At 37.8% G+C, this 144,179-nt stretch overlaps 1 long non-coding RNA gene across 1 annotated transcript; it reads left to right on the forward strand.

Moving 5' to 3' along the window:
* The first annotated feature begins 20,151 nt into the window (after positions 1 to 20,151).
* Positions 20,152 to 89,511, forward strand: LOC142056066 (uncharacterized). The gene is made up of 7 exons (XR_012660196.1): positions 20,152 to 20,334; positions 64,784 to 64,879; positions 71,258 to 71,327; positions 73,026 to 73,136; positions 76,162 to 76,271; positions 78,945 to 85,714; positions 85,810 to 89,511. It is a non-coding gene; the product is annotated as an uncharacterized LOC142056066 (long non-coding RNA).
* The last annotated feature ends 54,668 nt before the right edge of the window (positions 89,512 to 144,179 follow it).

A 144,179-nucleotide genomic window follows, 5' to 3' on the forward strand; every position in this document is an offset into this window, starting at 1 on the left:
CACCACTGAGAAGAAAATGAGAGTACAGAATTATAATTCAGGAAGTTCATTTCCTTATCAGACAGCATTTGGCTTTCTGTGCGTTCCTGTATAACTTTCATATCAGCTTGAGTAAACCTTTTATATCCCCAATCCATGCTTACACTGAGATTATTCCACATCACAGTGCCAATATAAAGAGGTCTGGAAATGAGCATACATTATTTTATTTTACCATAACAGAATGAACCAAAGTGCCATTATTTTTTAAACGCAAATTATATCCTTCTCTCCCCCTGCCAATACATTGATGTTTTGATATTACCAGAAAGCATAAAAAACAAAAATCATGCTCATTCCTAGCATATTTTTCAGGTATGAAAATATTTCTACGTTGTTTCACAAAACCTCTCTACATGGCTGGTATTTTATCTTTGTTGCTTCTTCAATCAAAAGTTGAAAACAATATTTTTATACCTTCATTTAAATATTATGCCTTTTGATCTCAAACATTATCATGTTCATAGTTCGCAGTCTTTTCAACGCATCTGCTAAATTTTCCAAGTTCTCCCCCCCACCCCCCGAGCGTGTATTTCTTTTGTAGTAGTATCTTAAATTATCACTTTACTCAACCTGAGTGGAATTATTCTCACTTTCTCCTTTCTTTTTTTCTTCTGTTACTGAATGATCACTTAGTATTCTCTTAAAGCAATGGGGCACAATTCTCGGAAGGAAAAGCATATGCAAGGGAATGTTTCATCTTCTGTTAACTTAGTCTGAACTGCTTTGAGTAACTTAGGAATAGCTACGTACTAAGGCATTTAAGGAAAAACAAGGTTTGAGCCATTTGCAGTCCAGTCTGATTGGAGGGCTGATCTATTTCCAGTGACAACGGCTGCAGGGATGACGATAATAACATCTGCAGCATCACCAAAGACTTTAAATCTTCACATTCAGAGTTCTGAAATAATCTTACAGATGTCTTTACCTCATTACGTGGCTACTGGGGGATTGTCTCATCTGGTGTACTTTGCAGCCGGGTGTACCTTTAACAAGCAATCTGGCATTAGCCTTCTGTTTCTGCCACTGGAAAGCACAGAATTGTTATATATCACTGGTACTGTTAATTACACTGCTGTGCTAGGCATCATTAAAGCTCAGAATGCTGAAAGCCATATCAGGAGGATTCATTTTTACTTAAGTGAATCTGCATTAAGCAACTCAAGAAAACTGTTGCAAGTAATAGCCAGTTTTCTTTTTTCCCCGCAATCCATGCTTCAAGATGAAAGGTGTTTACTTCAAACCTCCTGGTCTAGGTAAACTTAATTTGGGAAAAGCTTTCTTGATGATTTTTTTTAAACTTGTTACTTTTGTTAAGCTAAGAAGCTTCTAGAGATAGTAACAAGTCATATAGATCAGAAGCTTAGGAATTTCCTTTTGTTTCAACCCTGGGACACCAAGACCATTAAAAGAAAGGAGACACCAGACTTGAACATATAGACAACAGTGATTTAGTGTCTGTGATACAAGTTTGAGTGAAAGATTTGTCGATTACAGGGCACTCTCTGATGTCTCTTTGTTGCTTCATTGTTCTGAGTACTACTGAGGGTAGGCAGGAAATGGTTTTCTTGCCCACTGAAACTTTAGTGGGGCGGATATATGTGTGTGTGCATATACAGATATGCGCACATATGTACATATATATGTGTAGCCAGCATAAATGAAATCTCTGTGTCTGTATATATGCATACATATATACATATATGAGTGTTTGTGTGTGTATATATATAAAAACTTCATTTATGCTGGCATAAAGTCAAAGATTTATATGTTTAGAAGCAACGTAAACATAATATGAGCATTCTCTCCCATATGAGTGTTCTCTTTCTCGTGTATTTTAAAGAAAACAAAAGGTAACCCTAGTTCTCCATGAAAAAAAGTATCAGAATTATTAAGTTTTCTTCAACTCCTTCCAGGTACTGTTCTGACCAGAGTCTTACTCTTTTACTTACCTGTCTTACTCCTTCTGGGACAATTCTACATAGCTTTGCTTTTATACCAAAGCCTGAATAAGGAACTGAGGTTTTCAGGTATCCTTCCCCTTGTGCTACCTCTTCTGGGAAGAGGTTAAGTGGCTTTGCTGTGTTTTGCTGAGCAGTGACGCGAGTCTTCTGTTTTATGACAGAATATATACTCTACAAATTGTCACTCTTATCACAGACTTGTGAGAAGAAAGGTGGTGAGATGCCCTAATGTCCTCTTCCCCCCTGCTTCTCCATAGTATGTTATCACTGGCATGTGCCGAATGAGCGTTTTGGACATGCATCTCTCCCACCTTCCCCTGTTTTTCTGTCTTTGCCCCTTCACTTGCCTTCTCCAGTCAGAAATGACTTCGAAGGAGGAGCTGGGACTTCCCTGACTTTGGGGTATTTTAAAACTCTAACGTCGGTGCAATTCAGAGGTAAAATATTCTATATAACTCTTACAAATCCACCTAAGACTACATGTAAGAGTTGTCTCTTACAGAGACAGAATATGTGGGCCCATAATAGATCTCATACGCTTCATATGTGGAGACGGTTTTACAGCTTTGTTACACCTCAGCAGCCATCTGGATTAGAAAATGTGAAGTTCCCTGTATTGCCAATGGAAGGAAGTGGGAAACTTGAGGAAGAACAGTTTGGAAAACCTTAAAAAATATGTATAAAGATACCTGAGTTAATTCGAGCGTTTCATTTTTTTGTGTCTTACAGTGTATATTTTATACAGGGCAGTTTTTTCTGATACGTTGATTTGAAAAAATATAGAGATTTTATTTTATTAAAGTCTCTGTTTTCTGTAGTGAAAAAAATAAAATTTTGTAGCACAGGTTTTTTTATTTTGTCTGGGATATTCAGGGCTTGATAGAAGTTTTATACCAGGCTGTTCCCAACCACAGTGAAAGCATTTTATTATGTTGCAGTGAACAAGGCAAAATTCTCTCCTTTAACTGAGTCTGTGCTTTGGAAAGGAGAGAGTTTTGCCCCCAATGCATATTAATTACATTAAATGGAATATTATAAGAAAAAAAAAAAAACCAACCAGCATGAATCCAATTAAAAGGCAAAGAAACAGCTTTGGGGTAAAAATCTACCAGAATTTCTTCATTTCATGAGAATAAAAACAGGCTGTAAATACAGTGGGCAAAAAGAACTATGCGGTCCTGTTTAAAACTCAGGAGTTTACATTAACAACCTGGAGCAGATACTGTTTTGTAACAAAAATACTTTTAGACCTGACAGAAACATGTTCATGTGCACTTAGTAAATCGAGGTAGTAGCATACAGGTCTGCTGTTTCTTCTTGCCGCTCTGACCAGCCTCTTTGACCAGCAAACATGACCAAAATAAGTGGTTTGTATAAGAATTATGTTACCAACAAGTTCCTCCAGTCTAAAGGAACACTCTTCGAGAGAAATGAGACTCTTTAAAAAAGGAACTTCAACAATTGGTTGTGGATTTAGGGTGTTCTTCTAAATTTTGTGAAGAGATATACGTATTCTTGGTCATTACCAGCCAAACGGGTGGAATTTACCAAACTAGAAGGATGACTTCAAAATACACCTTCATGGCCCGTGCTCTTTAAAATTATATCTATAAATATCCAGATCCATGAAATAAGTGATTTTGCCAGGCTATAGAGTAAAATAATTTTTGCATCATTTTCCATGTTTTCCGTTATTTTTCATATTGATTTTTTAAAAAGAAAATCTTTTAAGTTTACATAAAATGTTGATAGAACAATAAAATGTGCTGGAAAGAAAAATGTTATTTCATTATAGAACTTGTATTATTTTAAAAAGAAATATTTTAAAATTGGGCCAAAGAATCAGAGCATATTCACAGAGTTTCAACTGCTAAACCTTCTATATTTGCATTATTTTTAAAACAAAAATTAGTAACTGAATTTTACTTAAAATCATTAGCTAATGGTGGAGCCCTGTTATTTTAGGGAATAAAGTAGACAATGCCATAAAAAACACCTCATATACTATTCATTCATGTATCTCACATTCGTATGAATAAAGAAGACTTGGTTCATGTATTTTTTGCATCAAATTTCAGGAGGGGAGGAAAAGCAAAAATCCCGGAGGCAGTAATTTCAAATCCACTATCCCTGTAATTTTAACTGCAGCAAGGTTCTCAGAAACAAGCATTTGTCATTGCCTGAATGTGTACTAGAGTATCCTGGCAATGCATTTATTGTAGCATCTGGTGCCTCTAGAATGCATAATAGAATTACATGAGAATTGGATAACTAGTTCTCATGTATGTAGGCCCACAGATTTTTGTTACACGTTTTCTATTTTTCATAGGAATGTTATATGTATAATAAAGGAAAGGTTGTCCCAAAAGTATATTGCCTATTGACTTTTTTTTTTTTTGAAAACACCATAAATTATATTGAAATGGTTGGAAATTCTGTTGACATGCAGATCTTTCATTATTAAATCATTAAGGTTAATGATGATATCTGATTGTTCTGTAGCATCCATCCTTTAAGGCTATCTATGATTAATGTTTACTTTAGCATATTATAGGTTTTCCTGACCAGAGAATTTTCTTATCCTTTTTTTTTTTGGTTAGGAAGGGCTATATATTGAGATGTCTGTAGGCAAGTTTTATGTGTGTTCTGTTAGCAAAGAGCATTTGTGTGCAAACCTCTGCTACATTTTCTTTTGAGAAAATAGCCCTAAGAAATCAAACATCTGAAATCTGAAAAAAAATTGTTTTATATATATAATAGAGAGCAAATTTCTGATCTACACAGCAAATTACAGGTACTGCTGTTCTCTCCCGCTGGTTTTTAACAAACTATAGTTCCAATCATCCATAAGCCGATGTACTAGTTTGTAGCATAAGGTCCTTATTAATCCATATTGATCTTGATCTGAAGGCTACTATTTTTTATCATAGGAAGGAAATGTGGAGTGGCAACATGAAAACAAAGTCAGAAGTTGTGTGTCTTTAAGAAGCTGCAATTCTCCTAATACCTTGTAATGAAATATACATAGAAAATACTTAAGAATGAAAGCCAAGGTCAATAAGTCTTGCTATTTACATGACATTTGCAGTTATTGCATAGTTCACTTGGCTTGTGTATGAAGTTGTTCCCTCAGCCTAAATCTGACTTTTAATTTAGATTATGTGCCCTTAGATTATATACTTGAAGAGCATGACTTTCACAAATGCCTTACAACTAAACAGCTCGAATAACAGGGCTGTTTATACTCTAAATACTGCTATGGTAAACTAATTCTTACAGTAACAATGCATAAGACCTGCTCCAGTCCTCAATACTGTAGACTTTATTAAATATTAATTAAAGTCCTAGTTAATTGAAATTACTCTCTAATGGATTATTACTCACCTAAATTACTCAAAGTTTTCTATAATGAAGCACCAGCTTTTAAAGTTTCTGTATCTTACAAGAGACCAGTCTATGTGAAGAATTGTATCCTGTTCTCTCCAATGGAGAAACACGTGAGGCTATCGATTACCTTATTATCTTCAATTTTTGTATTCTTATTTCTTCAAAAGGTTATATGTCAACGAAGGGGGTGGAATGTGTTCTGGAATATTGAATTGTACATTTTTAAAGAGCATAAAGTTGAAGGAGCTGAGATAGTAAAGTCTAGTGGGATGGGTAACCATTTTCTCACTGTAGAATAGTTAGAAAATAAACAGAGATAATATATAGATTGCTTTTTCCATTTCTTGTGATTACAGCTCTAAATCTGAGAGGTCAACATTATCAGAAATCAGTGAGGTTTGTTTTTTTCCCCCTGACTGACTTACACGAAGTGAAATCCTAGCATTCTTGGAATCTGGCAAAACTACTGTTTTGCCTACTGTTTGGATGGTGTTTTCATGGACCTATATAACATTAATTTTAACTTCAGGTTTGTCTTTTGGGGAGGATGTTCAGAACACAGAGGTAAAGATTTGGAGTTCTTGGTTTTATTCCTGTATCTGGTAAAATAGCTGAAGGATTTTCACTGCAGAAAGATTTTATTTGAACTTTAAAAGATTTTCAGAGCCTATGATGAAAACAGTGGTGTAAGGAGAATATGCTGCAGTTGTACTTTTATGATGAATTATGTAGAAGAGGGGAATTCATGCCAGAATTTTGTTCACACTAATTGCTAACTGGAATGAAAATTTCTTCTTTGTTAACCATTGAAAGTAATAGGACCATAGGACCCTCATTATACCAATACTCCAGCCTGTATTAAGAAGTCTGTTCCATGATAAGGCTGGACTGGGGGAGAAAAAAGCCCTGTCATTGACCCTAATCCACTGCCACCACAGGCAACCATGTAGTATGTATGTAGCCAAGGAGCTCCACTAATTGTAAGTTAACGAACACCTCTAGCATTACATAAAATAGTTCAGACCAAAGAAGAGATTGGAAGAGATCAGAAGTTATCAAGGGTATGTTCAGCAATCTAGAACATTTTAACAGCTTGGGAATTGTCAGGTGAAACTCTCATATAGTCCTAGGAGATTGACCAAACCCAGAGTTTATAAAGAAAAACAAAAAGCCTCAACTACTACTGTCTTCCTGACCTTACTTAAATTGAAATAATCTAGTTACTGATTCAACCCTAGTGTGGAAGGACGATAAACCAGTGAGACGCTTTAATGTCTTTACACATTAAAGATTTTTAATGTCTCTAGAAATGCCCTTCTGCACATACCGTGTCCCAACTATGGTCACAGCTGTTTTTGAGTAACTAGAAGAAAGTTAATTAAATATGTAACAAACCTAGCAACCGTATTATGCATAAAGAGGAAGAACATCATCTTCCTGGATCCCGTTCTTGCCAGCATTCAACAAAGGCCTTGAAGCATGGGTTAATCCAATGTAAAAGTCATGCAAGGATTTAATATTTTGAAGAAAACTTTTTGTTCTTAATTAACAATATGACATTGCTTGCAAGTTTTTATTTCCATTAACATCTGTTCCTTTTTGAAACTGTAACGTAAGCTGCTCAGACTTGTTTGCAAAAATCTTGACTTTTCACTATTCATTATTTCACTATTATTCACTGAATACTCAGTGAAGGTTTGTCAGTTGCTTCTAATCTATTGCCACATATATTTGTATGCTACCAATAAGTGTGGAAAGTATTGCTTTGTTATCATAACCTGTTGGATTTGAATGAGAAAAAAAATGAGTGAACCTGAAAGTTCTTAATTTTTCTGGCAATTCTCTGGCAATAATTTCACTACTAAGCAAATAATGTCTTGTTAATACCAGAGCAGCCAATGTGATAATTTATAAAAACAGAAAGGTGACCTTATGACAACGTAACCTCAAAAAATCTTGATCTCCTTAATGGCATTGTAGCTATATTTTAGTGAAAAGGGCTAATACACAGGGCTAACCTATTATGGATGTATTTTGTAAGTGGTGTGACTTAAAAGCTTAATTTGGCATATTGTTCTTTACTCCAAACATTAGCAACATTAACAAATTATGAGTCAAATCTCCCTAATCATCTCTACTGCCAAAAATAAAAATACATAAGTAGTTACAAAAAACCCTCTACTTTTAAAAGTCACACATTCATATTTATTTTTCTCACTTCTGAATCGGATAGGTGGACTCAAGCTTTTCAAGCCTGTCTCTGAAATCATGCAGAAATTTTCATTTCAAAAGTTATTCTCTGGTTCAAATTTCAGTAAATGTAGGGAAATCCTACAGTGATACACAGGAGCTATACATGATCGTACCTTCTGGTTTTATTGTCTATGAATCTTGAGATCTGAAAACTTAGCTTAAAAATAAAAGCTGAGAACTTTCGAATCATGTAACTCATAGAGCTGATGCTTCAGTAAAACCCCCAGATATAACAGCATTGATATAAAATTGTCAGAGTGATCATGTTATTGGCAGATTGCTGATGAGAGTATGAAGGTTTTTCCAGCTGAATGGTCTGATGTGAGATTGTCACTAAGACAGAATCTGGGTAACGAGTTCCGGTTGAATTAGTTTATGGTTTTTCAAGATAAAAGATCTTCCGTACTCCGTTATATAATGTTTTTGGTGTTTTCCCAGGTTATGGGGAGAATATGCTGGTAAAGGACTCAGTAATGCCCATTCTTATCATGGTTATATAGAATGGTATTTCTATGTCTGAAGAGGGAAAAAAAGTTCCTGTTTTTCTAATAGATCTTTTTGTTTTATTTTGTGCTGATTTTCTCTCTGCTAGAGTTAATGTTCTTCACAGCAGCTGGTATGGGGCAATGTTTTGGATTTGTGCTGGAAACTGTTGAGAACCCAGGGATGTTTTAGTTCCTGCTGAGCAGGGCTTACACAGAGCCAAGGCCTTTTCTGCCCCTCACCCCACCCCACCAGCCAGGGGCTGGGGGAGCACAAGGGGTTGGGAGGGTACACGGCTGGGACAGCTGACCCCAACTGACCCAAGGGATGTCCCACACCATACGATGACATACTCAGCATATAAAGCTGGGGGTAGAAGAAGGAAGGGGGGATGTTCAGAATGATGGTGTTTGTCTTCGCAAGTCACCATTACGTGTGACGGAGCCCTGCTTTCCTGGGGATGGCTGAACCCCTGCCTGCCCGTGGGCAACAGTGAATGAAGTCCTTGTTTTGCTTTGCTTGTGTGCGTGGCTTTTGCTTTACCTATTGAATTGTCTTTATCTCAACCCATGCATTTTCTCACTTTTACCCTTCCAATTCTCTCCCCCATCCCATTGTGATGGGAATGTGCAAGTGGCTGTGTGGGGCTTAGTTGCTGTCTGGGGTTAAACTTCAACACCTTTCTTTCTCTGTTACTTGGAATGTTTAAAACTGCCCGGAGTTGGGTTTATCAGAAGAATCTTGGTTATAGGCAGAAGAGATATGAAGTAGAGATCAGTATGAGTATGCCAAGTTCCACACAGATAAAATGACAGGCTATGTTGTGTGATACAGCAGAAGATACTTTATATTCCAGAACACTCAGGACACGGGAAAAGTGGGCCAGACTGAAGATATACTTGTTGAAATACTGGCACAATTATTTCCAGTAGAATTAAGCTGTTCAAAGAAACCAAGCCTGTAATGTAGATCCTCTGTTTTACAGCCTCACAAATGTCACTCTCTTACTTTCAGGATGTTACTCTGATCGTAGATCCTCTGTTTTACAGAGTTTATGGATGTCTGTCTCTTACACTCAGGATGCTACTCTCACTGTACCTGCGTGCCAAATAGGAAGGCAGAAACAATCTTAGTAAGAAAGACGACTGTAAGCCTTGTTCATCTCAGTGTGAGGGGAGTTTTGCAATGATGCTTTAAGAACTGCTATTTATCTTCTATAGTTTATTTGACTCTAAGATTTAGGTGATCCATCTATACTAATGATATTTCTGTAAGTTCAGGTGGGGTTTTTAAAACTGTATTCAGAGTGTTGTGTTGCCTTTCATTGTGCTGTATTTTTGTTGTGTTTTCTGGCCAGTGCATTCTTAGCTTTAACAGCATGCCATGATAGATCTTCCATTCCATTTATACTCAAAAATAATTGATGGAATAAAAGGGAAAAACTTCTCAAGCAGTGTTTATATGTAAGACCAAGGGCAAGCTCTTTAATGAAGGACAGGTGAACGACATGATCAATATAAAACTCTGTTACTGCCTTTGACTTGGACATCCAGTTGGAAGGTAAAATCTTTGCATGGGATTAGACACACCCTTCTGGAGGATTGAGGTTAAACTGCGTCACCGCACAGTGATCAGGTGATTGCTGATGGAGGCTTATTAATAGGGTCATTGCCAATGATTAACTTCAGTTAACCTTCAGTTTGAAGATGCAAAAGGGAAAACCATTCGCCATAAGGATAGTCACAGGCTGATGTTTCTTTTTAAAAGCAGGTTAATCATATTGCCACGTCTTAAAAACAGTGCTCATGGGGTAAATTATTCTGCTTTGAGGAAATAACATCTATTTCTTCAGCCAAGCTTCTATAGTGGAAAAATGGGATGAGTAATGAAACCTGGGTGTTTTATTGGATGTTCATTAAAATTCAGCTACTGTTTCTGTAAATGGTTTGCAACTAGTAGCAACTTATGTAAAAAGGTAATTATATGCTAACTATAAAAATATAACTTGATTATGAATATGATTTATATGGTCATTATAAAAATATGCTAACCTTACTTTGTGTTCATAATGTGATCTATATTTTAATTGTAGAATTACAAGCTACTTAAAAACCCTAAAAACTTTAAGCTATGAAAATACAGTCCAGTTGATACATGTTACATGCCATGCCTCTGAAAGAGGCAATGAGATTTGAGTAACTGCATGTCTGTTAGTCTGATCTTGGTATTATGCAAACCTAAAAAGTGAGCTTTAAAGGGAAGAATAATTAATAACATGAAGAAACATCAGATAACGTTCTGTGGGCTTGACTGAATCTTAGTGAGAAAAATAAAGGGTTGGATCAGGATGAGTCTGAGTTACCAGTGTGACATGACCACTAAAAAGTCAAATGCAAACTCTTAGGAAATAATTTTTCTCATAGATATTGGGCAGGTGGTAATGCCAAATTCATAATTTGGCCTCTGTTCAAGTGTTAACGTAATCAGCAAATTTCCATTTACAATTTCTGAGTACTTCTTATAGGTCTATCTGTGCCTAGGAGGTAAAAGGCACACACACAAAGAAAAAATCTCGGTGCTTAACTTTTCAATTATTTCATCCAGTAAAAGGGTGAGATGAAAACTATTTGCTTGCAGTAAATGGTTGTCATAAAGGAGGACCCAAAGCAGGTTTGAGGTGATCTGAAAATAGGATTAAATTGAGCAAAGGAAAATTTAGATGGAATGTAAGAATACAACTCTTAATAAAGTTTCAATAGAAGTTATTTTTCCTTTTGTAGTAGATCAGTAGCTCAGTAGCATCTCCTTCTCTTCGGTCATTCAGAACAAAGCATTGAGATATTTGCTGTAGAGGGCAATTTTATATTGCCAAGGAGATGTACGATATGATCTAATAAGCCTTTCCTCATCACTAATTTCTTTTTGTGGTACTTTAATGTGGTGATTTGGAAAATTGAAAACAGAATTGCAAAGATTAATACTTGGTTTGAATTTGATTCATATTTTTGCTGTTACTGTTCATGGCACATCTATAATTATGTTCTTATGCATTCGCAGAGATTGTACCGCTCTCTGTCAAGTATATTATTAAGGCATTGACCTGTATCGCTCACAAAATGTTCAGTCAGTTGTTTAAAGCAGAAGCTGAAGTACCTTAAAGGAAGAAGTCTCTCACCACTGTCATGGAATTCTGCAGTCTGGTGGCAAAATGCTTTCTAAGGTAAAGACTATTTGTCAATACATCTTTTCGAGTACAGCTTATCTGTCCTTGTAAGCCTGGGTGTATCCATCTAAGACAGAAGGAAAAGACATTTACTTTACTGTACTTAACACTGCTGTTTTTCTTTCATCATAGTAACTGTTCTTGCATGTGGAAAAGGCTCCTTGTGCCACGTTTCGTCTATCTTTATAACTGTCTTGCATATAGAGTGATTCACTTGCAGTGGTAAAAAGTCTCCTGTCTTCTGGGTCAATTCAGCATACTGCTGGTCTTGGGAAAGTAAAGTCTCAGCACTCCTTCCGTGGTCCATATCTGTTGCAGATCTTTGCCAGGATACAAAGCTTTAATGGAAGAGTGCCCAAATAGCTTTGTAAGAAAGGAGTTTAACTGCTTCTCTGGTCTTGTGTGTTTCACAGATTCAAGTATGTTTCTTCTGAAATCACACATAGGATTGTGCTCTCCGGGCCTCTCTTCTTCTTAACACACAACTCTGTTGCTACTTGTGGAGAACAAGAGTAAACTCTACAGAGCCTACTTTGAATCTCCAAGTAGTTTTTATATTTTTTAATGGCCATAAGTAACCGGGTTTACGCAAAGAAAACACACAGCTATTGGTTAAAAATATAAAATGTTTTAGTTTGTGTCTGTCCTGAAGTGTCTTTAAAAGTCTTAATTTCAAGAAGCAGGCCGCTTAATGCTTTTTGACACTCAAGAGTATTGAAGGATTCTCAAATTAGTATCCCATAAAGCAAAACAGTCCTAATCAGTTGTCACTTTATAAAATCCTCGTGTATGTGTTATTTTAGGATCTGGGTAATAAAGAATGCATTTAAATGTGCTAAACTTTTAGGACAGGCAAAGTAATTGTTTTCACGCAGAGACTGTGAAAACATCCTGAGAATATAGATGGCACTATATGCTCAGAAACAGAAAGCTGCAAATAGACTTTTTTTATTATTTTTTTTTTTAATCTGGGATGAGAGCTGAAAACAACTTTAGGCTGGGTTTTTTTTCTGCAGAGCTGAAAAAAACAAGGCTCAGGGATGAATGCAGTAGCAGCATCAAGAGCAACGGTTAGAGAAAGAAGCACCTCAACCCGTTTGTTTGTGAATGTTATAAAAATACATTATTCTTCAGAAGAAAAAGTTCTGTGCTTTCTGTGCTTTCTGTCATGGGCAGACATCTTGGTTTTCTTCACAAGGTCTTACGTTTCATGTATTCACTTATATATATGACTCAATCCAGTTCTGTGCTCATCTTTGTCTTTTATACTCCAAAATACTTTGTCACTGTTTCTGAGAAATAAATTTTTAGCTTCTTTTATGGTGACCATTGTTCCTCGACCATCTTTGTGAACGGTCTTGCCTGCTCAACCTTCACAAGGCTTCTGTCAGAACTTAAAAAACCTGAAATGCTTATTAATGAGGATGTTATCCTTAGTCAAAGCATGCTGTACTAACCATCTGTCACTTCTGATTACTCTTTGGAGAGGCGATGTTTCACAGATATAACATCTGAGGACCACCAGGCTTTGGGAGGAACTCCCTTTCCTCCTCCTAGTATAAAGCATATAAATCATCCAGTGGCTTGGATGTGCCTTACTCATATTCAGAACTGTCATGGTTCTTAATGGTATGTCTCCCTTTTGGTCCTCTTGTCCCTCTTGAAGATGGAGTACTTTTTTTTTGTTGTTGTTGTTCACAAGTTCTCCTGGGGGGGAAAAAGAAAAAGACACCTTCAACTGTGGGTATTTGTCAGCATTTTGATTCATGCCTCTTACAGGTCCACTTTCATAAGGATGTCTGCCTTATTTTTTGAAATGCTCAGCTATATTCTTTGTAAGAGTATTTCTTATATATGCAGGAGGGGCTGGGATAGGTAGAGACAACGTGAATGGGTTCTGAATAAAACTGAGCAATTTCCTAGTCCTATGTAGATTTTTTTTTTCTTTTTTAAAAGTACTGGCTTTTTCATTTTAAGCTACAGAAAGGTATTCTAGTCCCAGACATAATTAGGATCCAACACTTCCATCAATAGCTTCAGTGATTGAAGTATCTGCAGGTTGCTAATGGTTCTTGATTGTCCCAGTTGGCATCTGGAGACAGCTCTTTTTGTCTCTCTGGTCAAAGTCCATGCTTAGAATACAAATGGCGTTTTAACATGCGTTAGCCAGATACGGATCTTAAAGTTCTTTCATCAAGGCAAGTTGATAGTTTTGAAACATTTGTGATGTAATATAAATCCTGGCATTGCAATACGGACTGAGCTACCTACTGAGTTAAAAATTGTAACTGCAGTATATTTTTACCAGTGTTTATATATCTCAGAAAAACAATTAAAGCTCAGTAGATGCAACTGCTTTAAGCTTAATTATGGTAATATGAAAAGTAGCAAGCAAAATCTATGTAGAGTCTAGATAAATTCTCTAGTTCCTTATGGTTGGAGTTCATGCCATTAATTTCTCAAGCTCATACTACCATGTTGTGTAGAAAAGAGATTGCACAGACATGTGCAGTGTTCTAGCCCCACATATTGGTATGCTGTAACATGATTTTAACACATTTGTTAACGTGTGTAAAGCTAATCCTTGTTTTTTTAAAAAATGCTATTACTGATGGTGAAGGTAAGCCATTCACCCCTCTTGAAACTGTGAAATACATGAAACAAAAAGCCTACGCTCTGCATTCTTGTTTAACTTCCAAACAATGATTAATACAGGCTCTCAATTTATTATATATTGCAGTTACACCTGCTGATTCATCATACTAAACTTTCATTAATATGTGTGTTACTAGCTGTCATGGATGTGAAGGGAACCATGAAAAAGAGATCCAGTTGTAAAAGAACAGTGGTATCCTCCTGCATTTACAAACAGCAGAAAATAAGCTGCTAAAATTCTCCTGCACTGGATATTTTTTTGTGTTGGATTCCCAAAGTTGGATTTTATGAATTCCACAATTTCTGTGTATGGAGGTCACTGCTGTATTCTAACAATGCTGAAGGAAATATTTTGTCTACACGTTAAAACAAACCACATAAGTATTAGAACTGCATTGTTATGTACAGTGACAAAGTAAAATGAGTAGAATAATCAGTATGCCACATCATTTAATTTCAGTAAGAGGACTAGATTCCCATATTTTCAAATGTCAGCAAAACATGAAATTTCACTGCAGAATTTGTCATGTGGGTTGCATAACAGATGATAGATAATTGGCAAGTGGGAAGGCAGGGGAGGCAGTCTGATATTCTAGGGTGTATATTTTCACCTTGATGATCTTGGTAGTGGAGGAATTGATATTTAATGTTTTTCATTAACTTACACAGTAAATCATTTGTTGTGGTACTCAGAGATATGGTGTAGTGGTGAAGTTAGAGTTCACAGAATGCAAAACTGTCAAAGGTGAGGTGAATAAATTAAGTAGCTTGTACATTTGGGCAGGCAGATTTCAAGGACTATGCTGCTTTTTGGATGCATGCAGGGCAGCCTAAGGCTTGGTTCTACTACATTGTAGTTGACACAGGTTCTACAAGTACCCTTAGAAAGGTCTTCAGTAAAGCTACTGGATAGAAAATATGCTTAAGGACAACACTTGACTGCTTTATTGGAGCTCTGCTAAGCAGGTGATGTGTTAACTGAACAGGTCACTTAATTGACTTGTATGTCCATTGTAAATGGGAATGGTAATACTGTTGCTTGCCACAGCCCGTCAGTGTCCTCTATGTGTATTGTGCGAGCTTTTCGATGCAGATATATGAGTATGATAAAGATCAGTTCCTAGGTTAAAATACCCAACTCTTTCTGTGTAAACGATTGTGCACGTAAAATCACATCTCTTAATTCTCCTGACAAGTGCTAAGAGGATGGAGTCAGCCTCTCCTCAGTGACAGAAGGACAAGAGGCAAAGGGCACAAACTGAAATATAAGAACTGTTTAAATGTAAGAAAAACCTTTCCCTGTGGGGGTGGTTGAACACTGGAGCGAGTTTCTCAGAGAGGTTGTGGAGTCTCCATCCTTGGAGATTCAAAACGCTAATGGACATGGCCCTGAGCAACCTGCTCTACTTGACCTTGTTTTGAGCACTGGGGGGTGGAAGAGCTCCCTTCCAGCCTCAGCCCCTCTGTGATTCTGTGTCATCCTTTCTTAGTGCTGTTTCATTTTATTGCAGCTGATATTTCAACGGTATAACAGAAAACCTTAGCGAAAGAACTTGTGTTTTATTTCACAGGTATGAGTTTCTTTGCATGCCATGTTTACTGTCTATGAGTCAATGCCATTGCGTATTTGGTTGGTTGTGCCAGTAATCTTTAATGACGCTGACATGGGATTTTATTTTCAGGCGATTTCCCTTAAATTAAATGTGATCCTTTCTCTGGATATTATGTTTGAATGTTCAGAATCTGAACATTATATGGCTTTTCAGTTCAAAATAATCTTGTACTAAACATTTCCAGTTTATCACCCAGTGGTCTTGAAAAACTTACCAGAAAAATTTTAAAGATTGCTCTCAGTATTAATGGGAGTTTAATACTTTTGTCAACGGAAGAAAGATCTCTTCTCGATGTGTGCAGATAGGTTACAAAAATATTTATTTAAAAAATTTTAACAGTTGTGTTAAATGAAATACAGGTAATACTTGCACTGGTCACATTTCAAGGGCACCATGAAGGTGCTAATATAAACAGATAAGCATAAAAAGAAATAAAACTATTAAAAATGTGAATAATCATTACTGTAGGAAACTACTCTGTCCCTGATAGCTGCTCTTCTTGCTATAACAACATATGTGACTTGATGCCATGGAAAAACAGAAGATAATTTCAAAATACTTTTGTCATCTTCTACAGATTTAAGGGAAATTTTATACTAACATTTCTCCTTCCGTAGCAGTTGGAAAATACAGCACGTGTTTTATGTTCTGTATATTACTTCAAAAATGAAAAAAATCCAGGATTGTGGCAGTCTTTCGCTCCATTATTATTTTTTTTTTTAGTTTGTCATAGTCATACAAACCATAGCAGCATATGACAGGAAGAGTTGTCCATCCCACTCTGCAAAAAGATTAAGCATAATCTAAATTTGAACTGTAACCCTAACCCTACCAAATTTGTGTGTCCAGGCTGTTCTTCACACCTTTAAATAAGAATGGCTTGCTGTAATGCCGAACTCTGTTACAGTCAGAGTGTGTTCCTAATGTCATAATAAGGGGTTTTTTAATTGTACATAGAATGCATTTTTTCTTTTCCTCCAGGTGCCATACAGAACAATTAAATTGCTGTTTTGATAATAGGCTTTTAATGGTAGAAAATTATTGCAGATCCTCCTTTGATGATGTGTTTCTCTGGACCAAACAAACAAAAATCCTTCAGTGTCTCTTCATACTTGATTAAAAAACATAGAGCTTTTATCAGTTTTGTTGTATTCCTGAAGACACTTCTTTGTGTCTTGTTTGTTAATTTTTGCCTGAAATGTAGTACCCAGCTTAAGCAGAGTCATCTAGATAGGATTAAAAGTCCTGAGTTGCAGAAATACATTACCTATAATATTCCTACTAATACGTACTATTATGACACCTCATATCCTGCGGGAGCAGTTTATTGCTCACTCATCATCCATTTATTTTCCAGCTGTAAAATGCAGACCATTCTGTTATTCCTAATTTTATATTTATACATTTGATTTTATTTTTTCTCAGCTCACTAGTTTTTATTTTGGTCTATGATCAAGTGAAATGGGTAACTTGAAAAGAAAGATAAACGAAGTGTAGTTAAAAGCAGCATATGAGTTAATTAAGGTACTTGAATGTGTCCAGAGGAGAGCAACAAGGCTGGTGAAAGGGCTGGAAGGAATGTCCTGCGAGGAGCAGCTGAGGACACTGGCTTTGTCTAGAGAGAAGACGAAGGGGCTACCCCATGATTCTGGGTAAACACGCTTTAGCTTTTTGTCAGCCCTGAAGTGGTCAGGCAGTTGATGATCCCTTCCAACTGGAACTATTCTATTCTATGTAATGAATATGCTTCAAAAATAGTAAAGTAAATTAAAACGTGGGATAATATTTTTGCATGCAAAATTAAGATAAGCTTATGTAAACTTAGTGATTTTTTTTTTCCTAAAAACACTTTTCACAATGGCAAGAACAGCAGCAGTTTTTTAAGCCTTCCAGAATGATTCTGATTGTTTAGCATAATGGTTGCAACCAGACACAAGTAATATTTCAAGCTGAGCAGTGAGGCAAATAAAGATCAGTCATGGCTGAGTTTGAGGTTTATTCTAAAATTATTTTAAAATTATTAAATAGTTAAAGAAATCATTAAAATATATTAAAACCTGGGATTTTATCATTGATGACTAAATTATGTCAATGCTGCTCCTCAGGCTTACTCAGAGTTCCTAGGTATTGAGGAAAAAAAGTCAGCTAGGGAATTACCGTTGGTATAAGACCTTTCTGCTACTTTTAGCAAATGACTAAGAAAGTAATTTCAGTCAAGCAGGACTGAAGGATTTAGTATAGATATTAATCAATGATAACATCCTAAATTCAGATTTCTTGATACAAATTTAAATTCACTGGAGAGGTTTAATTTCTCTTTGAAGCTTTACTCCCCCTACTGCTTTGCTTTCAGTAAACTACGTACAGTTAACAGAGGCAGATAGCTCAGTTTGGAAAGATTGTATTCACTGATCAGGCAAGGCGTGAGTATTTTAGAAACTGTTTCTTTTAGGCAATTTTAAGATTTGATGTGATCTTTTGTTCACCCTCCTAGTTTCTGTCCTCCTTTCACCCTCGCAGGGCAAAAAAAATAGGAGTCTCTGACTATCTGTGCTGGGAGTGCAAGGGGGCTGTTTGGTTTCCTTAGATCTATACGTGAGTCCAGGAGTAGGGAATGTGAGGGGTTTTGTATCGTAAGGGCTTTTTTAGCTGCTCAGTTCTTTTTGAACATAGCATAATGTCATGGTTTAACCCCAGCCAGCAACTAAGCCCCACACAGCCGCTCGCTCACTCCCATCACAGTGGGGTACGGGAGAGAATCACAAGGGTAAAAGTGAGAAAAAGTCGTGGGTTGAGATAAAATGAAATCCCATAAACGAACGACAGAAATTCATTCTTTAGTGTTGCTTTCGCATTATATACTGTCGTTATCAAATGTCAGTATGTTTCATTTTGTGTTATAATTACATCTGAATAAAGAGTCTGACCGTGGCCAGAACTCACCCTCTGACGCCTTTGGAGGACTTGTTCATAATTTGTGTTTCTAGATTAAAGAGCTTTCAGGCTACCACCCGATGGGGTCAGTGGGGAGAAGTGGTCACAGAACCAAAGTTGGATGCATATATTAGACAGTCGTGATTGCTTATTCTATCTTCTATAAAGTACAGTTCAAAGATAAGCATTTTATTCCCTGTAGAGTTAATGTTATTTCTAGTGAATAATGTCATTGCTGAAAGTTTTGAGATATTTCTTACAGAAAGTTTCCAGCTCTATAAATATCCAAAGCAGGATAAGGCAGGACACAGATGCATATGAACAGACTTGATAACAGGCATTTGCACATTGAACTCGAGTACCTCCTTGCTAGACTATTGACTGCAAATGAATACACAGATGTGTGATATTATACTAAATGTATAGCATTACTTTATAAATCAAAAAAGGTATTCTGAAAACTATTTGCTGGTTAAATACAGACACAGATCTGACCCTGACCACATATAAACTTTACCCCAACTTTCATAATATATTTAACTTTAAAACCCTCAGGTTTTGAAGTAATTAATGCAAATACTGTAGCTGGAGCTACACTTCTTTCTGGAAGTGTGAAAAGGCTTACACCTATCTGTGTTATTGCATCCCTGTCACACATGATCAGATAAAATTTATTAAAATGACTCTTTAAAATGACATACAAAAGCGGAATCTCAGACAACCTGGAAGGCCATATGTAAGTAGTTCTTATTCCTTTGTTGTGCAGTTCTTAATCACCTGAGGAAGTTCTAAAGACATGGGAGGAAAGAATTTAAGAAGTAAAGTGAGGGGTTTTTTAGATCTTTGCAGAGAAATTCAGACCTAGAGGAGATCTGCTCCTCTGGAGCAGACTGAAATTTCCATGCCGCCAAAACAGAGTGAAGGACAACTTCTTTCTACGTCTTTTTCCTTCTTGAAGACGTTACCTGAAGAAGGCCCATTGACATTGTTTCAATTTATCTGTAGGGATAGTTCCTGGCAGGGATGGTTTCTCAGCAGAATTCCTTATTAACTTTCAGAGCTAATCTTTCTTCTTCACTGAGCTGGGTGTTTAGAGATCACAGCCAACTACAGGAGGAAGGAAAGTTCTGTTAAACACCTTACTGGATTCCCTGGCTTGGAAGAACGCCAGTAGATAAATTGGGGAAAATGCAATATCAATTTGCAGAGAGCAGAGGATGAGGAAGCACGGTACTGCAGGGCAAAACATATTATCAGTTGTTTGGAGCTCAGAAGCAGCACGAGACCAATTGATTGAGAAAAGCTAGATGGGTGCCAGATGATCAATAGAAGTGGGGATGATCATTTGGTAGTTGTTTCTGGCTAGGAAAGTGTCAAACAATGTGGTTGCCAAGAGGCATAGGCTGACTTGTACAGAAGCATGAGAGAAATGAGAACTACAGGGAGGAGAGCAGAGGGGAAAAAAGACTCTAAAGGCACTGGGAAGATAAGATGGTAATTTTTGCATCTAGACAAAAATATTTGTATGTGCATATAACATTAAGAAAGAATGAAAGACACATGAGAAATATATCTTTTCTTGTGTTTTGATATCAGCAAATGACCATACTAGAAGAACTCTGTAAGATATGTAATGTTCCCAAACAAGAACATGGAGCCTTTATCCTGTGACATCAAGAAAGTGAAGCAGCATGCTGTCAGATTTGAAAAGTGCAGCAACAATGAAGATAGGCTGACATCACAAGAAGCCAATGTAATTTGGTATTTGGCTCAGGAAAAAAAGGTACATGTTTTTTATTGTCTGGGTAAAGAGCAGTAAAACTTACCAAGGTGGTGATAATGTATTGGAATGATTGATATTAGATGAATGGGAAGTTTTGGTAAGATGTTTTTAAGTTTGCACTATTTTGACGTGAATAATTTAGTGAAGATACTTGTAAAATCACTGTTCAACTGATGATGCTGTGAACGTGGAAGTGATGTAATTAATTATTTCATCATTGGGATAAGTCATCTCAAGTAATTTGTAGGGTGTAGGTAGGAGGCGATGTACCTTAGGTTTCTGAGGTTTTCAAGGGGTTTTTTTTGAGAAAGGCTTTTCAGACGTGATACTTCTAACAGCTGTTGGCCACCTTGTTCTGCCAGGCTAGGAGTGTTTTGACCATGAAATGAATGATAAATTGCTAGGAATATTTTACTCAGTAAAAATGTTTCTTTGCTTTAGAAATAATTATTCTTAAAATTTTCAGATGGTGCATAAATGAGTCTAGAAGTTTCTATCCTTAAATTTTCTAAAAATGTTGATGCAATTGGTCAATCAAAAGTTACCATTGTCAAATGCACTAGTTCTGATAAGTAGCTAACCTAATGTGGAAAGACTTGCAAACACATGAGTATACAAATATGTATAAGATAGGTACCAGTACTGACAAATATGCTTTACAGGAAGTGTATAGGAAAAGATACCAGCTATCTACAAAACACAAATGCTATACCCAGTAGAATGAGCAAATTTAATGCTAAGCCTGAGTAATCTGAAATATTCGTATCTCTCCCGATTAGACACTTATGTACACTTGATGATGATAGCCTCCATTTTGGTTTTTTTTGTGGTTTTTGTGTGTCTTTTTTAATATATTGATTCCTTATTTAATTTTAAAACATCTATTGTATTTACTAGGAAACTAATCAGATTTTTACTTTAGACGTTATAAGAAAAGAATCATGAGTTGCAGAAGACAGAAAAATAATTAGTGAAGAAGCTACTAGGCTGTGACAGGAAATACATAATACATAAGCACAATATATAAGCTGCTGCATAAATATGAAATTATATATTGGCATCTGACCAACCTTCTAAATTCAGCTAAACTTGTCATGCTATGCAATCTCACGTCAACGTAATATAAAAACAAACTTGCAGCTTCCTTGATCCAAAAAGCAGAAATGAGACAAAAGAGACAGTATGTCCTTCAGCTCTGGTAAGTGATAATTGGATAAACAGAAGAAAAATGGAGGTAGCTCTTTCTTGACTTTCTGCCTACTCTGAAGCATCGTCATACAGTGTTGAGACCACTACATTAAAGCAACCGGGATGATATATGATTGCTGTTCTTTTTGAAGCGCTAGTTGAAGAACAAATATTTCAAATGCTAATAACTTTATGTAAATGTAGACTTGTGTATTACAAGAGCTGCTGACATTGTGTGCCATGTTCCAGAAGACCTTGTGCCCCTGGTGTGGTGTGTGTACATTCTGCTTTGTACCCAGAGACCAGCGTTAGGTGCAGTATGCATGAAACCATCCCCTGGTTTAGGTGGCTTAAGAATTGCTCTTACTGTTGTGGTGTTACTTGTTCTAGCACAGTATTCCCTGATAGACAAAAATCACACAAAGGTGGGTGCTTGGCGTAAGGGAATCGTTACTGTGGTAGTATGTCCATAAGCATGTGTGAATAACTTTGTTGATCTTAAACGGGAGGGAGATGGGCTGAGGGAAGTCACAATTTACACTGTTGTGTTGTGATGGGATTGCACTAAAGTAATACTACTAATGGATGACAGTGCACTCTTTGTGAAGCCTGAGGAAGTACCTGATCCAGGAAATTTGTTTTGAAATTTGCGCAGCTTCAGTGATCCACTTAATGATCTCTATGGGAGATCCTCCTCCTCTGCATATCTTTTTTTATTAAGCTTCTCTTCACTTAAAAACTGAGAATACTATTAACAAAATGCAAACACAGGTTATGCATATCCAATATAGCATTTCCTATCAGCCGCTTCACAGAGGTGTTCAGAAGCTGATAGTACAAAATTTATGGCCTCCAGCTGTGTCAGAGCTAATTTGAGTGAAACACCTAATTATCTATTAGCTGAGGTTATAAAATAAAATTAGTCACAGCCCTCTATGAAAAATGGCTAACAACTTTCTGCTCATTAAAAATCAAAGCATATACTTAGCCATTTTTGATACACAATGACCAGAGTAAAATCTGTTTGAATATATTAACATTATTCTGGGAAAAAATCACAATTAAAACAGAAACACCTGGAACGAAAAGGCCATTTACATTTTAAACTACATATCCTAAAACATTGCAAGCCTATGAATGCTTAAGAAAGACCTCACACTCCATTTCTAGCTTTGACTTTCTGAAGATGTGGGTGGAGCAATACTTCATTCCTCACTAGCCATCAAGGAGTTCATTAAAACACATCTTGATCTTCAACTGTAGAATACAATACCATTTTGAAAAGCAGTACGGTTCAGATTACTATGAGATACACATATATAGCTTTAATGTCAGTAAACTTGAAAACAGAAGAGGAATCACCAAGTTAAAAAAGGGATTTTACAATTTCATGGGCAGCAGCTACTAAGGAGAATAGGTGTATACAAACCCTCTAACGTCCCAAATCTAAGTGTGGACACCGGGGAAGTACAAGGGAAACGTACCACAGAAAGTGGCTGAGGTCGTAAAGAATTCCTAAACAGACTCTTCTATTGCTTCCATCAGACCTGTGGTCTTGACAGACCACTGGTCTTAGTGGCACATTTCTTATGTTGGTTTCTTGCTTTTGTTTTTAAAATTCTTTGCTCTTCATATATTATAAAATACGTGTTTCTGTTTTCTGCAGTTACTCTTTGGTTAGTGTAATTAATCCTTCAGAACTAACGGGTCGCAGTAAGAAGAAGGGGTGGGAGGAAACAAAGACGTATAAAGGCATATAATGGTCATGCATATATATTCCTCGTATATATATATCAGTATTTGTGTGTTTCTTGTGTTGCGAAATCTCTATTATTCTCTAAGATGCAGGGCATCACACTGACAGGAAGTCTTGAAATCCCAAATATGTTGCTTAATTCAGTGCCCCAGGGATTCTTGAAATGCTTTAGCTTCAGTTGATACTTGGTAACATCATTTAGTGAGAGCTTTTTTCTGGGTCAGTTGCCACCGTGGACATAGGAGACAGTTTCACTCAAGCAGAGAAGGAATCCATTGAGTGAGTGACAGGAGCATTACCTTGCAAACCAAGAAGGATTTGTTTGGTGTAACTTGACTGTCTGACCAACAGCTGACAAACTCTGATGTCTACAACCTGTTCACTGAACCCCAATTATGTATGGTTTGTTTAACATACTTCCACTTCATGCTTTCAAGTAACAATAACCTGTTTTGTAGTATAGTCCAAAATTGTGTAATATGCTTGACCAAAAAGCCATAGTTGCAGTGCTCCTATTTCTTTCTCCAAATAATGTTTTTGGGTTTGAATTATTCTGAAAATCTGCCAAGATTCCCATACCGGCAGGACAACACAGATGTCTGCATGCCACTTAGTAGCTTCTGTGAGATAATGCAGCAGGTAAATACTGGCATTGACATCCAGTGCATGAGTGAAAAGGCTTGGATCATTGGATATAATTGGATAAATCAAATAGAAGATGTACTGTGTGATTTACAGCAGCTGAGCTTGTGTGCTGTTGGGTCAGGAAAATTTTCTTCTTTCATGCAGATAGTTTGCATTCTTTCCCTTTTCCTTTTTATTTTCTTATTTTCCTTTTCTGATACAAAATCACTGCTTTTTTGACATTAATTTAATTTATTGCATTGACTTTCTTAAGGATTTTTCCTCTCTTATGTAAGTAGTATGTTTTCCTCTTCTATCAAAAAAAAAAAAATCTTGCTTTTGCCAATGTATTAATACAACCAAGCAGCAAGTAAAATCACATTATTGCTGACTGCATTCAAAAAGACAGCACATTCGTTTCACCTCTCTTAGCACATGTGCGAAGTTCCCATGTACCAGGTGGTTGTAATTAGTCTGGACTGTGGTTTGGCTGGCAAATTCCTTCCTATTCATGGGATAATTTCACTGCTCCAGTCCCAAACAGAGGTGGGTAATGGAGAGAGGCGTCTTATAACTGTAGGTGCTCTGGTATAAATCTTAGAGAATTTCCCATGAGTACTGCTAATGCGAGCTGATACTCTGAAAATTAAAATTGTCCAGTTTTGGGATCCCTGGCACTCAGTTCATGTGCCTTAACTTAATGTTAAAAAGGAAAATTTCAGTAAACACAATGCACAAAATGCAAAGTACCTTGTTAGTTTTTAGCTGACCTGTATGATGAAAAGGAACATGTGAAGAAGTCTGGCATCTCTAGCTGTTAAGTGGGATTTACATAAGCCAAACTTTCTGTTGATCTTATTTTTGAGCCATGTTCCATGATGGTCCACATAAATGGATGACATAGAAAACAGAGATACATGGTGTCAGCTGAAATAGTAACAGACGTAATTTTGAAAACCCTTGTGGACACTGCTGCCCATGTGCTACTGTGTAGAATAGATGTGATACACTCATGCCCAGGGAGGTGTACGTGCTCATGTTGCATTAATGCTTAACTCCTGCAAAATGATTAAAGGTGGACTTTCCTCAGGTACTAATACTTTGGGGAATTCCCTGGTTCTTTGACCTTGCCGAATAAATGGTCATAAAATCATAGAAATGCTAATATGTTGAAATAAAATATGGAATTTCTGAAAATTGAAATATTGGGAGTGACACAAAACTCGTATTCTACTTAAAACAATGTTTGTTTTATTATTAAAACAGCTAAATGTTGATAAACTGTACAATTATAGCGTGCATTCAAAGCCTGTATTTTCAAGTGAAAATTAAATGGCTTTTTTAAACCATTCAGTAACATGACTGAGAAGTTCAGGCTTAGTTATGCATTCATTAGGTGGCTACATATCTGCTGTGAAAAACATGTCAAAATGCAACATTAATTGAATCAGATAAGCACAGAAATGCAGTACTTTTTCTCTCCCCCCCCCTTTCTTTTTTTCTTTATTTCTTCATTCCTAACCTATGTACATAGGATATTTAAACACACATCAGCATAACAGCCATTCTAAAAGTTTTCTATCAGGTGTCAGTAGAGTTCAGTAAAAATCCTCAAATTTCTCATTACAAAGTGCTGCTTCATCACAGCTTTAAAACTTTTCGTAGGGAATGCCCTACTTTTGCTAAAGCTGGCCCTGCAAGTCCCTCAAAACCTGGTGTTTCGACTGTGCGCCAACTTCAAGACATGTTGTTTATCCTGACAGTTGTATAAATGACTACTTAAGTGCAGGGGAAGGGAAAACTGGGTCTATGTACTTCACGTTCACCTTATTGCAGACCAGTTTCAGTGGCTGTAAATGACTAACTTGGATGACTGATTCAAATACCATGACTATCAAAAAAACTCCACATCTGAAACTATAGCTTTATTCACACGCACACAGAAGTTCTCCTGTAGCTCCAAATGTGTACGTGGATTGAAATTCTTCTGTGTTGTGCCATGCGAAATATTTTGTTCTTCCTTCTTCTGCACTTTGCGTAGTCATGCATGTAAGTTATTTTTATTGTAGTGCTATCCAATAATTTCACCTCATTGGTAGAAGAAATGGAAAATCCAAGGAAAAAAAGATATTTAGCAATCCTGAAAACTTGTTTTGTAAGCTGAGATGCAATTTCAAAAATGAGATCATGAGTTGCCTCAATAATAATTGCCAATGATATTTGTATTGGTGATCTTTAAGTGGAGAAAAGTCTTAGCCAAAAACCTTAGGGAAAATTATTCTTGTCCTTACTTTCATCCTAATTGGACAATTCTATGTGAACTAATATTTGTCGTCTGATAAGGCTTTCAGGGGAGCCAATTACATATCTTCCCCCATCAATATTACAGCATTATAGGCTTTTTCTGAGACCTTTTGTAGCTTACTTGTAAATATTGATTGAGAGGTTGCTCTTTGGGAGATAGCATTTATAGTCTAGCTATGGTTACGACAGTTACTTCTGCTGATAAGAGTCTGTCAGAAGAAACGCTTTCAATAAAGCTTCATGTAAATGTACTCCAAGTAAGATTAGTGTCTGAGAAATTCATCTGACAGAGTAACCATGATGTAAGACACATCTCTAATTATTAGCTCTCTGACAAATTAACTGTAGGACACTGTTTCTGTAAGAGATCAAATATGTTAAACATGAAATTTACTAAATCTATCTGTTGGTGACTTAGAGCACTTGAAAGGTCAAGTCGCACACAAGTCTGGTGACATCCCCAGGTCGGTGTGTTTACACGTGCGTCTTGGGGGTTACTAAAAGAAATCATCTGCTGTTTTGTGCAGGATTTTTAGTCGGTAGCCTTCATCTTGACATCTGAGCACCTTGACTCAAAACAGTGAATGACAACATGATAAATATGTTTTGTGTGCAGGTTTCTGTCCATCCATCCTTCCGTCCTCTCTCACCCCCTCTCTCTCTGCTGGGAATAGAATTGCATGCTGATTTGGTTCTGTTTCAGTTCTGTACAGTGTGCTGTGTGGCTCTGAGAAAGAAAGATCGAAAAGTGTTTCTTGATCTTGGAACAGAAAGTGGTGACGCTTGTGGTAGTTCTTAGGTCTTCTACGAGTTTTTTAGACCAGCCCCAGGGTCACTTTGCCTCTTGCCCACTGAGCTTTACTCTTGTGATGGACAGTTGCATATTTCTGATATGTAGAATTCTTGATTCTATTCCTCAGCTTAGTGCTTCACCTTTTTAAATTATTCTCAGTCTAAATCCTGAAGTCCTTTGAAGATTCAGGCAGAAATGTTACTAAAGAATGTGGGGTTCTTTTTCCTGTCTCCATCGCAAATGGAAAATAGGACTTTTCTCCACTCCTAAACAGAGAAAAGAAAAAGGTATGTGAATAAATAATGTTAGCTTCACCAAAATATTTATTCCTAAACTAATAAAGTATTCTAGGACAGCTTCTCTTTTTTTTTTTTCCTTTCTTTTTTTTCATTTTCCTTTAAGAGATTGTACAAATTCAAGTTGCAAAAAGAACATCTGTAACCGTTCCAAAAAGCAAAAAAAGATAATTGTTATCTTAAGCTTTTTAAAAAAGAGTTAAAATAGATGCAGAGAAGGATAATAGTTATTTCTGTAAAATAACTTCACTCATAAGCACCTGGATTATTTCTGTTGGTTGACTTCAAACGTAGCTGTCTATATAAACAAAAAAAACTCAGTAACTAATATTATTTTTTTCCACCAGCTCTTTCCCAGCTAATTTTGCTAATGAGATCTGAGGTAATCACTTTCTTCATAATTTTAATCTTTAAGCTCTTTTTCGGTATTTTTTCTATTTATTTGGTGTATTATTTTTCAATACTATTTGGTTTTGTTAAGTTCTGGATCGTACAGAATTTCAGCTAAAGGTGGAACTCTATAAAGCATGGATCTAGGGTAGCAGAGAACTTTGCCAGTCGCCTTTCAATTGCAAATGAAATTTATCAGATGTAAAGTGAATAACTGAAGGAATGAAAGAATGTGCTACCGCGTTCAGTTAAGCTTATTTATTCACTGTTTTTCTATAAAATGAACAAATAACCAAACCAAAACAAACATTTCCACCCTTCCCCTGTATAGTATTATGCTGGCACAGAGTAGAGTAAACAATAGGATAACTTTTTGTTTGAAATGTGGTATGGTGAAAGGTGGGTGCTTTAGTTTGAGAGTAAGAAAGGGAAATTATTAACCATAAACCAAAAATATTCCCCTGGAATTTCTTCCTATTACTGACAAGGACAAATACTGTTGTTTCAGAGAGAGGGCAGCCTTGTAGGTAAGGAGTCAGTGCAATCTGTGAACTGTTGCCTTTTATGCCAGATTTGCATCTGCCCAGCACAGGGGAAATACAAAATGACCCAGCAATAACTAGATATTAGAGTATGCAATAACATACTCTAGCTGTGTTTTGTCACATGCAGACAGCAGTGTAAAAAAGTTTACGGTTTTGTTTTAAATTGTATTTCACTAGAATGTATTTGCCATGAAGGACCCAACATCCTTTAGCTTGACTAGGTGTGGCTTTGCCAGCATAACCTGTTCTAATGACCCAGTCCAAATGGACTGTGAACAGCCAGAGAAAATATGAGAGGGTGAGAGGGAAAAAATCAGAGCACTACAAAGAATGACTTATGAACTCAAATCAAGCAGACAACTCTTTCTTTGCTGATACCATTCAAACATGAAGGAAGGCAGAGTATATTTGCTATTCGAGTGGCAGAGCTCCTGCAGTACAAGGTATGACTAGTAAAGTTTAGCACATTCATCATGGAGTTAAGGTCAGTGAATTAGTTATCTCATGCTTTATCAATCAGGTTGAGAGCATATTCAAAGCATATAAATTTGGTGGACTGGTTATAAGATCATTTTTAAATTTTGAATAATGCACATTTAACTAAAACTTGGGAAGGGAAAAAGGCTGGCTCTTTTTCTTTCCTTCTTTCCATTTGGGTTTTTGTTTTGGTTTGGTTTGGGTTTTTTAGAATGAGATTCTGTTAAGTATCATTTCCAAAAAGTCGGTGTCACATAGCATTCAGAGAACAGGGCAGAAAGGAAAATTGGTACTTACGTAGTTTTGCTGATAACTTGCCCTGTTAGCCAGGCTTTACACTTCTTATTTCTGTACTTAAATGTATCCATCTGTAAAACTGTCATAATCTCCTTTTCATAGGAATGTTGTGAAAAGCAGATTCATAAAAGTGTTTTTACACTTTTTGACGAGCTCTATATTTGAGCAAAAAATGCTGCTTTTTGCCCATTAGTGAAAACTACCAGTTAGTTGCTATTCTTTGATAAAACATATAAGTAAACAAATATTTTGGTGCAGGTCATTGCAGAAATTTCACTATCCATACTTTTTTCTTTAGTGGATGTGCAGGAATACTTTGTAGTTTCCCTGTTCAGATAATGCAGTTATGCTGTGGTGATTCTTTCTTACTTTCTACAGATGATCTACTGGTAAATCCTTGAGCAATGTTAGCCTTTCTGGGTAAGAATTCATTTTAGTGAATATAGGTGTCAGTATAAACACCTACGCCAGGGATGATAATGCTCCGTTTTCCTCACAGTGAATGGAGAGATCAGGCACTTTTAGGGCACAGCTTATCTGAGACATCCTGCTAGAAAGAGATTAATTGTTCCCTGGAAGTGTCTGTTTCTATTGACTACTAAAGCTGAGGTTCAGATGTAGGCATCTGTACTGAGCATGCCTAAGCTTAGGTGAGACTAATCCCAACCTGAGCGTGCCATAAGCCAACGGAACAACAGTCATGAGAACTTCTAATGTGATTTTTATTGCAAGCATTTATTTGCTCCAGTGTTCTTTGAAACCTGGGAGATACCTAGGAATACAAGTCCTTCTTGTATTTCTTAGCTCTTTGTAGCTAAGACAATAGCTATTTCTATTTCTAAGCCTTATAAGAAGTAGTATATAAGAAATAATAGTTATTTTTATTTCTAAGGCTTACAAGAAGTAGTACTGTGGATATTAGAGAACAAGCATATTTTAATGGCAAAGATATTCACACATTCAAACATACTTTTAAAATGTACGGTTTTGGTATTGTGCTACTTATTTAATTTCTTATTCCTTAGCATGTTAGTATACTTATTGCAATAGCACCTGACGGCCTGTCGTTGGGTGTTAGAAGCCTGCTGTGCCATAACTTTGGAAGTGATAAAATACAAAGAATCCCTGTCCCAGCAGTCACTGTCTCTTATTTATGGAGAAAAAGTTGCAGTAAGTGAAAGCAGTCAAGGGAAGAGGTGATTTGAGAGACAAATGTCAGTGAGCAAGCACATACTTGGAATAATGTTGTTGACTTCTGTGCAGTTTATTTATAATCTATGTGCTTGGATTTCAGAGTTGTTTGGAGTGTTTTTGTCTTTTATATTTAAGTGAATGATTCTACTTCTTATTTCCAATCTTATCTTTTTCTTTCTGGGAGATAAAATGCTTTCTTTCCTCCTTTTTAAAATTCATTTAAGTATAATAAAGTTTGCTGTTCTTATTAAGTCCTTTGGGGGACATTGGTGCCTTGAACATATACCTGTAATAGTAAAAGTAGCAATCTTGCACCCCGCCTCTCTTTTGAGAGTGTTGGTAATTTGTGGCACAGCAGATTACACAGCTGTCTAATGTTTTTAGTTTTGCTTTGTAATTTATTTGTAATATACCAAGGAGATGGGTGGGCACACAGGTGAAGTAATTGCCAAATAAAGTGATATCATGTTTATTATAAAGCTAAAGATTTTGAGAAGTGCTTGATATTTATTTTTTTTTTTGGCAGAATAGTGGGAAGGTCAGATTGAACAGACACTGAAAGTTGGATATAGCACTCAAAACCTTTTATGTGCCTTTCAGTGGCAGTTTTGTAGCAATACAAGGAGAAAGAAGTCTTTGTTTCGAAAAGAAGCAGCCTGTATGAAGTACATTATATAAGCAGTGCAGGCTTAAGGGGAGAAGGTTACCAAGACTTTTCCCATAACCCTGCTCTGTAATATAGACAGATATAATTCTTGTCTCCTATTTTCCTTATATATGTGATTGATCTGTGTGATGGCAATAGGCATCATTTTGCTTGCATGAATTGGAAGCAATCACCTGTATGAAAAATCCCAGCAGTGCACGTAGAATTTGAGTATGTAGGGTATTTATTTATGCCATGGAAGATAGAAATTTGGGATCTGCTAATCGCTGTATTCCTTCCTTTTCTTCAGGGACAAGATAAAACCACAGTTCTTTTGTTTAGCTACTGGAAATGGAAATAATGTGTAATTAGTACGTGCGTGCTTTTGATACTTAGTATCACTCTCTAGTCTTCATGATTCAGGGAATTTAAAAAGAAATAACAAGCAACGTGCAGAAAGGAGCTAGATAGGAAAGTAAAGCAGGAGCATGGCTTAAACCCAGTCAGAAGCATTAGTGCATCCTATTTCTTTGTTGCAGAAGCAGGTAGGAAAAATTAGTAGAAAGGGGAAATATAAGAATTGTTATGTTTTAGTGTCCTTTCCCGCACCCCACCCCCCCAAAAGAAAGAAAAAAGACAAGGCAGCAAAAATATGGAGGAAAATAGTTCAATTTCTAAAGCAATGTAGACCATTTTTAAGAAGAGGAAATGTCCTATAATATATTTCTAGACCTCAAGAACTGTGGTGATCAGATGTCTTTATCTTTTGTGTAGAAAAAGAATCCACAAATAATCATCTTTCCGTGGTGTTTTCTATTAAAAATAAACAAATAATTCTTAAACTCCCAAAGTTAAATACAGGTAGGTAAAATGCTAGGATTGTTTCCTGTTTACATAATCTAATAAGAAACCACTTTTAATGGATTAAGCAATTGTCTTATTGTCACTGCTGAAAACATCATTAGCTTTCTTTTCGATTAACAACTGCATTAACAAAAGTATTTTGCAGTGTAGCCATCAAACCTCCCTTCCCGTAACTCCTAGACATATATAGGTAGAAGTAAATCTGAAACCTGTCCTTCGATAAAGTATGTGATTCATCCCCCCAAAACAGATGTGGAATAATTTAAAAGATAAGCCAAGGATTTTTCATTTTGTAAATTATATGTGTAGACCTCTTTTGACTTTGTAATTTTTCTGCATAAGGTGTGATGAGATTGAAAAGCCACTTATATGTTCCTGGTCATCCACCTCTGATTCCAATACCCTTTAAAAGTGTATCTTGCCGAGTGGGTGAAGTCAGTTGTGCAGCATTCTTCTGGAAAATCACCACCAGCGCAGCCACACTAGCAATGGAGGAATGTTTGCCATCGCTGTCAGCTGCCTCAGCAGCCCAAGGAACTCGATGGAAAAATCAAGTAGGTAGTACAGAATTCAACCAGGATCGTAGGATCTCGTTCCTCAGATATTCTGAATACATTAAAAGCAGAAGTTTGCTAACTTTTTCTTCAGTTGTCTGCCTGAAATTCCGGTGTTATGAGACAGTATTGAGGAGCAAGCCTATCTCTCAACCGTATCACGACTCACTTGTCTCTCTCTGGTTGGGGTGATACATCATTGATTGTAGTTTCCCTCTGACCTTCCCCTTCTCCAAACATTCATTTGGTTTTGTTGAGGCTAATGCCTTCTCCCAGTCTTTAGCAGTGAGCAGCCTGTCAATGCTGCATCAGTGGACCGTCATCTGGTTCCAAAGTTGCATCCACACACTTCTGTGTCTTGTATAAAGGTCTGGAAGTAGATGGCCTAATTTCTGATGTCTGCTTGTGTCTCTGCTTTTGATAATTTGCTCTGTGCCTTCAGGGTGAAGAATAGGTAAAACTTCTCTTTCCCCTGTCAAGAAACTGAAGGGACAGAGATGCTCTGATAAGTGGTCAGGGAACTGATGTCAACAGGAAATCTGGGTATTGTTTCTGCTGCTGAAATACTTGTTTTCATAGAAATATGAGTAGAAATTAATTTTTCAGTTATTCTTCCAGTGGCTGTTGAAATTGTCTCCACAGGACAGTAAGTGGTGGGATCTTGCCGTGAATGAAAGCTTCTCTCCATGTCTCCATCATGGTGCTTTATCACCATTACCCATGTGCTGAACAATGAACTGGGTGCTTCAAAAACACCGACTGTGGACTTCAGTGGTCTGAATGTCTGAATTTTCATTGTCAACTGACTGAAAGGAGACCCTCTTCACACTGATATTAATAGCCCATTAAGGTTCCATTTGCTTTTCTCTTCTAATTACTTCATGTTGTTTCAGTCTGTAAATGATCCCGCCTTATAGTCATGCCACTTTACAAACTGTTGAGACCTTTCTTTCCAATTCATATTATGTAACAGACTGTATACAATAGCTTATACTGAAGCAGAAAACTGATCAATTGATGTAGGTTTATAAGGAGATCTGTATCATTTTATCTTCCACAAAAGGAGCTTGCCCACTGTCACTCGATAAATAGTCTTTAACAATAACATAACCACGGGGTATCTCCAGTATGCGTTCTTTAGATAAAGTCCTCATTAGGTTAATGTAAGATCGCTGGCTTTAGCCTGCATTTTATTTTGTATAATGAGTTCCTTTTTATACAATAAAGCTTATGAAGGAAGAAATTGTTGGCTCATAGGGAAGAGATGGATGAATATAATAAGGCTTCTGTTGGAGGGATTTATGATGTATATTTAGCATTGCAGACAACATAGTAAATCACTGCCACAGCCAACGTGAAAGATACATTAGTTGCCATTTGTTTTTACCAGCCTATCTAAGTCCTTTTCAGATGTCATTCTAGAGCTTTATAAATCAGTCTCATTTCATGTTATTAAAAAGTTTATTACACATTATAATGCAGCTCTAAAACATGGCAAATTATTTAACTTTCATTGTTGTTGGTACCATTAATATCTCCTCCCTATTCTATGATATTTAACCTAGATAGAAGCAGCAATGGTGCCAGTATTGTGAAAACAACACAGTAATTGGAAAGGCAGATTAAAAAGTTTGTGAGAAATGTAATAGCCATAAGTTTTCCCCAGTTTCCTGGGACACCTGTGTAAGGTGATGTTACGTTCTTTGGTCAGATGCTGCTGGTAATCTTAAAACACTGAAAAGAAATTTTTCATTTAGAAATAGCTTAGAGGAGCAGGTTGAGTATTGTGTTACATGAACTACGTCCATAATGTTAACTACGGCACTATCTGCATCAGAGGAACATGTGCAATTGGATTTTCTGCTGAAACTTGATAGGAGCATCTATGGGCACACTAGTTGAAATCACTGTTCAATCACAGGTAGGCATGTCACAAAACACTCAATACTATTTTTAAACTGCCCAGCACAATCAGATCCAAAGAATTGATTAAGGCTTTTATACAATGGAAAGGGTCAGAAGAGAAGTAAAAACACAAAGAAGGGAAATTATTATGTTTGAGTGAATATTCATAACTCACATTTTTTAGTTTCCACAGCTCATAGTAACTAAAGATGGTACTTCAAAATGCTCCTCTGATCAAGAGTAAATGTACCCATCAGAGGCAATTTTTCTGTCTTGGAAAAATAAGATTTTAAAATTAATTAGGACGGTTTTGTTTTGTTTTAATGTATGGCAACATCTTCCAGATATCTCAGAGAGCTGTAATATCAGCAATTGTTTCAGTCAAGAGGGAAGACAAGTTGTATGGGAAGAAGGTGTGTACTGAACTGCCATGACTGAAAACCAATAAATGAAAGTTGCTTTTGTAGCTCTCAGAGGAAAAAGCAGAGAGCACCATCACTATCAGGGTTGTGTTCTCTTCAGCAATAATTGGCTTGATCTCTTTCAGTTCACATGGGATCTATTTTACTCAGGCACATGGGTACAAAGATGGCTGGTTAATAATAGACAGTTTCTATTATTTTTGTGTACTGTTTTCAATTCTTTTCCAGTCTGTTTGAACAAGTTATGCCTTATTGTCTTTAAAATATTACTCTCGAAAGACTTTTTTTCTGCCTTTTTTTTTTTCCCCATATCAGAGCATTCAACTTGATTGTTTTACTCCCTGACTACTTTACTGTTCATTTTTTCAAGATTGTCCTTTGGATCCTACCTTGTCTAACTGTGGTGGCTGTCTATAGTAAACTACTGGAAATAAGGACAACAAAATTGTTTTGTTAATAAACTTTTTAGCACTGTGAGAACTCTTTTTTTAGCTTTGAAATATTTTGAAGTATTGCAGTTTGAGGGGAAAAATAGTGTTTTGTTTACTTGCTGTTTATTTGACATAGCATCTTGGCGTTAACCTAAGGGTATTTTAAAAATGAAAATACATGACTGTATTATTCTGTAGGTAACACCAGTGAGCCTGAATGGTGAGCCAATGTGTTTAGTTTGTTTTGTTATGTGCAGAAATATAATATTTATAAATAATTAACTAAAGATGAGGTCTTTATTCTTTTAACTTCTTTTTGAAAAATCTCTTATTTATTTTCTAAAACTGGATGAACTAAAGTGTAGACTGTGTGTTTATAGTTTTATAATCTATATGATCTATACATATGTATGTACAGATATACGTGTGTGTGTGTACATTTACCAAACTGTGACGTCTTTATGAAACTCTTAAGTTCTTCTGGCCAACTGTCAGTACAAAGCATGCTCAAACATTCCTTGATCTGCTTTTTAATACCACTCTTTTTTTCTTAGTCTACCTTTGTAGGGAAAAAAAGCCATCACAAACCTTTATGAAATCTCAGTATCTGCTATTTTAAACTCAGCAGCATCTCATCTTCAGCTTCACAGGCTACAAAATTCAGATTTCAAATGGGAAAAACCAGTGCATATTTATAAACGAGATCAGGTAACCTGGGTTTAAAAGGTCTTTTTACCTGTGATCAGAATACACTGTAGCAGTGTGACAGAAACCATAGGAACCCTGGTAAGATAAATCTGCTTTTTCCCTTGGGAAGGATTACAAGAGGTAGAAGACCTGTCTAGTGTGAAACATGCAAAGTATGTTCTTCTTGTCCCTCCTACTCAAAGCTCACTCAAACCTTCTATGAAACTACTGAAATAATTCAAGGAACAATACATTTTTGTTCATGTTATGAGTAGTTGCTTCCACTGCTTCCTTCACATCTATTACATACCTGACCCAGTTACAGTGCACCTAAATACAAGTATTAAATTATATTTTCTAAGTGAGGAATGTATTGTCCTGGGTCTTCCTACAGGCTTCTTTAGGAGTTATTCAGCACCTCCAAAGATATAATTGATTGGTCAGATTTATCCATGCCCAGGTGGCTTCCAGATATTTGTTATTCATGGTATCTTTCCCATTTTAAATTAACCTTAGGTAAAATAGAAGCTGTGTTAATTGCTAAAGAGCGATATTTGAAATTGCTGGCAAAGTTTTATACTGCACAAGAAACTTGTCACTGTGGTGAAGAAATTTGCAGCCACAGCTATTGTAAGAACATATTTATTTGTCTGTTTTACTGTCACCTAGTCAAAAAAATTGCATTTCTGAAATGTGGATTGTTCCACAGCAGCTGATACTTTTCTCTGGCAGTAACAATCTGTACAACAGTGCCTCTGTGGGCTTAAGCGTGTAGGTTAGTCTGAAGCACAGTGTAAATGTGTAACAGAGTTACTAGTCTTCTGACCACCAGCAGGACAAAGTGGCAAGCATCTTTTTCGTCTGCGCTCTTCTTTCTACACTGGCTGTTATTCAATGCCCAGAATACGACAGGCCTGTTTGCCATCTATACTGAAAGGACCCCCGGGAAAGGTTCAACAAGTGTGTCTCTGCTTGCAGTCTGTTGGACTGTTTGCGCTTATATGGAATGCCGACAATAATTAGCCAAGCGTAATGGGAAAGGTGAAGGAGGAAATCTAGTAGTCAGTCTTCAATCTGAAAACATGTTTTTTGCATTTACTTTTAAGTTTAGAAAAATAGGCACAGACATTATGGTGATAGGTGCTTTGTGCATGTTTGCAATATCATCATCATTGACAGTTTCCTTTTTACAGGAACAATGTCCTCTGAGGACCAAATACACCTCTTCATCTTGATTGCCTGAGGACAGAAACCTCCAGGATAAGCAAGATAATAGGAACTAAAATAGCTCCAAGTCCCATTAACTCTAGCCATTATAAAGCACAAGTAATGCACACTCAAACCAATCATTATTTATAATGAATTCAGAAAATATGATATAAAGCCTGAAGCCAAACTCAGATTAAAATCAATGTGATGTCACATCACTACTGATGTGTCTTTTGGAGTCACCATGTGAAATAGAAAATGATTATAAAATAACATATTCATTATAATCTCTGAATTAGTATTTTTTAAAAATACTGATTCGCAGTTGTGTTATGCAAAGAACATCAATGTTTATGGTCTGGTGATAAAGCCTTTGAGCTCTTCTATGATTCGCAATGTAGCCTAGGACCCACTAAAAAAAAAAAATAATCTTTGCATGTCATTACTCCTTTTAAATCTGTATTAGTATTTTTTATAACTTTCGGACTATCTTAATACTGGAAAAAAAAATCATTGTAAAACTGATTGAGGTAAATATTTCACAAAATAAGATAAATACTACTATTTAGTTCACATAGGAAGGTGATGACATTGTCATGTCATCATTGAGGAACAAAATAATGGTGCTGATACCATGTTCAGTTTAGTCAAGATCATAGGACAGAAAGAGGAAGAATACTCTTCCCTGCAGCCCCTCTTCCTGGTGAGTGTCATAAGCCTTTCTTCCTGTGTATGTACTTAAGCTGTCATTAACATCGGTTTGAATGAAAAATAGTCAGATGCAACAGCTCCTGGTCACTAGTGTGCTGTATGTCAAAAAGTGACCTAAATATCAGAATCTAGATCAATATCTTCAGTTTTTCTTCATATCTACTCCTCTCTATATGGCTGTTACCTCAATTGATTTGTTTATTCCTATTAAACACCACTTATTTTTAGTTCCTGTAGCATCTTGAAGGACTGCTTATCTACGTTTTTCATTTATGTTTATTAGAGTGTGTCCAGAGAGGGGCAACCAAGAGGGTGAAAGGTCTTGATGGCAAGACTTATGAGGAGATGCTGAGGTCACTTGGTTTGTTCAGCTTGGAGAAGAGAAGGCCGCGGTGTGACCTCATCACAGTCTGCAACTGCCTCAAGGTGGGCAGCAGAGGGGGAGGTGCTGATCTTCTCTCTCTGGTGACCAGCGATAGGACATGAGGAAAGGGAATGAAGCTGTGTCAGGGGAAGTTCAGATTGGACATTAGGAAAAGATTCTTCACTGAGAGGGTGGCTGGTCACTGGAACAGGCTCCCTGGGGAAGTAGTCGCAGCACAAAGCCTGTCAGACTTCAGGGAGCACCTGGACGATGTTCTTAATCCTGTGAGGAGCCAGAGAGTTGGACTCGATGACCCTAACGGGTCCTTTCCAACTTGAGATATTCTAGGATTCTGTGTTGATAACCCATATGGTTAAGTTTCTTGCCTTCCACCCAAATAAGAAATCTTGACTATCCATGGGTTCCTGCAACAAGCAAAAGAAAAACAAAAGAAAATCTGTGTTTCTTTTTTAGTAGCAGTGTTCAGGAAGCCCAAAGAAGTGACAGTTTTCTATCCAGGATGTAGTAATTATCTAATCTTCCCCACTTACCATATGCATAGTGTTCAAGATGCTAAAGTAAGGCTCAGACCTGAAATGCAATTGTTTAGATTGCATATTGTGCATATAAGATTTTTTCTTTATTTATTAGCTGTTGCATGTATGCATGAAAATTAAAATATAATAATTACTTAGAAAGAATAAGCCACTAATATAGCCTTTACTTATGAATGGCATTTTTAAATACACATTAAAAGCATTACGTGATTGGAAAACTCTTTGACTCTATAGCTTTTGATTAAAATACCATGAAGTTGTGAGTTTACAATGGTATTCATTTTATAGTTTTATATGTGGATATACAGGATACTTGTGGCACTATAACCTTCTGTGTAAACAAGAGAGATCTAGCAAAAGAAATATTTATAGGCAGATACTTAGAAGAGCAAACAAACCAGAGAGATCATCAGTGATAAGCTGACTGAAAGTTTTCTAGATGACTTTTCAGCTCACTGTATAAGTTTATCTTGTGTACATATAATGCAAAAATGGACTAGACACATAAATGTGACACATGTGTATCCATGCAATATTCTGTTTGATCTGATATAAAAATAACAGAGAGGAAAATAATGCATAAAACAAATCCATGGTAGGTAGGTAGAGGAAGGCTTGTTACTGACCTCGGTGGGGCTAAAAATCCTACAGTTTTTTCAGTTCTATGCTAGCTGCATCCATTGAAACCTCAGACTACTAGAGCTGCTTACTGCTATCCAGTGTTAATACTTCAAGTACCTTAAATCATGCCTTACCGTCATTCCCGTTCTTACTAACCTATATTTGGTGTACATCTGCTCTTCAGACATACATAAATAACACAGTAAACCAACACTCACCATTATAAGTATTCTACTGGTAGTAAAAATGTGGATTTTTCTCATGGGGGACTGAATGAATGATTTGGCTTCTTTGTAGTCAGTGTCTGCTTGGAATATATAGGATTATTTACAATGAAGCATAACTCCATGCATCAGTTCTTGAAAAACAAACATTCTGAAACAAAGTAAATATAGAAAATTTGGTTTATAAAGGCTATACAAGACTATGAAAATACAGTTTGAGTATTTCAGTATATGTTCAGTATGTACACTTTAAGAGTATATGGGTTGTTACTTGTGATTTGTTTCCTTTTTACTGGCAGCTGCTGGTTATATTCCAGCTATTAAGATTCCACTAAGCCATATTTGGGCATTTTCCTTGCAAGATTGCTCCTGTAGGAGCCAGTTGTCATAGTGTGGTATTAATGAAATAATTGTGTGTCTCTCTTTGAGAAATATACCGCATATACTCAGGGCTGAGGCACAATGCATAGCAGTAACTGATCTGTTACTTAGAAAAACAGAGGAGGAATGTAACATCATTTAATTTGTAGCATTTATTTATTTGTCGCATTTGTTTGTTACATTTCTCCTCTTTGGTAAATGTTGTTGAGTTTTCCTTTTCATTTAGAGTTCAGCTGCAGTGGAATGCAGTTACCAATAACTTTTTCAAGAATGCTGATTTTACAGTTTTGCTCTGACAGTCAGAGGTTGCACAAGGGGAAATTTGAAGGAAACATGTTTTAGGCCCATGTATACAGAAATCTTTATTTTCTACCAGTCGTTCTGGAAAACAGCTAGTATTAATTTCACATCAAATATGCTGTCTTTATAATTCAGAAACACACACAAAAAAAAAAAAGCAGGAAGAGAAGAAAAGTCATGCTTTATGCCTAAGCCCAGTAATGAGTTTATAGGAGCATCAGGATCTTCTGAATTGCCATTTAATTTCAGCTACAGTTTTTTAATGAGGATAGCAAAACTTGCATTAGTAGTAAAGTCCGTATATGGACTGAATAAAGGTCTTATGCTGAAACTTAACACTTAATATAAATCTCTGGTCAGATTGTCAAAATGCAAGAGCCTATTTCCATCTCAATATCTGAATTTTGCATGTATCTTTTGTATGTGACTGAAGTCTTCCCTACACAGCGTTTTGTGAAGGCACACAGTGCACTTTGCTGTGGAAATACTGAAACATGGAGAAACACAGAAGAAAGTTCCCCAAAACATGGGACAATAAACAAGGTAGGTTTTTTCCTAAGCAGCGTTTGTAATTATTGTAATTGTTATTACTTTGAAATATTTATATCCTCAATTTTAGTCTTCTAAGAGTGAGTAGAGTTGTCCTGTAATGAAAATTAGAGCATGCATGTGATGGGCAGTTTTCTTCACCATAATTGCTCATCTTAAGCACTGTTGGAAGCCTAGGACTGAACATCCATGATAATAGCTGAAGAGTGTGCAGTCTACTTAAAACTTTTTGTGAGTGAATGTGCATATGTATATATGTGCGAGCGTACCTCTGACTTTGGGGGAAATGTGTTGCTTCGCTAGTCACCAGTGTCTTCAGGCAAGCGATGAGGGCTTAGTGAAGGTGTGCCTGTGTAGCCTGGGCAGCCGCAGGTGCTGAGAGCCACTTCTACCCATGCCCCAGGCACCTATGGAGGAGCTGCTCCATGGGTCCGAGTAGACAGCAGGAGAGCCAGGATTTAGGGTGTGTTCAGAATCCCAAGGTCCAGCCGCATCCAGTGTCCAGTTATGGGGTCTGTTCCCTCAGTGGAGAAAATTAAGAGCATCAGTTGGGTCATCCAAAAGGACCTTAAATTAGGAACAGGAGAAAAAAAAAGCCCAAAGTAGGTAATTCTAATAATCCCCCTGTACTTTGAGGCTGAATAGCCATTGCAGATTCTAAAGGATGCTCTTTTTTGCTACAGAATAAAATGCATGGGCCTTATTAATTCTGTGGTGTGTCTTTTCCCAGTCTTAATAACTATAGACATATGGTTTTGTAGTATATTGTTATTGGTCAAAATTTCACTGCTCACAAACATGGATATTTGTTCCTGTATAGCAGCTTATTTTCAAAATATGTATTAGCTTTCTTGTCTCACTTTATTTGCAAAATATTATTGCAGCTGTTCAGTATATATATGCATTATGTATATGAACAAGGAGAGTGCCTCTGATCAAGACTAGTTTTAGCATTTGTGTACATACTCAGAATTAACTGATTTTACAAATGAATGTCAGTTTCTTAAGTCCCCATTGATGAAGGATCCTGTTTGCTTTTACCTCTGAAAAGATAATGCTTCCCCCCCGCCCTTGATATGTATACACAAATGGGGCAAGAAGAGTCCGAACATACTTCTGGGGCTGTGAGTGTGGAAAGTTAAACACAGAATTTAGCAGTTAAGCTTCATGTCCCTTAGCCCTTACCCCTAGAATTTTTTTCCCCTGTTACACTGCTACTTGCCACTCTTTATGCCTTAGCTGAGGATTGAAAAGTCTGCATGTATCATCTTTTGTCCGAACTGGGAGATACCTTCCCCCTGCAAGGAACTGGAGTGTTATTTTGTTTTTTTTCCTACGCACAAAAGGTTGAGATTAAAAGATTAGTGCCTATTTTCCCTTTGGGAGTTAGGAAGTCTGGTCACTCGCTTCTTAGTGGTTGATCACAAAGCTGTAGTTGGAGAGTGGATTAATTGCTTCTCTCCAGATTTCACTAGGACCTGGAAGGCTATTTCCTCCTGCTGTTTAGAAACAGAGAAAGCTGATTTTCTTTTCTTAAATAATAAAAGTCTATTGTAGGAACTTGAGGGGTTTTCTAGTTTGTGAAAATCTGAGCATTGTTTTTCTTTCTGTTGTGATTTCTGATGCAGCCCGTGCTAGGAACAGCCCAGTCAAAGAGGAAGAAAAGGAGTGCTGAGAGTGTAGCTCTTTCTTCTGCTTCACTGTGTACAAACATTTTGTCTCCTAGAAGTGATCCTGTGTGCTGACCGTAGGCACAGATCTTCAGGCTGTTGGTGGAGAGCTCCAGCTGCTTGCACAACACTCTGCTAAATCACACACTAGAGCAATTTCTGGCAGGGCTGAGATTCTTTTCTGAAAGTACACACATCAGACAAAATATTACAGTTGTGGTTTAGCCAGCCTGCTCCTCTCAGGTCTCCTTGTCCTGTGTCAGTCGTGGACTTTGTCCCTTCCACGCACGGGTAAATTTTAATGGCATAATTGCTTTTTTAATCATACTTAAAAGAATTGTGTTTAATACACAAAGGTATGCATGAGTTGCAATGGAAAAAAGATTGTCTCATTGCTTTTCCTGTGAACTGGTTTGTTTTACAAAAGTGAAAACTTGAGCAAGTGATTTTACATTTCCTCTTTCATTTTGCTAGTGTTTTATCACCTGCTTTTAAATTTCTTTTCCATTTTCAATTCTTTTCGAATATTATCTCCTGACAAGTAGTCCATTCTTCACTTTTTAGTTGAGGAAGGCAGCCTAGTATTGTAGGAATTTGACCTGAATGAATTTTGACTAAAAGGTGAAGAAAAGTGATTGGGTTTTCCATTTGTATTAAATAGGGTCTTAGGAAACATAAATGTTTAAAATGTATACTATTTTTATGGCTCTGATAAAGAGCATTCATGATCTGTTAGCTGTGACAGAGAGTGACTATACACAGTCGGACTAGATGACCGTTGTAGGTCCCTTCCAACCGAACTATTCTGTTCTGTTCTGCACCACAGACTGCTGCTTGTGGGCTGACCTTTGGCAAACTGGCTATGTAAAATATTTTATTCATGCAAATGTCCTTAGTCAAGAGGCTGAAGAGAGGGGTGGTTTTGTGGTTAGTGCAGTAGACCCAAGTTTAGGACTACTGTATTCTAGTTGAATGTAGGAGTTATCTGTTGATTACCTGCTATCATACGTGCAGGTGTATTTGGGAATGGGTACAGGAACATGGTATTTATGTGTATTCATATATCCATATGTCTTTTTAATGAGGACACAAAGCTCAACAAGACAATGAAGCTGCAAAACTTTTAAGGAAATACCAGAACATTAGTTTTTAATACCACAATAGTGGTATTTTCAGAGAAAATAAAAGCAAAATATTTTATAAGGACTTAGGATATTTTAAAGAAATTTGCAAGTAGCAGGTGGTTGCTTGGTCCATTATCAGGGGAATCACAGGTAAATAATGAAGGTAAATAGTATTTATATTCATCTGCTGTATAAGTGTTTGGTATTCAATAGGTCTGAAGATTTTTTTTTCCATTGCTTTTCAAAGGCGTGGTAACCTAGCAGATGCACAAAAAGTCAGCAAGATAAACTATGTAGGGACACATGTTCAACCTTAAAAAGCTGCCTTTTCCAATGTGGATAACTCTGCTTCCTTTATAGGAGAGAGGAGGCAACTTTACATTGGTGTAGAAAATACCAGTAATTTAAGTGTTCTCAAAACATCTATTTCTAAAATGTGAATGTACTGAGAAAATTTCCTATGATACACTACAAATTTTAGTGCTGAATATCTTTCACATACACATGGCTTACACAATAGAAACATACTTTGAAACACGGTGTGGTAGTCTTGAGTATGTGATGCTTGTATGACAGAGTCCTCCTATTTTATAAGTTTAGAATATCTTTTTTACTGAGGATGAATACATGCTTTTTTTGGTTGGGGGGGTTGGTGGTTTTTTTTTTAATTGAAAAGATTATAAAAGGCTGTGTCGATGTGAAAGAACTTGATTGAAGAACTGAAGCTTTCTTGATATTGTCTAAGTGAAGACCAATATTTTTCCTCTAATTTAAACTTCTGTCCTCATCGTCACTGGAAACTACTTTTCTGCAAATGTTCCATTTTTAATTTTGGATAATTTCTAGTTCACTATTCAGTCAGGCAGCCCAGCTTTAGAAATAATGGCAGTTATGATGTCACCCTGCTCCTCTGTTTGTTAGTTGTATTATGTACAATCTGTGCTCTGTATGAGACTATAGTGCTTTATCTTGTCTGCAGCTGTTTTTCATCACTGATTAAATCATAAGTTTTATTTCAAATATAAATCCCCAGATTTGGGGGGGGACGGGATGACTCTTGCCCTATAAAGGATTAAAAAGAAATACGAAGATGAATGGGTTAGCAACTGAAAAGTTCCATTTAAAATTCACACTTAAAAGCAGTAAAAACAGTTCATCCTCTTCTGTAAGCATTTATAAATCTATATGTTGAAAACCATAAGGACCTTGTGATCCACCTTTGGAAATATACCAAGACATAAGTCAGTGCCATCTACTAGAGATGATGTTGGACAATGATGATAAGATGCAAAAATGTAGCTACTTCTTGCCGCTTAAGCTTTGTGTGTAGTTTTTTTTCCTTTTTTCTTTTTTTTTTTCTTCTGTGTTCTGGCAGAGCCATTTCCGTTATCGTGTCATTTACTATTCCCACTATGGAATCCCCCCAGTCCTAGAAGACATTTCTGAGGACCTCCTTATTTGGGGGGAATATCTGTTTTATCCTTATTTAGATCTATGACTAAGGCCTAAGCCTACTATCTACAGGCACCTAACATAGAGAAGCTTCTCCTGAGGAAAATGCAGAGCACTTAAGTCAGGTTTATGCTCTGAATTGCTTCCTGGAGGAGTTTGTTTCCACATTCTTAGTCAGATATGCACACGGTTGCAATATAAATAATGCATAACATTAGTAAGTTCTGAGGCTTTGCAATATGTTGTTTGAAATAAAAAAAAAGCTTGCTGCACATGAGCACTTCATTTGTAGCTAACTGTTACGTATACCTTTAGACAATGAAAGTTATATGAAGGTTCTCTGTAGTTTGGCACCCTAAAAATTATTACAGGGAAAGAAATGAAACAATATTGAAACTACTGTGCATGTTGCAAAATTATTACTAGAAAGATGTACTTTGCACATTTTCCTTAAAAAACATTGAGTCTGAGTCTGAGAGAAGTGCAGGGAATGGCTTAAAAAAAGAAATAAAGTGGGGGAGGGAAGAACAGGAGAAAAGGAAGGAGAGAGTCGCACAGTAGTCAGATACGATTTTTCATCTATGTACTTGCACTACACTTTTCTTCAACACAATTGAAAATGATTCAGTGAGTGAAGCTGCTAAGAATGAAGTGGGTGTTTCCAAGTGCCAGTCAACAGAAAAATGATAAAAATATTGCAGAACTGAATGCTAGTGCGCAGAGCTAGTGAAATGAAATGGCAGTGTACTTTGTATCCACCTCAGCTGAGTCTCCTAAAGTATTTTAAACACTTACATATTTTTAAGAAGTTCAGTTAGAATAAAATGTTGGAAGTCCAGAATAGATCAGTGTTTTACTCTATCAAACCATGTAATTCCAAGAAAGTAGTGAATTATCTTTTATACAGACATCGCTACGAGTACCTTGCTGTGTATCTGATGTCATTGCAGCATCACCTGCTCCTCTTCCAAAGGGATTTTTATAAACTTACATACTCCTAAAGTCTCAGTTCTTATTTGAACTAATAAGGCTAAATGTCATGTAAAAAACTGTGTAAGTATATAAAAATTATTATTGGGGGAAATAATTTGGAGATCATTACAGAAATGAACATTATGGCACCTACTTTGTTAAGGTATGTTAAGTGGTCACAATAAATTAATCTGTTTTAATATTAGAAAAGGGAAGGCATGGTTTCTGACTTTCTGCAGAATTAGGATTAGTTTGATGGCTTTTGATGTTTGTTCTGCCCACTCTGCTCAAGCTCTCCTCTGAAGGACCACTTCTGCTCTGGTACATATCAAAAAATGCCAACACAAACTGGTTATCATCCTCTTGAGCCATTAAAAAGGTATAGCTTTGGGCAAGGAGAATAATATAATTCCATATGATGAGCTCAGTTAGCTTTGTTTACCCTTTGTGTTATTTCTCTTTCTTCAGTGTTAGCCACGGCAGCACTGCTGTCCCTTCTATTTGGAGCAATATTTGGAAATCAGTAAAAATTCCTCCATTGGCACCAGTTTCTCTTGCTACACAGATTTTGGATTCCTTATGCCTTTCAGAGACCTTTTAGACACCTGGAAGGCACAAAAAATGAGAAGTCAAAGGGTATTAAGTTCTCCCAAGACAGACCTCTCAAGAGACCTGTGAATAGTTCCCATCTTTGCCGCTCCAGGCTACAATTGCACAGCTAAAAAGGGGAGGTGAAGAGAGTTATCAGGCTAAAATGTTAAAGACTTTAAAAATCTCACTTAAAATAAACTAAGAGTTATGATTAGGCTGACTGAGGCACACATTCGTATTTGGGATGCTGCACATGTTTATGTACATGCATAAACATCAATCAAATAGTGTGAAAGATCAGAAAGGATTCTGACGCTAAAGTAGTGAGGTAAGATTAAAAACTAAGAAAGTAATTTTAACCTGTTTGACAAAATTAATTGTAAGCTTGTAGCATCCTGTTTAGGATATGCTGCTTTCTTAAGAGTGACTTAAAAGGCAAAGTTTCTTTACAGGTTTCCCAGAAAATCTTGATCCAGGTAGGGCTAATTAATATAAAACAGTGGTATATTAATTAAGGAAAATTTCCAGCTGACCTATACAAACTAGATGATATTGAATGATAGGAGACACTAGTTTTAGTATCCTTTTGCCTATTGATAGCAACCCTATATGTCAGCATTCTTGTCAGAATTATTGACACAAGATAAAATCTAGTATTTTTTAACAGGAGGGGGAAAATGATGCTCTCCTACTCTAAAAATACTTTCTGTCTTTGTTAATTCTGGATGAGTGAGAAAGTATTACAATAACAACATGTGGGTGAACAGGTAGCTAAAACTATGTTTAGGAATGAAGGCATGAAATTTTAATAAATTTGAGTACCCATCATATTTAAAACAGTTGCATTAAGTGGCTTAACTGTGGGAAATTTTGTTCAATAGAGAGCAGGAATATAAATTAAAAATATTTTAAATGTTTTTAGCTATTGGGTGTACTGGAGAGTTTTGCAACTCTCATTTCTTGATTTTTCAGTCTGATTTGCATGGCTTTTGTGATTGTGAGATTGGAAAATGCTGGAATTGGAGCTTTATTTCTGCAAATAAGCAGGACAAAAATCTTTGTGTTATATGGGTGGTTTTGATGTGGAAGATCTCCAGAGCTCCAGTGGTTTTCTTGTATAACATTGTTCTTTATGTATTTTTGCAGGGAGAAAGATAATGCTTTCTCCTTTGGGGCTTTATACTGTTTTCCCTGTGTTTCCCCATGTGTCTTTCATGCATACTTGCAATACAGACAGATAATGACTCTCTTCATCCTCTCCAGATCTCTGAGTTCCCTTGTTGTCCTGTTCCCATGTTCCTCTTACTAACTTTTCCTCTTACCTTCTTCATTTGCCATCCAGATAACTGTACTCCCTCCACCTCTGTCTTCTGAACTGGATTTCCCTCTTCTAGGTCCAACACAGCCACACACAAGTGTGTATTTTAACTTCTGCTCAGCCCGGAATCACAGCCTGTAGTCTACACTGTGCACTCGTGAGCTACAGTTGGCTTTATGTTATTAAGGAATAGGTTTTGGTAGACATAGGAGTTGTTAAGATGTATGAGAAAAGAAAGAGAAGGGCTGAAAAAATGAGCTGTATATGAAAGAATGCTTTAGGAAGCACTCAGACATACAGAGGAAGGAAAACTCCATGCAACCCTGAGGGGATGGTAAAAATTGCAGTGCTGTACAGGTGTGCTTTTGGGCATTACTTTTTTTTATAGTGAGAATTGTTCATGGGAACAGTTGTCAGTTATGGTAATTCTACATGAACAGATAGTCCCAAAAAGTCAATGTTGTTCTGACAATATGCAATAGCCAAGAGCTAAACGTGAGTGACTTTCAAGTAAAGTTGTCTCAGCCACCTTAACTGCATGGCTACTTCCAACTAGCTTTTATATTTTATATTAAAATTTTTATATTTACTGTATTTCTATTTCTCTGTACAGAACTTAGAAAAAACTTTCTTCTAGGTTGTTTTTTTTTAAAGGAAGATAAGCTTGTTTGGCAGTTTTTAAAGAGGTATTTGAGGACAGAAAACAAGTATTTGGGGAAGGGTGACAGTTTAATAGAGATAAATCCAGAGTAGTTGTGCTGTTGGAGTCTGTTCCTCTTTCCTTGGATGCAAACACTTGCAAAAGCAGCTCTGCTGGTAGCTTTGAGTGTCCTAGAATAGGTCTCTTAGGGTGTGTTTAGTGTCCTGGAATAGCTTAAAATGTAGGCCACTGTGTAACAATACTCCAAAACTTGAAGTATATTTTCCTTATAGCTACAGTTTTAACCACCAATCAAAAATACACTTAATAGGCATAACTCAGGAGGTAAGAAATATTCTGTTAATAGTTTGGTTCTTTGTCTCAGTATTTTTCATAGTTCACATGGTCATCTATGAGTTCAGTTTAAGAACGTTTTACTTTAGAACTACATTACAAAAGCTTTGGTCATTTTCACCTTGATTAATTAATTCAGTTTAATACAGACACAATATTTAACATGTACAAAGAAATGTGTGGGCATTAAATATTCATCAAGACATGTCTGAGATTGACAGCAATTATGGTATTTATGTTGTATATGGACACCCAATTAGAAAAAAGGGGTGAGGGTCCCTAGTCAACCAGAAATTGTGCCACATAATATTAGCATTAGAATTTAGGACCCCTTTCTCTGTCTATCTGCACAGTGCAGTCTGTTTTATTTTGAGAAATATAATTAAGTGAACAAGGAATATAGTCCCTTCTGCCTCCAGCTACCTTTAGAATATTTTAATCCATTTATATGTTCAGGATGTTTACTGGTAGAGTGCTGATTTCTTCAGATTTTTAGTTCCTTTTCACATTCTATATGTCTTTTACTGTTATCTGTTTCTCTCCCTCTCTTTCGTTTTTTAGGGTTTTCCACTCTTTAATCGCCTAGGAAACCAAACATTGATATCTTCCCTGCATTACAACATATTCCTCTCCTATCTTTGTTCAAGAGATAAAAAAGTATTGCATAGCTTGCTTTTGCTCATAGTTCTCTCTAAGCAAGGCATGTCCCTTCTGATACGCAGGTTTCCAGGTCCCCTTCTAAATCTAAACACGAACTGAAAATGGAATCACAACTTTTTCTCCTTTTCCTTTTTTTTTCTTTTCAGTACCCAGAACAGCTTCATAACTGATAGTCCAGGAGAATTAAAAACTTCACCAGCACTAGTAAAGGGAATGACAGAACACTAGTATCTGTTGTGTTTTATAAACTACCCTTTAGGATTTTTATGAACTCTCATTGTATGCAGCCTTCTCCAGGTACCCAGCCCCCTGGGCTGGAAGACAGGGACAGGGAGCAGAATGAAGCCCCCGTAACCCCAGGGGAAACGCTGAGTGACCTGCTACACCACCTAGACACACACAGGTCTATGGGGCTGGATGGGATCCACCCAAGGGGACTGAGGCCACAAGGCCACACCTTGAATATTGTGTTCAGTTTTGGGACCCTCACTACAAGACGGACACTGAGGCGCTGGAGCGTGTCCAGAGAAGGGCAATGAAGCTGGTGAAGGGTCTGGAGAGCAGGTCTGGTGAGGAGCGGCTGAGGGAGCTGGGGGTGTTTAGCCTGGAGAAGAGGAGGCTGAGGGGAGACCTTATCGCTCTCTACAGCTTCCTGAAAGGAGGTTGCAGTGAGGTGGGTGTTGGTTTTCTTTCCTAGGTAACAAGTGATAAGACAAGAGGAAATGGCCTCCAGTTGTGCCAGGGGAGGTTTAGATTGGATGCTAGGGAAAATTTCTTCCCTGAAGAGGTTGTCAAGCATTGGAACAGGCTGCCCAGGGAATTGGTTGAGTCACCATTGCGGGAGATATTTAAAAGATGTGTAGATGTGGCACTTACGGACATGGTTTAGTGGTAGACTTGGTAGTGTTAGGTTAATGGTTGGATCTGATGATCTTAAAGGTCTTTTTCAACCTAAACAATTCTATAATTTTTTAATTCTATCATTTTGTTATCAGAGATGCAGCTCTTGGCAACAGACGAGACACCAGTACACATACTGAACTCTTTTATTCTGCCTATTTATGCTGAAAGTATATGGTTCCTTTCTATGTGAAAAGATGTGTGAATGCTCATCAATCAAAGCAGACTTGCTACTGCATAGACTGTTCTATTTTACCTTAGAGACAAGTTTATCTTAGTCCACAAACATAGTCTCATCAAAGCCCTCTTAACACCTAGCTATTGAGCTCATGTTTCCACAGTAATGCAAACATTCTTTTGCCTTTTTTCATCATTTTGAAATTTCTTCTCTTCATCTTCCTTATGTTGCCTGGACACACTGCAGCTGATAAGATGCAACGTTTTCTTAGTGGTTGCACAAAGTCTTCAGGAGAAACTGGCTGGAGAGATACTGCTTTCATTTAACATCATCACTTTTGCAAGAGTATGAAAATTTTAGCCATGTGAAGACAAGGATAACAGGCGAAGAACACATTATTTGTACCTTGCCCTGTAAAAACAGGGAGAGACTCATAATGAGTGCAAATTGTGTCTGGTTTGAAAAAAGAAAACCAAAAATGACCACCGCAACATTTTTGCTGGAATGAAGGAGTCTAAAATAACTTCAATTTTAATTTCTACAATAGAATTTTCCTAGAAATATTATTCTTTAGTGCATTAGAACAATACAAATGGGGAAAATAATATTCAAATACAAGCCACCTGAAACCATAAGATACTTCTATACGTGAGTTTCAGCTTGTGCTTTCCAGGCTCAGTCAATGGTAGTGATGGGTAAACAATATAGATACTAAAGTGGAGTGTCAAACTATGACTGATACTCAATCCTGCTATGCAGCCTTTTCACAGCAACATTTTTGAGTCAAGATTCTGGGCATGGTGTGAAATACCTCGCCATCAAAAATGAGCAAGAGTTTCAGTGGGGGCGGCTTGGAGCTGCATTCAGTTATGAACTCTCCAAGAACCCATCTAAACATTACTTCCAGATCTTTGTTATATGTGCTAATATCATGATGTGGAATCTGTTTAATTTTTCTGGCTGGTGGCTCATGGTAATTATTTTTTGTGCAAATAAGCACTGCGTAGTTCAGATTTTTCTGCTGTTGATCCAGCCTACAAGAAATAAAAGTATGACAGTGCTGGGTAAACAGATGAGAGCAGCCTGTGGAATGGAGGGGGAGTGGGTATGATTATCCTGTGTTAGACAGCCTCCCTGCCCCGAATGAGAATGTGCCCTTGGTGCTCCACAAGCAGAGCTACTACTGTTTCTAAGAGGCACTTAGATAAGCAGCTGCCTAGAAAGAGTTATTTTTGCCAGCAGGGGTTACCAGGTGCAATGCACTGTGTGACTGTCACTAAGAAGCTTCCATCAGCTCCCCTGGACAGCTGGGAGGGAGGGAGGGTGTGCCAGAGGTCAAAGATTTGCCTAGGACTGCAAATGCCAATCTGTAAGAAAAATGAAGGTTTTACTCACAGAATAGCTGGTGTGTACATATGTAAACAAAAAAAATCTAGCTTGCATCATATTTTTCCAGTGGGGAAGAGTAACTGGCCTTCTGAAAGAGACCACCTCTTTGATATTATGTTTTGGATCAAATTCCTTATGGATTTGAAATCCTAAATATGATTTTTGCTAATTTATGGAGGCACACTGAACAAACTCATGTCTCCAGCTCATTTAACCTTCTACACGCTTTTGTAAATGAATTTATCAAATATGACATGGTGTCTAAATGCTTTTTAAACATTTTTTTAAAGTTATGGCAGTAGCAAATATGTTTAAAAAGGTGAGATTGGGAAATCAAGTTCTCCAAAGTTAGGAAATGACAGAATTTAAATTCAGTGCAACCTGAATTTCAACACTTTAAACTGCATGCAAAAAATGTTTAAAGTTCGAGACTTTCAGATTCAGTCCTGCAGTCCTGGTAGCACTGATTCCAAGCAGCCTATGTTCTTCTCTGTGAGTGTCTGAGGGTGGTGATGGAAGCCTCCAAGTGACCTCCAGCAGTAATTTTAAATATACTTTTTGTATATTTTCTTTCATTATATTACCGCAGACATTTTTTTTAAAAGAACACCTGCCTCATCTTGTAAGTAGGTATTTATTAAATTCTTTTGTCTTATACAGCCATAACTGGGGGCCAAAAATAGCAGGCCACTGTTCATTTAACATTATGAAATACAGCATAAAACATACATGGCAGAGGATCGAGCACTGGCAACATCAGTTCTCCTGCTTCCTGAATTTTCAGTGTTTGATTTCCAAACTTAATGGTCTTTTAATATAAATACTTCTTCAGAAATCTAGTATACTGGTGGAGAAGTTAGATGAAAAATGTCACTAGTGCATGTGTTTTGTCTCATATTGTGAAATAAGACATGGATTCTGTTTCTAGGCTTGACATGATGTCTGTGTAAATACTTGGCCAGATCAATAAGGCCGTCCCTGATTTTTGGTCTAAAAATGGAATACTGCTATCTGGTCATCCTTTTCAAATAGTCTAGATTTTTTTCAATATCTCTAGATGAAAACATAAGCTCTTAATATTTGAACTGGGGTATGACCTGCTTAATGGGAATGAACTGAGGAATTGAATCGGATAACAATATCTTTTTCAAAGATTCCCTGGAAGGCTTATTTGCTTAATTCCTTCTTTCTTTTCCAACTGTTGTGTTCTGTGAGGACACTGCGTAGATGTATGGTTTCCTTTCAGAAAGGAGAAAAATGTCCAAATGAGATTAAATTAATGGCTTTCCTCCAGTTGCATGAGAGTTGATTGATGTTTTGCCATTTTCACATCTTGTTTCAGTCCTTGTCATGTGAATGAATTGTCAGCATTTTAATGTCTTGAATACCCTGTAAATTATAGCATAGGTACTCCCATCTTGTTTATATACTGAATTTTGATGGACCTATCTGTTTTATCTTTCTTTAGTTTGTAACTTTATTAACTATTAAAGAAGTGAAATATATCACCAATCAAACCTCAAAATGTTTAAAACAAAGCAATGACTTAATCTGTTGTGTTTCATAGATGGCGTGAGTTACTATACCCCAGCCCTGTTTTAAATGACACTGAGAAGATTTATATGAAAGTGTTTATCTGGTAGTTTTGTTTTATTTTTTAGCTAGCCCTGTTTAAATGAGTGCCTTCTCACTGAGGTGAGACTATCCTCCGACTGGGTGCTATCCTGCTTCTCTGTCCTTGGGATAAAGGAAATCAAAATAAGAAGTGAGAGGATGGAAAAAAGAGCTATCATGCCCAGTAGCTGATGGCAGAAGGGCTACTGGGACAAACGGGGAGGTAACAGGAGCTGACAGTGTCAGCCATGTATACTGGAGCTGGATTGTGTGGTCTGTGTGTAGGAGAGGGAGGAGGAGCAAAGGAAAAATTGGGGAAAATGAGAAGGGAGAGAATGTGCATGGAAGGAAGAGAACATTTTCCCTTCCTTTCAGCCTTCAGACTAATCCTGCTTAAATGCTTTTCTCTTCTTATCAGCCAATTTTACTCTTCTGCTTCCCTTCCCTTTCCCCCTCCCCCTTCCCCATTGCTCTCTGAAGGGGGTGTAAAAAAAGAAAAAAAAAAAGAAACCATAGGGGGAAAAAGCAAGAGAGTAATCTTCTTCATTGGCTCCAGGGCTGCGGAGATTGCTTCCCCTTTCACATGTTGCGGAGTGTGCTGGATGTTCTGGAATTGTCCACCTGTCTGCATTTTTGATCTTGTCAGTAGTTGTGATGAGATGAAACTGGGAAGGGGGTGACATATATGACTGGCTTGAATTCTGTCCGTAACTCATCATGTCACTTGTATGTGCAAATATATTTTGTGTAAATTGGAATATATCACGGGAATAAGTTAGCAGACAGAATTCAATGTGCACAGAAACCAGTCTGATCACTAAAGCAGCTCAGTGTTAGAGACTGCTCGTGTATGCCAAGAATGAAATATTTCTGAATGTGTGGCCTGGCTTTTTATTATCAGAACATTAACTTTTTTTTTTATGCATAAGCATTCACTTTCTCCTTTGGGTACATCTTGCGCAGGTTTTTGGGTGGTCTTTTTATCAGTGCCCAGCAAGTTGAAAATGCTATTGAATCTGAATAGTACTGTATTAGGCTTAGCTGAAGCAGATGGCTACAAAGGGTGTTAGGCAATGGAGACTTGAGCCTGAAATAGTAAATGAAGTGTGCATCTTTAATCTTCAAAAAAAAGTATGTTTTTAAAGTGAAGAAGAACTTTGAAACATAGGACAGTAAAAGTACACCATTTAGTTGAATAATCTATGATTAGTAAGAAAATTCTGTTCACCTAACAGTTTCAGCTTTTTTAGAAAATGAATCAACAAAGTGAACAAGTCATAGATAATTATTTTTCATTTTGTTCCTATTTCTATTGTTTTTACTCTGTGGATCTGGTAGGCTCACACTGTGGCTCTGCCCTACTTCAGCAGTTGGGTGGTTGATTTGTTTCCTTCCACATCTTTGATTACACCACCATAAAAACGAAAGGAGTTCCGTCAGATTTTCGTTTTGGTCTGGGGACTTTTCTTAGCTCTCAAGCCTGAATGAATATTTAAGCAACTCATAATGCAACAATTGTTATTCTGAGGGAAAAATAAAAGCAATACTCTACTGAACATCACAGTAGCCTGATGAAAAAGGTAATGGCAGCCCTACAGAATAGAATAAAATCAAATCCTAATTGTTTTGGTCAATTTGACTTGTCAGCAAGTGATGCTTTAATCTCTGCATAAATTAGAAGCATCTTCTCTGTTCAAATTCCTGTGGCGTTGCTGTCTTTGACTTCTGTGTGCTTAATTCAGCTCAGCTAGTGAATGCTTTTGGGTAATGTCACGATATTTCCGTTAAAGAATTCAGAGTTGGTGAGAAGAAAGGTGTCAAACTGCTGTTATTCAATTGAGATGAGTTTCAGTGATAAGCTTTTGGTTTGGCAGATTCCTCAAGCACCGTGGAGGATGTTAGTGAATAAACTGAGGTGCAGGATGCAAGGGCAAAGCTGTTTGCCCAGTGTACCTGCAGTCAGGGTAAACTGTAATTCACATGACAGCAAATGAAGCTTCTGGTGCTAGTGGCTGATGAGGAAGGGCATGCCAGCAATTGCACTGGCTTTTGGGAAGGAGTTGGGCACAGAAGGGAAAGGAGGAGGAATAACATTGATTATTTCTTTCTGAAACTAAGTTAGGTTGTGGGACGAGTACAGATTTGTGAAGTTATGGTCTTAGTCTGCTCTTGGTTAAGCATGTCCTGCTTGTCCCTTTTTTTCTTCTACTCCTAAATATAGTGTCTAAAAACATTATCTACAGTAAGGCTGGTAAATATTGAGTCTAACCCCCACCTTACTGATAGTCTATTCTCTCGGTAGGGCACTGCTGGTTTGTTTTTCTCTTTATAGAATGAAAGACGCGTTAGCATGAGGAAGGTCACTATATTGCAAAACAGAGTTCATAACGCCATCATTCCTGAACAATGGAATGTCATGCAAAATAAAAAAGATAAAATACTCTGAAATATTTGCAGAATCATCTAGTTGAAATAGGTAGTTTCAAGTACAAACCAAGAAAGAAATTATTTATTGAAGAACCCTTCAGGAGGGATAGGCAGGGCAGGTGAGGTGGGGAAGTGGCATTGTATGTATTGGAGGAGCTGGAATGCATGGACCTTGCAGCTGGCAATGGCACAGTTGAAAGCAGATGTTGTCGTGGGAGTCTAACACAGGCCACCCAGCCAGGAGGATGACACTGATAAGTTATTCATAAGGAACTAAGGGATGCCTCTAAGTCATCTGCCCTTGTCCTTATGAGGGACTTCAACTTGCCAGATGTCAACTGGGAATACCACACAGCTGGTACCAACAGGTCCAGAAGATTCCTAAACCATCTGGATGATAACTTCTTGGTACACGTACTAAGGGAACCGAGCAGGAAAGATGCCTTCCTCAATTTGTTGCTTACTAACAGAGAGGGCCTCATGGGTGAAGTGGCGATGGGTGGCTGCCTTGGCCACAGTGACCATGACACAGTCCAGTTTAAAATCTATGGTAGCAGAAGGAAAACTGCCAACAAGACCTCAACTCTGGATATGAGGAGAGCAGGCTTCAGTTTGACCAGGGAGCTACTTAGTAAGGTCCCCCGGGGAAAAGCTTTTGAAGGTGCTGGGGTCCATAAGAGCTGGACACTTTTTAAGTACCACCTCCTAAACGCACAGGAGCAGGCAATTCCAAAATGTCAGAAGTCAAGCAGGTGAGGCAGAAGGCCAGCTTGGCTGAGGATGGATTTTCTTCTAGAAATAAGGTGAAAAAAGAAAGTATATGGCCAGTGGAAGCAAAGTCATGTGACATGGGAGAACTGGAGATGCTGTTCACCACTGTAGGGAGGAAATTCATGCTGACAAAATCCATGCTGACAAATTTCAATTAGATTGAAGCTGGCCAGTACTGTGAGGGACAATAAAAAGGGCCTTTTTAAACTATATTAATGGCAAACGGCATGCCAGAAATAATGCTGGTCTGTTACTTGATGAGCATGGTCACCTCACAAACAGACATGGGCAAAGCAGAGATTATTAATGCTTTCTTTGCCTCAGTCTTCAACACCGATCGTGGGCTGTGGGGGTCCCAAAGCCCTGGGCTAGAGAACCATGACACTGGGAATGATAAACTTCCAGTCAACCCAAACTTGTGTGGGACTTGCTGCTCCTGCTGGATCCCTGTAAGTCGATGGGGCCTGATGGAATTCATCTGAGGGTACTTAAATGTTGGCAGATGTCATAATGAGACCTCTCTCAATGATTTTTCAATGGTATTGGGAATCTGGAAAGGTCCCATTTATTGGAAGCTGGCAGACATTGTCCCAGTCTTCTAGAAGGGCAGCAGGGATGACTCTGGTAACTACAGGCCTGTCAGTCTCACTTCTGTGCCTGGCAAAATTATGGAGAAGATTATTCTGGGAGTTACTGAAAAACACCTGGAAGACAATGCAGTCATTGGTCCCAGCCAGTGCAGGTTCACGAGGGGAAAGTGCTGCTTAACAAACATGATTTCTTTCTGTGATAAGGTTACCCACCTAGCTGACTAAGGGAAGCCAGTCAATGTAATCTTTTTGGATTTCAGTAAAGCTTTTGATACTGTCTCTCACAGTAACCTCCTGGACAAAATGTCCAGCACACAGCTGGATAAACAGGTAATGCAATGAGTGAGCAATTGGCTGATGGGTCGGGCTCAAAGAGTACATGAGGTTACATGGGGCTGGTGGGCAGTCCCTCGCGGGGCTCTGCAGGGATCCGTCTTAGGGCCAGTACTCTTCAATGTCTTCATAAATGACTTGGATGCAGGACTGGAAGGAATGCTAATTAGGTTTGCTGATGACACAAAATTGGGAGGAGCTGTTGGCACTCTTGATGGCAGAGAGGACCTGCAGAGAGACCTAGACAAATTAGAGAGCCGGGCAATCACCAACCGTATGACATTTAACAGGGGCAGTTGCCAGATTTTGCACCTGGGGCAGGGCAACCCTGGCTGTACACACAGACTGGGGAACGAGCCAGCAGTGTGCCCTGGCAGCCAAGAGGGCCAACCGAGTCCTGGGGTGCACCAAGCCCTGCATTGCAGCCGGTCGAGGGAGGTGATGGTCCCGCTCAGCTCTGCGCTGGTGCGGCCTCAGCTTGAGAACTGTGTGCAGCTTTGGGCACCGCAGTACATTCAGGATATAAAGCTACTAGAGAGTGTCCAGAGGAGAGCCACAAAGTTGTTGAAGGGTTTAGAGGGGAAGCCGTATGAGGAGCGGCTAAAGTCACTTGGTTTGTTCAGCCTGGGGAAGAGGAGGCTGAGGGGAGCCCTTATCGCAGTCTTACAGCTTCCTCACAAGGGGCGGAGGAGGGGCAGGCGCTGATCTCTTCTCTCTGGTGACCAACGACACGACCCGAGGGAATGGCAGGAAGATGTGCTGGGTGAGGTTTAGGTTGGATATTAGGAAAAGGTTCTTTTCCCAGAGGGTGTTGGAGCACTAGAACAGGCTCCCCAGGGAGGCATCATGGCACCAAGCCTGATGATATTCAAGAAGCACTTGGACAATGCCCTCAGAGATATGGTGTGAGTTTGGGGTTGTCCTGTGCAGAGAGAAGAGTTGGACTTGATGATCCTTGTGGGTCCCTTCCAACTCAGGACATTCTATGATTCTGATTCTATGAAAAAATATACAACAATCTGAGGTGCAGATTGTTAATTGGTTTGTCCATTCTAAAGGGTAGAAAGACTTTAGTATGTTAATATAAAATTTGAAAAGAGCTTTTCAAAAAGTATTTCTAACCACCTTTTGTAAAAGCCTTATTGAATACATATGTAGGCATCATAGAGTTCACACAAATCCTGCTATTTATCAGTCCATTTGGATGACCTTGAGATACTATCATCCTGACTCCAATCAGCTATATCCTTGGGAGAGTGGGGGGGAAGAGCTGGAGGGGATGCAGTGGAAAATGCATAAGTAAGAAGAAAAAAAAAAAAGAAAAATGTTCTTTTCTGGAGAGCTTGAGTTATAAGATTAGATTATAGCTAGCAGAATCAAGGGCACATAGGCATGGCACATGATGATTATGATTTATGGGAGCATTAAAAAGGAAGAAAATCAATATATATTCTAAAAGTTCTGTTTTGCTCAGATTAATCTAAACCCACTCCTTGGTTTTGTGATGACAGAGGAAGGCTGTGTTGATAAGAACTTTTCCTTTTTTCCCCAACAATAGTTTCAATAACTGTTATTGTACAAATCCAACTTTAGAAAATGAACGTTTTGTAGCCTTTCATTTGAAAAAATAAAAGCCAGTAGTACAATTTGCAATAAATTTAAGGTCAAATGTGACATTAGATAGGAATCTGCTACTAATAAACAAAGTGATAATGCAGTCCATGAAGATACTATTACCAGGATACAAACCCAAAATATAAATCTCTTCATAAAAATTATTCTCCCCTTCAGCTCTTTCTGCCAGTTATTTTCTCTGTTGTGATGCCTGTAGCAAAGTGGTATCCTCAGCTGAAGATCTATGCTGGCTTTACTGTTATAATTTAGTGCATCATAAATCTAATCAGATGTTTGTAGCCAGTTAAAAAATGTATCATACTTTTTTGTCTAATGACTGCTATATGTTGATGTGATACAGTTTTCTTATGTGGTTCTCTGAAAATATTTCTTAGAAAACTTTGCTATTTTTTAGTATATATACAACTATTTTTTCTTATAATATTAAATCTAATATTTCTAGGTATTGTAGAAAACAGGAAAAAATGCAGTGATAAGATAAATGCAGCCACATAGCCAAATGCCTGCCTCCTTCTCCCTGTCCTATAGATGCCGTACAAAGCAGCAGTCAATATTCAGGACTCGCACAGGTGAACACACAATTAGGACTCTTCCGTTACATAAATACTGTAACGCTTTTTGACTAGCAGTGGTAAACACAGTGTATACTTTTTCTTAAGTGTCCATGTAGTCCTCGCTGGTACTTCGATATTTTAAAAGACTGCCTTTCAGGTGTTGGATTTGTTTTTTCTTTTAGATGGCCCCTTTTAAAAACAAAACAAACAAAAAACCTCTTAAGCAGCAGTGTCTTTAAAATAGACAGATAAATGGTTATTTCAGTGAAGTAGTTTTGTTCCTGGAGGACTAACTTCTAGATAATTAGAGTTTACAAAGAACCTCTATCAGAGTGTCTACTGTAAAGCAGACACCAGTTAATGGGAACATCTGAAGGAGAAACAAATGATGGGAAAAGTTAGACACCCCTCACCCCATCTCATCCCCGCCCCGTGCCCCACCCACCCCCCCCACCCCACCCCCCCAAAAAAAAAAACAAACAAAAAAACCAACCCCAAAACAGAAAGAAAGAAAGAAAGAAAGAAAGAAAGAAAGAAAGAAAGAAAGAAAGAAAGAAAGAAAGAAAGAAAGAAAGAAAAGAAAGAAAGAAAGAAAGAAAAAACCACAAACCCTTATAGTATAAATGTTCTACCCATGTGGAAAAATGTTCTTTTCCATACTTCAGTATTTATTACAAATTTTAACTTTTGTACATTGTCTCTTAAACCATCTTCAGAATTAAGTCCAACTCCTCAGAATGGCTCTGGGTATAACTACAGACCACAGAGCTGTAATTACTGCAGTGCAGAACATTAACAATAATAGGAACTATAAAATACCCTTACTAACTTCTCTTTGCCACTGAAAATAACATTTCTGTATGTATTTATTAGTAGTATGTAAAATGCAAACATTTAAAGATTTCCATGTAAAGATACCTATAAATGGGACTAAGACTTGTCTTAGAAGAGTAGTAATGAAGGTACATAATTAATAAAATTCTATCTGCTAAGATACTGGGAAACTGTCATTGGAAGTAAGTGCTTTGTAAGTATCAATTAGTGAAGCTTCACAGTACTTCTGTAGAGTAGAGAAGTGGTAGTCTAGTTCTTCATTTCAGCTCCTTTGTTAATATAAGGTATGTCTGATGGAGCCAATGACAATATATGGAACAGAAATAAGAGGTCTGTGCTGCCAGTCCAGTCTTAGAGCAACACATTGTTTAGATAGCGAGAATTTGATTTTGTTTATAAAAGTTATTTAGATTGTAATTCTTTAAATCTCACTTCTCTTTTAATACAATTATTTCTTAAGAGCTCATGTATACCTTTACAGTTAAACTAAACTTCATGGGTAAGTTAGGTTAAGGTAGAAAAGTGTTATGTTAAACAATAATATGGTTAAGTTGAGAAGAAAGGACAGTTTATGGTGTAATGCCTCTCCAGAAGAACACTGTAGCTATTAAAAGATGCCTGGAAGCAGAAGCGTAGAAGACTCTCATATTTCACAGTCAATGTGTAGCTGAATTCACGGCGTGCTAGAATCCACAGAAAACAGGCAAAGGGTAGAGGCTAAACACAAGCAGGTACCTTTCTTTATGTTCTTTCACAATAGAAATAATATAGCTACTCTGTAAGAAAGCATGGAAGATAAGTTGTGACCTTAGTGAATAACCAGTATTTGGAGTCTTGTACAACTCATGAACAGCTGGATGAGTGCTTTCTTGTTTTCATCGCAGGCAATTCCAATAAATTGTGCTAGCATGAGTTTCTACCGGACACGTTCCTGCTCAAAAAAATATTAGTGTATTTATCCTCAAAACACAGAGAAATATTGTTCCTATAAGAAGTAGCTAACTATGAAGAGAGGGAAATATTTTCAACACTAACTAAGCAGGCTCTTTTCTGAAGCAGTCTCTTTTCAGTGTTCAGTCCTGTTGATGGCAGTACTTCTGTCATGCACAGAAGCAGAATCCTAGAAACAGATAAGGTGTAAGGGACAGTGCTTTATTCTAAGGGATGCTTCAGGGAGTCCGTGTTTCCCTCAGTTAATAATTGCTTTTTTAAAAAAAAATATAATTCCTGTTCTAAAGTGCACAGTTTATTTGTCATAAGTATCTGTTTATTTTTAAATCATACTTAAAAATTTTAATATGCTTCCTTTTTTTTTTTCAGTTTTTTTTTGAAATCAACATAAGTAATTCTTTTGAATGAACAACAGAGAATAATTTTGGGTCAAAGCCCAGTCTTAATAAATGTAATAGCAAAATCTTATAAATCATCCAAGGATAATTATTCAACAACTGTGTGGGGATATTTGGGGCAGACTGGTCATAATTAATCGTACAAACTTTGAGAAACTGAGGCAGTAGGATTAGAAGGCAGAACACTAAGTTACTTTGCACTGGGAAGCATGGACACTTATCGACTTTCCTGGTTTTCATGTTTTTTTTACAGGTGTCTTATTTTGTTTAGCTTTTTGTCAAGTTTAAAATCTTTGTTAAAGATTCCAGTATCCTGAGGAATGACCCTTTTTATTTTGAGTGGCAGAATCAACATGGTTTTGTCTGCTGAAATTAATAACTGATGTCAGGTATTTGAAAGCTAATGTATAAGAGTGAATAATAACTACTTCTGTATTATCTGCTTATTTGTTGTTCTTTTTGGTAGAAGTTATGTATCTGACCAACTAATTCACCATTAATTCGTTCATGTAAGTTTTTGTTTAATGCTTAATATGTTTGCAAGTTTTGATGCATATAAGGTTTAATTTTAATACTAAGTCTAAATGAAACTCTTAGACTGTGGACGAAATAGAAGTTATTTTCAGTCACTGTAGGTGTATTTGCATCTCCTCAAATTTGTCATTCTTAAAGGACATAATCACCATGAGAGAGAATTAGAGCTATTTTCAACTGTAGCATAGAGAAAAGCCCATCCTATGGGGACCTGCTTCAACATTTCCATGTTTTTGAGACTGACAAATTGAAAATTCTCTTGCAATTTTTGAATTCTTTTGTCAGATAAGGGGAAATAATTGAAATAGTCTGTTATGCAACCTTCAAGATCAAATATTGACCTACTCAGAGTATATGTTTTTTTATCTCACACTATAGGATGAACTCGGTGATAATATTAAAGGAAATATCCATCCTGATTTTCTCTTAATTTATTGGCAGAGTACTGCTTCTCCCTCTGAATCTTACTGTCATCAGCTGGAAATAACTAGATATTTTCAAGTTTTACACCATTCAGTTCACATTTTACATAATTCAGATCAATTGCTACATGTTTAGTAACATGGATTTTATATTGTCAATAATCCTGAATCAATTTGATTGATAAATTGAAAACAATCCACTAAACGAGCTCTGAAATAACAATAAACTATTCAAAATACCTGGATGTTGCCACTTGTTAAAGAATATGTGACCTGATAAAATAACGACCAATACCAGTCCTGCTATAATACTGCTAAACTGTGAATTTCTGAAAATACAGCAGTGTCAGTTATAACTGTAGATATTCCTTTCCTGCTGTTCTCCAAGCACAGTTGAAGATGCAGAAGAATTGAGAACTTAACACAGAGGATGTGTTGCTGAAATACTAATTGCTGGGTGAAAAATCTTGGGAACCAGAGTGAGAAGCAGACTTTACGTTTCTAGGTCTTCCAGGCCTCTCATTTCTAAGAGTTTACTTGGAATATGAGTGAAAGTAAAAAAGTTTACTATAAAGTGTAATGCTGTTGAGCTTGATCTGTTTGTTCGTTTGGGCTTTTTTTCCTATCTTGAAATTAATATTGCTAAAGACAGCAAATAATACAATGCAGAATTCAGAACTGCTTCAATGACCGTGACACATTTATCCATGTACATTGATAGGTACCTTTCAAGATAAACAATGGAAAATGTGGGTAAAAATTTGCTTTAGAAACAAGCTACCAACTCCAGTGAACATAAGACTTTAGTAAACCTGTAGCTTTGTAGACTATGAAAATCATGACTCTTCTAAGGTTTATATTAGTCCTGTGTTTTGTTTGCTCTTTGTGGATGATACTGTGTTTTATTTGTTCTCTCTTTTCAATTGTCTCTACTGTACATTGAGATAGCCTGAAAGAAAACATTTTATTCTTGTGTAATTAATTTTTCAGGACCAGTTTGCATAAATTGTGTGCTAAATATTTCATTTGCTGCAGTAATAAGAGCAGACAATGACATAATAAAAACCCTCTTGCAGAAGTTATGTTTCTTGAATATCAGAGAAGTTGACCTACATTTTGAATGCCTGTAATGCTTGTGAAAGCTGCTGGATTAATATGCTTGGGTACCACTACAGCTTTCTGGTAACGAACGACAATGGTTAATCAGGAGAAGCAGAGGGGGCCTTCCAGTTTCAGTGCGACCTTCTTTAATTATGTTTTAGGGTAAGAGAGTCCATGTGCAAGATCAATCTTTTGTCTGATCTGTTTGTATCAGTTATGAGAATGCTTTTGATTACTAAGGCATCAGCTTAATTCAGATAGGATAGATACTGTGTTCTCATTTCAAAGGCATTTGCGGTAGAGGGAAGGAAGAAGCATTGGCTCATTCTGTCTTTCACTGAACACAGTCTCTGTTACTGAGTTTTGGCCCCCAACAAGTTGGACAGAGAATTGAACTAGTGACAGAAATTCCTTCATTCTATGTTTTGTTAGCAATGTCTTCACTGAATTATGTATTTGTAAGTGGTGAGCATTTTGATATAAATGTTAGAGGAAAGGAATGAAGATTACTACTTGAATAAAATAAAAGTTTCTGGATACTTAAAACTAATATATTAGTTCTAGCCAAAGTAATACTCTTCCCCTCACGTGTAAAAAAAAACAAAAACACCACAACGAAAAAAAACCCAAAACAAAAAAACGACCAAAAAAAGACCCCAGAACCAGTGAAGAGTAGCAAGAATGTTGACAGTATTTTATGAAAAGAGTTGTTATTTTCTTACCACTTTAATGTACATTGCTGTGTCAGCTTCTGGATTGCAGGTAGACGCAGAACAAAGGAGATAAAGAATGGAACAAAAAACAAAGAAAATGAATCATGGTGTCTTTCTTCACTGAAGCTAAGGTAGGATGCCAACAATGATGACTTTGCATACTGTACTTCATCGATGACATATCAGTATTGCTGATGTGGCAGGAACTAGATGTAATGACCATGCTGAAGTTGGCTCTGATTTTTTTGTTCCTGCTGTGTATTTACATAACTTTCCATATGCAGATGGAGCAAGAGAGATGTGGAGGCCTGAGTCGCTGATGTATTCCCACTAGTCAGCTTGCACTGTTTTATTGAGAAGTGTTATGTTATTGGGGAAGATGTCCTTGAGGAGAAAAGTTGCATTGTTCCTTGTAAGTTAGCACAGAAGTTAAAAATCATATTACATTTTCCAGATAAGCTAATGATATTGTCAGGATTCTGGCCAACATTAACTTTACAAATAAAGCAAGTAGTGACAGACTCTGTATGAGCCATTGCAGAGGATGGTGTATTATAACAGTTGCTTTTATGACCCTTATCATTGTACTGCCAGGTACAAAAGGTATAATATATACATATGCACAGAACAATATTTTATGCTGTCAGCACACACTTATGAAGGTAAACTCAATAAAACCGGTGTTTTCTTATTTGTTTTCTTTCATGACATGTATGGAGCTAAGTAGGGTTCTATGTTTTGCTAGCCTTTTGATATCTTGCCTTAAAAATGCTGTGGACCACGAAGAGAAAGTGCTAGCTCATGCAAAATCTAGTGTGAGCTTTGAAAGCCATAACTGTGGTTAGGCAGGCCAGACACAGGCATTGTATTGTGCTGTGATTCGACACCTATATAATGGCTAATTCCTGCATAGGGCTTAACCCAGTAAGACACCAAACAACTTGTGAAAGATATTAAATGTCTCCAATGCTTAGTAGCTCAGTAAAAGTTTAAGATAATCCTCAATTTCAGTGTTAGCCTCTTAATGCATTGAGAAGAAACAGACATGCTACCTTTAGTAAAAATAACTATGCAGAAAGCTCATGACAATTCAAATAGTCCTCCTGATAAAAAAAGAATAAGCATATTTCTTATAGGCTGTAATTGTTCCAATATTTATTTTCTTTTCTGCTCCCAATGCCTTTTGTCTCCTTCAGAGCTTTCCTGATGGCAAGATACGGAGTGGCAGATGAATCTGGGGAAAAAAATTATTCTAGTTTTTCTTTGCCAATATCTATGAAACTTCCTATTTCTTTCCAAGAGAATTTGGCAGAACTAGTATTCATTTGCAAAGGAAAAATAATTAGGCTGTATAGCTAAGGGGGTTACATAACTTAGCAATGAATCCCTTAAAAAATTTTAATGGACAAAGCACAATGTGATGTAATTTAAAAATGTTATGTAGCTCTGTGAGAAGCCTTCCAGGTTTGTTTTGATGGGCACACAGGACCTACAAATTTAAAATATGCTCACATTAATCTGATTTTATCATGATCAATATATCTGTGAAAACAGGCCAAGCTTCAGGTCCGTTGTTATCTTGTGGGCTCACTGTATGACATCTACAGTGGAACTGAAAGCAGGGCTAAGCTGCTTCCCTGTAGTAATGCCACTCAGCTTTTACGGATACAAGGTCCTCCTTTTAAAGCTGTTACACTTGTATAAGCAAAAGACCAATGCACAACAACAAAAGTTTTAAATAATGTAGGAAATAGAACATACTGTGCTATGTACTATTAGAAGAAAATTGGATGAGGTAGGTTATTCATACTGCAGTCCATCTGCATTGAGATGTGAAGTGAAAAGATCAGTCTTCCCTAGAGTTAGACCTGTCGTGTTTCTTTATCAGAAGTTGAAAGGGTCAGAAAAGGACAAAATAAGACAAAGATACATGCACTGCAAGGTGGCGAAAAGTAGTAGTTGATGCTGTCAGAAAACGTACAGGTAGGTCAATAAAAGAATTGTTTGGTGCACCTTATTAAGCCAACCCAAGGGTTGAAGAAGCAAAGGCATGTGTTAGGTCACTAGCCTGAGTTAAGAAATATTGTCTGTTCTTGGCTTCATCAGCATGAACAAGCATTGCAAGGACGAAATTCTAAGTAACACTGTTATCAGACTTGGACCAGGATGGCAGGTGCAGGTGACCAGCACCCAGTTCTAGCTGGGAAGACTAAGGTACTTCAAGATTTTATTGAAATTGGAGGTTTGATCGATCCCAGGTAGCTGGAACTGCTGGTTGATAACCATTAAGATTAATATACTGTAATAGTGCCCAATAATTATTAATTACATGAAACAAAGTCCCTGAAGCAAGCCTTACCTGACGATGAGAAAAAATCGACAGAGCAGGTTGATGAGGTTTGTTTGGGCTACTTGAGTGCACGGTCAGTTGTATTTTAAATACCGTAAATATGTCAGCATTTCTCCAGAGATGAAATGGAGATCTTTATTACTAATTTGTATTTAATTTAATTTACTATTTTATTTAGTTTACGAAAATTTTTTTTTTTAAGTAAATATATCTGGACTGTGCATATATATTAATTTTTTCAAGATGAAGTCTGGTGGTCTGAATATCAAATGTCAGCTTCTGGGCAGATTGCAAAAGTTATAGTTCGATGCTCATATTAATGTGTAGGTACGCAGGTAGAGTTTTTACATATCTGCACACCCCTTAATGATCAGGTGTTGTTGATGGACAGCTTGAAATTGGCTTTTTTTTCAGTGGCATTTAAGGCAGATCTTTTACAATCACATTAAAACCTTTTGGAATCTTTGGTCCTTTGACATTCATTATATAATATCAAAAAATTGGTCAAATAAGCTTTCTTGTGCAGATTCTAATCTTTTTCTATCTGTACATCTTTTTTCAATGTGTTTCATTACAGATCTGCTTTTCAGAGGTATTTTTATCAAATAATTGGAGTATTTCAATGATCAGCACCAGGTTCATTTAATTTCATTCCTCATGATAATCAGCTTCTTGGCAAATGAGCGATTTCTACCATGTCTGTGTATGTAGATGTTGCTAGTCTTCTGTTTACCTCAGATGATGTTCTCATACTCTCTAGTACTCTTCTCTCTAAAATATATGATCTGCTTGCATATAGTCACCTTTTCTGTAGTTTTAAGAAGTTTCAAATATTTTGCCCAATATCAAATGCGCTGTAGTAGTAGCCACTGTTTACAACAACAAGGCATATATTAGACCGTAGAATATTAGTGATATTTTCAGCTGCATACTACTCAAATGAATCACTGAGGACTTCATGAGACCAAAAATATAGGACTGGATGGCCACTTTCTAATTGTTTCTATTTACTAGAATAATACACTATATAAAGATTGATTTTTTTTTTCCCCCTACTTCTTATGATACCCAAGTTTTCTAAATTTTAAAAACTCCAAAGGATAAATTATTAAAAATAGTGTACTTTGTTAAGAAATCAAACAAAACTACACTTACTGTTGGCTCTTTATTAAACCATGTACCTTGATTATACCTCAGTAATGTTACCATTTCTATCTGGAACAGCTTAAGAATTTTAATTAAACTTTCTTAGTTTCCTAAGATAATACTGAATGTAAAACTAATCCTGCTGATTGACTATTATTACAAGTTGTATTGAAAACTGGAGACTTTTTCCACTTAACATGACAAGCATTAGGCCATTCAGATTTTCTGATTGCTGAATTTTAAAGACAAATTATATTTTGTCTTTTAAATTCCAAAATGCAAAGTAAAGCTTAAAGCAAAACCAACACCTTATATCTGAAGACTTCACCGTGCATGTGTGTGGAAAACTGTTCTCTTCAAGCTGCAAAATTTCAACAATTTCCCTTGGGCCAAATTGAAGCTGAGTGGGACTATATCGTAAATTCTAAACGTGTTTATAGATGTTAACCTGCTAGCAATTTATCTGTGTAACTTTTGTTTTGCTTTAGTCTGAGGAACTCCTTCAATCTATGATAATTAAATTATCATGCATATACACAAGGCTTAATGCAGCATCATGGATTGGGTTTTTTTCTTAATTTCTAGAGCTTGGTAATTTTTCTTAAAATTCATAGTTTAATAAATACTGGTTCTAAAAATATTCTTCTACTACTAAGGGCTTGATAACTCTTTTTGTATGTACAGAAGATCCCTTCCTCACCTGAAGGAGCCTCTTTTCAAACAATACTTAGGCAAAGTTTCCCTGTTTATATTGGTCAGACTTCTATGAATTGTTCTTAGCTTAAAGCAGAAACAAGTTTAGCTGTCTCCTATGGTTTTCTGAAATGCTGTGTGGTATTTTAGCCAACTGATCTTGGTAAGATTCAGTCCATCCAGAGCAATACCAAGATGTTGAATTGTCTCGGTATTATGTAGCTGCCTGGTCTCAAATTTGTTGGCAAAAGTACAGGGTAAAATAGAAAGCTTCCGTGTTGGTCAATATATTTATTTTTACTTTTTTTTTCTGTTATGTTCTATATAGTGAAAAAAATAAAGATGACATCTTTTTAGTGTTATTTTTACTTTGGTGTTGCTTAAAACGTCATTAACCTCCTTCAAGAAGCAAATTTTATGGACTTGTGTTTTTATGTATTTTATGTTACATCATGGTCTCATGATGTAAACAATGATTTCATCTGGGGCCAATGTAAGAGGAAGGCTCAACACAGAATCATGGTGACAGCTGTAATATCTTTTTTGCCAGACTGTGGGACATGACTTGAGAGGCTTTTTTAATATAAGTAATGCATAACAGTAGTTGAATATGCTCTATATTCCTTTTTTTTCTGTATAAATACTGCTGTGCATTAATGAAATGCAGCTTTTTATAACTGAAGTACACCAAGTAATTGCAGTACTTCTACATTTCAAATTTGTGTGCTTATAGTGAGAGCTCAGAACAAACACAAACTCTTCTGTTTCTTATGAAAAGTTTATGACATTTGTATATGGAAAAGAAAAATAGAATGTTTACAAGAGCATGCTACGTAGTATTTTTGAATGCTTTGGATTTCAGCTGCTTCTTTAGGCATTACATAGACTATATTCCCATTTGACCTCGGACTGAAGTGTGAATATACATATGCATTACTGGACATACAGTACATTCTGAATGTTAGAACACCTGCATTTTATAGAATACAAAAATGACTGAAGTATCAGGTATTTTGTTGAATGAGGTTTGAATAATTGTTTCCATATGGCATATGATAAAAAGCTGTTGTAACCATGGGTTGATAAACTTATTGCTTTTATTCCAGATGGCCCAATTTGTGCATCTGCATTAATATTAAAAATTTAAGCGTTTTCTTTGAGAATCCGCTCAACAGTGTCCTGGGAGCCAGGAATGTCTCTTCTGGGCTTTTTTTTGGCAAGTAGGCTTTTCCTACTGCAGTTCTTCTCCTTCTGTCTCAATTCAATTCCATTTATTTATTTATTTATCCCTCTTTTTTAATGTGCTCCCTCACAGTGTTTAAGTTGGGGAACTGTTCGTGAGCAGACACCAGAACAGGAAATTTACATAGAGATTTTGAGTAAAGTTGTATTTTAGATAAGTTTAAGCCGCGTTATTTCTAGCCAAAAGGAAACATAAAGGCTGAGTAAATATTTAAGTGAATTCAGTCTGAGTATATAGAAAACAGATGTAAATTACTAGGACAAATTGCCTTTGTATTAAACTTTTCTTGCACAGAAATCTTTTGAGTAGCTCATTAAAAATACCTTGTGGGTAAATTTTCTGATAAACCAATATCCTTCAGAGAAAAACTAATGTAGTAAGTGCTTGAAAAGTTTCTTTTTTCCTGGTCAAGTAAAAGCTTCATTCTCAGAAGAGGAGCTTGTATCTCTCTGTCTATTTGGATAAACTTTTATATTTACTTAGTATGCTAGGAGAAAAATACTGTTGATTGAGCTTCTATGTATTCTTTAGAACCACCTGAGGATATTGTCTGGCTCTTTCTAAAGCCTATAAACTCTCAGGATCTTTCTCTCTCTCTAACTAGAAATAGTGTGTAAACCAGATCTTGAAATAATGCCCATAATAAAGGGAAAATATCTGGATTTCTTTTTTTTTTTTTTTAGTAAGAGTTGGTGTCATCAGGCTTTTATGACCTTCCTGCTTCATCTCTTTTACAGAAGAAATATTTTAATGTTATTGTTACTCAGGACTTAAACCAGCAAACATATAAAGTCTTCTTCCCCTGCACGTGCTTCTGAATACCCGACCGTTTTGCCCTGCAGACTTTTCTGAAATAAGACTTGTCCCATTTGTGCTTGCAACTTCAATTCATATTAGACACAATTTGAATAACTATATGTAATTATTCTTTTTCATGCCCTGCCTTGAAACAAATTCTTAAATCTTACTCTAAATTATTTGCTAAGAGGCTATGCTACTCATTTTTTTAAGTTAAGCTCATTAACTAACAAGCTTTTCTTTCACCATCTACTAATTTTCCCTGAACTGTTCACATAGATGAGTGGAAGCTAGAAGAGATTGTGGTCAAGTGGGAATTCTCTGACAAAATGTCTCTGCACCAGGAAAGGTAAATTTGTCTCTATAAAACATTTTTGCCATAATAAACACCTCATTTTTGTGGGAGTTTCTTACATTTAGGATGTATTTGTAGATGAGGAGCTTTAACCAACAGAGAAAAGTCTGTACAATTTTGCCCTTATTCACTTAAGGTTTTTTTATCTCTGTTTCTCAACACTTGTTTGTGAAGTCTTGCTGAAGTCTTAACCTATGTGAAATAGCTGGAGAAGCTTGCAACTTCTTTGAGGAAAGCAGCTATAGTTCATGATACTTGCAGGCTCCCTTCCCACAACTAGTAGTCTGTGTCCTGTGAGAAGGACAGAACTCTGTTCTCTGAACTTCTGGATTCTTCCAGTATAGATTCCAGCACAGCCGGTGCAGCCTGTATAACCTTTGCAAGAAGAGTATGGTGTTCTGTGCTTGTGGTTTTACGCTGTTAATTCTATGATGTGACTTGAGAACAGCATTTCTGGGTGTGTGAAGAAAATGATAACCTTTATTGGAGGATTCATGTAAATTATAACCAGTAACAGAAGATCCTGCAGGGAGAAAGGACTTTTTCCTTACCACTGGACCTGTCATAGATGATGAAGAGGCTAAATTCTGTTCACTGTGAGCTAAGTCGTTGTGTCTTCTTACAGAAAAGAAGCTGGCCTAATCTACACCACAGTTACATGTACGCAGATGAAAATGTAAGGTCAAAATGATGCAAAAAGAACAAACTAGAAGGTTCTAGAAAAGCAATGTTGGAAAAAAAGTGACATCATATTTCTAATAGCTCTAAACTACCACAAGCTTAGAGAGAAACAATTACATCTTCCCATTTCAATGGAAAAGTAAATCACACACACACCCACCACTGAAGAAAGCTAGGAAAAGGAAGTTTCTGTTTTGAATGCAATTAATTATTAAATGTTCTATTTTTTTATTGGAAACTTAAAACTTGAGGGTTATTCCCTGTGTAATGCAAAATTAGAATTTATGTCTAGGTAAACAAGGGCATTCTACTTGCATTATTACTCCTGCCCAAGTACCAATTACATTCCCCAAAGCTGTCAACGTTAACCCCTGAATACGTGTTAGAAGAGATACAGTTAAAGTGCAGGCAAAGAAGGAGAGCAACTCTACTAACCTTGCAGAGTGGAACAGTAGGCTGGATAATCTGTCGAATGCATTAGCATGTACTTGTGATGTGAATGTGCAAGGCTGAGGAGTATAAAGCAAGTGAAAGGGAGGCATGTTAAAATAGTGTAGGTGGTGTAGTAGGTGAAAAATAGTCTCTTGTGGTGACATATTAAGATACAGCGAGGTGATTATTAAAATGCAATCGTCAACTTAAAAGACTTCTGGTTTAAATTTCTGATATTTCAATTTTCTAACTCTCCTGCGAAGAAGCAAAGCCTGTGTTTATTTGATTGCACAGCATAATAAAAACGAAATTATATTCAGAGGAGCAGTATTTGCAATTTTGGTGTCTGATATTGGTCAAAAAGCCTTAGAAGTGACTGGTCTGACAGTTTTATTTCTTTTCAGAGTGTATCATGCATCTGCCTAAATTGCTTGTAATATAATCGGAAAGCACTGACCCATAATCTACAAAAATGGCATAAATAATACATTCCAGTTTAGCAAATCTTGTACTGGAGACAAGTTCTAGTGCTAATATATGAATTATCTTATTCTGTCCTCTCCATTACCCTGTCAGTAGATGTGGCAAGATACTACAGTTCTTCACAGCTCCAAAGCACTACCTACAATGTGATGGATACAGATGTCTGGCTCCTTAGTGTTTCAAATTTTTAGCTCATTCACCAAACCAGTAAGTGTTAATCATTTTTTTTAAAAATATTTAAATAACCTCAGAGCACAAAATAAACAGACTAGTGTGAAACAGCATTAGTGAAGATGATGAAGTTTTCTGATGATCTGTCTTCATGAGTCTGTTACTTGTTCCATTCAACGAAAAGTTGTCTTGTTAATGAAAGCTGCTAGAATGGAACAGCTCCATATAGAGAAGGGTAGGAAGCCTACTATCTGACATTCATTTAGTTTTCTTCTTGCTTCTCGTTTTAGTACAATTCATATTTCAGGATGACTTCTGCAAGGCTAATGTTTTCCTATAAATGTGTGAAAGTGACAGTGTAATGAAAAATGTAGCAAAAATCAAGCAAAATCCAGATATAAGAAGCCAGTTATTAACTTCACTAGCATTGTATCATGAAAATATTATTTCAGAATAAGTAAGCACTGCAAAGGATTGCTGATCTTCCATGACAAAATTACTTTATTTCAAATGTCTTGCCCCCACTCCCCCGCACCGCTGTATGTAATGAAATGTGCAAGGTACAACGTTACTTTTATCATACTTCTGCACAAAGTATGTTTGCCCTAGAAAAATTTGTCATTCCTGGGTGAGGTAACTAATTATGTAAAAAGTTAAGATACCCTCACAAAGCTTTGAAGTGGTAAAAAAACATGACTTTTTTCACTTTTAACCAAAAAATTAATAAAACCTTCAAAGATATACAGAGCAGTAATTAATTATGGTGCTTCTGGGTTTTAAAAATACGGTAATTTTCTAATTACAGAGCTTCCAGAGTCATATATTCTGATTTGCTCTCAGATACATACATATAACGTTACTAAGGTTGAGAGAGGTAATATGAAACTTCAGGAGAGGGAAAATATATCCTAAAAGACATCTTAAAAGACTTTCATGTCCTACACCTAACAGGTCATAATGTATAATAGAATAAAAAATATATTCATTTTTATGATAGATATTGGAATGAAGTATTACATAATCTCTGTCTAGACTTTGGAAAAAGCTCTAGTGAATACATCTGAGGAAGGAAAAAGGAAGAGACAAGGAGGGTTAAAATGTGATCATCCATCTTAAATATAATTTAGAACCGTTTCAAAGTTTCCCTGGTGCTGTATTTTGTAACTGCTGAAATAAGGCCACCTTGTTGGCCAAGTCCATTTTGTTTTCTCTCACACTTGTTACAGGGGCCACATTCAGGATTATTTGCTCTAGGCAATTGTAGGGAGGTGACAGAAGGCTGAAAAAGCCTGAGGATTACTCAGATCTTATGTTCTGAAAGCCATCATATTTTTTTCTTCTATGGTGGCAAGACGGATTGTGCATTGTGATCTCGGAAAAAAGCAAAGCTGCAAGTGGTTCATATAAAAGTTTTTGTAGCATTGAGTGATATCTGATGGATGATTTCAGTTTTAACAAAAAAGAAATAGTTATATTTAAACTCCTTCCAATTTGTGATACCGCAGAGACAAATATTTTTATTTGGTAAGATGGCATTAATGCAGAAAACAGACATTCTTTCTTTTATAACTGTATCCTAATCCTTCTTAAGTATTTTGCCTGCAGTGTTGTTAACTAATCCTATGTCATCACCTGACAACTATCCAAAATTATTCAGATTTCAATTTATTTTAGTAACTCTGTATAGGATCTACTTACAGACTCACTTATGCAGTATTTTGTTTGTGTCCTGAACTTGACAATGTGTATATGAGTTACTGAAACACAAAGTAAAAATAATGTTTCTGCTCTTAAAGATTAAGATTACTATTACAAAGGATATGTTGAGTTTTAGTTGATCATACCAAATTATGTTCATTGCAGTAATTAATAAACTTTGACAACTGATTAAACATATTAGTCCATGACAGTACTGAATACAGAGTACAGGGTTACCTAGTTATGTAGTGTGCAATGGTTCTGTTGTTAGAAACGAGGATTTGGAACAAGGAACTCTTTATTAGAAGTAACCAAGATTTTGTTTTTTCCCTTTTTCTGAGTCCCCAAATGATATTTCAAACCAATTGACATGATTTAAGATGGTAGAGCGTTTCGAGGTTAGGCATTAGAACATAGAGCTTTTCAGCATCTGTCCATCAATATGAAATACTGACGTGCATGTCAGATACTGAGGTTCCTTTCACAAAGTGTGAGTAACATAAACATCAGGGAATGGGAGCCAAAAGCAGCCACTAGGAAAGCTATGAACCGTAGAAAATCTCAGCTTTTTCTAGAAGACCTTAAAATTGGTAGGAAACATGAGGCCTCCTGTGGAAGTGGAGAAGACCCTTGTATGTGTGGGATCTTGGTGTATCTAGACCCCGGACTACACTAATATCCATCATCTGAGTAGTCATGAGCAAGACTATATGCATGTAGGTAGAGAGACAATAGCTCAAAACCCTTTTTTGATTATACGCTAACTGCTTCTGTGGAGTCATGGAGGCATGTTACACAAATATGTATTTGATTGAGCTCCTTTGATTTACAGGGAGAACAGGTTTTAATTCAGGAATCCCAGCTAAATTAAGGCATAAATTAGTGTTACATGCACAAAAACAATGCTGTAGGCATCCCACTTCAGAATGTAGTGTTTAAAAACATGGATGATGCATCACGATCTTCTCCATATGAGAGTTTGGTTCTGTGATGCCTCCTGCTGTTTTGAAGCTTTTTAAGGAATCCATCAAGAGAAGTCTAAAAAGCCTGACTTACAGTACTTAATGAAAAGATGTTCACTAAATTTGGTGTTTTGTTAAATGTTTATGTACATCTCACATTTCATCCGGATCACAGCCTATGGTAGATCCTTGCAGGAGTAGTTGCATATTTAAAGTTTATAAACAGCTGGCACCTCTGCGATGCTCATACTGCTAATTACCCAATGGAGAATGGATGTTTCTAACTTCACTATAAATGAATGAAACTGCTTTGCTGGTGATTCAAATGTTCATGATCTGTTTCTTAAATTTAGAAGACACTTATGCAGTCATGCTTGATTTGATTCACTGCTGTGTTTCAGGTGAGGAACTGCATTGTATGAAGTTCTATAAATTGAAAAACTGAGCAAGAGCCACTAAGGAAATCAGATGTGTTCGATGACAAATGTTCTTTTATTGTTCATTAACAGAGGTAAAACTCATTGCTATATGAGCTGGTCCGACTTGTAACAAAGCTGCCTATCACATATCTTTCTTAGATTCTCTTAGAAGTTGATTTTTGCTAAGTGTGTTGTCTCAGTACATTAGTCCAAGTGAAATGCCTCAGGAGAGAGAGAATATCCAATTGTCTGACTGAAAATAATTTCTGTTAAAGTTGAAACAAAAGGCCTAGGAAATACCACATCATCTTTAATAAATCTTACAATATTACAAAGAATCTTGGAAATGCTATGAACCGGCTTTTAATGTGTGCTTCTCCATTAAGGCAGAAAATTGCACTGGGTTAAAAAACCACCCAACCTGTTTCTGTTCTATTGCAACAGTTTCACAGATGACGCTTTGCTTTGAATTTGCATTGGTAAAAATTTAACATTGCTAACACTTTGACTGTATATGAATTCTGATGTACTATGCTAATTAAAAGTCAGTTTGGTTACATATGTATATATGTTCAAGGGGAGTCTTATATCTTTATAAATTACTGTTCTTGGGCATTTCTGCTTCTTACCAACAGAACGGATTTCTTTGCATATCATTCAAGGAGCACAAGTGTAATCTTTATAGTATAAGAATAGGGGAAAATTACTTCCCCCCCCTTCCCTATTACAGTCACCATCGTAACAGTTTTCTGGTTTGCCAGTCCTATTCTTGTTACAGTCTCTGTCACAGAAATAAGAACGGAAATTGACAATGCAAGATGTGAAACACTAAATGGCCGCACGACTGAATTACTGGGATGTGATGTATTAGGTCCGGAATGCACTTACGGGCTCTCCAGCCTATAACAGACAAGAAGAATGGCAATCAAACAAGCAACACTGAGCAGAGCAGAACAACAGATTTAGCTATTGGTATTGGGGAGCTAAGAAATTCAGTTTTGGGGTGGGAAGATTTCCTTGAACTCTTCCTCTTCTTTCTTCCCCCTGTCAATTATATTGCACAAGCTAATGTATCTACCAACAGGCCTCCTTAAGAATGGTGGCGATAACCATGCTATTGGAAATGAAGAAACAAAAGCTGAAACCAAAAATTAATTAATATCCTGTGTAATGCTCTTTTCAGTTATAGTAATGGGTGTATTTGGCCCATGAAATTAAACAAACTACTGCATTTGTATCATTCCCTAAACTCTTTTCAGTAACATCTGAATAATTTTCTTTTATATTTAACTCTTGCTGTATGTTGGGAGATTAGCTTCAATTAGCTGTCATTGCTAATCGAATACTTATGGTCAGGTACTACTCAATTATATATATGTAATCACAATAATTGGGGTTATTAGGGTCACTCCAGTTTTACAGAATTATAATTCAGATATGAATTTGACTGTTCAGTGGAATCCTGTTCTTACTCAGTGGGTAACACTCATTGATTTTTATGAAAGTATCATTTTGTTCTAGGTGCCATAGGCAATTGCTTCATCTAATTTAATGTGTTTAAATGGTTGAAATAGTTCTGCAAGTGTTCCTTGCCTTGTTCTTGTCTGTTCTACATTTTATTTAATGCTGTTCCTCCAGTTTACACCATAACATTGTCCCAGAGTGTTTCATATAATATTGCTGTGTCTTAGACATTCTGAATGGTTTTATACTGTCAGCAGTTGTTCCTCCTCAGATTTTCTGTCTTCCCAATCTCTTTCCTGCCTTTGTGAGGTATACTTTATTAACTGTCCATTTTGAAACACATCAAAAGAACAATATACTATAATCTTTATAATTTATTTATATTATATAAAAATATATTATATAAAAATAAATTTATATTAACAAACTTCATTTTGCCTACCCTGTGCCAGTTCTCCGTATTTTTGATGTTTAAAAGAATGACTGCCAAAGCACTATGGATAATGTTTATATGGTATTATCAGCTTCAGTCATGTAACTGTCACAAGGACAATGATCGCAGCAAATGTGCTATTCTTCAGCACCGGTAAAGCAAAGGAAAAAACATGCACTTAGGGGGGTCCCGTGAGATGAGTTATCTATGGATGAACCTTCTGTGATTTCCCCATTCTAATCTCAGGTGGAGATTAAAAAAAAAAATGAATGACACTTTCTCTGTGCAATTCAGTACTTCAGTGAAGGTGATTTGACAGCCATCTCTATGAAAGAGCAGATGGTGGAAGAATACTCTGAGGTGGATTCTTTTCTTTCCCTCCAGTAGATTATTTCGTTCCAGTGAATAATTGATGCAAAAGGGAAATTTGTAGCATAAACTGCTTGCTAGAAACATCAAAATTGTTCGACAGGAAAACAAAGCCTTATGATTTTTGAAGGAGGTTGAACACTATTGAAAAGGTGTCTGTTATCAGCCCTTTTAAAGAACATTTGGGCAAAAGACTCAAAGCTACTGATATTTATGATTGTGAGCTCTGTTAGTTTCAAACTCTTGCTGTCAGCAAAAGGTGACATCCTATATATGTGTGTGTATGTATATATGGAACTCAGAGTTTACTGTCTGTCCAGATAACGCTTTAACAATTATTAACAAAGCAAGGGAGGCAATGGTCACTTGCCCATTATCACAGCTAAATCAGGCCGGGGCCATGGCAAGTCCAGCCCAGCCCTGGGACCTGGCACTGTCGGGTCAGGTCATCACAAAGCCTGGGGCCATCTGCTAGGAATGACAAAAATTGTGTTTACAGGGCTACGCCTCACATGAGACTGTGCCTGACTGACTAGTTCTGTGATTTGGAGCAGCCGTGACCGCACGGAGAAGGGAATTAGACTCCAGCATTGGGGAAACTAATCAGGTAACTGTGTTTAGAGCTTCCTTTTATTTTTTTCCTTAACTGTTTGCTTTTGTACTATCTAAAAAGAGACGATGTATTCAAACATGTGGGAAGTTATGCTTCTGTTCAGTTTATCTTCTGTGTCTCACTCTCCTACCTCATCCTCGCATGACACACTAAAATAGAAAATCAAGACCCGAGAAGGGGTTTGTTTAAATCTCTGGGGAGTCAGCAGGAGTGTTAGGAAAGCAGTAGGAGAGTGGGTGAGGAAGGGCTACCCCCTCTACTGAATAGAAGTCAAGACAGGGGCCAAGGAAAATGCTCCAGCATGGCGAAGAGAAGATACGGTGCTAGATTCTGCACTGATCAAAAGACACTTAGTTTGTGACACCCATACACAGCTGCTGGGGATTCATTGAAACAAGGATCTTTCTATCGGGACAGTCCAATAGATTGCTTTTAGGCAGCTGTTTAAGCTCTAAATTCCCAGCTAAGCATTTGAATGCTACCACATACCTATGTAGTTACTCAGCCAAAGTTGACAACTCTACTATTTAAAATACAAGGCAAGATTTTATTTAAAACTTTATTAGTGTTCTTTTTTCTAACTGTGTATCTTTATAATGCTAAGGGTAGACCTTTTTTCAAAAGAAACAATTTTATGCAAAAAGCATAAAACAAACCATAAAACTTTAGCAAGTGATATTAATTAGAACATGAAAGAATGATCAAATTATTCTTCTCTATAATGAAAATATATAGAAGTGATATGCAATGATGAGTTAAAACAGAAACACTACAAAATCTACTGCTCTACGTTAAATGGATTTGATGAAATGGAATCACTAGATGCCTAGGCCATTTTCAGAGTTGAAAAAAGAAAGGTATTTTCTGGATCACTTAAATGAACATGACTGAAAACATTCTGTGTCTGAACAAGGGAAAAAAAAAAATCTTTTGCAATGAAGCTGCAAATCAGATAAACATTCAATTGTCTTGAGTGATGATGTATGGTTTCCCATCCTACCAAAAGGATATATTTGGATGTGTATTTAGTTCTTACCGTTATTGTTGATGATTTTTATCCAAAGTAAGGTATAATTTTTGTTCACCATATAAATACATAACATTTTTAAGGCTAATAAGTAAAAAGAAGTAAACTGTAGCATGAATATATGAAACTTTATTTCAGAAAAAAGCACATCACTGAAAAAAATAGCAAAGGTGTTCTCACCGTCTTTCATGTGTCTGAGTTTGGAGCAGTGTTTTATAGCTGGAGAAAAGAAAGTCTTTCAGCTTTTAACTAGCTCTTCAAGGTTTTGGGCTTTTGGGCGCTTTTTTTGGCATCCAGCTTGAAAGACTTTTTTTCCTTTTGCCCTTGTCTACGTTGAATTGCCAGTGAATTTTCTGCCTTGTTATACAAAGTGTTTTTTAAAATGCTCAAAATGGGATGCCCTTTTAAAGTGTACACCCTGCTGCTTTCTGAGGACGAGGGTAAAGTTTCATTCTTAATGCCTCTGAAATTCAGTGGGAGCCACTGCTTTTTGCAGTGTTCCTGCAAGCATGGGGCACTGCTGTGTAACCATTAATTCTGAACAGCAAATTACTACCAATCAGAACTATACTACCATTTTGTTAATGCTAAGCTGTTTTTTTAGTCCATTTCTGTATAGTTCTACCCTTTAGGCTGCAGTTGGATCTCATTTTAGGCAAATGTCATGACCTACGATGCCACGGTGTGGTTAAGATATGCAAATATTGACTTTTTAATTGAGATCGCTTTATTGATATTAAAATACTTACATGTGTTTGATTATTCGTTTATTAGGTCTTGTTCAGGCAAAGCTGTACATATTTAATTATTTCAAGTTTCCTCGATGAATCAGTCCCTCCAAACTGGTAATTAATTTAGATGGCATTCTCTGAACTCTGAACTCCTTGCAATATATCATCTTCTTGCTGCTGCACTGCACAGGAAAGTGGAGTTTTGGCAATGCCCCATGAACAGAAGCCATTAATCATCCCTGTGTAATGCCTGTGTATAGGCAACCAAATCTAACAGTAGCTTTACTGCATCCAATAGCGTAAATGTTAGAAACAAAAGTGTCAAACTCAGCTGAAATCTGAAGTATTTTGTCTAAAAATAATTAGTCATGTTTCCAAAAGGAATGACCCTTAATGATGTGAGGCTCTGCTGACTGATGGCAGTCACATCTCAAAAGGGTAGTGGTCTGGAGGATACTGAGTTTCCAAAAGGTTCATTAAAAACGTGCCCTGACTCAGGCTAAGCTGTGATCTCAGTTCCCACACATACTAGAATACCTGTCTGTCTGAAAGAAAGCGACTGTGAGAATCCCAGCAACAGGAAAAAAACATAAAACCTTTCATTTAATTAGCATCTTACTGAAGAAGAATCCAGCTAGAAGACACAGATCTATGGGAACTAGAGAAATATAGCTGGATCTTTATAGATCAAGTCCACCTTCCTGTCCCAAAGCAGGATGATTGAAATCAATGGGGTTTTTTTTCTGTCAGATATTTGTTTAGCCTGCTATACCTTTAAAAGACCTCCAAGAATAGAAACTTCACCGTTCTCTCTGTGCTTCACTATTTCTCAAATGTCAAAAACTTTTTAACTCTCAGGCACCATTACGTCCATTGCTTATAGAGGTACTCTGATAAGCATTTTGGTAATTTTATCTTCCTGTCAGTCACCCTCCAGCACAAGGAAGATAACGTGGGGTTTTTTTTTGCCCACTACGAACCTCTAATGGACCGAGTCATCTAACATTGCCTTCTTCATGTGAACAAAAGCTAGCAGAACACTACAGATAAAAGGGGTACAGAAGAAACTTTTGCTTCTATAATAGCTATCTCCATGAAAATAAAGAGTCCATTTTACAGTTGCAAGTGGATGCTAGATTGTGTGACCTGCAAAGGGTTGAAATAGAAGCAGGGCATACCGGTTCTCTTTTCACAAGCCTTTTTTCTCAATCCAATGAGGAAATTAGTTGGAAATGCAAGGAGACAGAGCATGCGGTTTCCTGTATGGCATCACATATCCTGTGACACACCAGTAAAGACGCTCACCCTCATATTTTTGTGACCTACTAGAAAATTAGAACATTTTATGCAGAGGGTTTTTGTGTTCTAAAAACATTGGTTTATTGATGCATTTAACTGTTTACTGGTTATATTACAATGCCATTGAAAACTCTCAGCTCAGCCAAGGAGTGCCTTTTTATTGTGAACATTTGACTTATGGCAGAACTTGCAATCTCCCCTTGCTGTGCAAAGTCTCAACAGACATGCAGGCATACAGGAAAAACTTGCAATTTTATACACAGTGAACTGAAGATGGCAAATGCTTTGCCACAAAGGTAATGATGAGAAGACTCAAACTTTTATTTTTTTAACACTGCAATGAAGTACTTTTAGCACAAGACCTCGCTTTTTTGCATTTATAGAACCTATGTAAAGATACACAGAAATGCATTATCACTTTATGTTTATGATTTCCACCCACATACGAGTCTTGTTAGAAATTAGACAAGAAATAAATAAAGCTACTGTTCTGCAATCAGCTTACCTGGCACTTTTATTGTGACACTGTGCCAATCATACTTTGAATATATTTTCCAGCTGTTTCATACGTTTATCTCATTGCACTCAAGAAGAGGGAAATCACACTGGCAGACTTACCAGCTGTTCTTGGTGTTATCTTGACTGGTTATAATGCTCAGTAGGGGATATTGTTCCTTCATGAATTATGAAACTCTAATACAGTTCATTGTATTGTGCAGTTTTATAAAATCTGCCAGGTGGCTGTTCTGCTCTTGTCTTAGAGCTTTGGTTATCTTTCTAAGAACTCATAAGTGTCTGAAGGTATCTAGACTTCAGTAAATAAAACCGCAGAGCCTTATCATTTGGATAATCTTTACAAACGTTGCGTGATCTCTCGTGACCCATAAACTTGCATACTGTAAAATAATGCTTTACTGTTCGTTCTCAGTGCAGGTTTCCCTGCAGTTATGCTTTGAAAGTGAGGTTTCATTTCATATGTATGTGTCTGCCTGCACAGATGAATGTGTGTGAATAGCAAAGCCATAGAATGAATTAAACAACATTTATCATGTACTTTCAATTTATTTGCTTCCAATTTGCCCATTAATCCATTTTAAGAGGTACCTTTGAGACTATCTTTTTAAAACTACATATTAATGTGCAGATTTCTTATGGATGTGAGGCATACTGTAACTGCATTTACATTCAGATAGGTGACTGAGGACGAGAGGAAATGGTAGTGAAGACGGCTGTGTCGTGACTTTCCAGAGACATATTTTCAGGCATTGGGAATGTACCTGTGCATTTTGGGCAGTAAAAGAGAAATAAACAGTATGAACCTTTCTGGGATCAGAAGCAGTTTTAATATCAAAACATTTGGCATGGGGGGACCCAAACCCACATCAACAACAAAACCTGAGGCACGCTGGAGGAGCTTGTCAGCAATTGCCTTGAAAAGCCTTTTATTAATGGCTTAATTATATTGCCCTCTGCTGGGATTACAAAAGATTGCAGACTGAAGCTTAAAACGTGGAGGAAAAAATATCTGTGTGGAAGACGACCCATGAGCTAGAATTAAGCCGTTAGTACACTGCTCAGCAGAGTGTTTCTGGGTTTAGAATCCAAAGGGTACCTTGGGCTTTCTTCTACCTTGCAAAGGGGGTATTCGTTTCCTTAGAGAAAAATCTGTATAGACAGGAGGGAGATCCAAAGTTAAACTTGCCTTGAATATGGACTTTACAGTGTATTCTTGAAATTATGGGAACAGAAAAAAAACCGATCCCTGAGTTATGTAGGCAGATGAGTTTATGGGTGATGAGAGAACTGCTGTTTGAAATTGTGAGGAAGAGATCTGCTGGGGTCCTGTGCCATAGATCTTTTATTTTTCCTGTTTGCATTCAAAATGAATGGCCACATTTTAAAAAAAAAAAAGTTTTGTACCCACTGCAATGTATTGGGATTTTTTTTTCATTATTGTCCAGGATTTCACTCACATAATTTTTCCTGTTAAAACTTATTCAATGCATACTTCATGCTGCTGAAGTTAATGGAAGAAATGAATCCTGCTTGTACGTATTCATATCTTAAAATGAGGAAGGAATTTAAATGTTTGTCTGATCTTGTATCCACAGTAGTGTCTTCAAAATTCCCCCAGTCACATTTAGGTGCCTAAATTCTGCCCCCATCACATTGGCCAGATGGCTCTGAAGGCACAGCTGTCACACTGGTAGGGAACCCAAGGCCCAAGAAAATGACGTGGAAGGAGGGTGTACCCCCTTCCACACACATGGGACACTGTGTACCAATGGCAATTCCTTTATCTTTCCACCATCATCTATTTTACATTCCTAGAAAGTACTCAGGCTCAGAGCAAGGCCACATAAACTCTGTCAGCTCTTTGACAGCATAATTGCCTACCTACTGTCTTCTGTCTGTTCCTCAATTCACTGGCTTCAAAGGAAGTATCACAGGCAGCATAATCAAATGAGTCCGAGTAGTGAATGGGGCCATTGTGTATCATAATGCTGACAGCGAGCTTCTCACAGTAATTCTATATGCGATCCATACACTGAATTAAATTCTGATCCTACTGGTGCTTATGGGAGTTTACCACTGTCTTCTGTAGTTTCCCTCAGAGCTGGAGCGAACAGCAGAAAAAGTGAGCTGAAAGGTACTTCCTTGGTAGCCAGTGACCACGGAGACCACACATTTAAAAGAAAAACAAAAAACCAAAAAAACCCACCACAAACAAAACCCAATACAACAGCTTGCTGGGTATTTATTTGTCTTTCTAGAACCCGTGGTAGCACAACAACTGATGTTATAGCGAAGCTAAAGCTCTTACAGTTTTCTTGTGTATCAATTTTAGAGGAAAAGACAGTTGGAATGCGCTCAGTACAAGCAATGTTAATGTAATCAGCTGTCTGTGGGCATGGGAAATGTGATTGCACCAAGCAACCAAGAAAAATGGCAGAGACTTGAGAAAAGATGGGCACGAAGTGAGCGCTCGGAGCAAAACAAACGGACCTTGTCATGTGCTCAGTACCAAGCAAGGCTCGGTGACACAGAGCAGCAAAAACGCGTAGCGAAAGCAGTCAGCAAACTAACAGATAGCTGCCATGACCCTGAGGCTAGTTACTCTCATTGTCACAGCTTTGGTTGAATGAGTTTTATTTTTAACCTAAAACATCAGTCAGGAAATAACAGTCAGAAATGTGCCAAGATGCTGACTTTATTGATGTAGTTCTGACATGGACAGATTGACCTGATGTGTTGGTTAAAGGAAGTTTTGCATGCAGTTTTGAAAGGACTCGATTACTGTAGAGTTGAGTTCACCGATTTTACACGCTGGAATTATTTGTGAAAGAAAACTTTCCGTACAAAGAATTGGAGAATGTGTGAATTATTCATGGAAGCAACTTGAAGATCAAGTTCTTTTTGTGTAAAAGATTAAAGAATAGGTCAGGACTCCTTGGTCTTGTAAGGTGCACTGGCAGTAGTTTTATTCCAGCCACTTCATTTGCAGTTTTCATGTTCTCCTTTAACAGGTTATTCACATTTTGAAAATCATAAGGAAAACACTGAAGCGCTGGCTCTTACAAATTAAGCTGATAACCCAAGTTAGTTCTTTTATTTACTGTATTTTCCAGAATAAGTCACCTCACCATTTCTAAGTGAGCAAATCTTTTTAACTATTGTTAAACATTTGTCATAGAGGGAGCCACGCTTCTGGAAAACGTGCAGGGAGTTTACAAATTGAGAAGTTGAAACCCACTGTTCTTACCTTACCTATTTTTCTCCCATCTCATTGGGGAGCGCTATTGCTTTGCCTCACTTTCTGGATGATGAGGATCTCTCTTTGGTAGCTGCCATCGCATTTCTCACCAGTACAGGTAAGCCGCTAAGGTAAGTCTCTCCCTTCCTGGAGGAAATAATTTACACGCTTGATTCTGCTGAACTCTGCTTTTAGATGACTTTGAATAAATGAGGTAGGAGGCTAGGAGGACTCACCTGTAGGTTTAAGGAAATTGTACTGATACTGTTTTTATCTTAGCGTTTCATAAAGCATATTTTGATTGCTGTGATATTGCTGTCAATAAAATGTTAATATGCAATAACTATTTGCATAACGAGTCAAAATTGGAAATGTATTTTGAAAGTTCTTCAAATACCTCTGCCATTAGAACAACGTGAGAGGACACGTTACAAAATTTACTATAGTGATCTGCTCATAGCAACCTAATGGATTCCTGAAAAATTGTGATTTGAGACAAAAATACAGAACTATTTATATGTGCCTAGTTATAGAGTTGGACGTTTTCATAGACATCTTGACCTCTAAAATGGGGGCAGTGGAGAGAGGAACAAAACGTCGTATTCCTTCTCTGCTGCTTGAGCAAGCAGTGAGAAGCTACTGGAAATAAACTGGTGTGTAAAAGAACACTGACCTCAACAGACTAACAGATGATGTTACTCCAATTTTGGGCTCTTACTTAAAAAAAAGAAAAAAAAAAAAAAAGAAAAGCTTTCTGTTTTACACTAAAAGTTTGAAAATGAATGAAAATTCTATTCTTCCTTCCTTAGATTCTTGAGGATGTTGTGGGTGGGGCAAAAACCTGAAAATCCTGTTTTTGCTTTTAAAGTAAGATTTCTGCTGGAGACTGATAAAATTCTAGGACGGTATTCAGTTTATTTAATAAAATATTAAAATTCTTTTTTTGTAATTCATCTTTGTTTTGGAAAATTATATCTAGGCCTGTTCATCAGTGTCTTTCACTTCAGTAGTCTTGCAAAGATATAAAGGATTTATATGGATAAGTACATTTATATGTGGCTTTTATTTTTTTTAAAAAGCCCACACTTAGTATTAAAATGTCTTGAGTAAAGCACTGCATAATATTTCTATGCAGAGTTGGAGATATCAGTGATTTCCAGCATCAACTTTTTCTTCTGATAGCCTAGTGACCTTTACATTAATTTTCTATTTAATGGATTTTCATAAATTATTTAGTTGTACGGTTAAATACTGAGAGCAATGTTAATATAAAATACTAGTTTTTGTAAAATGGGACTTTGTTTGTGGGGACTAACAAAGCTGTTTTTGGAAACATCTGCTACTTGTGTTCTGAGAAAATAGAAATGGCACCTTTTTTATTTGTCACATTCCAATACAGAGCAGGCATCCAATGGTAAGTTTAAACTTGTGTAGTAATGAATGAACAGTAAAATACATTATTGTGACAAAGAATAAAAACAAGGTAATTGGTCTTCACTATGTCTCTTAGGACGCTGAGCTTGGCTAAAAGAAGAAGAAATGGCAAATCCAATAATTATTTAAGAAGCTGAAGAGAATAGACTAAACAAATGCCAATTAGTGAATGTTTTAGATACGCTACTAGGCAGACGAGATGAAAGTGTGCATTTGTCAGCATTATTGTCCTTGGGATCTGAATTTTTTCCAGCAGTTTTAAGTAGAGGTTTTAGAAGTGATGCACTAATTTTGTAACACTTTGAAGAGTCTAACAGAGATTGTGTAGGCACAGCTGAGAGGAAAATTTTCATATGCTTGAGAATAACCTTTTCTTCATTTGATGCCTATCTGCTTTGGTCCTCACAGTACAAGGAATCTTCTTGTTTTATCTGAACTTGATTCCAAATTCACTGAAGCAGGTAATTAACTTTCCATACAGTTGAAAGATATTTGGCTTATAATCTGTTTCCAGGATATAATTCTTGATAATTTATATTTTTTGGGGGGGGAAGTTATATTGTTATTGTTTAAAAAATATATATATGAGAGGAATGTGATTATTTTATGAAAAAAAAAATGGAATTTCATTAAAGATATTTCCATCTCTTTTTCTGTTGTTGTTGTTGCCACAAATGAAGTAATTCCTGGTTTCCTCCAATGGAAATAGGTGGGAAGTAAGAGTCAACACTTTTCTCTGTCATAAAAATGTTATGACTGTAGACCAAACATATCTTCAAAGACACACTGAAAGACAGCTGAATGTTCTTCAATGCAAGGTGTGAGCAGCAAACTTCAGACTACAGTTGGTCGGACATATTTCACCACAAGGGAATTGTGGCTGAAAAATGTTTCACTGAAACGATTTGCTTCCTTTTCCTTCTTCTTTATTGCCAACTTGTAAAAGCGTATGTCTTGAGACAGCCTTCACTGGAAAGCTTTCTTAATCCAAGATAAAATTTTTCATCTAAATGAAAAAAACGAGCCACCCAAATTCCATGTACTTCAGACACGCGCTTGAGACTTGCAATTGCATCCAAGAGAAGGAGCCCAGCTACTAGACACTTGGCTACACTGAAGTAACACACTAATGACATTTTTGGGAGATCATGACCTTTCTGGATGCAGTTTAGAAACATGAGCTTTACCTCTTCCCGCACCCCCCACCCCCTCCCAGGTGGTGATGAAACCACTTACCACACATTCTAAGGAGATTCTGAAAACAGAATAGAGAAAATAAAACTGAAAACACTTGTAAAACTGCTTCCCCTAATTCATGTCTAAATTGGGTTTTCAGTGATAAAATGATCTTTCATTAAAAGAAATACCTATTAAAGTTGTTATTCCTTATTATTCCTCCCCCATCTTCTTCCCTCCCACCCCGCCATGCTCTAACAGGACATTTCCTGAAGGCAGGAGAAGGAACTGCTCCCAGGACCATTCTTTTGACAGAAATCAAAAAGACTGCATGCTAATGAGTTCTTTTCTCTGAAAATGAGCTCATTACCGTTCATTTTCTTCTGCTTTTAATCTGTTCTTCAAGGGTGTTGTCTTTAAAAATTTCAAAAGGCATTTCACGAATCTCTAACAAAAGCAAAGTTAAAAAAGTAGATTCCCTCTAATGAGAAACATTGTCGTGCTTCAGTCACGAAGGTGGGAATTTAATTATTGAAGAGAGGAAAGCAGGGATGGGCCACGGAACAGAGAAGAGAACTGGGAAAATAAATACAAAATTATATAAAGGGAGAGAAAAAAGGAAAACTGAGAAGCCACAGATGTTAAATGAGGTGCACAACAAACTACAATTTAGTACAAATTACAACTATGCATGCTTTCCTGAATCACTGTACCCTGGCTGGGCTGAGATTATTTCTGATGTTATAATTTAATAGAAATTAATTCATACAGTGGTAAACTGAAGGATAATTACTAAATAAATCTGAACTTTAACTGTTTCAAACTTTTCTTGGTCTGACTGCCTCTCTCCTGTCCACCACATTGTGTATTGAAGGTAATACTTTATTTTAGAGTTCTTACTTTCATTTAAACCTTTCTATTTACCTGTGTACATCAATGGGAGTTGATGGAATGACTTGACCTGTGACTAAAGTTGCTCATCGAATAACTTAGTAAATTCTTTGCAGAATCAGATGTTACATTATAAAATAGGCTAAATGTATCAGAATACATTCCTTACTCTTTTTTGTTCTGAACATTCCTCAGTTTTAACATACTTTCATCAAATTTGGTTTCTACTTTCTCTCCATCAAGCAATGCATGCTAAGCAGTTTAACGATGTTGCAAATGCTGGACTTTCTGCTTTCTTACATGAATTAAGATTTTCTTTTGCTAAGCAATGTAAGAATTCAGAAACAAATATTTCTTCTAGTATTCAGTTTTCTGTTGTGCAACATTCCTTTGTATTATTTCAGGTGACTCAGCATGAGTAATTTTTATGACACTGAAAGCACTGTTTATAACTGACAAATGGGCTCTGAATCTTTGCAGTTAGTAAAAATGATGGTCTTAAAAGGTGTCGCAATCCTTTAAAAGTGTTAAAATAGATGCCCTTCAATAAGGCTTTTTGTTTGCACTGTACCTTACCATATAAAATACGTATAATAGAAACAGACTTCAGTAGGTATTCAGAGAGGTATACTCATCTGCAACAACAATTTCGCAAGGCTGAGATAGAAGCACATTTTTTCCCATTGTTTCATTATATTTACACAGCATGTTTTGTATGTTGTCTTCAATACACTGTAAAGTGAATTTCCTGTTTCAGAGGGGCACAAATAGTGACTGGCATGCTTTTTGTACTCATGGAAACAGATTAATACTAACCCAGGTAATAAGAAGTGCAGAACATAGTTTTACTGTATGTGCTATATGTAATATGATAAGTATCCTTACCATAAAAGGTCAGGGCTGTACTACCTGGAGGTCAGAAATTTCATGCACAAAGAATGTGAATTAATTTTGCTTTTGTGATGTCTGCCAAAAATCTGAGCTTCTTGGTGATTCTCAAGGGTCTCTCTATGCAGTTTGGGGCAAAAATGTATGATAAGTTGTTAGGCTTTGCTTCTATACCAGGTAATTCATATATTTGAAGGCTCATTTCTCTAAGTATTACAATATAATTGTACAAAGTGCTGTAAGTAGACTCAGAAATTGGGGTTCTGATTTCTCAATTAATTTAGTTTCTAAAATTTTGAAATGTGGGTACCTTATTTCTTCTTCTTTTAAAAATAATTTTAAAGTATTGCCTGCTTTCTCTGAGGTATTTTCAAGAGAAACTGATCTCGCAATTTGAAAATCACATCGGATGACAACCAGCCCTGTAAAGGCCTAGAAAATAAATAAAAAAATTTCATCTCACTTGCACTTTCATGTGCAGATTAGCTACCATTGATGCCTCTTAACTTATCTTAATATTCAGGCTTCTGCGTAATGAGCATCCACTTAGTGATTACTGCACAAGCCTGGAAGTGATGATCCTCTTCCCGTTGGAAGGCTGCATAGGGATATATATCCTACATCATCTAAGTATTTTGATAGCTTCTGCATTTCCAAGGTGTTAAAATAAACTCTTAACCCAAACTTGTTCAAGGGTAATGGGGCTTCTCAACACCCTCTATTAAAAGTCATGATATAATTGAAAATTATGGTGATAAAAATAGGACGTTATGGCCTATGACAGGGCAATACAAAGGGCATAAATCTTCGTTTAGAGACTGGCTTCTGGTAGAATCTCGGGGAGGTTTATGATTCATTTGATTCATGTGACTAAATATAAACACATTTTACGTTCTTTTACTTCAAATGGAAAAGCATTTGCATCCACTGTGCTACAGGTGAGTATGCAGGATGGTGCACATGAACCTCCCACGGCCTGGAATAGTGAGCCTCATTTGAGAGCTCTGTCTCCAACCAGAAAAATAAATGTTATTGAAACAAAGAAATTTTCTAAGGGGGATAAAGTGAAGTTGTCAGTTTTAAACTGGGTCAAAAACAAAAAGAGCAATTCAGTTTAAAATTGACTTTTGAGAGAGATTCCTGTTTTGAACCTTTCAAGCTTAGTATTGAAAGAGGGATAAATGTGGATATAGTAAAATATGAAACAGTTGGGAGGATTTATTAGACATTGTGTTTCATAACCTTTAAAGAAAGGAGAAAAGCTGGTATTACCATTAGCTTTCTGAAAGTAAAAGAAGAAACAGTAGTAAGGAACATTTAATACTGTGTATTGTTATAAAGAATTATACATATCCTTTTAAATAAATGTTTAAAGTAATCTTAATTTGTGACAAAAAAAAAGGTTATGAACTGATTCCAGCCCATTTAAAACAAAGATTACAATAAACAAGCACACATGAGGTTTTCAGGCTGAGTACTTAAAGGTCAATGTCTGGGTTATAATTTTCCAGCTGAGATATGTTATCCTTACTGCCTTTTTAAAATCAAGTCATTTTATTTGAGACACTAAAATATAAATTTAACCTCTAGCATGCTCTTATTTCCGGATGGTGGTTTGATTTATTTAAATGTGTTAGGCACCTAGCTTGACCTTAGTCTTTCCATTTCCTTTTGTTGTTTTAGGACGTACATTTCCAAGTGATTTTGGCACCCAGGTTGAAATGCTTGATGGGTACTGCTAGGCTGAGCAAAATAGCTGCAAGCTGCTGAAAGAAGAGATGGTTTCTTCCTTATGTAGATTTGCTGAGCTGAGCAATAGTGGTGCTTTCTTCTGAGATTTTCCATTTGGTAGCACAGCTGATTTCCAGCCATTCCTATTTTTCACGCAGTATGAGTTCAGTTCTGAGCTCATACATCACTGACCACATGCTAAAAATGGAATTCCATTTACATTTAATACATCTTCATCCCACTTCTTCTTTCTGGAAGGCTTGTTAGGTTCACATCCTCCTCTTCCTAGCACTCCTCCTCCTTTATTGGCTTGGGATGCATTTTGAGAGCATGGATGTAATTCTTGATGGAACACTTTTTCTCTTTCTCCCCTCAACGTATAATTATGTGGTGGGCTGTGCAAGAGACTTAATAGCCCTCCCAGTGTGCAGACAAATACTTTTGAGAAAGATATATATGCCTAATTAATAAAAGGCTGGCACTTCAGCATCATGTATCATCTGAGCATCACCCAATTAAAAATAACACAAAAGACATGAACTGTGATGTCACTTACCCAATCTTCATCTGGGTGATTTTGACATTGGCACAAGGAGTTGTCTTTCTTTACTTGAGGCTTATGTTAAAAGCATAAAAGAAATGAGGGGGGGGAATCTGACACTTTAAAGACTGCATAAATTTTGAAGATATAAATGTGGGAATATTGAAAACCTTTAAACAAGTTCACTTTTTAATTTTTGTTTTCAAATTTCTATGATCCATGTCAGTGTGGGTTACTGGAATTTTGTCTCTGGAGCCTTACTGGGCCATAGCTGTTTGGTAGGCTAATAATGGATAACTCATGGTAATCAAAGGTGAGAGCACAATCCCTGGCATTCAGTCGAAAGCTGTCTCTCAAAGTTCATTTTACCTAAAAACTTACATTTGTTTACTGTAGCGAGTAATGAGTATTTACACTTAAAGCATTTAGGATTTAGTCGAATAGTGGATATGGTTGGTAGATGATGTGTGGCATGTTCAGGTTTGCATGGACTGTATGCTCTGAGCCAGAGGTGATTTACACTGCAAGAAAATTTTCAGACTTACTTATGCTGAATTAGGAAGATGAACACCACTGTGCATTACTACCCCTATTTGTTTAACAATTTTGGAAATACAGACATTCAAGAACCAGCAGCACAGGCTGAAGTGGCACTAGATGCTGGCTCCTGTTCACTTGCCCCAGGCTGTGCACCATTTGGACTACGGCAGCTATAATACGTGACTGAACCTTAGATGCTGTGAAATTGGAAAGAATTGCTGGTGTTTTCTGTTCATCAATGAACGCACGTAATTCTGAGAGCCAGTTTTTCTTGTGTTGTAATATGTAGTTTTGGTTAAAAAAAAAATATCCCTTCATCTGGGTAATTATGTGCTGTGACTTTGCTCCTATCAGGACAGTTATTTTCTTATATTCCACAATTCTGGGGACTCGGGCAGGAACAACTTCCTAGAAATTCAGCAGTTTTGAAAATACTGATGCTCACAAGACTTAGTGAACAGAAGTAAAAGACAGTAACCAATTTTGTCTAAAAGATGATGGGACTAATTTAGTAAACTAGAACTGTTGTGAAGAAAGTATTCATACAATTCATATCGGTGTACTTTATTTTTTTTTTGACAGATTTTGGCCTGAAAAATTTACCAAAGCCCAGTTCAAAACTTATGAACAATTACAAAATATGAATGAGCCTGTCTGACCATTGTAGCCAAGTTCAATTCAGACTTAAAATACACTAAATGGGTTGTGCCGAGAGTTCTGAAGCTGTCGTCTGCCAAATGCACAGGCCAGCTGCAGCCGCTTGCACAGGTTTTGAGCAAAGGAAGGATTGGGATGGAGCAAGGATGATTTGGAGCATAGGAGAGTTCATGCAATATTGAAGAATGTCAAAGAATAGTCAAGGAATTATTTTTCAACTTGCCTTCCTTTTAAATTATGCTATTGTTCAGGGCGTTGTACTTACGCAAGAAGAAAAGAGGTGCTGTCCTCGTTAGATGTTCTTGGGTCCCAGCGTTAGAGAGGAGAGGCTTCTGGGCTCTCAATTCAGAACATGAAAAATAAAACTGAGGCACTTCAAGATGTGTTACACGAGTCAGTCAGAGCCTCTACTCTGATCTGAAGAAGTACTAATCCAGGCCTTGCAGGTATCTTTTGAGGGCTGGAACCTGTTGCTTGTTCTCAAATTATTTATTAGATCAAGGTGTACTAGGGAGGTTTGTCACAGTGAAGAGCTGCATTCGCTGTTGCCTTGCCTAGTGGTGAATCTTTCTTTTCCGAGTGGCTATTTGAGGGAAAATTGGAAAATACTATTAGCTAGCTGTTGATATTACTCTGTGTGTGCAATCACGCTTGTTCTTATTAGGCCTTTTCTATTTGTGCTAAGAGATAACGGTTTTCCACCACGTATATTAAACAGTTTAGGAAGTACTCCTTAGACACTGTGTGTAATACGGATCAGGATTTTAGCCAAATGAATAACTATTCAGAAATTTGAAAGCATCACTGGTGTGGCTGCAACCTGTTGATTGGCTCATTTGCAATCTCTGTTAAAGAAGTCATACCGAAAAGACTTTTTTCGGACCCAGGCTTTGTCTCTCAGTTACACCTGATTCTGAATTTGAAACAGACAGGACAATTTTTCAAAAATGGTACCTTTAAATATTTGCTCGTCATGAAGTTCAGCATACTTTGTCTTGGCTTTTGAGGCGCAATAATTTGTTTCTTAGGGAAGAAGGTGTGCTTTATAAGTTTTGAAAACACACAAGTTCATTGACCTAAACATCAGTGACTAAAACATATACTGGTATTTGAAGTTCTTTGTGAAATTAGTTTACTTAGGCCATACATTTTTCAACTGTGTTTTCTACTGTAGTGACTCTTCATACTTGACTTAAAATTAGAAGACATAAACTGTCCTGAGAGGAGGCTGGGTCACAACCCGAAGCATCGGCCTTTCTGGTGAGTATTGGGCATTATGACATTCGGTCTTTAGATTTTTCTGGTTTTCATGTTCTGGGAAAAGGTATTAGTTTGTTACATAAAAGTGAAAGGTGTCTGTGAGAGAGCAGATTTCCAGATGTACACCACAAGCGAAGTTTTGCTAGCTGTTCTTACCATGTTAGCGTGCATTATGTGTTTTCTGACAGAAGAGTATATTCACCACTGGAACTTAAAAGACAAATGCTTATCCATATATTAAAAAAAGGAAAAAATGCCTAGAAGTAAAATGTATATTGATTTTCATAGGTTTATGGATGGTGGAATCCATTTCTAATAAGCAAAATGAAACTGCACTAATGAGAACTATTTTGTGATCCTATGAATTTATGAGATAGCATTTAAATTTTCAGCTTAGTCTTGTTTTACAAAATAATGTGTCTTCACCAGAACCTCATATAATCTAATTTGGAGTATGCATTTGTGCAGTGAAGTATGGGTAGCTTCATAATGACTGGAAATGTCCACTGGTGAAGTATATTCAGCTGGCGAGGTATGCAGCTCAGCAAGCACACAGGAGACATCCAACTCGTGAAATATGCATTCTGTTAAATAAAGCTTTGTAAAATGTTAACAAGTAATGTGTATACAGTAACTCATCCTGGAAGGTGCAGTCAGTTGAAACTCTAAAAGAAGAAATGGATCAACAAAGCACAGATCTTTGCTACTAAAATATGCAAAGCAAAGTAGTAAATTATGCATCCTGATTATTAAAATATGCAAATTGATCTATTATAGGCATAACAATTTGACTTGAAAAATATGTACATAAGTCAATGAAGAAACAGCAGGCTGTGCAATTTGATGTATGCATTACGTAACTTGATCACAAAAGTAAATGAAATATTAAATGACAAAATACATTATTTAGATGAATCATTACAGAACACTAAAAAGGTTGAAGATCTGGACCTTTCGAGGCACTGATACTCTCAGCGTCACAATAACCGTTGTGGGGACCCAAAACCTCACACCTGGTCACATTCACTTCCATTGCCATCACTAAGAACGCTGTTTCATTCTACGCTTACGTAGGAGCATCAGAACCTGGATTTGACAAAGTTGATGAAGATAAATAGCATGCATCCGAGATTTAGTACTGCAGCTTTTGTTCACTTTGCTTTCCTGTTCATTTTTGTTCTTTCCTCTGTTTTCGAGATGTGGCACGAGTCTTGTGAGGACTGTATGTATGCTTGCAAAACCATCTGAGTGACTCAGGAAACTTCTGAAAAAAATCAACACTCGATCACAAAAAGCAAGATTTCTGTGCCCTTGGTTTGAGGAGGCAAAATGCAATGCCTTTTGTTTTCCATTTAGCTGGGGTCACTCCCTGCGGTTTTCAGTGCCCTTTTGATTTCTACACAATCTGCAGGCTGGATTTTTCTCTCTTAGAAGTGAAGAAAGCCAGTACAATAGTAGTAAGCCTACTTCTGGGAGATTGCCAGTCCCTCCCATTTGAGGGGAAGGCCTTTGAAGTCCTTCAAAAGGGCTGTTTGCTATTTACCAACCGGTTTGAAGAATTTTCTAGGGAAAAAGACAACTTTAGCAAGATTTGCAAACCGCAGATTTCCTTGCTGCTCTTAGGTTTGGCTTTTGTTCTGGGAATGATGTAGAAATCAAATGGATTGTATTAGACTTATTTCCTAGTGATAGGAGATTATATCCTTTTCCTAGTGATAGAAGATTATATCCATGCCTCCTATGAGCTTCTTTGATACCACAGCCCCTCTTCTGGATGGCAGGATTATTATTTTTGTACCTTTGCAGCTCATTCTTCTGTTGGGAGTACACACAAGGAGCCTCGAATATCACTTCTTTGCAAAATGTGCACCATCATAGCTCTGAAGTGAAAAGTAAATCAGCAGTCTCATAAAGATGCCAAGAAAAGCCTGATTTTATATTAAACATCTGCTGTTCTCAGATGCCGGGCTGGGTGATTTGCGCATAGGATATCTTTGTGCTTCAAAAGGTCCATTCAGAAAATGTGATATAGGGAGGCAAGAAAGAGCTATTAACTACTCAGGGCATGTGTTTTGCTGTATAAGATGGTCATTACTCTCAAACGTGTAAAACATAATGAGTTAATTTCTTTGAATTTCAAAGCATGAGAACTGCATGTGGGATCAGTGGCCTTCTAGGCCATGCTGTTGCTTACAGTAACTGCTAGCTGTTCAGGAAGCTTAGGGAAGACGTGGCAAGCACATAGAGATGCTCATAGAATATTCTCTCATCTTCCAGGCTTCTGGAGTCAGAGGGGATGCCGTTGTGTTAAACACCCTTTCCTAGATAACTATTCTGTTGGTTTGTCTAATTGCTTTTTGAATCTCTGCCTACTTCTAAAACTAAATTGAGTTCTGCTGTGTATTACATACTGCTTGATGAAATAGCTCATTTTGTTGGTTTTGGACCCACCCCATGTTAATTTGATTCATGCCTCACGTTTTTTCTAGTAGAAAAGACAGCGAGCGGTCCTTATTTCATATTTCTTTTCTGTTGTCTCCTCTGAGTTATAGTTATTTCTTCTGTGGCAGACATTCAGAATTCATTGTTGTAATTTCTTGTATCTGCATCTAATACTAATCTGTTCTTTTTTGGATGTTGGGAGTGAAAGTGAGTCGCTTAAGTGAGCTCCTGGCAGTAGGGATCACTTCAAAGGCTTTTATTGATAATCCCTCCCAGAACTGCCTGATATTGCTGCTCTCAGAAGGGAGTTGATGAGTGCATCATACTTTGTACCCTCTGCTCCTGCTTACAGCTGCACAGACCAGTATGTAGGAACTGGCTTTGAAATATTTTACCTTTTGAGCTTTCTTCCTGTCTGAATGAATTCTCAATTCTTCTCTTCAGCCTTCCTCCCCGTCTTCCCTGCAATGGTTAGGAAACCCTTCTGTGGACAGGAGATGCTGTTTCTGAGGTCTCTGTGCAGCACTGTCTAGCTGCAATGGTGGTATTTGTCAAAAGTAAGATGAGACTACCTCAACGGTGACTGATAGTCTGTGGGATGCTTTCATCCCGTGTACGGCTTCATTTGCTTCCAGGAGTGCCTAGGACAGATCCTGCGTATCCAATGGGGATGGATACAGCGATTGATCTGGTTGGGATGGCCATTTAGCACAAGTGGTCGGTCAGCTAATCAGCACCATCAGACACCTGGACAGACATATCGGAAGTACTGATGGACGATATGGAGGAAGACACTGAACAAGGGAATGAGGGAAAGTGAAGGCTGAAGAGTGAAACAGTAGAGGAGTAGTGAGGATAAGGAGATACAGGTAAAGTAAGAGGGTGAGGACAGAAGGCCACAGCAGGAGAGAGGGGATGGAAAAAATATCAGGTAGCAGTGCTTCATAGGAAGCTGAGAACGGTAGAGAGGCTGTCACCTTAACTGTGTAGTCGTTCTAGTGCCAAATATCTAGTTGTGAGGAAAAATACCTCCCGCACATGCAGAAGATTGTTGGCTCAGGACTAGATAATATATAAACTGGCCACTAACTTTAAACAGTTGCAGATAAGGTGAATATATACATCTTTCTTTCTGGAGAATAAGATAGGACTCTGCCAGCCCAGAGTCCACCTTTTGCTGTAATAAAGACTCCATACCTCTATATTAGAGACTCGCAGAGGATGGTTTTCATGTGTGGGCTCTTTTTGGGCTGCCTTTTTGGGTTGCTGATCTTGCAGCTGCTTCCACACAGACTAATTCTATTCTATGTCTCCACACAGAAGAGCATTTTCTGGCCCTAAATGATTAGTGTGGTATGTTTAAGAATATAAAACCCATTTTCTATATTTGGAATTAGACCACAATAAATATAAAACAGAATATGCCTTGTGCTGCATAGCTTATAATTGAGTTTGCTTCTTTTTTCAGTCTTGAACATATAGCTTATAAATTAGTAGGGCAGCAGAGTGAAACAGAGTGTAAAATATTGCAATAAAACTGAACACTTTGTATCTTCCTCTCTCACAGTTATGATCATTACAGAAAATAGTTATTAAATCTCAAAAGATTACTTTAATTGAATTGCTTGTGTAATGATAACTTATTGTTTCTGGAGTCCCACAGATTTAAAAAAAAGAAAACATAAAACTGCTTTTCTTCATTCAGAAGGAAGCTGCGATGTTGCATTTTCACATGAACAAACCTTTTATCTGTTAGGTATAAAATAGAAATACTATCATTCAACATCTTATATGCAATCCATTTAAAATTTGTTACCTATCTATTACATATCTATAAGCATAATGCTATTTTACTTCTATTAATAAGTTGCCATTTCCTTGGTGATAGTTTTGTGTTTTCCAAATTGTTTAAAAACTAGCAAAACCCACTAAGGAAGCCACCGTGCTTAACATCTGAAAGGTAACTGGACAAACAGACAGTATTACCATCTTGGTCTTTTCCTCCTTATTAGTTAATATGTCATAACTTGTCAACCACGGGTGGCTCCTGACCTCCTGGTTTGTCAGGCATGCTCACAGGTAGAGATATCTTTCTTGTCTTTGGGGTCAGAGACTGACCAGGCAGGTATCCTAGTGCTTACAGCTATTACTTTGGTTATCTTTACCCCTAGATGCTTATATGTATTTTCTGGAAGTATCATGTATATATAGGACTAACTGTCACTGCTGCTGTGACCTTTCTGCAGTTGCCATGAAGTCTTACCTACCTTCCACAGGCAGCAAGTCTTTGGCAAGCTAGTGGAAAGGTACCCTGGCGTGAAGTGGTGCTCTAGTGTCCGTGCTAGACCTGTGTTTTATACTTGGAGTATTTCAGTCTTTAGCAGAATCCATTTACAACCCAGTGGTGATGGTCAGGACTCTGGCTCTTAGTTTAGCTCTTATTTCCCATCATCAACCACAGCACCCCAGTGTTATACAGAGCCTTATTGCTTCCAGTTCCCCTTAAAATACCTGTCACCTTACGTGGTGTTTCCGTGGTGAGTTCATGAAAACGTGGATATCATTTGGAATGTGTTTTCTGTCCACATTGGCATGTTTTAAAATTTGTTTTCTACCCACTAATTAAAACAGCAGTAGATGAAAAAGAAATAGAAGTAGATTAACAGTAGCACATATGACATAAGTAATCAGACACTTACTTAATGAACCATTGCAAATATGATCCATAGACACGTTATTGGTACATAAACTGGGCACAACAAGGATTTTAATGAGATTTGATAGGCTACTTAAATCAGATTCTTGACAGGATTATGCAAATGTGTTCAAGCTGAAAAAAAATTAAAAAATAAATAAAGTAATTGCAACACTTGTGGTAGCAAATACTTAGAATTTGTAAAACGTAAAAATACTAAACCACATGGCTACCAGAACAGTTTTGGTAATGAGGATAACATCCTCAATAGGGAAGGGTTCTATAAAAATTACATCTCCTGCAATGGATATGAGGTCCGCAATGAACAATTTAGTAGCAAAAGAGAGGAACGAGCACGGTTCGGGTATCTTTATGGATCAGTCAGTCCTCAGTTAGAAGACATTTTAGACAAAGCTACTATAACAAATAATATCTCTAACAAGAGTAATCATAGTGGTAAGTGATGGTGCTTTCCTCTCCTTAATGGGGGAATTGCTATTATTATGGTTATTGAAAGGCAAAAATCTCAACATTCGAGTTGATTTAATAAACAGTGTTTTAGTATTCAAATCTGACGCATTTCTTCATTTATGGTGTCCTTTACTTTCATCTCTCAACTGACACCAGTAATTGCTTTCACGGTCACAACTAGCGCAGGGTTCTTTGAGTGTTAGTTCTGGTTCTCTGTACCAGTCCAACATGCAAAAATAAGTCATTTAGCCATCCATCTTTCCTCATTTCTGTAAGTCATTCTCACAGCTTGTTTCACTCTATAAGTCTGTTAACAGCTGTCTCTGCTCTATATTTTCTAATGCAGGAAGCCCCAGATATTGAGCATTTAAAAGTGAGTGTTGCGAAGTCGTAGTGCAGGAGTTTTTCAAGTTAACCTGGAATAAAACTGTTGATCCTTGCTTTTGTGAGCAACAAAGCTTTCCACTATTTACAATTTGGTGGACAGAGTAAACTGTAAATCTGTATTATTAGCAGGGGAGAAAGATAAAATTGATACGCATCTCAGATAAATATGTGCTGTTTTCATCTAATAAGGACAGAGACAGAATCATCAAAGTCATTCTGTTTTGGAAGTCTCCTTCAAAAAGTATTACTATTTCTATCAAGTTAATAGATTGCCTCAGTACGATTTGTTCACGGTCAGCATATCCACTCAGAGAAAAGGAAGTTGTGTCTTTGATCTGTCCAATTTGGGTCTTCATGAGATTCCTGGCAGGATTATCCAAATGTGTTCAAGCTGAAAAAAAATCTCACGTAAAAAAAGTTCTTTCAACATTTATGGCAGCAAACGACCAGAAAAATACAAAAGCGGTGGCATATCAGAACAGTTCACTGAGCAAAACGGTCCCAGTAGAGGAGAGTGTTTTAATTTGAGAGGTCATCTTTCATCCTTCACAGAAATTGGCAGTCAAAGTAAAGGTGCAGGCTATGCAATGCTTTCCCGTCTTTTTATTTTTGCATTGGTTGCATTGCATTATGATGATGAAAACGTGCAGCCTATATCCTGTACCTAATATGGGGGCTAAGCCCTTCATTTCTCCCTGATTTTAAGCAGCTAGAACTTGCATTGTACTAGTAAGACTAGTGTTTCTGATTTTCCAAGAGTTTTTTTCAAGGCATAAGAAGGGATTGAGTACCCACTCGCTTTCTCCTGCTATTCTGCATGTTTGCTTCTCATACTATTTTACTCACAGTCTAATTTTTTGTAGAGCATAATGCTCTGTCTCCATGGTTTAAGAGAGGAAGATTACGCCTGTGTGCTTTTCTCATACTCTAACATTTGAGTTCTAAGCTTACTGACATCCATAATTTAAGACAAATCTAGAAGGCAAAAAATAATCATAATTTAATGTGCAGCTTATCCTAAAATGGACATCACTCCCGCTGGTGTCATGCATTTATTGATACTAACATAGCATTTGGGAATCCATTTGGTGAAAACCTGTTGAAAGTATGAACTCTTTTTTCATGAGTGCACTCTTGGTTCTACAAGATAGAATTCACCTCTTTGACATTTTATCTAACAAAATTAAATTGTATTTGTTTGGTTTTCAGTTTTAAAAGCTTTCCATTCATACTTTAGGCAAGACACATATCTGTAGTGTTTGTTTTTTCATCTCTCATTAAAGATATGAAAAAGAAATTCATTCCAAAGCAGACAAAACTCCACTCCTTCACCTCTTCTAACATTCACAATATAATAATTTAAGGTCTTGAATTTGAAATTAGTATTTAGAATTTTGGAGACAAAATGTTTTTCTGAAATTTACACATAATCAATGATAGATAAATTCAAAGACTCCATAAATATTCTTGTATACTTAAAGTTATAATGCCTGCTCTTGCTTTCATTCAGTTACTCACTCTGATGTAGCATACTTGAGTAAAATATTAGAAAACTGGGATATCTTGCACCCCCTGTAATGGTCTCTACTAGACATATTTTTAAGTGTTTGTGCAGTGGCCAAATGTAAAGAAGCATTATATTTCTAGTATCTATTTAATACCTTCAGAGTAAAAGACAGTATGGAGATTGTATATAAATACAAACTATTAAAAAAATGAGAGTTTTTAAGATTAAACAAAGCAACATGATGTCTCAGTGCGTGTAGAAGAGTTTGATGTCACAGTTCATAACAGAGAAGTGCTTTCATTTGGGTTTGGTTGTTTTTCTTTTTTAAATGTACTACAGAGAGATACAATGCTGAAATAAATGATATTCCCATTTGGACTTTTAACAGGGTGAATACTTTCACTCTAATCTATTGACACTTTTGTGGAGTCCAGCTGAATAAAACAGAGTCACTCTTTTTCCTTAAAATTAAATACTTCAGCTGCACTGGGGATGGAGATCTTAGGATTTTGGCTTAATCAATGTCCCATTGAGCTCACTAAGAAATTTCCTCCTTCACCTGTTTCTTATAATTAGCCAAGAAGTTTAATGTCTCTTAATGGAACATCGAGCATTGCCTCCTGCTGCAGGTAAATTGACCATTCATCTTTTGCTTTTGTGGTAATTCCTGTTTTACTCGTACCTATTTCCAACTCCATCCCTCAAAATATATGACTTAATTAGTATTTATAACAATGGCTTATTGTAAGATGGGGTCCAAAGGTTTGAAAGGAGTTTAGTGAAATATTCCAGCTGCTGACTGGTAAAGCCATTATCACTCTCCAGAGGGGAGCTGTAGACTTTATATGATTCACTTAACAAAATGGACGAAAGGTGAGTGTGAGGTGATCCTTAACAGGGTTATTGGTAAGATCGTACTGAAGAGAGCATATCCAGGAAACAGGATTGTCTACAGGATAACAAGATTATCCCCTGCCAAATTCATCCTGTAAAGAAACAGGCGTAATATGCAGTAGAGGAAACGAATGGACTGCTGGAGATTCGAAGCAGGTCTTTTAGGTGGTGCTGCCTTTTGAGAAAGGTGGAATTTGGAAAAGTTAGGTAGTACAGGGTCAGAAAAGTTGTAAAATGTCAAACAAGTTTAACAGTAGAAAAGGGTTTACTGTATTTCAGAGAGATGCACTTTAATATTAACTCTTATCCAGCAATATTTATTTTGAATGATTTCAGAAATCTGAGATGATGTTTTTACACAGTCATTTGATGATGAAGTCTACTTGTCAGGCATAGCATTTTAAATATAATGCTTTTTTTAATTGACTACCTCCATCAGATAGACTAATGTCTTTCTGGCTCCAGTTGTCTTTCATTCTAGACCACCATCTCAGGGTCATTTATACTGCTGGGTATAAATTCCTGTAAATCTTTCTTCTGCCATTTATCTCAATTCACAAATGCAAATAAATTTGTTAAGGCATGCCAACAAGCATAGGCATTCCTGACTTCTTCCAAAACAGCCACTAAACCTCTTACTTAAATAGATAATGTACTGTATAATTAGTTCCATGCTTTCCAGGGGTCTCTTTTTTACAGTGTTTTCTGCTTTGGGTTTGTCATTTCCAAACAAAAGCTTTTGTGATGCTGTCTTGATACATTAGAGGGTGGGGACACATTTGTAAGGATTTCTGTCTTCCACGTGCTAATCCTGGTGAACTGCCATTGCCAGGAATCAAGGACAAGATATTAATGGCTTTGGGTACCGAAGGCATGTGTCTTCAATTTGTTCAGCGTTTACACTGTCCCAGAAGCACCCCTGGGTGTCTCCTCACACGTTGCTGTTCCCTGTGCCTTGGAAGGTGCACAGAGGGGGAGGTTAGATACACTGAGAGCACAGAGTGCAAATACAGCTTTATGCAAGTTTAGAAATGAGATTAATTTACCTCTGCATCTCCCTTACTACATCAGTATAAGCTCCAGCTACTGTCTAACACTCCTTCCAGAAAGTATTTGTCTTTCTGAATACCATCATCCTCACCAGAACGATTTCCTCTTGAGCTGTAATGTTATTGACAGTGGCAAGCCAGTCAAGTACACTTTTTCTTGCCTGATTTGTCCCATTTCAGCACTGAACAGTTTAGTCTAATAAAAGAAACCAAGGCACCTGCAGTCACTGCCTAGAGAATCCAAATATTTCTGTCCCCTTTTTAATTGCATATAATGTCTTAACAGAGGACTGCAAAGGGTTTCAGTCATCAGCACAAGAGAGGTACAGATCTGAAGGCAAGATGAAAGAAATTACTCATATCCAACAGTCAATACACGCCACCGTTTCTCCATGGGCCATACACTAAGATGAGGGTCAGAGGTTAATCTGTCTATTGGGGTGAGTGGGTGGTGAGGGAAGAATAACAACACAGGGAGTTGGTCAAGGCTACAGAGAGAAACAGCTGAAGATATTGACAGGTAAATCAGAGAAGGAAAGCAGAGATTGTGAGAAATGAACCGCTGGGAAGGAGCTGAAGGGGCCATTTAAATGAACAAAGGGAAAATCAGAAACAGAGGAATAATGATCATCATCAGGCAGGCATACACAGGCATACCTAGCCGTGTCTCCCCAGACATCTCCCACTTATTTTTTTACAAAAAAAAAGTGAGCTAAACCAGTTTTAAAACTAACAGGAATTCTAGCCTGGAGGTTTTGGCAGCCCCTATCTTTTATATTGAATCATTTACAAGAGGAAAAAGCATTTCAGCTGATTCAGATCTAAAACCATTTAGAAATGTGGGGAAAGAAACCCTCCTCACTTTCACCACTGGCCAGAGATACTGTCAAATGCCAACCTGTACAGCAGCACATCGAGAACTGGAGCTATTACCAGGGAGGCCATGGTGTCTCAGAGATATGCAGCTCCCTCCTCAGAGTGATTGAGATTTGTGTTGCCACAGGACTGGAAACAGCCTGCACAGAGAGCACGCCGTGCCTCCTGCTCCTGGCCGTCCATGTCACGGTGCACCAAAAGCATTTGGCACTCCTGTCTCCTTCTCTCTTCTCTGTGGCGTTCGTCCTCACAGTACCCAGATGTGGGAGAAGCAAAGATACTTGTCCAAACATAGAAATGGCCCATGGCTCTTCAGTTTGGACACAGCCGTGTAGGTAGGGAATTGGCAGGGCACAAGCTGCCATGATCTTTACATTTCCAAATTGTGTTGAGCTCCTGCTCCCTGTACTTTAAGCAGTGGCTCTTCTTCATTTCTGGTAACAGAAATACCTTTTGTGTATCTCAGCAGCCTCTTTCACTTGTTCGACTGGCTTAATCTTCCTATAATTACGCCTCAACTAGTAAGACACCTGCCTGGGAATTAATCCTGTGTTTTTGATTAAGCATCACTTTTTTGGTTTTTTTTCACCCTCATTCTCCTTCAGTCTTGTTTTTAGGAGAGGGAGAAGAAAACTCATGGCAGAACCAACCCAAATCTTGTAAAATCTCAGTGAACCCTAAACAGAGAATCTTTCATGTCACTTAGCAATATAAATTAGCATTAGATGCAATAGAAGTTATATTTAACTATATCATTAAGCTTTTCACACGTGAAAGAACATTGAAAAGGGCAGAAGATAAGACTGTTGTCTTACAACTCTTCTGTAATTAATTACCTGAGTGAAACAAACAGAAGGCCTGTCAATTCCCAATTATGATATTGCCCCCATCTGGATTATAAACATTCTCAGGATTAACGAATTTATGGGCCATATCATCTGCAGTATTTGCACATTGTCCATACCTGCATTATGGCCAGTGTACCTAGGACAATTTACAAGGGTGGAAGATCTGACCTGATGGCAATGTGATGGAAAAAAAAAGATATTTTATTCTCATTATCCTTGCTGTCAGCACACACGGCACTTCTATGTGATACAATTCCCTTAACACACAGCAAATATTTACCAATCTCCTCTGTTTGCTTGAGCTGGACTACGGATGACCAACTGTCATCATCAATCAATTCATCAACTGAGATGATTTGATCCTCACTTTATAAGAGGCTCTGATCAAATAGGTTTCTTCCTAAGACAGTGTCCAAATTCAACAAACTGACTCTTGTGTCACTTGTAGTACTTGGCAGTAATATGTTATGGTCTCTTGGAAAACCACTGTTGTCTTATTTCTTGCTGCTATGAATCCCCTTAAGAATTTCTGTTTATTTGGGGGGAAGAAATAGTGTCAAAGGATACCACACCATAAGCAGAGTCTGTATACTTTTGAATGTTGATGTAAGAAAAGCATTATTGCATTCATTTCTATTTGAACTAGGTATTGAATGCCAAGTATACCAAGGTGCTATCACTGAGATATCAGACCCTTCATTTTGGTGACAGTAATAAAGGCTATTCTTAAATCTGAAAGACCTAATGCCTTGAAATATTAATTATTCCAGAGTTTTGTTTTATAAAACATATATAAATCAAAGGCACTGGATGGTGAAACTACAGTGGCAAATTACAAGAGTTGTTAAAAATTCTCTTTCAAGCTAATATGAAGTCATCAAAAAATTGAATACTCCTGACCCTTTTACCGAAGTGTAAATTAGCAGCCTAATGGTAATATTCAGATGGGCAAAAGAAATATAAGCTCCTTTTGATGAAAATAATATAAGAAAGTGCTTCCCTACTGTGAATCATCTTATCATGTGAAATAGCATTTTGGTACAATGATCTCCACAAAGGGCACAGCAAGCTGGCAAATATGGAAACAAAAGATGAAAGCAATTTTGTGCATCTCTTGCCAATGTTTTTTTCCCTTTTTAGTTGTTATATAAAATCTGAACATACCTAAGCACCTCTGTATGTTACTTTAGAAACAAATGAGTAGCCCAATCAATAAGCTGTTTTCCTCACAAAAACACTAGCTATGGATGTAAATTAAAGCTAAACATATAGTACGCTGACCACATTTAAGAATGCTTCTTGTAAATATTTTCATCTACTAATAATAGCTGCTTTTACTGCAGCGTTAATATTTACATGTTAAAAAAACCCCAAAAGCTGTGCATTTAAAACAGGATTATTACAAAATTGTAGCAATGTTATATTTTTGTTCCATAATTGTATATTATAGGGAAAAGAATTAAGAAATGGAAGACTATGTTAGCATAGAGAAAAGAGAAATTTTTTTCTTCTGTGCGCCCACCATGCTATCTGCTAAGACCACCCATGGCAAAGGTTGTATAGCCTAAAATTCCTCCGTGGTGGGAAATCCCTTCTTCTGTAGTAAAACGTTTACTGTATTATGCTAGTCACATTTGCTCTGTGACGGAAATTGGACTACTCTTTATCGTATGTGTTAATATCTTTTGTGAGCATGCAGATAGTTTCTATGTATAAAGCAGACAGCTGTGCCCTTCCCACCGTTAGTTTTACTTGCTTTGATTCTCTTTTGGTGGATACAGCTCATGTAAAGCCACTCTGCCCACAGGCACTAATCCAGCAGAACAGTTGAGCGTGCGCTTAACACTAAGCAAACGACTACAGTCATTGAACTGTGCTGTCTTGCTTATAAGCTGAGGTGCTGTAATGCATCAGAGCTATAGATTCTGGTCCAGCTTTCATGGAAATCAGTGACGTGGGCAGCATTCACGTCACTGAGAGCCTTGACCTAACCCCGAAGATCCAAGCTGTAGCTCTACACTCGCATTCAGTGCTTTTTAAACTATATACACATTGTACTATAAAACACTGTAAACATATTATAACTCACTATAAAATCATTCATTGCAGTGCCTTCTGCTTTTTAAACAATTGAAATTATTACTGAAATGTATAGTTTTCATTATATGTTGTCCCAGGTTGCCTCCCAAGATTGCTGATGATATTGAAAAGAATTACGATAAACAAAAAATGGATATTCAGTGTACATCTTTATCTTGGCAGTTCTGAGTGAGAGGTGAGGATATTGTTCGTGATGATTCATGTAATTATCTCTGCAGAATCTTTATCTAACTTAAAAGCTTGTTCTCCTGAGGACAGATCTTTCCACCCACAGATCTCTACTTGTACTCAGAAGTGCTCCTGAAGTCAAGGAGGTTCTGCTTCTGACTGAAACTCTCTTTGTTTATTACTGCTAAGGTAAGTACCTTATATAGTTGTTGGAGTAACATGGACTGTTAAAAACAAGAGTTTACAGCAATTAAGAATATATGTTGGTTGTTAATGAAAGCTATTTCATAGCTCTTAAAATATTCCACATTTTTTAGTCTGATATATTCTGTACAACAGCCTACTTGGGGGCATGGCTGTAATTAGCTTAAGGTTCTGATCCAAAACAAAAGCAAAGAATTTGGAGCCAAAAGACGAGAATCAGGTGGAATCAACCACAGACTTTGGTCATTGGCAAATGGAAGTAACTTAAGATAGAGGCTGGACTGAACCAATATTTCTCCTCTTCGCTTAATGTTATTGCACTCATGGTTCATACACTCCAGCTGAAGTGCTTTGGTAGTCCAGCAATCACTAAGAGACATTAGATGATATGAACTCAACTACAAGCTCAGGAAGTTCGGTAGGATCTCGAAAGGCTTAACCCCTCGTTACTGTTGAGAACAACCCCCCAGAAAGCTCTAGGCTCTACGCTACTGATCTGTATACGTACAGGGTTGAGTAAGTAGTCCCTGTGTCCTTTAGAATGGGGATTGAACACCTTATTATTGTTCATATTGAATCTTAGATCTCTGATAGCCATTATATGTCACTACGCTTTAATGATGGTTAAGCTGCTTGTGCACAGATGTTGTGGGGGTCTAGTGAAGAGGTATTGTAAGGATAAGGGCACTGTGGATGTTTACGTATTCATTTTCTGTGCATTAAGGTTATGTGGTTGGCCGATCTAAGAGGTTTTCTTACGATTTAGTACATCATGGTGATAAAATGAGCTTTTGAATTGTAAAAATTGCAAACTGTCATGTTTCCCAGAGATCTGTATAATTTAGCCTCATACTAAAAATAACTGGCTACCTATCATGTATTTTCTGTTGTCCATCTAAGAAGGTTAAGGCATAGGTAAATTCTATGAGAATGCAAAGAGGGGCGAGAAAGCCCGAAAAGAAGTGCAAACACAATTTAGGCCCAGATTTTAAAGTGATTAGTTCAAAAACAGGCATATTGACGTACATCTGGCTGTCACTTATAATATTATTATCATTCTCCTTCCTTCTCTCTTAAAACAGCTTCCTTCACAGAATTACCTCTTCAGTCTTCATTAGCAATCTTATTTTTCTCATTTTTTAATGCAACTTTGCTTGGGACTTGAAGCTCATTTGTAATTAAAGGACACCTCTTACATATTACAAATGACAAATTTTGACAGATACAGTGAGAACAGATCAGTCACAGGGTTTCAAAGAACAACTTCACCTCTACTGTAGTACAAGATGGAAGGACAAAGTCCAGAAAGAAACGTCCTGCTCTAAAACCTTTCCTGCATCAGTTCATTGGGCGTTATGATAATTAGATCATCTGTCTAAATAGGGTCCATATGGTGATTTTTCTGTAAATGTTTTCTTTATTTGAACACAGTGTATTAATCTATTTACAGCTCCACATTGAAATTAACCTTGGAGACTGGATAATTAGAAGCTGAGCTGAGTAGCAGAAGAGTTTTTTATTACTCAGGTGAGGGGTGATGGAAATATTAGACACATTATCTCTGATTCTAAAGTCTAGGAAACAAGTTAGAGATAAATGACATGAACCTGGCAAAGAAGTCATATCCTTGGATTTGTTCTATTTTAGTTTCTCTGAGTACAGTGAAGGAAAATGTAAGTTAATTTGGGTTATCATCCTTTATTAAACCTACAAACTTTTCTTTCCAAAAAAGACAGTTGTGTTTGACTGAGCAGCACTTCACGGTATGAAGCTAAGAAAAAAGTTGTCATTTCAGCTTGAAAGGATACTAGTATTGCTTCATTTTTTCAATGCTTTTCCTGAAATTTTTCATAATGACAGATTTTTTTAATGGCTTTGAGACTGAACAAAATATTTTAAACACAGAAATAGAAATAAGGTAAAAGAGTATTCTGATTTTTCCCATTTATTTGATTTTGTCATGGTTTTTTTTTTTTCTTTTTCTGTGGCATGCATAGCATGTATATCAATGAGGTTGCTTCCCATTTTATATAATGCAACAGATTTTCAGAACACTGTCTGCAAAAATGTGCCAGAATTTTCGGCACCTATGTACGTTCTTAAGCGCTTTGCTGAATAACAGCCTTCATTTCCCTAATGACTGATTGTGTTTGCAGTGTCAAACTTGCACAAATAATTGTGCACTTAATATTCCAGCTGGTTCCCTCAGCCCCAGATAACATGGTAGTGAGTAAAATGTAACAGCCTCAGCAGAGGAGGATGGTTCCTGAAGACAGAGTCCCCGGAGTCAGCCAGCACCAGTCCTACCTCAAAGCAGACAAGGGACAACAGAGAAATGTGCATTTTGTGCAGCTGAACAGGAAATTTTTAAAAGTGCCTGCCCACTAGCTTCTCCTGCTGGTAAGGAAAATTGGGTAGCTTGATGCTTTCCTGCCTGGACAGTCCCTGAAGTATGGGCATGCCCAAATCAGCTTGGAGAGACCAGTATCAGAAAATCCCCAAAAGGTTTGCCGACAGGAATACCTTGTTTTGTTTAAAACCGCAGCAAATCAACAAAACACCCTGGTCCCTTAGTTCAGGTGCCATAAAGTGTGCAAATCTTAGTTATGGCTCCATACAAGCAGCCGGCTGAACACAGGCGCAGGGTGTTTAAATAAACTTGAATCCCACAAAACAACAAGAACAACATCTCACTGCAGTTTCAGCACAGAGCTGTTTAATGAAATTGTTATTAATAGTCATCACCTCATAAATAGTCAGAACATAAAACTGAGCGAGGAATCTCCTTCACTTGCCCTCAAGACGGTCACAGTGTAGGTAGTGGAAGCGTTCGGAGATCATTTGGGAACCAAGCACCGGGCAGTTGCACCTATTCTCCATGTCCGCACTGGTGGTTGTGGCGGTGGCCCCACAGGGCGTGACGAGCCACCGGCCCCGGCAGCTTCTCGGCAGGGCATCTCAAGGGTGGTTTGCCCTGCTTGTCTGAGGCAATGTTACAGCGCCACTTAAGAGCCAGGAATTCCCTCTTTGTGATCTCTGGGTTAGCGAAAATAATAGCTTTTTATTTGCTCGTGAGAAGCCTGAGACTTTTGGGGAGATCTGCCCCACTACTGGAAGGGTGAATTTAGTAAAGGAGGGTGCAGGGCCTCTGTGGGCAAGTAATGATTTCATGGATAACAAATGGCGAGAATCTCTAATTAGTGGGATATCTCAGCACAAGACCTCTTTAAGATTTTGGAGCTGAGTTGCTGGATTAGATTCTCATTTCTTTATGTATTTCACCATTTGAAAGTTTTACATGCTTTCCTTGCCCAAGGTAGGCATATTTATGATGATTTCAGATCACTACTGTACTTGACTATATTAAATTCTTTTCTGTATGGTTTTGCTTTTTAAGAAAATGAAAATTTAATACAATTTCCTTTTTTAAGAGGTTTAGTCCTGCAGTCTAAACTGCAGACTCTTTCCTGGATTTGTTAAAACCTCCATTCAAGCTTTTCTGTTGTTTCGCAAAATACCTTATATGTAGATCTTATGTTCTTTTCTTTTTTAACCAAAGTCTGCTGAGTAATTGTACTGTCTTCTCAACAGAGAACTTATTACATTTTTTTCAACTCTTGCTTATGATAATGATTTCTTCAAGAGAATCAAAATGTGATATAAATTTTTCCATAGGAAAGGTCAAAGTAAAATTCACTCACAAATACAGTTCATATCTGGGTCTAAATCCAGCACTTGAAGATCTCTGTAATATTCTGCTAAAATGTATGTAGTGCAAAAAGACTTGGATATCAGGAATACCCAAGTTGTAGTTTGAGAAAAAATGACTTCAAGTGTTTTTGAATGTATGGTAAATGTAATTAGGGCCCCTCTGGTATAAAAGAAGCATTCAGCAAAAGTACTTGTGATACTCTCTCTCTCCCAGATGCCCGAGATTGGCGCAAGAGTGAGAAGATACCATTTTTTTCCTCCTCCCCGCCCCTTTCAGAAAAGACTAGTGCTGGTTGCTTCTCTCTCTTTATGACTTCCAGAGGTGGGAGCTTGTCCAGTTTCTCCATTAGCATCTGCTCTGTTCTCCAGGAGGCAGATACAGCAGGATAGGTGAAAAACTCTGTTAAGGAATTTCTTATGTACGAAAAGATGTTCTCCAATCTTCCCATCTCTCTTCTGACCCTCTGCTTGATTGTTAAGGGTAGAGTTATTGAAACAAGCATGTGGGCTATATTTTCCACCCAAGAGTGGTTTTCCCCTCAGTATCCTATGTTATTTGTTTACCTAACGTTATATTTTCATCTCCCCCCAAAAAGGAATTAGCTCTTTTGGTTCACCTAAATAGTGGTGTAGTTTTCTTCTTTGTATATTCTCGGGTGCTGGTTTCCTGAGATTTCCTTTCCATTGAAGGAGAAGACAGGAAATTCTTCTGTAGCTGGGGAATCAACACAGTTGCCATATATACATATTATGTCCTGAATTTCACCATTTACTGTCTACTTTTGTGATTTTTCCACTACTTTGCCTTATGCTCCAGGGTCCTTCTCTGCTGCTACTATGGCTTATACACCAGAGTCCAACTAACTTGAAGATTTAAATATACATTTGCTTCCAGACTAATAGAATCATAGAATGTCCTGAGTTGGAAGGGACCCACAAGGATCATCAAGTCCAACTCTTCTCTCTGCACAGGACAACCCCAAACTCACACCATATCTCTGAGGGCATTGTCCAAGTGCTTCTTGAATATCATCAGGCTTGGTGCCATGATGCCTCCCTGGGGAGCCTGTTCTAGTGCTCCAACACCCTCTGGGAAAAGAACCTTTTCCTAATATCCAACCTAAACCTCACCCAGCACATCTTCCTGCCATTCCCTCGGGTCGTGTCGTTGGTCACCAGAGAGAAGAGATCAGCGCCTGCCCCTCCTCCGCCCCTTGTGAGGAAGCTGTAAGACTGCGATAAGGGCTCCCCTCAGCCTCCTCTTCCCCAGGCTGAACAAACCAAGTGACTTTAGCCGCTCCTCATACGGCTTCCCCTCTAAACCCTTCAACAACTTTGTGGCTCTCCTCTGGACACTCTCTAGTAGCTTTATATCCTGAATGTACTGCGGTGCCCAAAGCTGCACACAGTTCTCAAGCTGAGGCCGCACCAGCGCAGAGCTGAGCGGGACCATCACCTCCCTCGACCGGCTGCAATGCAGGGCTTGGTGCACCCCAGGACTCAGTTGGCCCTCTTGGCTGCCAGGGCACACTGCTGGCTCGTGTTCAACTTGCCATTGACCAGAACCCACAGGTGCCTCTCTGCAGGGCTGCTCTCCAGCCTCTCATTCCCCAGTCTGTGTGTACAGCCAGGGTTGCCCTGCCCCAGGTGCAAAATCTGGCAACTGCCCCTGTTAAATGTCATACGGTTGGTGATTGCCCGGCTCTCTAATTTATCTAGGTCTCTCTGCAGGTCCTCTCTGCCATCAAGAGTGCCAACAGCTCCTCCCAATTTTGTGTCATCAGCAAACTTAATTAGCATTCCTTCCAGTCCTGCATCCAAGTCATTTATGAAGACATTGAAGAGTACTGGCCCTAAGAGGGATCCCTGCCGAACCCCGCGAGGGACTGCCCACCAGCCCCATGTAACCTCATTTACTCTTTGACCCTTTGAGCCCGACCCATCAGCCAATTGCTCACTCATTGCATTATATGTTTATCCAGCTGTGTGCTGGACATTTTGTCCAGGAGGTTACTGTGAGAGACAGTATCAAAAGCTTTACTGAAATCCAAAAAGATTACATCGTGAAATCATCTTCTGTTATAGTTGCATCCCTTGCTTCTATGAAAAAAGTCCTCTGATCACCCTTTCTGTCCATATTGTGTTATGCTGGCCTTTGCAAACTCTTGCAAAGAAATATTTAAATGAATTTCATGGGTTTTCTTTTTATTTTTTCTTTTTTTTTTTCCTTTTTAAAATTCTTTTTTTATGCTTACATACCAAAAGTCTGCATTTCTTAATGACTCAGGCCTCTTCTCATGTCATATTAAGACTCTTTTTAAGATTATGAGTATGAAAGCACCACAATTTGGATTGGGTGATACTACAGTAAAGTCAGCTTTCACTTAGAAATTAGTAGTGAATCTTTCAGCATCCTAGGTCTTTTGTCCTAGATTCCAATGAGTCTTTGGTTTCTTACTAGCAACTCATCTCCCCTGCCCCGCCCCCAATTTAAAGTCATGTGATTGAATCTGAAAAATTTAGAAATTTTATATGTCTGCATGTTTTCCAGTTTAAGGGCACATTTTCATATGTGCGACTTTGATCTACATTATTGTCTCTCTTAGTTTGAGTGAGAAGTTTCGAAGTTTGCCTCCTCTGCATGAATCAACTCAAAAAAATAAGAGGAAATTAAGAGCTTCAGAAGGACCTGGTTCCAGAAAAATTGACAGCATAAATGGTTAGCATTGCACTGCCTCTCTGTGGTGAGCGCTTAGTTCCAGTTTGAGTCCTTTCACTCTTCACTTTTCCAGTCAATGGAGATTTTAGTTGCTGTGCAGTCCTCACCCGTTTGTTGGTCTTGTTTGTTAAGGACATTTTGAAATTTATTAGGTCTGTTCTTTCTAAATGACATTCCCTTTCCACATGTTATTCTTTTCTTCTAAAAACTTTCAGATTCATATCCAGCTTCTCTGTAATTTTCCTTTCTTTAATAATACTTAGCAAAATGTACAAGTGGTCAGAAGCCACTTCTGTCTGTGGTGGGCTTTAAAGTCCCTGAGGATATTAAATAGAGTCAGGAGTACACGGAGAAAAAGAGCTGTGAAGATTCAGAGTAAAGGTAACTCCTACTTTTGTGGCCGAGACTGAATGAAAGAGTGGCAGAGATATTCCAGATGGACCAAAATAAAATTAAATAGCTCAACTCTGAAGAGTAGAGATACGGGGGAATAAATGGAAAGAAGAGAATGGTGAAGAGCAGGGAGAAAATTACCCATTTTGCATATAAATGATGTAATTACCCCCTCAGCTTCTCAGGCAGAAGTTGACATCCCTAATTAAAATAATTTTATGATCTTCTGGGGACAGATATACAAAAGCATAAAGAGAAGGGAAAAATAACAAGTACAAAACTAACCAACATCAGCAGCCATTTTTACAAAATAATTTTGCAACAGGACTGGTGATGTACATGCAGTCTCAGCTTTATAACAAATTATCAGGCTTGTATTTTATTTCAGATGATTCACAGGGCTTGATATAAAAGGCAGAAGCTGAATAAAACCTTTTCAGAGAAGAGAATGATGAAACCACAATATGAGGACAGGGAATTGAAAGCCTACTGGACTGAATTTCATTGTTTTCTTCTGATTAATACTGGAAATTGAAAGCCACCGTGTTTAACCTGTGCTGATGCTACAGTTGCTGTAACTAAGCATAAGAATATGGTCTTACAACTTGTGCATGCTGATTGTTTTACACAAAGCAAATTTGCCAGTACACACTGGCAAATTTGCCAGTACATACACTATTAAATCTACAACAGAGGCGTCTGGCCACCAAAGGCGGCCATTGTAATTTGTTTAATTGAGCTACAATATTCCACCACATCTTCACTTCCCACTTGCCAGGCAAGAAAGCAGTTACAGAGCCTTTTCCAGATTGCGAGGTAGTGAGGGAATGTGTTGTTTTAACCGTGTGGGAAGGAAGGGGTTGTGCTACAAAGTGAGATAAAACCCAGCAAGTGTAACAAATCTGGAAAATTCCATTATCATATGCCTCGTCCTATCGCTCGTACCATCTGACTGACTGATTTAATGTTGCTAAGAGACTTGACAGACCAACTTGTTAGCATTACATACTGCACAGTGGCAATTGATAAATCAATTGTTACCACTAATTTTACTCCAACAGGGTGATATTTCAGTAGTCAGAAGATGGCTGAAGGATATGTCTGTGTACGTGCAATCTTTTTTTTTTTTTTTTACCCCCATAATAGCTAGTTCTCTTTTGCATTTTGTATTTTTGGTGATTTCACGGTAAGGTGACAAGCTGGAAGCCAAGAGAATAACATTATCCTCAGGCACAAATGCAGAAAATCAGGCTAGAAATCTCACAAGAACTGATGTTCTTGTCCTATATCTGCTACTTATGGTAGTGACTAAGTTTTGAATAATTTAGAAAAATTTAAAGCTTTCTTGAGGTATTTTCATGTCTAGTCCTGACTGATTAATTAATAAAAGCAAACAAAGCATTTTAAGCCACAGAAAAGCTTTGGGTTTGGTTCTGCTCGGAGGACAGGCACGGTGTCAAGTCCATTAGTTCTGAGCTGATTCATCCTGCCCTAATTATTACGATTCACTCATATACTACAGAATCTGGAATAACCACTGTAGGTTTATGAGCTAATTAAACATTATCTAGCGCACCACGTGCTTAGTTCTTCAACTTTGTTTACATAAGTAGGAAGGGGACACACATTGCAGTTATTTTATCTGACAAGTAAGTATCAAATGTCATAAAGATGAATCTCTCCCTTCCCAAATCCTGTTGTTCTGCTTGTGTGTGTTTTGCAACCCAAAGAAGGACCGGATAAAATGATAGGACTAGTTTGAAGCATCTCTCGGGGGATGGTTTTGCTTGGGGGGCTCTGCAGCAAGTACTGATGGGGTGGGCAGTAGGGCGTAGGGGTCTTCCATGTTATCTCTGGATGAGTCATGGCTGTTCTGCATAGCAGCACCTTCTGAATTCACAGCTATCAAGGCTGGGAACACAAGTTAATTCCCAGAAAAGCAGAATGGTCTGGAAATGTTCCTTAGTGAGAAACCCTTTTGCAGAACACCCTTCTGTGCAGGACTGTCAAGGAGCTCAGCACAGGCAGCGGGCAGCTGAAACAAAATGGTATATTTACAGGCAAATAATGGCCTTTGGTTTTTGTGATGTGAATGAGAGAATAATGCAGCTCTACTCTTCCTGCAAGAGAAACAGAAAATCGAAGGCAGAACAGCACAACCTATTGTAAGGCAATTACAGTAGCACCGGTGCAACATGTAAGAAAGCTGGCAGAAACGGGCTTCTGTGGATACCCTGGGTATCATGATCCTGAAAACACTTAAGGATAAGGCATTGATTCTTCAAAAAAGGCTGAGGCGCTGGAAAACACATGGAATGATCCATCCTGATTCAGCTTCTCATGTCAGCAAGGGAAGGGTGCTCAATGTTGTACCCTCCTGCCAGAGCTCCTTTCACTCAGAGAATCAAGATTCATTCACAGAATATTTGACTTGGGAACAGATATATGGCTTTCTAGCTTCTTCTTTTGTAAAGATGTATATACGTCCTGCCGAAAGTAGTGTGCAATCTGTACCAGATAGACATTTTGTTTATTTCTGGATTTTAGCATGTGTATAAATTAATCTGTCTTTATCCCTATTTCTCAAGAGACGTACGTAGCTGTCCATATACCAGCATTTATCTTTCTGGTTAGTGCCACAGTGTGGATAATACATCACTAGAGCAGTGGTGTATGACACCAATATATCATAAAAGCATTGCCACTTCTGTGATGTATTATTCAAAACGTGGAATTAAACAGAAAGATCAATATAATACAGGCCCTTAATTTTTTAAGGTGGGCTAGAAGGTTTTAGATTAAAGAAAACAGGCTCCAGAGGGTTTACACAGAGGCTCAATACCTAACAGAAACAAATGAGAATAACTCTTATTTCATATATGACCCAGTTTGTACCAAAAAAAAAGATTTTCTGTGCCCAGCGAACCTTTTCAAGTCTTGTTCCCTACATGTTTCAAGGCCTCTCTGTCCTCATCTGCAATGCATCCAGCTTCCTACCATGTTCCTCCAGAATATCTTCCACAAAATCCCATCTTTGCTGCCTCCACATTAGCCACCTCCCTCAGCGGCCTCTCGCATCCCTGAACCACCACCCGGCAGCTCCTGCTGCGCCCAGCTCTGAGCTGCCTGAGGATAACCAGCCGCCTCATCCCTGTTGATCAGCTACCTGGCGTGCTGAGCAAAGCAGATAATGGCGCATTTGTTTTCCTGCTTTTTGCACAGTGAGGGCACTTATTTCAGTCTCTCTTCTCTACCTGGCTGCTGCTCACCGCTAAACTTACTGAAATTTAGTCCCTGTTGAAGAACTACCTCTTCGTGAAATGCAGCTGGAATTATTACATAGTTTCAAAAGTTAATAGGGAGATGATAGGGCAGGGGATAAAAAAAGCCCTAGACATCCATCTTATTTCCTTTGCGGCTGACTTCAGTCCTTTTGTTAAGAATACTCTTGTTTTCATTAACACTTACTGTTTTCATGGATTTGCACAGATAAAAATTGTATTGAGGATCATTCATTTGCTTTTCCAATGCTACTAAGCTGATGAGTTCAAGAATCATAGCGTAGGCAGAATTTGTCTAAGAAATGTTTTTGGGTTTGTGTTTGTAATTTTATTTCAATTCTGCAAGTCCTTCCAAAGTGCTTAGACAGTGTTTTCCTCCTTTTGCTCAGAAAGGTGAAATGGCAAAAGAGGCTGCCAGGTCTTTACATACATAAACTTTAAGAAGAAATTCTAGATACTGCAAAACATTAAAACTGTAACAGTTGGTGCTTCTGGGCTTCTCTATATCTCATGTAAAGAAAAAAAAAAACCCACAGTGAGCCACGAAAACTTTCTTAGGTCTGGATGGCCCTGCTCCTAAACGACTTAACAGAATAAAAACTGGGCATTGGTATCAATTCCATGCTCTTTTCAGGCTCTTCTATTGCACAGTTGCAAGCAGTCTTTACATTGTTCTATTTTCTTATGGTTGTGGTGCAGCCACCTCACTTGTTTTCTCTGCTTGAATATTCTATTTATTAATCTCTTTAGCCATTTTTTTTTTCTGCTCTCTAACCAAAACTTCCTACTTATAGTTTTGGGATAGTAAATTTATTAACCTTTCTTAGGTAACATGCAAAATCCTCTTCCTGCCTTGATATTATTTCCTTGAATCCTTGAAGATATTTATACAGTTTTATATCCCCTTAATCTCTTTTTCTCTAAGCTGTGTAAATTAAGTTCCATTGCTTGCTCTTCCTCTGTCATATCCTCTAATCCTTGAATAATTTCAGTTGTCCAAACTACCACAAAACCAGCATATACGTTTCCTGGGGCTCAGACATAAAAAGAAATTAAGAGGCCCCAGTCTGCCATGACATGCTTCTGTGAGCATACCTCTTCTGGACAGCCTTAGCCAAAGAGAATTGCAGACCTTGCACAGCATGGGCAGTTCTATTTATTATATATTTTTATCAGGTTTTGGTAGTATTCACAGAGTATCAGACACTGTTTATGCATTAGATAATGTATTTCCCAGCCCAAACAGCTTAAAATGGAAGATTTTCATTGTGTGTGAGAAATTCCTAGCAGAGACCCCTACAAAGAGGGCTACACATCAAAACCTCTGTGCTATTTCTGTTCCTCTGGAATTTTCCTCTAGAATTCCTCTAGTATTTATGATATATAATGTTATGTGATAAATGCGGTTTAGATTTTTAATGTATTTTGTCCTACAAGTAATGTTTCAATAACAGCCTTTCTGGGACAGTGAGAGAGGAGGGAAATCGTTCAGATTGTGCAGCATCCAAAACCACTGCGGTTTATGGAGGTCATGGCGATTTACATCTCTTATCCCCAGATAATACACTGACAAGTTCATTCAGCTCGTTAAGATATAGATATAGATAAGTTTCTCTAAGTCAGAGCAAGATTATAACATCGGTCCCAAAGCCAGTGATTTACAGTAACTGTCTTCTCTCTGAGGCGAGATACTAAATCTGCCAAAAATGTTTTGTCTGTCTTCTGGTCTGAGTCTAAACAAATCCGTACATGTGGTCAGAGCACTAGTGATGCCAGGGAGAGATATGTTTGTGCAGCTAGGCAGGTGAAGATGCACATATCTCTTCCAATTTCCTCTTCTGTCTTGGTGTTGTCATTGTAAACGAATTAGCACGATGGGCCGAATGACATCTTTGGTTACATTCTGTGATGTCACAGGAATTCAGTGTATATGGAGGTAGAATTTCTTCAAGAAATGTCTATAAAAAAACATGCTAGTTTGGACAGAAAAGGGAATCCTACATTGCTGTAGCATAAAAGAGAGCAAGTTAATATAGTGAAAAGTAATGGGTTAGGGATGATTATGCTACTGGATATGTATAAATGTCAATACAAATATAAATGACCAGTGTGATTGATTGACACTTTCACTTCTAGGTTTCCTACGTATAGGCAGAAGTACATATACTCTAGTAATTTATACTCTGTACTTGACAATACCACCAGCTCTAGAAGAAGCATCTTTGGAAGCCTTTTGAGAAAGGCCTTGTGCAGACATACAACAGAATGTAGTCCCTTCTTTAAAAAAAAAGTCATTTATCTCAACACTAATCTGTGATTATACTTAAGTGTAGTGGCAAGAAGTTAAGAACAGTGAGAGTCTCTTATGATAGTAAAGAAACATTACGTTTTTGGTGTTGTTCAATACAAAGTTTCTCTGTAACATCATGTATCTGTCCCTCTACCTTATCTTAGTCTTCATGACTCCCTTCTTCTAGAGTTAAAAAGATCCTGTCTCTTACTCAGCTGTAATGCAATGACCAACAGTTGCTTCAAATATAGCTTCCCTTTTCAGGATCCATGTAGGTTTTAGTTTGGTATATAGTAGGTGCTAGTATGATATTTTACAGTGAAGGAGTTACTTATGGTAATGACAGGAGCATTCCAAATCATAGCCTTTTAAGATAAATATAAATATGTATGCATTACATCTAGAAATATTGAATGCAGTGAAAGCTAGATGCTGCAATTATTGGAAGAACTACATAAGAAGATACAAAGAGAAATGAATGCAGTTCAACTGACAATCATAAGTAGAAAATGTAATTTAACTTCCTTTTTTAGAGCTGTGTTGAAGGTAAAAAGCTAGATGGGAGCCATTAGCTTTTAACGATTTATAATGCTTTTAAGATCTTCCATACAATGAGCAAAGAAAAGAGGAAAGGTATTGGTCTGTAATTCAGAGAAGGTCATTTCCATTTAGGCATAGAAAAAGGATCCTCTGAGGTGTTTATCTGTAAACTATTTACAACACAGATAGAGGTTCGATCAGAGAAGCAGAATCATGCAGAAATTATGGAAGGTACACTGTTAAATCCTGTGCTTTTCTTTCAGAAAAAATACCAGTAAATAACAGCGTGTTGATGTGCAAAACCACATTTCTAGAAAGACTCATGGGTTTCTTTTGAGAATTTTTTCATTAGCACCTAGTGCCATCAAATTAAGCCTAACGTACAGTAAATTAACATAGCACAACATTGTTAAGTTTCAAAAGAACAGTGCCCACGAATACATAAAGACAAGTCTAAAACTGAAATCAATATGTCTCAGTTCAGCCTAACTCAGAAGACTTAATATGTAATATTCTCTGATAATGGGAGCATGAGCACTAGGGATTGATACAAGGCTTTTAAAATACTCTTAATTTCTTTAAACTGTATCCTTGCATCCAAATAATGTTGTATCTGAGGTAATAAGACAAAAGGGTGATGAGTGTGCATTTGGTTGCAGGTGTTAGTGGTTATACTTTGGTACTATCCAAAGAATCCCTAAACAAATTGCAGAAACCAGGCCAGCTCTGGTCAGGTTTTCTTATTAGCCATTACAGAGAGCTAGAATCATCTACACAGCCATCAGCACCGAGGTCAACCACTGCACCCTGTGGTTTCACCAGCATGGGGTTCTTCCCAAGGAGCGGCAGCCTGGCCCTTGCCTGCCCGAGAGGACTCGTGCGCAGCTGGAAGTGACCTGCTGCAGCCGATGGGTATTTAGTGCCCTTCTTGATGAAGCAGGGGCATTGGGTGGCTGGGAAAGGCAGCATCAAATGTTGGTCAGGTAAGGAAGGGCTGAAGAGCTGCGGCACTTGAGCATCCCCGAGGGGAAGAACAGGCTAGAAGTGGGCTTCAAGCATGTTTAGACAGAAGAGAGCTTGAACCCTTTTTTTTTTTTTTTTCACTTTCTGTAAAAATACTTGCTACTGAATAAGAACAGTTTTTATTTGTATTGTACCTTATAATTATTTCTACTTTACTTTGGAAAGAGAAAATAAAAGGTGGTCAGCCCTTGAAAGAGGCTGGGAAGGTTCTTGGTTCAGCCAGATGCTGCTCATTATTCAGTGAGCAGCCTGGTCGAAATAAACACAGGTCCTTTTCCATCCCTCACAAATATTTTCTGCTAACATTTTATGAAAAACGTGATTTTGCGAAGTGTTGTTCTTCTGCTAGGTCCTGAAGGGTGGCAAGACAATGGTTTCAAATTTAAAAGGCGTGCGAGCAAAACTCTGGTGGAACCTCCTCACACAGAAACGCTGGAAAGAATAACATTTATAGACTTTGTAGCACTCAGGATGAGCCTGCATTAGCATTTTACCTCAAAACAGGCATGAAGTTTGGAAGTAAAATCCCTGGAGCAGAGGGATATCACATGGACACAGGCTTCTCGGCATCAACCACTCCACCCTCCGGTTCTGCCATGTTACTTGTTAATATAGACGCAGTGAGCAAACGTGCATTTGGTTAATAAATAGTGTTTCATTATAGGGGAAAAGAAACCCACAGTAAACTATATAATACTTAGTAACACCAATGACATAATACTTAATTCCTGAAGTATAACTACTGCATAGTCTTCCATCACTGAGGGAAATGCTAGGTCAGCTGGTGCTTCTCCTCTTGTGAAGTAAGGCTCAGTCATAGCAGGACTCAAGGGTTTTGTGACCTATCCTGATAGGTAGCAGAGCCCAACTTAAGGTGCCTTTGACTTTGTGATCTGAGGTGCTTTTTTCTCTTGCCCTCTTGCCGACTCTGTTTCTCAGTCTGCGACAATCTCTAGCTAAATATTTGCTGATGGTTTCTGTTATTTCAGCTATTGCATACAGTATTGGTCGACCCTTATAGGATGGATTCTGCAGTTTTTCTCATACTTCATAGGTAATTCTGAAACAGGTTTTTCACTTCACAGTGTACAGTAGACTCGTGAACAATACACTGCATTCCTAAATAAAAAAAAAAAAACCCTTTTGTATCTCAATACTGGAAGCAGACTCTAAAGCATAATTGGCCCAGAAACACATAATACACTGCTATAACTCAGATTGTTCTCCACTTTGCCTCCTTTTCAGTGGAAACGGCTTTTAAACATAATGAGAAAACCTATTCAGGTAAACATTTCAGGTGCTCCCATCGGGTCTGTTCAGTTTGCTTTCTTCTTGCTAATTCTTTCCTTGTCTCACAGCCCCCTTTCCTCCATAAACAGCACCCGCAAACATGACAGTTAGCCCTAGATTGCCGTGTAAAAGGTGAATCGCGTTTCCAGAGATGTCAGTGTCTTATATTTTGTCCTGTTACCTAGGCCTGGTCTGCCCATATTTAAAAGCTCAAGCCCCTTCAGGCTGCTTTGGCAGCGTGTAGGTGCGTGCTGGTCTGTCCCAAACACGCGTGGTTTTGGGAGCAAGTAGATCAGGCTAGGATGCTTCTAAGAGTGCAAAGAAATTTTTGTTACATTCGGCTGGTGCCTTGCATAGGCTCTGATTGTCCAGTTTTGGGTATCAGGCAACCTGCTTGGATGTGGATAATGGCTTCCCAAGGAGATGATCTGGATTCTGTAATGTGCAACTTAGTTATTGCCCTTTGAATCACAATTTCCCTTAGTCTGGCTGGTTTTGGGTGTCCCATAGGGCTGGCCTTTGTGAACACCTCTCTTAGGTATCCAATTCTCTATATTTAATATGGGATGATTTAAGGACCTTATTCTGCATTGTCATTTTTAGCACCGAAGCAATGATCTGGCTCTCACTGCCTTCTGAGGTTAGGTATTTATTATCCGACTGAGATGCTGTCAATGTCTTTTATGTGGAGGAATGTAATTAAAATCTGGAAAACAGCATAATGTGATGCCATGCACCTTGAAGAAACCTATTACGTGACTTTGGGTGGAGTCCTAGAATTTGACAACTATGTGGACTTGTTCCAAACAATTAAATGAATCTCTCTTCAGAGCATATGGTGTAGAGAACATGTCATGTTTGAGAAATATGGTTGGCTTCTAATCTTGATTTTTAATTTTGCGACAGAACAATAATTTGGCACAGCATATAAAGCTAAAGCTTCCCCCCGCCCCCCCCCCCCCCCGGTTAAGAACAAATGTGTTTTCTTCCAAGGCAGAAAAAAAATAATCTTTTCAGGAAAATCCAGTTTTCCCCTGCATATCTCATAGATATTACTTTTTGTCTCAGTTCTTTTGAACTACAGTTTGGAATTAATGTGGTAGTTTTCCTATTGATACTAAAAGTGTGTGATGGAAATTAAAAATCCAAAGACTCAGCTATTCACAATTTATCTGTTGGTTTATATGAAGGATCTGGCTGGTGTAATTGTTACTAAAAAGATGATGCTGGAGAGAAAGGATTCATTATTTGACACACCAGAAGTTTAGCAGCCTATCCTACTCCCCTGCCTGAGTTGCATACTCATGTTTAATAATCACACCAGGGTCCAGGCTGGGTGGCTGAGAGGGACAGTGCTTTTTGAGCTGCACAAAAAGTAGCAGTCTCGCTCTGTTCAGGCTTCTGGAAACACTTCGGCTGTTCCCTGGATCCCACCATACCAGGAGGGATCCGCCATCAGTTTCGGTGGGACGCCTCTCCCCCGAGCAGAGAGCAGTGGCATTATACCCGATGACTAGTCAGGCGGAGAAAGACCTCTGCGTACCTTTTCTGCTGTTCCTGACTGACGGACCCATTTTGGGCGAGTCCCCGAGGCAGACGGGGTGAGGTGAGGAGCAGAAGCCTCCTGCGTGCCCGGCGCAGCGTCCGGCCGGGCTGCTCAGCTCTGCTGGGCGCTGTGCCACAGCCTCGCCGAGCCAGGGTTTTTCTCTAAGGAACTAAGGGGATTAGGCTTTTGAGGGGAAATTTAAGAGGATTGCAGATTTAAGAGATGGCCAAAGGGGCACATTTATAGCTTTTTAATTAAAAGATATTTTGGCTCAAAGGCCAGAAGGATTAAGGAATCCGTAAAACCAAGTTAAATGTCAAATGCAGGGTTAAACCACAAATTAGGCATATTTCTAATGGATCTTTAGCTTCTACTTTTTTTTTTTCCCCTGAGATTAAACAATCTGTAAAGCTTATTAAGGTCATTTCCTATCAATCTTCCTCTATCACCGCTCCTCCCGTCCTGCCCATATTTATGGCATTACAAATACATTTAAATCCAACACAAGAATTTGGATGGCTGGTAGTATAAAAAGGAAGACCTTTAACAGACGATGTCATGCTCACATTTTTTTACGAAACAGCTTATATTTTATGAGAGTAATAACTCACTGTACACTTTCTAAGTATACCTGTCTTTGAATATTTAAATGGACCAGCCTTTTCTTTATTCCTTTTGTGTCTGCTTATTTTAAATGATCTGCCGTATATGAAAGTCAAAGGGAGAAGCAAAGTATCGATCAGATTATACGAGAGAAACTCTCACAGGCCTAATGTGAAAAACCTGCTCCTAATTTTCTCCATAAACCTCTTGTCATTATACTATTGAGTCATGTAACATTATTCTGAAGTGAAAGTGAAGGTGTTAAGTCAAAAGAAGTCATTTTAAGTTTTTAATTATTCTACAAGTTATGCCCTACAGCACATTTTCTTAAAATTGTACCTTTTGTTCAGCACTATGCTGCATGAATTACTTATAAGTCAGGCAGATCAATACCTCAGAATGTCTTACAAATAATAATTTAATTCAGCTGGGATTTTTTCTGTTGTTCCTGTTCATTCACCAACATTTTATTCTCATAGCGTTAACAGCAAAAATCAGCTAGTGAAAGAAAAGGTCTCTTACGGAATGAATCTGCGAGTTCAAGGACACAGCTAATAGCGGCGTGCTGATGTCACCACGCAGCCGATTCCAAGCACAGCAACCAGGACTGTCCTGAGTTGTGTTGTGGCACGTGATGCCTAGAGTCACTGGAGATGTCACCTAATTTCTGACCCGTTGCATTCGTCATCAGCTGCGTGATCACGGCATCTGTAGCGTATTAACCATTTCCACATCGGGGCCACACACGCTAGACCTGCCATAGAGCTCAGTGGTGATAAAACAAGTAACAGGGCACTACCCACTAGAGAAGCGCTTAACGCATTAAGGGAATTTGGACCGTTGCAAACAGCTTTGTCCTTGGGCATTTTCATGGTTCAGAAGCATGTCAGGTACTCACCCATACATGCACGCATGCACTGTTCTGAATGCAGAGTTGCCAGCTGTATGACCTGACTGAAAAAAGAAAAACTATTTTCAATACCCAATATCTCTTCGTTTGCCATTTTAGTTACTACAATCTAATTTTCTCTTTGGAATGGTAGGCCACTGAAAACCTAATGAAAAATCGTTTGAAATAATATTTAACAGCTGCTAGAATGCTGACACTTTCAAAACATGAAAGGGGATAGGTGAATATTACTGAAAATTAGTATTTCAGGTATAGCATGGGCAAATTTTTACAGGAAAAGCGTCCTATGTATGGCAGATGTCTGTATCTGCTTGAGGTTTCAGTAAACTATATTACATTGTGTTAAGGTAAATTTGTCAGGCTATGCTCAGTCAGGAGCATCTGTAAAATCATCTGCTTTGAATATCTTTTGAAAGTATCAGCACAAGGTTAAAGGGAAAAAACACCCAGGAGCAGAACAGGTGAAACACTGGTTTGGCAGTCACAAAATTCTCTGTTTTTCTGAAGTCCAAGCAGAAGATAAAAGAGAGTGTTGCACGCTTCCTTAAACTTCCATCAAGTGATTTCTGTCAGGACACTGCCGTACCTTCAGTGCTCTACTGCCTGCTTGCATATCGTTTGACCCAGCGCTTACATCAACTCCCTGGAACCGACTTTAATCCTTGCAGCCCCGCTGCTTGCTGCACGGCAGAGGGTAAGTCACTCAGAGCTGGGCAGGGCTCTGCTCTCTCCTTTATGACATTGTCCGTATATCCAGAGCAATGCTGTAAAAGCAATACTGTAAAAGACAGTAGCTTTTGACCCAATCGCTCCACGTGCCTCGGCTTGTAAAATTCTCATATCAGTTCTAAAGCAAAAATATTGTCGGACCCCTTTATTTGTGAAGTTCTTTGACCTTACTGAATGAAAAACATCTACAAATATGTTCATCAGCTATTTGCTGCCTCTGATGTTTTGTATAGATGGTGCAGTCAGGCTCAGTGTTTTGCTTTCCATTTTAACGCAGTTAGTTCTGATTTCTGTTACTGCTAGCAGCTAAAGGTCTGGCATCTCAAACGCAAGCGTTCCTCCTGGTTTAGTACCAGCACTTCTGTGTGTAGTCCAAGGATAGAGCTGGACTGCAATAGCATTGAATTGTTGAAAAACTTACGTGATTAATCACAGCATCACTGTCGCAGAGCAAGGGACCCCCGGGAGTCACCTGCCCAGGCTCTGGGACTTTGGAAATGCAGTGTCCCGGCAGGACAGACTGCCTGGGCTGGGGCGCTCCATCCCCTCCAGTGTCTGGAGCAAAGGCTTCCTGCCCCGCCTTCTCTGAACATGCATCTTGCACATGTACAGCCTCTCACCTGGATTGTGATTTGGTGCTTCCTTGTTTTCCAAAAGAATCCCATGACCCGCCACCAGTCCCGTCGCTTGTGCCCCAAAGCATTTCTCTTCTGAAGAGGAATGGTAGCAGAAGAGCCTTCCCTGTGTGCCAAGTAGCTCGCCTTGCTCTCCAGTCCCGCGGGAACCTGCGAGGCCTGAATCCTGCCCCGAGCTGCGTGGCCAGTTACACAAGTTTAAGTCACTATTTAATTGGTGTTAACTTTAGATTTATGTCGGTACAGCTGTGAGGTACGAAATTGAACTTTGCGTGTTTTCCCTTGATCAAAGTGTTATGTGTTGCAGGTTAGGGCGCTGCTTGGCTATTCTAGGACGTTTTTCTCCATTAGCTCCTGCTACGTTTTTCGAAGAATCATTGCTGCCAATACGTGGGAGGATAATTTCATATTGATTCCCCATTACAATTTTTCCCTTTATTTTCCTCTCTCTTACAACATGCTATATATAAGTGAAAGTCATAGTACCCTCCTACCTTCTTTAAGAATTTCACCCTGTATTGACAGCTATTACTTTTGTATTGATCTGTAACAGGCTGACTTCAGTTACAATGTACCGATTTAATATCAATAACATCAGTCTATAAAACAGTCAAGTAGAACAACCTAAACCGCATAAAATCACCTGATTAACATTTTTTACAACGCTCTCTTCTGAAACAAACAGACTGTACTGGATTTTAACATCTGGTCCTCAACAATTCTTGCAGGGATGATAACTTTTCTGGTTTTTTTTCTCTTTGCAAATGCTGGCTATTTTTTTAATCACTTTTTCATCAAGGCACAGCTGTTGCTGCAAAGCACCACGTATTCACGTCTGAAATGCGCCTGGTGCTCGCTTCTGTTTGCTTCTACCTGACATCGTTTTGCATTGGGTACAATTCAAAAAGACCAATGTCTTCGTGTGCTTTAAAAAGGCATCTCATCACCATTTAGAAAACAGCCTTTTATTCGTGCTTATATAATAGCTACAAAAATATGCTTCAGCACTGTGTCTCCTGAACAGAAGTCTGGAGCTTTTTCTTTCTCTTCTTAAAGGGATGGACAATGGAACAGACTCCCTTTGTGTGAACTTGTACTTTCAGGCATTATGTTACTTTTTTTAAACCAAGCCTTCAACTTCCCAGGGTAACTGCATTCACTTAAATTGGTCAAAAGAGTGCAGTCCGCAACCATTCACAAAACGTTGTGCGTTGTTTTGGGGTTTTTTAAGTACCCCAATACCTTGTATTTTTAGAGTACCGACTATGCTTACTTTCAGTTAGCAATGAGAATCTTTGTGTATCAAAAATTAGACTACAAAACCTTGATCTAAAACCAGCTTTTTTTTGTTTTTTTGGTCCAAAATGATACCATTTAACATTGCCTTTTGAGTAAAGTTTCAGTAACTGAAAGATAATTACAGTTTTCAAAGGGTGAGCAGTTTTCATGGTTTTGAGAGTATTTTTTTCAAAAAAACCACAAACCTGGACCAGTGGAGAATTCTATATGCTCAGCCCTGCATACCTGCTAGGAGCTGCATATTACAAATGATCATTTATGAAAAGTTGAGCCTGAGTAAACTGTGGCTCTGTGCTGTGGACAAATAAGAGCTATATGTTTCTGATAATTCAGATTTCGCCTCGTGCAAACACATCAAAATCCCGAACTATGCAGTGAAAAAGCGTTAGGTGAACAATTCAATTAATTTTTCTCATATGGGTAAGACTGCAGTTTAGATGGCGAATTCTGTTACACCTGTTTCTTCTTGTCTTACAGCAACATGTTTCCCTGACCCTTCTCTCCTCCCTGTCTCACACAGGCCATCTTTAAGGAAAAAAAAAAAAACAAATAGGAATTTGTTAAGCCTCACCTTAAGTTATATGAATATGGAGGGGAAAATCATAAGAGGGCCCCATTCCTTTACCAACCATTTCTGCTCAGATTTTTTTCAAGTTACCTGAGGATTTGGTTTTATAACTATGGTAATTTAATGGTAAAAATAGTCTAAGAATGGGCTCTACCTTTGAAAACATGGGTAAAAGGCAGCAGTCATTAATATAAAGTTTAAAAGTGGAGTAGCACCCTTTTCTGTAAATGGGACAATAACTACCTAAATTTGAGAAGGAAGACCTGAACTTTAGAACACCTCCTACTTTCCTCATTTTCAGTGAGAAATGAGAACCCTCTTCTATCAGCCTCCACTTCCCAATATACTGAGCTTTAAAACAGACAATCAAAAAAGACTTTTAAACCAAACTCTGCATTCTGCAAGTTCCTTCCTGTGACAGCCCGCTGCAATAATCAATATGTTGTCAGTCAGGCCTCGGATGTCCTTCAGGCCTCTGTGGAATAATGTCTGTTTAATGGACATGGAAAATCTGGGGATCCTTGGGATTTTTGCCACAGACTGTGGACTGACTGTTTTAGCCATCAACTGCTGTGGATTCTTTTTATTGCAGACACAGCCTGAATGCCTTGGAAGATGTAGAGGTATTTTTACTGGGTTTTGGTCTCATTTCTAAGATGCGCCTTTTTAACCAAAACGGACAACGTCCTGTCTCCATTACCGCCCTCCCCAGGTAAGTCTCTGGGTATCTAAATTTCTCTCCTCATCTCATTAGCAGAGGAGGAGGTTGGGAATTTTTCAAGGAAACCTTCCCAGTATTCTCAATCCAGTGGGTCTCCCCAGTGTTATGGGAACTTTTTTTTTTCACTCATTTTATACTGTAGCTAAATGTTAAGGAAGTTGTAACATCTGCATTTAGCTATTCTGCCAGCCTAGAAGCTCGCTGCCGTCATGCCCAACCCACTGCAGTCTCTCACCAGAAGATCTTAAAGTACTTTGATAAGTATTAATTAAACTGCAGAACACACCACATACTTTCATTCCAATTTTACAGAAGAGAAAATGAGCCATCAGTAAAATCTGCACCATGAATTTGAGTAAAATTGCCTACATGCAAAATGCTAGTTACATTAGTTGGTATTCTTCTATTGGGAGAGTTTTTAATAAAGTATCTGTAAATATTCTGGGCAGAGGCAAGGGAACCCTGACAGCAATGAAAATATTTCAAAATTATATTTGATAGGGTTTCTGGTGTTTATCTCTTTATGTTTTGCTTTCATATATAAGTATTCATCTGTTCTATTTTTCTGGCAATTCAAATTAATTATTTTTCATAGATTCCCAAGATGCACTACACTTCATTTATTTGTTATACTACTGACCATGATTAATGACCGACCACAGTTTGAATATCTCATTTTTAATGATCATGACAAATTGTAGCCCATCATGGCAATTTAATATGCTTATCATGCAAGATCTAAGTCAAAAAACTTATATCATAATTAGGATGCACATTGTAGCCGGGAAGCATAAGAATAGTTTGCCATTATAAAACTTGCAGTTCCATGCTTTTGCTGAAAGGGTTTTGTAGCACATCGGCCTAGTTGTTCTGATCTGTTGTTATAGGAATATTGTTCATAAAGTTTTCTGCATTGCATCTCATACTATGGGAGTGTCTTTTCGCAAACTCTTTGATTTCAGTTTCCTCCTCAACCTAATTTCTGATCAATGGGGATAAGGAGAGCTCCTGAAACCAGTCAGATAAAAGATCCTGTCAGGTAGCAAGATGAAACTTAAAAAGGTTGCTCATGTGGTCTCTAGATTATATGAGATGCATCACGGTCAGCCTACTGTTTGGCCACAGCTGTATATAATATGGTGGTACATTCCCCAGTGCCCAGCATGTCCCAACTCCGTATCATACTCGGAGCTGGTGGCAAGCATCACTCCCCTTTCTTCCTCCTTTGTTTTTACACACAGGAAAGCTGTAGGCATGTGGGCTAGAGAGCAGCTGCAGCACTTCCCCACACAGGCTTTGATACGGGTGACTGAGATATCAAGCATCACCCCATCAGGTAGCCTAAACCTGGCCTCTCTGAATGTCACATTCAGCATGACACTTCTTCATGCTTAGTTTCTTCCTGCTGTGATGCCTCCCCTTGTCCTGCTGTCTTTTGTCATCCCCTGGGCAACAGTAGAAGCTGAGGGCCCAGAACCATTAATCCCAATCCAGTATCACATGTGTGGCTACACTTGTGGTAGATGAGCGTTTAGCAGATCCTTTGCAGTTTACCACTTGATTTTAGTTTTTAAGACAACACCAAACACACACAGTAATGAAGTTGGTAATTCATCTTTTTAATGATTTTTTTTAATTACTGCTATAACATTTATGGTTTCCCTAAGTGCTTTTGTCAAATTATCTCTGAGTTAGCATCACTTGGCAAAATGTTATTTTGGAATGGTCAGTGTGTTTGTCCTTCACATCAAATAACATCATGTGCTATAATGACTCAAGAGAAGCATGATCAGCAATCAGCAAAACTGAAATTAAGTTGTTCCTTTGTTATAAGCAAAAGCAATCAATTCACAGGATTTTTAAAATTTAGTATTAATTTTGTCAGTAGAAGACATCAGTCAGTAGTTCTTTTAAGACTGATCTCTTGCTGTCCCTGCTCTTGATGGGGCCAAGAGAAGAAAAGCCTTAATGCTCCTTCAACACAGAAGAGGTGGACTCTTTGAAGTGTTGGTGGGAAGAAGCTGGAGGGACAGAAGCATTGGACCTCTCTGCTGTCACTGCCAATATCAGGTTAAGCTTTTCTTCATTTAGTAGAGTCAGTACACTTGATTGCTAAGAAGAAGACAGAAGTTGCAAAAGGCCTCTAAAAAGCCTCTTTTAGTAAGAGTGGTCCTTGACTGAACAGCTTACAATGGACATGATTTAATCACAAAACCCCATGATTTAACAAAGAATGTTAAAAATTACTTTGCCAATGGAGATAGCAACATCTTCTTATGCATTGAGATTTGAAAGCGCAACACTCATTTCAGATATATATATATATTTTTAAGACTAATTTATGGGGTCATTTTTAAAATATTCAATTTCAATGCCATCGATGTTGTCTTAATGTTTTGTAATCATAATGTTGAATTTGCGCTGCACTTAGAACTTTAATTACAAAGCTAAATTGTACTAATATCCATTAGGCACCTCCTAATTGAAGCTACATCATATGTCTGATGTGGCAGTACTAATTGGTATAATTAAATTCTAATATGCATCAGTAGACTATTAAAAGGAGAGTTAAGAACAGAGGAAGGAATAAGCCGGTTTTTGAAACTTCTCATATCTAAAGTATTCCTATAATGAGAAAGAGTGCTGACTGCACTTCTTGCTCATTTTATTTTAATTACTATATGCAAAATGTACTGAAGTTTCACTGACCAAAATTCACTTTTTCTTAAGCCTTGTATCAGCATATTTATTAATAATTTATTTAAAGCTCTTGTTATTTATTGTATTTTCCTTATGATTTAAGTGTCTCTAAAATGTTTGGGATGAATCTTAAACTGTGATTATTTGCCCGCCTAGGTTTGGCTTCAGGCTAACTGGCAACTTGCTATACCGGAGTATGTCTCCCTTGTTTTTCTGGGATGACTGAAATGGATCTTTTCATAGTGATTTGCCACATCTCTGCAGTGTGTCACCTTTAATCACTACAGTTTAGAAATCAGGATGGCCAGCACTCAGAGACACACATGAAAAATCTTCAAGAGTCTGGAATTTGCAGATTTCGTGTGTATCTCAGAAGGTGGAGGATCGGGCTTCGGTTTCATGAGCTCACAGGAGGGAAATATTGCTGTTCAGGGAAACCACTCTTTTTCCTTCTGAGGTAAAGCTGGGAGTTCAGCTGGGTGCCAGGGCACCAACGCCAGTGTCAGGAGTGGAGAATTCAGATTTTTCTAGCAGCCTCTGTCCATCACAGTTCCTACGATCTGGCTCCAGAACAGCAGCTCCAGTTGAATTCCTGAAGAGCTGCCATCCTAGTCCTTGGTATACAGTTTTTATTAGCAAAATTACTGTATCAACTCACATACAAGAAATTAATGTACTAAGCACTGACTTTATGGAAAGTAAATTAATTCTACTACTTAGTCTGATCCTCCAGCTAGTAAATACTGTCCTAGTAATCAAGGTATATAAGCTGCAGTTTGCTTGCTGGCTAAACTTGCTGTCAGAAGGAAATTCTTCAGTCTTACAGATGGGCAAGGTTCCTTAGCCAGATACAGCAGACATTTATTGTCTCCTCCTTAAGGTAAAGCACATAAGGATGTGGTTTATCTTCTCATAATATGGTAATCACATGTTTGGTGTCAATTGGGCGTTCTTTCTCAGGCTGTTTCACCATTTTCCTCTACAAATGAGACAGGATACTAGGACATCTTTGTCACTTAGCAACTGTTTTTGAAAGTGAAGATTGTTTTGTTTTGTTTTTTAAGCACCGATCTTTGGCATTCCTTGTAACAAGGGTAGGTCAGTGTTTTGGGCCATACAGGTATGGTTTTCAACTGATCCTTTAATTTCAAAGCTCTAACTATAATTTTACACACTGAATTTTATTTTGTGCATTAGTCTTTTAGAGCCTGTCTTGTAGATCTAGAAATCTTTACTGATTTTTGAATCGTTAGATACAGTATGATTTCCCACAAAATTTAATATCTAATTGACAACTTGAAAATTGCTCAGGAGGGCCTTAAAATATCCAAGCAGAACTTCTATACGCACTATCTGGAGGGATAAGAGATTTCAGCTTTGAACTCGACACAAGAATGGATTAGCTTTCAGGATTTTAAATGAAGCAACATGCAGCAGGAAGGCCCAATCAATGAGTTGTTTAATCAACTGGAGAAGTAGTGATGAATACCAGGGATTCTGTCACTAACTTACATCATTATTAGTACTTTTTTTTTTTTTTTTAGCTAAGAATAGAGGATTTTGTGATATTTTCCTTGAAAGTTACTTCTTTCCAGACCACAGAGCTCCTGCTTTGTTGAGTAGTGAAATCAGACGGAACAGTGCATTAACGATAAAGGAAGGAGAAAAATTTGGGATGTAAACTTCTGAAAATTTCTTGTTTCTTCTCCTACTATTAATAATGCTGTTTCCATTTCTCTCTTTAATGCTGCCTATCATTTGAAAATTTTATTTTGATCTTTTATTTTCACTTCTCTTTCACTTTTATTAATTTTCTCCTTTCCATTTTCTATTGTTAAAAATTTTAGTGTTTTTCCTTTTCAGTCAAGATAAACTGGGAAAACCCATGTTTTCCCTAGTGTATGAAATAAAAATCGATGGCCATGAAGACGTCAATGGCATCTCATTCAGCAATGCAGAAGATAAAACAAAGGCAAAAATATTATAATGATGGCAGGTTTAATAACAGAAATGCCAGAAAGAGGAAAATCATAGGCCTGTTGAAAATCAGAGAATCTAAAATATTATTTTGCTGATGAATTTTCCACAGCCTGTAAAATCTGTCATGCATCTGTAAACCACACTTGACACGCATATAATTTTTTTGCTTCTGTCTGCATCAGGATTGCTTTTGCAGAATTGTTACTGATACTTTAATGAAAATGCAGAGTGAAAATCCCAGTCGAGATTCCAGGTCCATATGAAATGCAAACAGGAAAATAATAAAAGTAAATTTGGTATGATTAATGAACAAAAGACTATAACCCATTTTTCTCTTTCATTTGGTGGTTACTGTAGCTAATAGCATAAGACCATTAAATTGAGACTTTATGCTTTCTGACATTTTTTCAGAAGTACTCTATACTTCAAATATTTTGAACATGTTACTGTAAATGAAAATTGTGGATCTTTAATAGAAATACAATGCTCTAACCAGATGTAGTTAACCCTAGCCTCAGTCACTGTTACCACAGAAGAATTCCTGGTTCAGCTCTATAGCCGTCTCCTGGTCGTCACTGGCCTTTTCTCTTCTTGACGTAAGTTGAACCAGAGAAACAAGACTGTTCAGGAAAGCCTATGTTGAGGGCATTCTGACATATCACATGTGGCTTTGGTAAATAACACCAGAAATGCTATAAACCTGTTGACTCCAACAGGATGTAAACAGTGGAAAATTAAATGAATGGTTTACCCACAGTTTCTCCTTATGCCTGGTCAGGTTTTAGTTTCTTCAGCTCTATCTTAGTAAGTTAGATGTGTTTTGCAGAATGATTGTGTGTAATGATTCAGTTGCATTTTCGTATTTTTAGAATTGCAACCATCCTCCTTTAAACATTCATCATAATGAGTGATGTTCAAAGAGCTGGACCAGCTGTTTCAGACCTTCTCACATTTGAACCTCTCTAATTCAGACCACTTGTTAGATGCCTATGGTCAGCACACAGCGAAGGAGAAAAGGAACTGTGTGGGATGAACAACAGGACTGTTGGATTTGTCGTTTCACAACTTACCGTGCAGGGGTTGCGTGTTTCTGTGATTGGGTATATGGGGAACGATTGCAAGAGAGTCAGGCCGATGTTTGTCTGAGAGCAGCTGAAGATGTTCTGCTGGAAAATATTGTAGAGTTCACTGGGGTCAGTGAGAAAAAAGGGGAGAGAGAGATGGCAAGCAGAGCTTGCTGTTGAATGACTGAGTCGAGCAGTCCCAGTGCCAAACTTGACAGAAGATGGGTAGAAGACAGGAGACTTCTAGAGACTTAGAGAAAGTTGTGTAGAGTCTGCTCCGGTCAGAATGCATCTGAAAAGTATTTAGTAAAGCAGAAAACAAGCCCTACATAACAAGGAAATGCTTGGTAGGGGAGAGATTTGTTTTCCGTTCTCTTTACTAGTCTCCTGTCTAACAGATTTTGAGTTTTCTGTGTTTAAAAAACACTGTGTTGATCTGGTTTCTTATTTCTTTCTGTAATTTGAAAAAATAATAACAACCACCAGTTTTAGAATTTTGAAGCTTTTTGGCACATCTCCTTCCAAAAGATGTTCCACCTCAAAGCTTCTGCCAACTCAGGATCCCACCAGAGTAAACTCTGAAGAATTTACAAACTAACAGTAACTCCCCACAAGTTCCACTGCCCATCAAATTTTTCTTGTCTGAGATCTTCCTTATAAAAAGAATTTGAAAAAGTGCTGATTTTTCTGAAATCCAACTATTAGCAGATTGCTGAAAACAGATTTTAAAAGTAATTAGGCAAAGGAACTAATAGATGATTTGAACAGCAGGTAAAACCATCTCTCTCTTCTCTTGGGACTCCTGAATACAGTCTTAAATGGTGAACGCTGAATTTGGGTATATGACAGCCTAATACATTCAGCGTTTAGTTAGTCCTGCTCGGTGTGCTAAAAAGCTGCCCACCCCACTTTAATTCAAATGAATGGAACAAAAGCATTCATAGGATGCCTTGGAGCTCAAACATTAGATGCTAGAGGGAAGTGAAACAAAGCTTTTTATGTACAAGGGTTTGGATGGATCACATCACTTTCAAATATTCATGAATGAACTACGTTTGGCTAATTCCAAAGGAGTAAAAATAAGTGGTTTTATTCATCTTTTCATCATTTCACATTATAATCTCATTAAGTGGAAGCCAATTGCTTTTATGTCTTTCTAATTTTCTTTTTAAAAAAGTTCTTTTATTGCAGGAAGACTTCTAAGGCCTCTGCAAGTGGTTGTGCTGCTGTTAAATTTAATGGGCTCCAGCTGTGCCAGGGTATTGTCAGGAAGAAAGAACAAAATCCCTGGAAGAATAAACAGGAAAACAGGATAGTTTTTATGGGTTATTTGTTTATTGGGAGGATGTATCATTGAAGTGATATATATGTATGGGGTTTTTTAAGAAGCACTCAGAGCATTCTTAGTTACATATGCATGCATTATATTTCTGTTAAACTGAGACACTATAGTGATGTGATAAAAGATCTACGGTGGAGTGACTGTTAACAGTTGAACACCCTTTCACACATTCTTTGTCTGAAAGGGAATTTAGAATCATGTTTTCCTATACATTAGCCAACTTGCTTTAAGAAGTTGGCTCCAAACAGAAAGCCCTTCAGCCCCTGCCTGTGGAGCTACAAGCAACCTCCTCCGCCACCCTTGCTGCCACCACCTCTTATTTGCTTCGCTGTACGCACCAAGCTGCATCGCTGCCCAAGCCGTATCAGCACCGCTGGCTACCTAAAGGGCAAGTGCCAGCTTCTGTCTCCTGTTGCTCCGTGTGCTGCCCGACGCCTTTATTTCTGAGATATTTTAGGAAGGGTGAAAAATGATTTGGTTACTGTTGTTACAATATTCCCCTCTCCTGCTCCCCGCCCTGTGACCCGCCTGTGTCACCATTCTCCAGCAGTGTTTTGGTGAGGCAGCTGTTTGAGGTGGCTGTGCCAACTGTTCCAGCAGCGGGTGATCACCGTGACCCACTCTGGGCACCATGTTGTCTGCTGACGACATCTGCCATGGATGAGATATTTGTGACATTCAAGCGTGTCTGTCATGCTCAAGTCCCAGGCAGCATCTTATCTGCGTCCTCGTCCTTGCTTGCATTACAAGGATGTTGTGGTTTAACCTGCCAAATGGCTAAATATCACACAGCCCTCGCTCACTCCCCTGCAGTGGGACAAGGAGAGAATCGGAAGGGTAAAAGTGAAAAAACTCCTGGATTGAGATAAAGACAGTTTAATAGGTCAAGCAAAGGCTGTGTGTGCGAGCAAAGCAAAACAAGGAATTAATTCACACCTTCCCACGGGCAGGCAGGGGTTCAGCCATCCCCAGGAAGGCAGGGCTCCATCACGCACAACAGTTACTTGGGAAGACAAACACTGTCACTCCAAACATCCTCCCCTTCCTCCTTCTTCCCCCAGCTCTATGTGCTGAGCGTGATGCCATATGGCGTGGAATATCCCTTTGGCCAGTTGGGGTCAGCTGTCCTGGCTGTGCCCCCTCCCGGCTTCTTGTGCACCTGGCAGAGCATGGGGAGCTGAAAAGTCCTTGACTGGTGTAAGCACTACCTAGCAACGACTAAAACATCCCTGTGTTATCAACATTATTCTCATACTAAATCCAAAACGCAGCACTGTACCAGCTACTAGAAAGAAAATTAACTCGATCCCAACGAAAACCAGGACAAAGGAATAGTTGGTTCAATGCAGCAGAGCATGAAAAGTGCAGTTCAAGAGTTTGTACAGGAAGGAACAAGCAAGATTTGAAATTTGTGTTACATACAGATGTGCCTAACTCCAGATACTGAAAGTCTGATGCTTTAAAGGAAGGTACTGATTGCCAATCTTCTGAAAAATCAGTCCCTTCCTAGCCTTCTAATAATGACCCAAAATGTAAGCTTCTTTCCTACTGCCTTCTCTTTAAACATGGTTTGTTTCTTCTACCTTACTGATTGCATAAGCTGAATATGATTGAGAGAATAATGGCCTAATTGAGTGTTCCTTGTTTACAAGTTAACTTGGAAATGCCATGAGATATATGTCTTTCCCCCCCCCCCAGATAACCACTATTACACACTCAAAGGGAGAGGTATAAGTCTTTGAAAAGAAATATGGAAAGCAAAGCGCCAGTGGAGCACGTTAGAAGCAGTTCCAACGCTGGACGGAAAGTGGCACTGCAAGACAGAATTGGGCCATTTGGTAGGATGGTAGAGTTTCTCCTGTAGCTGGGAAAGGCTAAATATATGCTTCTACACCTCTGCTTGATCAGATACTTCAGGTCATGAGTTAGAGCCTTTACACCTACATACCTGCATATGACATTCCCAGACCAGTATCTGGTGTTTTGCACCGGCCCACATCTTTGTATCCAGTGTCATTCCCCACCCTCCCCCACAACTGTTCATAGCCTAAGTCTGTTCCAGTTTAAAAACACTGCATTAATGAGATATGAGACTAAGACTAACAAGCACATTAAACTTATATTTAAAAATTGATTTTGCCTGGAATTATAAATATCTCTTGCATTAACCGAAGTACCACAAATTTCTTTTATCTTTTGTGCGTAATGATGTGACTTTGAATTTACATTTTAAGAACTACTCATCATGAATACAAAATGTTCACCTCCAAACATCATCACAAAAAGATCTATTATTTCAGTATGTTTTCTGTCTTTCAGCTGTACTTTCTGGTTATTTTTAATGCTTAATCCATCATTTTGTGACCTTCACCATGGGAAAGGTAAATGTAAATCTTTCCAATAGCAAAGAAACAAATGGAATGAAAAAGAAAACTATTTTGTTTTGACAGAAACGCTAAAAAGTAAAACATAGAATGCAAGGGTAAAGCTCTGCTCTTCAGAGGACTTTCTGCAAACTTCATAGTAATTATTCATTTCATACGTTTATATTTGAGGAGAGGTAAACAGGACCACCTTCAGATTTTTAAACTGTGTCAAGGGAGAGGTTGCAAACCTACATGAAACTTGTGATTTATTGTTCTTTCTACACTTTAGCCTAATGTTTATTTTTTTTTGTAATACCAGCAGAAGCAGATGATCGCCAGGATGCGAGGAGGGACCCGCAAAGACCTTTGATCATCTCAGCAATCTCAACAAGATGATGCACTACTCCATTTTGCTGTGTTCATCTTTTGCCTGCATACTGCCTTCAGTAATTGTGTTTCTTGCTGCTTTTTCTCCCTCCTCCCCACCTTGCAAGGTGAGAAACAGGGGATGTCTTACGCTGCCTCTGACTCTGATCGGTGAAGCCAGTTTCGTTAGCCCTGCCCCGTCTCGGATCAGAAATGTGGAACTGAGGACAGGTGACTGGGCCAGAGTGAGGGTTTTTAAGGGCTGATAGTTTGTTGTCTGGATCCCTCAGCTGACACAGGCTCTGCATTTCATTCCCACCCGTGCCCTAATTATTGTTGGCAATTGAAGTGGCTAACTTTGGGACATAAATGAGATGTTACTCCTATAGCAAAGCTGGTAAACAGCTGTTTCCTCTTCCCCCTTCTGCCTGGCAGCCAGGAAACGTGACATGGGTTTTTAGTTATGAATATATTGTTGGCAGATTTTGGCTGTTTGGAATTCTAAATCACTGAATGGCTTGGCCACTGCAGTGAAGAGAAATGCCTCTATGATTTGCACAGCTTTGTTGCAACAGAAGTGGTAAAACACGCACGTGATCTTCAGACTGAAGCTACTCTCATCTTTGGTGTGAGCTGGATACTGGTTTTTCAGCGCCTACCTTGGCCAAAGAGGGTTAGAAAGCATACAGTGCCCGCACCCATACGCTAGCCTTAGTGGCGGTGAGTGCCACTTGAAAGCGACGCTGCATCAGCATTGCTGTGTTAGCAGTGGTTGTTGCCCCAGTTAGACACTACTTCCTCAGTTATTTCTAATTGGACATTACTTGTTTTCTGTAGACATAAGAAAGGAAAGATGATATGATTTTCAGATAAAATCTAAGATGGCACAACAGTGTTTTTTTGGACCTGTCAGAAACGTTTCCTTCTGGCTTTGCTTTAGTGTTTATAACTTCGGTTCCTTTGTCAGTCGGTACCTGTGTTGGTCTCTGATGGGGGTGCAGGAGTGTAACCATCATCCCATTTACTCACGGCAGACTTATTTCACTGAAACAGCCTCAATTACAGAGGAGAACTTTATGCTTAGACTTGTAGAGCACTCAGGGAATCACACCAGGTCTTAAACTTAAATACGAAATTACTCATTATTCCTATTATGCCTGATTTTGTTGTTGTCTTCAATTTATTGAACGAGTGGCAGTCATTCCAGATAAGGAAACTGATAGAAAACTGGTAAAAGTGAGAAGCTTGTTGACTTTTTTTTTGTGTGTGTTTGAATGGCATTAATATATAACAAGGGACATGTTTCTCAGCAAGCTTGCTCTACAGAAGGAATTCTCTTTGACTAACAGAAATAACTTCATTTAGGTGTGTGAAGAAGCTGATGTCTCAGAATGAAGTTCCCTTGAACTAATGTACTCAGCTAACACTGAATCCAGGCTGAGACTCCGTAGTATAAATTTTGGCTAACATGAGACCAAAGAAATTGCATCACAAAAATCATTAGACTGTTGTCACTGGATTAAATGGTGTGTGTTGCTTTTGAAGCAAGAGGAAACATGAAAATATTTTCAGCAGCGGTTGGATAGTGTCCATTGCTTCTAATGTCCTTACAGAAATGTTTGTTCTGATATTCATCCTTTCTTCCCAGAGGACAGAACATGGCCTTTGTGGGAAGCTCATGTCACGAGTAATGTTATAGGCGGCTTTCTAGTACCTCTTCCCCAATTCTTACACGTTCTCATTTTAGCTTATTAATGTAATTGGATGGAGAAAATTCAATATCTATATATTTTCAAAAGTCTCTGCTTAATATAATAAGTGGGCTTTGTTTTATGTTATTTATTTATTACATCACCCTGAAATGTCAGTTGCCATAACAGCAAATGCCACTTTAAGTATTTATTTCTTGAATCAATTTGCTTTTTATTCTCTGGATATACACCACTTCTCTTTTTCTCTGAAGACTGTCACAGGTGGAAATGAGATGACATTGTGGTTTGTCTCAGGTGGAAATTAAATGGTATGGTCTTTACCACTCATACGGGTTCAGAGTAGGAGTTAATCACTCTCATATAATCTCTGAAATAACAGCAGAAAAGTCCAAATTAGTTATGTATTAAAAAAATTAAGAGAGAAGGTGGGGGGAGCAGAGCTAGGTTTAAACAAGTATCTTTATGACACGTCACTGAGTAGCTAGTAATCTGAAAGAGGAGGAAAACAAGAAGTCAGGTAAGTGTCAAACAAAGACTGTCGACAGAAAATTAGAATAGCCACAACTGTTGTAGCCTGGTGGGGAAAAAAACCCAAGAACATTTAAGCACTTAGAGTAGAAATCAATTTCCAACTACACAGTTAGGTATGTAAAGTCCTGCTACTTCTTATACTCAGTATTTTCCCCATTTGTTGAAGCTAGATATCTTGTAGTATGGGAAGGTCTAGGTAAAAATTATTTTAAGTAATCTGTTTTAGCTCGCATGGAATTATATTAGGTGTGCTCACAGAGGCATTGATAATATCTCAGCTACTGGAGGAATAACTTTTCAAATTTTAAATGTTTCATCTTCATTTGCCATACTCCCGTCTCCAGTATCAGCTCCTATATTCAGCAATTTTCAAATGATAAATAGTATTGGGATAGCTTAATTACACTTTTCTATATCTGAGGTTTTTCAGAGGATGGTCCAGTTGGTGTTTTTGAACTTCCTAGTATAGCAAGGGTACTGTGTCTGGCACAAGAGTTTTTGTACAGAACCGTAGCCTATGATGGTCTACCTTTTAGATAACAAATTAGTGCAGTAGAACTCTTCAGCTACAAGTGGCTGAAGAAGGCACCAAACATCGACAGATGCTTTCCATGTTTATCCAGATGCTTACAAATGAGGGCAGGTGATGCTCAGTGTCATCTCTGTAAACTCTTTTTAGATTAGGGCCTTTAGTCTACGTATCCTACACTTGTGAGTCTGTAAGCTTGCATGGGAGACTTGGGTTCTTGCACATTGTCACAAATAGGCTCTTCCTTCCTGAAATACATGTAATAGTTATATTTCTTGTGTCTGAAATAGCAGATGGTCAGTGGTGTTTAATCTTAGCCATATTTCTGGTTGTACCTGCAAAAGCAGCATCTTTTTTTTTTTTTCCTTTTTTCTCCCGAGATGTAAGTGGGATAGAACAACTCTCACTTCCAGTAACTGTGACGATTCAATAATATTTGTGAGGAAAGAAGTTATGTATCATGAAAACGACATTAAATGCAAAAATCTCTTAGAGCTACAGAGGGCTTGTTTCACAGGAGAGTAGCAGGACATATTCACCTCTTCCTCTCATTTGTGATTTTACAGACCTGCCGTGTATCATCCCTCAGTTGTCTCCTTTCCAAGCTGATGATTATTAGTTCAACTTATTATGGAAGACATATCACTCCTCTCACCATCTTTATCACTGGACTCCATGCAGTAGGGAGTCTCCTTCATGTGGG

This window comes from Phalacrocorax aristotelis, chromosome 4, assembly GCF_949628215.1.
Source record: "Phalacrocorax aristotelis chromosome 4, bGulAri2.1, whole genome shotgun sequence".
Lineage (NCBI taxonomy): Eukaryota > Metazoa > Chordata > Aves > Suliformes > Phalacrocoracidae > Phalacrocorax > Phalacrocorax aristotelis.